The sequence below is a fragment of the Diadema antillarum genome, unplaced genomic scaffold, assembly GCF_040938485.1.
Source record: "Diadema antillarum isolate AM-2024a unplaced genomic scaffold, OU_Dant_1.0 seq00001773_RagTag, whole genome shotgun sequence".
Taxonomy (NCBI): Eukaryota; Metazoa; Echinodermata; class Echinoidea; order Diadematoida; family Diadematidae; genus Diadema; species Diadema antillarum.
The window spans coordinates 372,883-517,061 of NW_027272454.1; the positions used below are offsets into that span (position 1 = coordinate 372,883).

General features: G+C 37.5%; 5 protein-coding genes across 5 annotated transcripts; 3 read left to right on the forward strand and 2 right to left on the reverse strand.

The window, feature by feature from the left end:
• The first annotated feature begins 21,110 nt into the window (after positions 1-21,110).
• On the forward strand, positions 21,111-27,324 carry LOC139712205 (proton-coupled folate transporter-like). Its single transcript, XM_071624045.1, has 6 exons — positions 21,111-21,531; positions 22,013-22,515; positions 23,342-23,522; positions 24,389-24,520; positions 25,567-25,650; positions 27,164-27,324. The coding sequence occupies exons 1-6, from the start codon at positions 21,111-21,113 to the stop codon at positions 27,322-27,324; spliced, it is 1,482 nt and encodes a 493-aa protein (XP_071480146.1).
• An 8,487-nt stretch (positions 27,325-35,811) lies between these two features.
• On the forward strand, positions 35,812-37,065 carry LOC139712206 (galanin receptor type 2-like). Its single transcript, XM_071624046.1, has one exon. The coding sequence runs from the start codon at positions 35,812-35,814 to the stop codon at positions 37,063-37,065; it is 1,254 nt and encodes a 417-aa protein (XP_071480147.1).
• An 8,710-nt stretch (positions 37,066-45,775) lies between these two features.
• On the reverse strand, positions 45,776-86,903 carry LOC139712207 (uncharacterized). Its single transcript, XM_071624047.1, has 15 exons — positions 86,565-86,903; positions 74,255-74,491; positions 71,884-71,990; positions 70,789-70,880; positions 68,645-68,674; positions 56,914-57,003; positions 54,934-55,050; positions 53,948-53,974; positions 53,235-53,459; positions 52,570-52,628; positions 51,538-51,644; positions 50,723-50,964; positions 50,037-50,259; positions 49,147-49,190; positions 45,776-46,083 (listed from the first exon to the last, which is right to left on the reverse strand). Exons 1-15 carry the CDS (start codon positions 86,901-86,903, stop codon positions 45,776-45,778), a joined length of 2,247 nt encoding a protein of 748 aa, XP_071480148.1.
• Positions 86,904-90,792: 3,889 nt separating this feature from the next.
• LOC139712210 (26S proteasome regulatory subunit 6A-B) lies at positions 90,793-101,027 on the forward strand. Its single transcript, XM_071624048.1, has 11 exons — positions 90,793-90,865; positions 92,435-92,515; positions 92,953-93,078; positions 94,425-94,532; positions 95,349-95,458; positions 96,789-96,879; positions 97,645-97,788; positions 98,508-98,753; positions 99,255-99,400; positions 99,876-99,957; positions 100,917-101,027. The coding sequence occupies exons 1-11, from the start codon at positions 90,818-90,820 to the stop codon at positions 101,025-101,027; spliced, it is 1,293 nt and encodes a 430-aa protein (XP_071480149.1). The 5' UTR covers positions 90,793-90,817.
• A 4,086-nt stretch (positions 101,028-105,113) lies between these two features.
• LOC139712213 (large ribosomal subunit protein eL32-like) lies at positions 105,114-109,316 on the reverse strand. The gene is made up of 3 exons (XM_071624050.1): positions 109,182-109,316; positions 106,768-106,920; positions 105,114-105,546 (listed from the first exon to the last, which is right to left on the reverse strand). Exons 1-3 carry the CDS (start codon positions 109,278-109,280, stop codon positions 105,388-105,390), a joined length of 411 nt encoding a protein of 136 aa, XP_071480151.1. The 5' UTR covers positions 109,281-109,316; the 3' UTR covers positions 105,114-105,387.
• Positions 109,317-144,179: the final 34,863 nt, after the last annotated feature.

Here is a 144,179-nt window from a genome sequence, read left to right on the forward strand (position 1 = left end):
GAGATATTGTGTTATCAGTGCATTCTTATATTCAACCTGTATGTAGAATTTGATTGTATATTGATTTTTGAGTGATGTTTAGTGCACTTTTATTCTTTGTTGAAACAAAGTAAAAGATATGAAATCGTAAGGCTTATGAATATTCAATGCTCAAAACTAGATTCATAATTGCTAGTAAGAATCCTTATTCATGTGGAAAATTGGGACTTTTGCGTCGCAAAAGAATATCTTTTTATTAACTCTTTATGTGCCACGTTCGCACGTCCGACTCAGTCGACGGCGTGCCAACTTCGCATATTCTGCTCAACAAACAAAGCCGCCAAAACCGATCGATAAATCACTAATCACCACTAATCCCGCGGCACAATGAAAGCGTCTCTCCTGTTTTTGTTCCTCTCATATATACGGCTTGCATTCTATGTGGTGATTGACTATCAAGCGGAGTTCCCAACTAGATTTGCTCGTACATTCTAAGTTTTTGTCACGGTTTTATGTGCAAAAGTAATGTCTTTACAGTAATGTAGCAACTGGTCATTCAAAAAAAAAATGAAAATACATTCGTCATACAATAGTTATTTATATCGAAACAAAGCTAGTCATTCCTCTTTAACTTTGCCTACTAGCATGCCCGTCTTAACAGAAAGTTGTAGGAGTCATACAAATTGGAAAAACAGAATTTTTCTCAGAGCATGACTACCTTCCTGTCTCAGAATAACGTGGCACACAGGGGGTTTCCACCATGGCACATAAAGAGAAACATCCTTCAAATATATGATCGGCACTAAATCTTAGTAAACAATGTAGCTGCATGTCAAAAAAACCCAGCAAATTGGTTTTCTATTTCCACATATATTTTTGTTTTGTTTTGTAAATTTGTTATATATTTCGATGCATATTTTTTTTTGCCATTCATATTGCACATGAGCATAGGAATGGCGGCCATTTTGAATTGACAATGAGCTTTAAATACTAAATGAACATATATGAAATGAAAATTCTCTTGCAAATGTAGATGGAGTAACTTTAGGAACAGAAATGTACAAAGTTCCAAAAAAGTTTGGTGGAATAATTGGTCCTAGAATGTACATTTTGTGATTACCGCGGCGAAATTAGCATATTTGGCGGCCATTTTGGATTTTTTTTTTCTTTTTGGGAGTGGCATCAATCGGATCTGGAATCAGCACCCTCGAATTGACAAGAAACCATCAAAAAAAAAAATGGTATATACCAGAAAACAAGGTTAGGTGCCTAGCCTGGACTATTACCCCAAATTAAGCCTCTATGATCTTCAGCCCAGGCAGGTCAATCCCACGTCAGGGAGCTGTGTAGTTTAATACCACTTTCCCTCTGCTGCCTGTTCTGTTTTGCCAGTTAGACAAGTTATTAAGTTTTTATCTCTGAATACGGCGAAATTGTGGTCTTTTCAAACCAAATTATTGTATTCCATTTCGAAATTGTGGCAGACCAGGATGACAGATTAGTGTAAAACTTACAAAACCGATTCATTTACAATGAAAACCAAAATGTAAACGGCATCATTGTCATCAATAGAGACAAACTACAGTAGCTTCTATAAATAACATGGTACACTTATGCAGTACAAATGTGCAATGTTGCGATCATAGCATTTACTTACCTAGCACATGAACTGGACAGAAGCCGGTAAAAAGAGCAAGACACGCTATCAGACTCCACAGACCAAAGGCGCATGGCCTACATCTATCTACCGTTACCATGGTTATTCTTTCTGATGCTTGGTAAGTTGGCATCTCGACTCTGAAGTCACTCTTACCATGCAAATATGTCGTGGAACATTTTCGCATTCATAACTTACTTCCCTTCAGTTGCGACATCCCCAGTGACTTCACACCGAATCTCATAAACAGTATACATTGGGAACAATGAGCTCTAATATTCCGTCGTGCAAGTGATGCATATAAGAATACAATAGAGGATGGCAATAATAGAGTTTCCAGAAATCCAGGTATGCGTGTGTGGGTGTGTGTGTTTTGGAAATTTTGCGGCCAAACAATCAAACAAACAAAAAACAACTTCTTGTGTTTTTCATATCATGTTTGGCAGAGTGGAACTACACAAAGGGAATGTAACAAGACAGCGACGATTATCCCAGACATAAAAGAGGAGACCTGAATAGGGAAAAGCTGAGACAAGAGTGAGTATATGAATATAAGAACGACCCAAGTCCATGGAAGACCATTTCGAGTAAACTTAAAAAAGCTTCATATCTTTTTTATTTGTCTAATAATATTCTATTTAACTGTGGTGGGAAGGCAACATTGTATATACAAATCAGAACATATATCATTATGACAATTAATATTCACATTAATTGTAGAGAGGCCATTTTGTGTGATGGACTTGGGTCGTTCTTTCATTCATATGGACTTGGGTCGTACTTTCATTCATATACATGATATTCTGCTATAGAGATGAGAGAAGGACGAGAGAGGGCGCTATAATATGAATGTAAGAATGACCCAAGTCCTTCATTCTTACATTCATATAAGATTTAACTCATTTATTTCAGGCACTTCTGGGGGTAAGTAGGATTTATCATTTATACACAAGATGAGTCCATGCATAAGCTACCATTTCCCATGTCAAACTGAATTTGGCCAAAAATTGGACTTGGGTCGTTCTTATATTCATGTCTTCAAATAATAATAACAACAATAATAATAATAATAATAATAATAATAATAACAATAATAATAATAATAATAATTATAATAATAATAATAATAATAATAACAATAATAATAATAATAATAATGATAGTAGTAATAGTAATAGTAATAATAATAATAATTATAATAATAATAATAATAATAATAATAATAATAATGATAGTAGTAATAGTAATAGTAATAATAATAATAACAATAATAATAATTATAATGTCTTATTTTACCCAGGGTAGCCTCTTCAGCGTTGTCACTGCTCTACTAGAGGGCCCTGCCATTATTATTACCCTAGATGAGCGTTGCCATGGATACCTGGCAACGTACCCATTCTTATATCCTGGGTCGAGAGGGACATGGTAGGTAAGATCATGTCCAAGGACGTCAGCACTAGATGGATTCGAACTCGCCTCCTCCAGTCTGGAGTCGAGAGTCTTATTTTTTTTCCAAGTTCAAATGAATTTAACAGGAATTTTCTGCATCGAATATATATTATTTTTGTTTACAAGACAATGGAACATACAGTGTGTACATCCGAATATAAAACTGAGATATATACGTGTACAGATTAAAGAAAAGAGTAAGGGAATACGTCAGTTGGGATTCATTATTGTTTAACTGAATCATGGCACATGAATTGGGAGTGTAAATGCAGAAGTCTGTCGTCAAATATGCTTATAGCTTGAGGATACGATAGCCTTGAAAGAGAAGGAAGAAAAAGAAATGGGCAAAACATGCATCTTGTATACTTATTGAAAAGAAAAGAAAAAGCAAGAAAAAAAGAAACAGCGACATTCAGGCATCACATTGCAACAACAAAAAATGTAATACAATAGAAACTATATATACCGAGAATGAGGTGAGTGAGATGAGTGCTGGTGCAAGTGGAAGACCCCAGCAGGCGCGCGATACTAAGTGCCTTTTTAAGATTAGAAAACTTACATATGTTTATTGGATAGTTTGATGTAAGGAGACTGGGGGGGGGGGGGGTATCAAAACATTAAAAAATAATCTATTTGGTGTTTGGTTTCAAAGATCGGATATCGGCTAATTCCAATAACTTGATATAATGTACTTTTTCATGTTTGCTTTAAAAGAAAAAAAGTAATGGGCATGATTTGATTTGTTCGGGCAGAGAATTCCATATATCCGGTCCATGGTGTCGGATATATCTGCGAGCGATAAGTAGCTTCTGGTTATTTAGATGAATGTCATTGCAATGGCGAGTGGGATAGGAGTGTACTTTGCTATTAGAGATAAAAGTATCATGGAAGAACGGTAGTAAATTGTTGATGTATTTGAACATAAAAATATGCACTATGCCTCAGCGCCCCCACGAGAAGGGATTGATAGCGAAATCATTTTTGTAGTTTGAGGCGTTCTCATCATCAGACACCAAATAACGAAAACAAATGATTTCACCTTTAAAAATATTGTATCTTAAGCTTTCACAAGTTGAAATATGACACTTAAGTATTGATTAATATTGCTACTTCGAGTGGTACATCTTTAAAAATAACATCACAAATCTCACGTAGATTGTATGACAAATCTATAACTACTTTTCTTTCAAATGGCCAGTGCTATATCATTGTAGAGACACGACTTTTGCACTCAAAGCTGTGACAGAAACTAAGAATTTACTCGGCTCGTAAACCCAGTAGGGAACATCGCTTCATAGTCAATCACCAAATAAAATGCGAGGGTGCATGTAACAGAAACGGAATTGCAACAAACGCTTTCATTGCACTATGATATTTGGCGATTTTAGATCAGTTTCCTGCGGTTTCGTGCGTTTCAGCTGACAATGGCTGAATATGAGGACTTGGCACACCATCGAATGAGTCGGGCGTGCGAACATTGCACCTAAAGTTTTAATGGAAATGTAATGTCATGTTTTTTGTGCAATCTAATATTTTGTCTTGTCTGTTTTCTGTCTTGCCTATGATATGTAATATGTGACCGTGCGCCTCAAAACGAACATAAAGTCGCACACACTGATTTTGCGTGAGGACTGAAAATATTTGAAATGGGTCAACCTAGTCGAGCTTGACTTTTTCACATTTTCTGAAAGAGCGGGTCTTCTTTTACATTATGCTAAAATTTGGTATCATAAAACGGGCAGGAAAGTGTGTTTTTTAGCAGTTTATCTCGAACATTTTTGGTAGAATAGTGTGATTAGGTGTGTCTTTAGAATCCCTTTTTCATTTCTGAAAAACCTTATCCACACTCTTCACTTTCAACTCTAATAGCTTTTGAAAGGATAGTGCTACTGCTTTGAAGGTTGGCATTAATTATGGACAGAATGTGTGAATGAGGCATTCTCAATTTCAGTTTAATTTGTTAATCCCTTCATTGTTGTTACTCTGGTGGTTTACTTTCTGGTTTTTTTTTTTGTCCCGTTCATCACACAGCCAGCACGGTTTGGTAAAGATTAAGCGCTTGAATAGACACTGTACTTCAGAGCCACTTTTCCTGAGTTTGTGCTTTCTTCCAAATATTTAGATAGGTTAGGAGAGTCCATTTGATTTGAGTTATACATCATTTTAAAGCTTAAAGTCTGCTCTTTCAGAATATGGTCTTAACTAAAAATTCATGTCTGGCGACTTTTTGTTTGTTTTGAGGTGCAGGGTCACATATATTAGTTTGTGTATTTTTACGTAGTTTTCATTTGTTCTGTATAGATGATACATTATGTTATGTATGCTTGATTTCATTGTAAGGACTAACTGAAAAATAGCCGTAGCTGATGTCAACACCGTGACTAAAGAAAATGAATAAATGAATTCTGACATCAATTCATGGTTTTTTTTTTCATGTAAAGCTATGTTTACAACGTCATCTCGGCTACCATGGGAATTACAATTCATATAGGTGCGTGTGGGTGATTGGGAGGCGAAGGTAAACTTGTGCATGTAAACTATTTTCAATTTCAATTTTAGTTTAGTATTTCTCGATGGAAAATACATAAAATATAACAAAATATAATAATACAATGTATATACAAAAACTACAAACAGTACATAGCGGTCAATGTGTCATTTAAAGTAAAAGAATGCTATTGAGAAATACGATAGAACCTACTAGAAAGCAAAGCTTGTTGAGTGTAGGTCCCAACAAAAGCCTAGTGTGAAGAACAGGATGATGAGCACGGGTACAACTAGAGACCAAACTAAAGAATAAACACATAGAGAATGACTATTGATACTACCAGGTTAAGTAGATTTTTCTCACATACGATAAACTGAGAACAAGTAACCGCATGCTGTATATATATAGCAGTACCTCTAATAGCAACTTTGGCAGGGGAGTGATGATGTGAATGTGACATGATTTTATGGTTTAAACATAACGGATTCCATTTAAAAAATACACAGGGAAGGAGTTGCAAAATGAAAGACATGAACCAACAATTCCTATTATGTGATATAACAGCTAGCTGCAATGCAGCACGACAAAAAAGAAAAAAGAAAAGAAGGAGAAACTATGTCGGAATGTGACGCGACCTATACTAGAAGTAGAAGGAAAATACAGACAGACAGGGAATTGGAGAGAGCAAATAAATTTAGACTCCATGGAAAGGCGTATTGCATAGCTGCGTTTCTGGCAAACTGGGCTGTCGAGGACAAGGAGAACTTGGTGCAAATCGAACTTTTAATTGCAATATTATAAGGACAAGTCCACCTTCATAGACATGCGGGTTGAGTGAATGCAGCAATATTTGTAAAACACATCAGTGAGAGTTTGAGCAAAATCGGACAATCCGTTAAAAAGTTATGAATTTTTGAAGTTTCTGCTCAGTCACGGCTGGATGAAAAGACTACTATAGCTTGTGATGTCACATGAGTACAACGATATAAAGAAAGAATAGAGAAAATTCAACATATTTCTATTTTTCTCGCATAACAAAAGAACACTCGACTTCTCTCTTTCAGAAGGCAGGGGGAATGATATTACCCTTAACATACGTCAGTGGCCAGTCGAAGAAATGTGCACTTTATTCAAAAAGTACAGTTTTGTGAAATTCTCTTTTTATTTTTCTTATATAGTTGTACACATATGACATCACGCACTGTAGTAGTCTTCTCTTCCAGCAGTGACTGCGCAGATACCTAAAACATTCATAACTTTTGAATGGATTATCCAATTTTCCTCAAACTTTCACTGATGTGTTCTTATAATATTGCTGCATTCTCTTAATCCTTATGTATATGAAGGTGGGCTTGTCCTTTAAGGCCCGGTCACACTGCCCAAAACTCGCGTAAACGCATGAATCACGCAAGAAATTTGACTGTGCGTGCTTGTGTCCGTCGAGAATTTTCGCTGATTTACGCGATGAAAACTAAGGAAGAACTAATGAAAGATCACGCAAAAATCACTTATAAACCACGTACTTTCCGCGCATAGGCATGCAAAGGCCCCAAATACAGCGAATTCGTGGTTGCGCGACGACTGAGGTCCACGGAAAAGTACGCATAATCTGCGCATTACCACTAGTGAACTGCATATGACTCGCGCATGACTCGCGAATGAACGCGACAGCGGCAACACTTTTGAGAACGATCAATGATGTTCCACGCATATTTAGTGCATTGTTAGCGTAAGAACTATGCAAACTACACAAAATACGTAAAATAGCGCAGTACTGTGTAAACTTTTACGCGAAGCCGAGTTTTGAGCTGCTCAAAACCTGGAATCGCGTAAAGCGCTGATCCGGGGCACATCGGCGGACAACTCATGAAATGCGCAAATCGCGCATGAATCGCGTAAGGCTCGAAATTCTTACGTGATTCATGCGTTTACGCGACTTTTGGGCAGTGTGACCGGGCCTTTATAGTGTTGGTCTTGTCCGCAAAACTACAATCCAAGGTATTCAAAGACGACGCCCAAATTCGAACTTGGGTCGTTTTTATATTCGGGTGTTCTTATGCACTTCACCTAAAAGGTTACACGGAATGTGAGGGAGGGTTTGACTCTATCAAAATCACGCGCTCATGAAGTTCTAATGATAAGTTCCTGGCTACCATCAGATCGTCTTTGTAAGCAAAACATGGTAAACACGTATCATGGTGGCAACGACACGCAAACATTAATTAGCAGTGATGATAAATGATAATGATAGAAGAAAACTAACAAGTTTTACTTTCTACAAGAGCTCATAGAAATTATGGTGTTAATCTTGTCCGTAAAACTACAATCACGTTGAGGAAACAGTACAGTTCACTAGTAGAGTTTTTGGCGCCATTCGGGAGGCATGGATAAAGAAACAACTGTGCAAACGCTTTGAAGAAGTACTTTACGCAGAGAAACTTCTAATCAACTTCACGCGCTCGTGAAGTGTTAAAGAGAAATACCTGGCGCCTTTCAGGTTGGCGGTGAATGCAAAACTCAACACCAAAAACATGGTTGCCATATCGACAACCAACTAGACATGGTAAAAAATAAAACAAATCGAAGTAAAAAACAACATGCATCAACTTTTGGCACAGCTAGTGGCATCGGCTTCAGTTCGTATTGCTTCGAGTTTTGCGATCAGTGAAGAAAGAAAGCTTACAACATTAAAGGGGAAGGCTAGTAACTGATCAGTGGGAATCAGTGGAAATGCTGTGAGATGATTGTTCCAATCCTTATGGGATTCATTCAAGAGTACATTATATATCTATTGTTGTGTGAAAATAATTTGCTTCAGAATGGTCTCATATTCAAGTAATGTGCAGTTTAATGTTTCCAGGTTAGCATGCCTGTACAGTGACGGGGCATTAAGCTGCACATTACTTGAAAATGAGACCGTTCTGAAGCAAATAATTTTCACACAACGATAGATATATAATATACTCTTAAATGAATCCCAAAAGAATTGGAACAATCATTCCCCAGCATTCGCACTGATTCCCACAGATCAGTTACTAGCCTTCCCCTTTAACAGGACTAAACACTGACTTATTCTATATAATTATAAGAAGCATTATGTTGCATGAATCACTTTTCTTTATAGCTGGAAACTTGGCTTCTTGTAGGGAAGGGTTTATGAAATTGACTTTTTTCCATATAAACAAAACAGAGTAGCATCGAATAACAGATACAGTATATTATAGTGTTGTATATAGAATGTATATTATATGTGATCCTGTATCACAAAACCAACAAAAAGTCGCCAGGTTCATTTTCTGAAAGAGCACTCTCTAATCTTTGATATGATGTATTTAATTCAAATTGACTCTCCTAACCTATCTAAATATTGGAAAGAAAGAATATACTCTCTTAAAGAGCGAACTGAGAAAAGATGCTCTGAAGTATAGGGTCTATTCAAGTGCTTAATCTTTACCAAGCCGTGCTATATGTGCGATGAATGGAAGAATTTTTTTTTTTTTTTGTTGGGAAAGATCGAGTCTTCTTCTACTTTCCAGAGTGTGTACTTTCTTTCAAATATAAGGATAGGTTAGGATTTTCCATTTGAATTGAGTTACTAGTATACATCATCTTAAAGCTTAAATTCTGCTCTTACAGGATCTGCTCAACAAGTAAAAATCCATGTCTGGCGCGTTTTTGTTGGTTTTGTGATACAGGGTTACATATTTAATAATCAATAGTAGGTGTCACCTGGCTCTCATACTACAGTTTCAAACACCTTTAATATGAATTCTTTAGTCTCTTACATTAGCACATTTTTTTTTCACTTCGCAAAATTTGCATAATTGGGCTGGTCAAAATTGCAGCCATCTTAAGAAAAAAAAGCAAAATAACACTCTAAATAACGATCACGTTGAGTAGATACACGTAGGTGAAGTCCCATAATGGCTCAATGAGTTACGCACAAGAAAAAAATTCCTATGATGTACAGTCAATACCTAAAATTTTACACGTCATGACATTCAAAGTGAGGGAGCGTCTACAAAAAGTACGCACTCATGAAGTTCTAATGATAAGTTCTTGGCAACTTTCAGATCGGTTTTTATTGCAAACCATAGTAAACACATATCATGGTTGCAACGGCACGCAAATATGAGTTAACAGTAATGATAATGAATGAAAAAACTAACAAAAATACATGTTACTTCGAACAGAAACTCACAAGCATCGCATTTACAGCCTTGCTTTGAGTTTTATCATCAGTAAGGGAAGGAATCGGCGGTGACGGTAGTCAGCTCAAAGGTAAGTTCGCTCGTTGGAGATATTCTCCGTCACAGCTTACATGATGTTAGATGATCATATCCGTTAGACTGAATACTTGGCCATATGAAGGAAAGAGCCTGATTCTAAATCCAAATGGTGTATATGTCGGGAATGTTATGTATGCGAAACGATACCATTTTATTGCCCATATGATGTGACATGTGGTGATTGATATATTCTTTTTCTTTCCTATTAGTTAATGTTTAATTCCTATTCTTCTTGTATGTCGCTCAGTTCCCTACAATTACACTTTTGAAGTGTCCTATCACCGTCCTCTCCCCTCCCCCACAAAAAAAAAGAAATAAAATTAGCAGCAGATAAGGACTTCGTGAAGGATTCGATGATTTACATGGTTTTAGCCAGGGCTCGACACTAACGGTGGCCTGGTGGCCCGGGGCCACCAAAAATGAAAGTCGGGCCACCAAATTTCAGAAAAGGGCAAATTTGGTGGCCCACCTCTGGCCACCAAAATTTTTTGAAAAGTGTGTCAATAATTTCGTAACTTTTTGCGCCGGAAATGCATAAATGCATGCAGTGAGTGTGCGACTTATAAAAAAAAAAGGACTTTTATCAATGGTTTTTTTTTTCGGGCCACCAAAAATTTGAAATTGATGATTTTGGTGGCCCCATCGGGCCACCGAAAAATAAAGTTAGTGTCGAGCCCTGTTTTAGCTCAAAATAGTTTTTATTCTAAAATCCAATACTGAGTCTTAAGTCCCAGAAGTTCCGACTCCTTCTGCTGTGGATTTGCCCCCTTTTACCTTACACAAGACCTACTTGAGGTAAGTTTGACAAAGTCACTTCGGAATATATTTATGAAGAGTTTGTTCGCAAAAACCGATAAGTCCATATTTGCCATATGGAGATATTTGCAATTAAAGGTCAAGAAAAATAAACAAAATGATAAAAAACTTTTGCTTCATTTGACCATAACTTCAAAAATGTACCTATATATGTAGTGGCCAATATATCATTTAAAAGGTATTATTTTGTACTTTATGACAGAGACCATACTTCAAAATCTAAAAAAAAAAATGGACTTATCGGTTTTTGCAAACAAACTCTTCATATGTTCCTCCTCTTAAAGATTTGGTTTCATGTTAGGTTTACGTTTCAAATTGCAAGGTCTGTGCGTGCATTTTGTGTCAGGAAATGATGGCATTGTAAAATACCAAATTTTCGTATAAAACGTGTTATAGAAGGAATAACGGCTGTGTCATTCAAGTAAGACCAGATATTTGTTGGTGGTTTCTTTAGACATTGCATTCTTCTTAGTTCTCGTAAAGTCTATTGCAAAAAGAGAAATACTTCTAAATCCTTTAGAAAGTGATGTACATCATCAACGCACTTTTTTTTTTCTTTTAGCAAGAATTATCGTTTGACAATGGGCAGGAAAAGTAACCTGTCTACATTAAATTTTATAAAATGAGACGAGGGATATTTAGAATTGCAAATTTTGTTCCATACCACGTAATATGACACATTCCATTATATACCCTCATTTACCATGGTTTAGTGCTGTTGAAAACAACAGCTACTTGTTGCAATATCAGTTTCTTTGGATTCAAAAAGTGCGCCTTCGAATGTAACGAAAGCAGTCCAACCATGAGAGCTACAATTTTCTGGTGATTGTCAGCTTTGTAGGTCAGTTTCTTCCATTACATCACCCTAGTCCATTTTCTTCTGCAATTTTCGGAAGAACAGGTTATATTATAAATATAAAAGGAAAAAAAAAAACGAGAGTCAAACATAAATACACATCGTATAAAGATATCTTGAGTAAGGTCATACGGTTTGAACAGATGAAATGTACGATTATCAGTTAGAAAAATATGAACATGATAATTATAACTCATCAAATATGACAAGAATGAGATTTTATTATCAAACATGTGAAGATTCAAGTGATATAGCCAATATTTTTAGTCCTCATTTTCCAATGATTGGAGAGGATTTGGAAAAGCAGGACCACAATCTTGTGCACACCATTCAAAACTCTTTTTTTTTTTTTGCTCCAACTTCGAAATATGAAATGATAGATATCGTCACTGCGATGAATATTAAACGAAGCGCCGGTTATGATGATAGAAATCATTTCCTTACAAAGGGGATATTTCCAATTGCGGATCAAGTTTCTCATATCTTAAAAAATCCATATTATGTGGTTCTTTTCCTGAGATAATATGAAAATACTTACCTAAGATTTTCTTTTCGTTTATGAAAAGGGAGATAATTCTGTTATACGTACTTAGACACCCACTTCTTTACTTTAGTCCTTATCTAAAATGTTGAAAAAAATAAATGATATTCACAAGAACGTTTATATTTCCTACTTTTCATTAATATATGTATATATACATATATATATACACATACATATATATATATATATATATATATATATATTTGTGTTATATGTGTATATATATATATATATATATATATATATTTACTGATTGTCAGTATTGGTTTTTTAGAAAAAGAAAAGGAAATTCATTTCACCGCAAAAGCGATGTCGTGGGTATCATAAATCAACACAAATTAACATGCATTTGCATTTCAGGGGCCCTTTAAGGACATGGGAGTAATGGAGGACTGGCTATCTAATGGTTAGAATGTCTAACACTTAATACCGTCCAATAAAACATTTCCCTCGATTTTTGTAAACATTCCCCTATATATCTTGGCTGGGCTGGTCTCTGATGACCTCACTCACTGTACACAGGCCATCATATCATTGGTTGTTTGTTATATGTATTTAATCTTCCATGAACTACGCACTCGGAACTCACAGTTTGTGCGCAATATCTCGTTGCGGATTCTGCCTCATGCCAACTTCTAATCGGCCCAGACGGTAACATAGAGATTAAATTTGAACCCGTTGTACAGCGCATGAATCGCCCGCCCTGTCGGGAGCTCGTCTCCTGTCAACTCAGACGGGAAAAGCCCGCAGGTAAGCCAAACACAACGTACAAAACATGACAGCACATGGCAGGACATGAACCGCACAACATAACTCCTGATTATGTTCGATGATAAATTATCAAACAGTTATTCAGTGACAACTGATGGGGTATTCTGATCACCAGCTCTAAACGCAAGCTCATTCTTTGTTTGATCATGCATTCCATGAATTGTTAAGTCGGGCAACTTTAAGCAACTTTGAAAACAAATGAAGTGCCTAACCAACTGAAAAAAAAGAAAGGTCATTTGTACCAATGTGTACATGAGCTAATTACGAACTGGCTTATTGTGTAGTCACTAGCCTGAGCAGACATCTTCAGGATGACATCTGTATAGCTATATACATGTTCACCGGAGCGAGGACTGAAACAAAGAAGAAAGAAAAACAAAGTAGAATACGGAAGCGAAAATATAACCAACAACAAAAACAGAAGAATAACTCATCTATCTACAGCGAATTACTCTCTAAAAAAATCGAGTGAAAATTTTCACTCTTAAAGGAGTGAATACAAAAAAGAGTGAATTTTGAGTGAAATTGGGGTGAATTCTGAGTGAAAATGTTCATTTTCACTCGTTTTAGAGTGACGTCAGGGATCACTCCAAAATCTTCGAGTGATCCCTGAGGTCACTCCAAAATGAGTGAAAATGAACATTTTCACTCGAAATTCACTACAATTTCACTCGAAATTCACTCTTTTTTGTATTCACTCCTTAAAGAGTGAAAATTTTCACTCGATTTTTTTAGAGAGTACGTTTCGGGCAAACGGGACTGCCGTGACCGCCGGGAACATGGTGTAAACGCAGCTGCGTTACATGCACTTGTTTCCCTTCACCTCTCACTCACCTACTTATACCCATCACGTGTGCCGTTTGGTTACCTTCACCCCGTTTTACTCCGGTACAGTCTAGGTTTCTCATTTGCACCGTGACTGCTGTGGCAAATATCGATCTAAAACAGTTTTAAAATTTTACACGGCATCAGGGGCGGATCCAGGGATTCTGTGAAGTGGGGAGGGGGAGGGAATGTTGTTGGTCGCAAAAATCTTTCTGGTGCTCCTTCTGTTTTGTTTTGCTTTTCATATTTTCTTTTTATTTCTTTCTTTAAAAAAATAATAAATGGGGCGTGCTCTATGCTCCTCCTCTTTATCCGCCACTGCAACATCCAATCACGGCAATTACAGCCTGTCATGTTTACACATCCCCTCTCCCCTCGTATACGTATGCTACATCTCTTTTTGTCCATAGAGCCTGAATTCTGATTCCCGTGGCAGCCGAACACGTTATAAACATAGCATTAGGAAAGTAATATACAAAACAACAAAACAACAACAACAACAACACCAACAAAGTGGAATTATGCCAGAACGCAATGCAAAGTATATGATGTGATGACGAAACGGCTTCCTGATTATCTAACTATAAACCAACAGACTTTTTTTTTTGCATTCCTGTGTATTCTTTTGCATAATATGCAGTGTTTTACCACTTGAATATCTGAATTATTTTGCTTATCAAATTGGACAGTTTACTCTTCAATAAACTCCACATGTTTGCCTGCACTGCTTTCATTGATATATTATACTAATAATTGTGAGTAATTAACAATTGGAATACACAAAATCAAAGACTCGATATTCTTTTATCAATCAAAGGCAATGATAAACTATAATGACCTTTAAAGGTAGGGGATACCTTTTACAGACCTCCCAAAAATGCAGCAAAACATTAAATATGAACCTCAGGGGACTTGTTTAGGCCACTGCTGAAAAATTTGGAAGTCAACAGTTATCTACAATTTGAATAATGCACAAAACTCAACTTCTCAGTAGTTCTGTGTGTCAGCCACACTTAAGCCTTTTTGTTGCAGTCTTCTGTATTTTTTATCTGTAAACACAAATCTAAAAGATAAGAGCTGATGTAATAACATATAGAGTGTGTGGCAAGAATGTATATAGAAATGTTTGTAAGTTTTGATGAACTTTCTTCACAAAATACACATGATGGACACACATGCAGTGCATGGGTCTGCAAAGCTAGCCTAGTAATGTACTGGAATTTACGGTGAGCCCCCCAAAAAATTAAATTCAAAATCTAACGGTCAATAAAAATGTACTAAATGTTACCTTCCCCTTTCAATACATTATGGGAGTTTCTAAAATGATACTCTCTTCAACATACCACTGTATTTATAGAACTCTTCATTTAAGGCATGCAAATGGGATTCCCTACCTTTAAAATCACAATATATACATGACAGTATTATGCATACATCATGTCATGATTTTGTAGGTCATTTATATGTGCATGTGTGTGTGTGTGTGTGTGTGTGTGTGTGTGTTCGTCTCTGCCTGTTACAAAATACGTTAATATCAACACACATACACACACACACACACACACACACACACACACACACATATATTTATTTTGTGTGACATACGTATATATTCAAATTATACATGTACATTCACCGTACATTGTTGATGCATCGACATGAATGCATACCGGCAAGCTATGTACTTTATTCATCCCTATCTCTCACCACAAGGACCGCATGAATAGAAGACATAATACGGGACAAAACAAACAGAGAAAAACAAAGCCATACCAAGACCGAAACCACGATGAGGACAGATATTTATGGGCCTGTCTAAATCGAAACGAACATAATGACACTGCCAATCCCCACGTAGGTTAAGGCTGGATGTATTGAACAGAGTAAAGTAATTCAGATATTCAAGTGGTAAAACACTGCATATTATGCAAAAATGTTGGATAGTTGAAGTACCCTCCCCCCTTAATTACATATGTGAGTGAAAAACCACTTAGTCGAAAAGTAACACGAGTTAGTCAATTTGGGATTAGGGGGCTTAAGGTATAAGTTTATTCATCGGTAATTATCCCAAAGCACGCCCAAGCGCACATCGGCTAAAAAAGGAGACCATCGGATGCGCGGCCGATCAACCCCTATAACAACCGCCTGAAAGGACACTTCAAGTTTACCGGCACGTTTAATGCTAAAATAGCTACTATTGAAAACGAGTTGCCTGTTGGCAGTGCATTCTTCGTTTCTCGCTGTAGCCTATACTCTGAATACTGTACAATGAAAGTGTCACGTTGTGTTCGGCCTATAGAACGCGTTGATTATTGTTGACAGAGTACGTCTATATGTGATACAAGTGTTGTGATATGATGCCACGGGCTTGAATCATAGCGCATGCATGGAAGAAAATGCGTTCGTGAATACTCGATAGTAGCAATAGGACAAAGGTGAGTCAAGTTTGAAACTTTCCTAGATTTTACTGCATTTGTACGTTGTTATACATAGAGCGCGGAGCACAGTGCACTATATGGCTGCCAAGCATGATGTGGTATGCGGAGGTTTCTTTGTTTCGCACTGTTGTGGCTTCACGTTCCAGTGCATCCGTTTGCTGACATCAAATCATTCAAAAAGTGTTTGTCAACATTTTGAGTCAATCATGTTCCTGACAAGTGAAATATTATGCTTGAAAACTGCATGCCGACGCAGCTTGTAATAACTTTTCATTTCACTAATTGGATTCTGTAGCATAAACCTGAATACATTGATTATCTACAGCAATTCCGGAGTCAGCAAGGCATATCATGACCTCAGATAGTTAATAACCGTAGAATGCCTTTACTGAGTAGACGTACCCACACTTTGTCAGTAAACTATGACTATTGAAACTATTTTTTGTATCAATCTTTTAATAAAGTTTATACGGAATAACACGGCCAAGATGATAGATCTCAAGGTGAGAGTCACGAGATCGAATCTTGTGTCGGAACACTGTGTCCTGGATCTGGACACTGTGTTCGTGCTTGGTTCATCAGTGTGTAGTTAGAATGGCTGGGGCCTACAGCCGGAAGGAAACAATGCGTCATGTATACGCAATGCATGCTACAAGTAGCAAGTTTACACCGGATTGAGAAAGGCTACCGGAATGGTCACATGGAGTTATATTTGATTCAAATGGCTAGAAAAGCTAATCTTGATACGTAGTCAAAAAGTTCTGGGCCATTACCTCGAGGCCCGCGTTTCAGGCAGATTTACGCAATTATTGTCCTTATTGATTTCAATATTGATAATGTTTATTGATACCATCAGGTTCAAATATCTTAATTAAAAATACATATCATGTAATCATTCTTCTACTTTTGTATCACATCTGGTACATGAATATATTTTTCACTAGTAGCCTTTTTACATTAAATCCAACGCACAAAATCAAAACACACCCCTACGTATATCTAATTCACAATGACACATCCGATACACTTTAATTCACGTTTTGAATCTAAATCAACTACTCATAATTTTGCATGATCATCATTTTCATTGCCAACACTTATTTTCATTGTTTCCAATTACTTATTTTTTTAACATTATTATTGTAATAATTTTTCTTGTAATTGTCGTTGAAATCATAATATTTCTTTTCATTGTCTATCTTAGAGGTAGTGAGTAGTGAAGTCCTATTTTACAGTCACTATGATATCAACAATGCCTGCTTTCTGCGAGTGCACTTTTATCGCCATATTCTTTTGTTTGCAAGTCAAGAAAATAGCGAAAACTTTATCCCAATTACGGCAAAGTATAATATTTAATTAGATCATATACAAATGCGCCATTTTCAAATCAATGCAGCCACTCGACAAGGGATTCATTTTGGCGAAACAGCTAGAAAACGTTCATAAAATAGTCTGACAATCTTTAGCCATACACATCTGAATTCCTTTTTGGGTTAAGACGTCATGTATCTCAAAACATATCTTGCCTTGAGAAAGTCATTTACATGATATCATTTCTTATATCAATCATCCAGCCACGTGAAACTGATGTATAGAAGGGCAGTCATAACAAAACGAAGACACACTTTCCCAAAACAGCCTAATATGATGTATGTGATAATAGCCTACTGCTCCACTCACCAAGTTGGAGTTTCTTTCCAGAGATATCTGTGCGCAACAGAACTGATAGCACACATGATGTACAGTGCACATTCAGTGTTTATGTCAAAGTGCGTCTGTGATTTTGAAAACAAGGGCAGCGCAGGAAAAAACAAAGCGCAGTATGCTATAGAGAAACACGGATATCATTGCACCAGGTTCAGGAAGTAAAGACATTACTAAAATGATAATTGTTCGGGGAAACTGATGTGAAATTAATAAGTGGGAATAACAATATCTTGCATGAAACAGGTTAGTCGTTACATACAATTTTAATATTTCAATTCAATTTATGAAATTTTCTACAATCAGGTAAAAAATTAACAAAATACGACTGGGATTAAAAATAGCAACAAACAATACAATAATGCGTTTACATGACAACTCATGTACATGTGTATAATCATCGCAAAGGGCTGTATAAACACAAGAGGATGGGGATAACAAAAACAGAGTTGCTTATCGAGATGAACCCCACAAACATAATATCACGCATATAGCGAATCCAATAATCAAGTACTAATCATAAAAGCTATGTATGTACAGAGTAAAATTGTATGTAAAGGGAATAACATAAGTTCCCAAATCATGAAGAAAATACAGTCATACAAGCAATCAAGAACACACACTGTCAGACATACACGCATGCACATGCACACACACACACACACACACACACACATATGCAGACACGCACGTGCATTCAACCATACGTGCATGCACATTATCATAATACACGAACATAATATTAATTAATACTTCCTTTTTTTGGTGTTAAACATTGCCAATCATATATGCTTTTAACATGCATTTGGAAATATCAAACGAAATACTACAAATCATTCTACCACTCAAAGTATTCCATATAACTGGGCCCTTATAAAAAAAAACAGAAAATTGAATGCAAAGAGAAAAATACAAGAGGAAACACGTGATACCGATTAATTCCACAGCTGCCGACAGTCATTACATCCCCACATAAAAGACTCTTATCGTGCACCTAGTATGAAAGCAAGGGTGGAAAATGTGTAAGCACTTACACACACCTGACTGAAACAACATGTCGTTTTTCAACGCCTGAAATAAAACAACATCTGCTCTTTGCTCTTTATACAACGAGCTCATCCATTTGTCAATGCCAAAACCATTTGACTGTTTCTTGGCAAAATGTATATCTGAATCAAGGGCGGATCCATGAATTCTGTAAAGGGAGGGGGGGGGGGGGCGTAACTATTATTTGTGGTGCCACTTCCGGGTTTCATTTCATTTTTTCTTTTTATTTCTTTTGTTTTTAACGATAAATAAAGGGGGGGGGGCGTGCGCCTCTTGCGCCCCCCTCTGGATCCGCCACTGTGAATTACCATCTGTGAAGTTGCAGTCGAATCAACAGACAATATAAAATGAAGCAATATTACCAAACCATTTTTGCTTGAATGTATGTCATTACAGAGTATAGTCTAGAATTACTGTGTATAACAAAGTTGCACGCTATACTATACCCAAGTCATATGTGAGTCGCGGGGCCTTGTATCAGCCTTGTAGCTGATCGAACTTTCGTTATCAACTTCCCTTTTCAAAGGACTTTCCGTATTTCTACCCAATCTAAGGCTGGATTCCTCTTTTTCTTTTGGGGGGGGGGGGGGTAGGGTAGGGGTGTTAGCATTATAATATAGAGAAAAGTTACGTCGTATATTGAGAAGTATGATGTATTGGAAGAAACAAAGTACAGTGCAGGCTCTTCCGTTACAACGAACACGGTTATGTCGAAATTTCGCTGCAACGGAGTAAAATTCGAGTCCCGAAGTTATAATCACTAAAGTCTGTGGTGCATCATTCGTTTACAAAAAACACTGTTAAAACGAAATAATTATATATCAAAGTCATTTTCGCGCGCAAATGATGAAGAAAATCACAAAAGAATTAGCTTTGTTGTAACGAAATGCGGATCTCTAGCGAAATTACGTTGCGGAAGAAATATTTTACAGAAAGTCTCTGTATGGGCGAACTCTTCACATTTCACCTTGTTTAGAAGCAGAAATCGCTCTACTCGCTGTTTGCGCCACACACCAATCCGAGGAGCACTTTGTTTGTTTGTTTGTTTTATTTCCGTCATAAACATACATACAGATATAAAAGACAACATATAAGGTACAGGGAAAATGATCCATCATGCATAAAATGAAACATACATACATAGCAAATGAATAGTGTGATACATCATCATTGTTATGATTCCGAGGTTTTGTTATTCCGAAACACATTATATTCCGTATACATAGATTCGTCAATCCGAAATTTAAAAAAGAAAAAAAAAAACGTTCGTTAAAACGAAGGTTCGTTAATCAGAAAATGATATTAGGTTAGTTACTCCGAAGGTTGGATGGTCCGAAGATGATATAAGGTTCGGTAATCATAAAGTGAAAAAAAGTTGAGTACAAAACAAACCTTCGCAATTGCAAACCTTACTTCCGTGTCGTACTAACGAACCTTCAGATTATTTTCATTTTCGGAGTAATGAACTTTTGGAATAGCAAACCGTGTTTTATTTTTGGATAAGTGAACCTTGGAAGTAACGAATCTTATATTACACTCTCGGGATAACGAAATTTCAGAAGAACGGAACTTCGAAATCATGAACCTTTTGGCATTTTCAGATTAGTTAACCTTTGCAATAACGGTCCTTATTTTCCGGATTCACGAACTTCGCGGAATAACGAAGTAACGATCCCTTGGAATAACGAATCTTCTGAATAACAAATCTTCTGCGTAACGAAGCTTTCAGAATGACGAACCTTTGGGATAACTGAACTGTAACCAAATCCTTGACCATCATTTTTCATATTTGCGTTGCTATAGTAAGCATGGAAATTCAGGCAGCTTTATGCACTCTCTTAAAATGATGTAAAACTTAAAACGAAATTATCAGATAGCATCAAATTTAACTTTTTTTAGGGCATGACGAGTTTTCATTAAAAAAAAGAAATTTGCATACAATAAACAAACGGTTTCGATTTATTCGTGGCTATATACCCTCAAAGCGGAGCTTTCTTTAACGGTTTCGTTTTTTCTGTGATCATGCTTACCACGTATCTTGCAGGCAGGAAAGTCAACAACTTCCGCTGTAACTTAAAGGTACAACGACACGCTGTACAAGAGGGGGCTGTTAGTATGTTGATCGCCGCCATACAGTTAATTGCACAGATCTCCTCTTTGCGCTTTGAGAGTTTCCTAACGACTAGCACCTTTTTTTTTCTTCCATGCAGTCTCTTCATCGTCAAGCTGCAATAGTTTCCACGCGGCATGGCCAATCACGACAGCGATGTGCATGTCAGAAAAACGGTTGGTGGCGCTGTTCACAATTCTTCAGAATTACTCCCTGAAAACTCGTCCACACCGACTGAACGCCTCATAAACAACTCCGAAGACAGCGGAGAAGCTGTTGCCAAATGTGAACTGGAGAGGGCGAAATCACGTTTTATGACAATAGAACTGCCTGTGACACTCGCGTGTTTTTCATACAGACTGTTGGTCACGCTGGAAGCAGAGTATATTCACGCGCGAGTCGCAGCAGACTACAACTTTTCGCTGAACACCAACGCTTCCCAATCCACTTGCGACGCGAATGGGAATCTGAACGGGAGCTCTGCGAATGTAAATGAAGAAGTCCAGTCTGTGACGTCACTCTGGTTGCTGTACCTAGGCTTAGCAATGTTCATTCCTAGTAAGTATAGCCTCCATCAAGCATTATTCCCTTTGTACATTCTTTTGAAAAAAATGTGTGAAAATAAAGTTTGAATTAAAGTGGACTGAATTGAATCAGTATAACAAAGGGGCGTTTTGCAGCAATAGTGACATCACTACTAACTGTAACGCCGAGGAAATCTTATCCAGAACACTTTTGTTTTGATGGTGAGGACATCACAACGCATTTCATTATGCACGCATGAAGGATATTATTGTGTGCATTGAATCTCTCCTTCGTAGCTCACATGACTATGATAAAAATAAGGTGATTTTCCTAACAAGATTTAATAGTAACAGAGTTTTTGTTATAGGATGGGTAGAGAGGTCAAAACGTCATATTTAGCTCTCTACAAAAGGATTACGTCAGAGTGATAAGTTAGGGAAATGCGCGAAGAAAAAAAAAATCATCCACCACGCTTTTTGGTTTCCTTTTTTTTTTCTTTCCTTCTTTTCGCCAGACTTATTCACTGCACTTTGGTTCGGTTCCCTGGGAGACCGAGCAGGAAGAAAGCCCGCCCTCTTCGTTCCCGTCCTTGGATTCTGGTGCCAGTCCATCGTGTACTTCGCCATCGTCCGATTCCAGCTCCCTCTGTACGTATTCATCGCCGGCGACTTCATATCGGGCTTCTGCGGGTCTACCGCCCTCACATTGTCAACAGCGGCAGCGTACATTACGGATGTGACGTCAGTAAAGTCGCGCACTTTTCGCGTAGTGGTGCTAGAGACGGTCGCGTTTGTCGGCAGCGCGCTGGGGCAGATTTCGCTTGGACTCTTGTTGCAGTTTGGCGGGGGCGAAGGCGGCGGGCAATATAACGTCTTCCTTACGCCCTTAATTCTGGCATTCGCTACTTCTAGTGCATCTCTGGTCTATATCATTTTTCCCCGGGTACTTATCGAGACTGTAGACAGACGGACGGCCACGGGCAGATCGCTCTTTTCTGGTGTTGTCAATATGTTCCGGGTAAGTATCGAGCCGGTAACGGTTCCATTGCGAAACGAAATGTATACAGTTGAACATAATGTCTTGGTACACTAAAATTCTCTTTGTAAACTTCAAAGGAATGGTACAGTGTTGGTGGAGATGAGAAGTGGGCTTTTAGCTTTTTGCGAGATACATTGTACCAAGAAAACACTTTTAAATAGTACAGAGCATACCATTTAAAGAGGAATTCAAAGTTTATTTGATGAAAATCTGGTTTGGAATGACTGAAACACCCCAAAACAAAGTAGAACAAAGCGATCGTAGTAAAAGATGGGTCCCACACTTCTTTAGAATCGCTATGTTTTGGATATCTCAGCCATTTCAAAACCAATTTTCATCACATGTTGGATTCCTCATGGAATTACATGCTCTTTCATATTTCATAAGAGGTATCTCATTATCTCACCAAAAATGTTAGAAACCTGAAATTAGGTCTGAACCAAAACTATACAATCCCTTCAACCCTAGTCAGCGCACCTACTGAGCAATACCATGAATACTGCACGGAATGATTGTTGGTAGTAAAGGAAATAAATAGGTAAAAAGAAAACAAAGTTCCTAAGAAATTGGTATCCTGTCTAAGCATAAACAACTTTTGTTGGCTGTCACTGGATAATGACGTTGGCAATTTGTAAACAAAGTTATGCTTCATTGTGATGACTCAGTATGTTATGTTAATGAGGCTTTTCCATGCAAGGAAGCGTTAGTATGCCGATTTTATGACAGTCATCTGCCGAACATGGAAATGTGGAGTAAAGATGAACCAAATAACCAGTCAATATAACTTTATGTCTTGACCGCCAAGGTGAACATCAACATGCGCAGATACAAGCTGGTTCTCTACATGGCCGTGATGGTGTGCGTCACGATCTCATCAGCGAGTCTCTCGAACCTTATCGTCATCTACAGCATGGGGGCGCCCTACTGTTTCACGCCTCTTCAAGTGTCTGTTCTTCAAGTTACCTTGTACATCGTCAGCGCACTTGGTAAGACAGAAAGAGATAAATTAGAAGTTGAAACATGATTTTAGCAAGTCAAAGTTACTCCCATGTAGATTTTTATCATTTCTCTGAATGTCACAGACAACGACAGAAAGAAGTATGTTGCCTACCAATAACTTGAAAAGATCTATTTAGAGACTCCTGCTTTACCTTGTCTCCGATAGAAACGGGGAAAGCATAATAGATTGGACACGATTTCATGTTCGCAAGAGCAAGGCTCCCAAACAAATTTCCCAGAAAAAAAGGAAACATAAAAATGAATGTGTTTGAGATTCAGTGAATGCGGAAAGGCAAGTGAGACACGTAATAATAGTAGGCCTATCAATAAAAACTTATAATCTTTTATAGATAGTAAACCCGAAATGACTGTGTTTACATAAAACTGATTAATCGTGTAAATTGCGTCATTATGAGTGGATACTATATTTGTCAAATGCTCGTTAAAAGTGTATTCGTTTCTGAGTAAATTGTGTCACCACATGACTCATAGTAATAGCTACGCTTACGTGAACATCCCATCTTAATTAAGTTGTTCGTCTTCATGCTGCTCCAAATACCTCTCCTCTCACTCTCTCTCTCTCTCTCTCTCTCTATATATATATATATACATATATGTAATCATATATGTTTATATATTTGAAATATATAAACATTACACACATATCAGGGCAAGTGCATTGTTTTCAAAAGTATGTTGGCCCACTTCCGGGTGTCCCCGTCCCACCTTATGTATTCCTTTGTATGGTGCACGAAAGTGTGGGGGCCCGAGCCCCCACGGCCCCCACGACTGCGCCGCCCCTGCATATGTATCTTGAAATATAATGTATATCATTCTAATCGCTTGATAATAGGGATGATTGTTGGGGGTGCGATCCTGCCGCGGCTCCTGAGTGAGAACTGGGTTCTGCAGCTCAGCATCTGGAACACTCTGCTAGTATACGTCATCATCGGGTTTGCCCGAAGCCAGGCTGGTCTGTTTATAGGTAAGATATACAGCACACGGTCGACATTCCGAATAAAGAAGTTCACTGGGACCCTTTTTATTATAATTCATAGCAAGAAATATTCATATAAAATTCATCATATATAATATCAATAAAAGTTATATCTATGTTACATACAGAGTTCGTAGTATATGATATGATATGATATAATATAATATAATATAATATAATATAATATGATATAATATAATAAAGTATAAGGCTTATGTATGCATATATATATAAGTATATGGATTATGAGTCTTATCAGTAGATCCAGCTGAATCACGCGGCTAGATATTCTTCGTAACTCTCTGCCCGAAAAAGGAACACCCACATAGGGTAGAAAAATTTTCCGCTGGGTAATCGAGCTATAGGACCTGTTTAAAAAATCTCGCTAAATTCGTTGGCGTTCCATGTCAAAGAATTCGGGTTAAATTCCAGGCGGAGACCATTATTGTTCAACTCGAGATTTCAACCTAGCTGCCCTTCAAAACACAGCCAACCTTGTCTAAGTCAAATCCAAAGACCCGAGAGAATCCTTTGACGTACGTCAACATTGACTTAAAGGATAGACAATCTTATAGCCATCAGGGAGTGAATTTTTCTTCGACTTAGCCAATTTTTCGACTTGTGCGAGGAAGACTTAGGTGAGGCTGAGTGTAATGAGAAAATGTTGAACACGCAAATAATTAGAAATCAAAAGACCTCTTTCAGCATGTTTTTACTATAGATAATAGTTTCATCTAGGCTGAAACAAAAGGCGAAAACAAGTTTTATGCTAAGAGAAATATGCGCACTCTCTACAGTACAAACATTGTGGTGCAGTGCAGCTTTCTAGAAAAATGCCATTATGATCAATCAGTTCTTTTGACCCACAGAAGCAAAAAATAAACAAATAAATTAACAAACAACAAACAAACAAATAGAAAATAACAAATGCGACGAAATATATGACTCCTGATAAATGAGTGAGAGTCCTTTGTATTGTCTATACTAAACCGTGATAGCTCTGAGGTGATTATTCATTGAAATTCTCTATATAGGTGTTGCCGTCTCTGTCCTATGCGCTTTATGTTTCCCGCTGGTAAGATCCCAGCTATCGAAACTGGCGGAACCCAACGAACGCGGTAAGTTTCTTCGCTTCCGGAGTGGGTTTTTATAAGCACGTGTTCAGTGAGTCTACAATATTTTCATATTGTTACGTAGTTAATTCTTACCATTACAGGGTACATTTTGAAGCTATACCACTTTTGATGTTCATAGTATTACATAATTTTGTTTGCTCACTCGTATGCTGTCGGGAGATGCCACAATTCGCTTTCTTCAAGTACAGTACTCTCCGCGTAATAGGGTATCGCTTAAACGGGTACTCCGTTTAATTGGGTAGTAATGTCAAAGTCAATTCCAATGCACATTAAAATTACCTGATAATCGGGTTGCCTCTCCGCATAAATGGGTAGATAATTTTCTTCTAATGTAATTTCTACCCATATTTTATCGCAGATAACACTTAGAGAAGTCATGAATGGCAAATTTTTCACTGCTAATGGCATTCTCTGCTTAACTTGAAAAGAAGACCGATCATTTGGGGAGTGATTAAACATGAAAACACCTTTACCGGCGCCGACTTACCACATGTAAACGAACATTACACATGTAGTTGACACTCACAATTGTAGACAGACAGGAGTTAAACACTTACTGTACGCTCCTCCCTTGCTCCGCAATAACATTCACAATACGAGAAGTTTGCAACGAAAATCAGGCCATGCACCAGCTCCATAATTTTGCTTTTCCCCAAACATTTCTCGAAAAGTTATTAACCCGACGTTCCACGTGATTAATGCATGCAAAGAGACGTGTTCATGTTAGAAAAAGCCTTTCTGTTAGCGAGGAGCATAGTCAAATGACAAGGTTTTTTGAAGACATATTAATTTGTCCATAAAAATAGTGTAAATTATTGCTACTGACTGAGCAAGTTTAAGATATGTAAAATTTGCCGTGCAAGCACGCGTGTTAAGCATGCAGTGCAGGTGTTTGATGCAGTGTACAATGCATGTACATACACATTGTGTGTCAAATGTGAATGAGACGTGTTCTTCTGTTAATCGGGTACTCCGCTTAATCGGGTAAGAAACGCTCTGCCCGAGCCTACCCGATTATGCGGAGAGTACTGTATCTACAATGTATACTGCACATTAAGCGAGCTATAAAGGATCATTATCATTTTATGGTGGTTGAGTGTGAGGGTGTGAATGGCCGAAACCTCAAATCACTTTGTAAATACTATGGCAAGCTATTACAATGTATAATCACGTCTTGTAATTCTTTTAGTCTTTTCAAGGAAAATAGAACAAAATGGAGAAATGAATTATAGCAATAATCGTATCATAATGCATCACGAAAACAGAATCTGTCCCATATAACAGTTAATAATCACTTACGTGACTGTAATACATCATTAGTGATTATCATGAAATAATTTCAACTCTCGCTCCAGGAAGACAGCGGCAGGCAGCGAAAGAAGTCGAAATGCACTGATTAGTAAGATATTCATCGTAAACTCTCCCTCTCCACATCAGTACTCTACTGCACCGGAAATGCTTGCTAACACTCGATGATCATAAACTCCGTTTTCAGGTCTGATGCTTGCCACGGCTGGATGCATGAACAGTGCGGCCTATATCATCACGCCCCTCATGTCTCAGTATGTCTATTCGGCCACGGTCTTCTTCTACTCGCCCTTTGTCTTCTTTTTCCAGGCTGCTTTTCTACTCTTACCAAGCCTGGCAACGGGGTAATAACCTTCAACTCCATGAAACAAAAAATGATAGATATAAAAAGCAAGCAAGCATGCAGACTAGCAACAACTAACCAAGTAACTTACTAACTAACCAACTAACTGACTAACTAACTAACAAACTAACTAACTTGATAAATATATCAATAAATAAACAAATAAATAAATAAATAATTAAGTTTATGGATAAATTCAGAAAAAAAGAAACAAACAAAGAATCACAAAATCTGTCCCGAAATTACATTCTGTATTTCATCCTTCATTATAATAAAAGAATGGAGTAACGTGTAACAATGTCATGTAGTTGAAAAAAAAAGAGGTTAACGTTAATGAAAAACTAATTAACTATGCCAAGAATAATAAAATGTTAGAAACCTAGATGAATGGTTAGCACACTCTTGGCTACTTTAGAGTTCCGCAAAAATTTGATGAAACACACTTTTCCTTTTTTTCCCTTAAAGAATGGACGTCTAAGAACACGATGTTGTTACCGTTCTTCACCCTCGTGAAATATCATGATAAAACAAAAACTCGAAAAGAAGTCGACGGCAAGATGGCAAAGGTGGCAACGTTATCAAAGAAGACAATAGAATTAAAAAAAAAAACATAGCGAACTCGCAGCTTCAAAACTGAGACGTCTCCATTGGCTTTCGTTTAAAATTTTGTCGGATATTTCAACACAGTCAGTGGTTTCTTAATATACCTTTGATTTTATCTTGATTATACCTATGTGTCTATCTGTGTCATTGCTGAAGAAAATGAAACATTTCTGTTTGCTAGAGCATGCACTTTATGAATATCCACTCGTCCGTTCTCTCGTCTCATTCTTGCAGGGTACTCCAGCGTCTGGAAAGGAGACCAGCTTCCCAAATTCTTGTGGATAATGATTCCATCAATAATCATTAATCTTACATATAACAAAGTCATACTGTAGCAGTATAATGTTAGCAGTTAGTAGCCATTTAGTTGTGTTTTTACGAAATAGTCTAGAAACATGCGAGTGTGTATATAAACTATTATACATAGACATAATACAAAACTATGCACACACACATTCACAATGCACCTACGCGCTCACAGACCCGTCACTTGAGTTTCTATTGGGGTCAAAATGGGAAAGAATGGACCCTTTCGAGGGAGCGAGGCGATATGGTGCTGCATAGGGTATGGGAGAAGCATGCATGACGGCACGGATGAATTTGGCTGGGGGGGGGGGGGGGGTTGGGGGAGGGGAGGGAAGGAGGTCGGGAGACGGTATCCTCCCTTCTCTCTATGAAGTTTTTTGCATATGTTCTGTATAAAGACTTGAATTTCGGCGATGTAATTCGTCCTTGAATTAAAAAAAAAATGAATGAAAGTGCCAAATTAATTTTTTCCTCTTTTCTTTTCTTTTTTCGTTTCACGAGAACTTGACTCTCCAATTACGAAATTCAAAAGTACCAAGGCTGTAGGTAATCAGCATGAACGACGGTGGGGGCGCTGTGGCACCGTGGATAAAACTTCCGACTCCCGATCGGACGGGAGGACCGAGTTCGAATCCCGCCTAGTGCTTACGTCTTTGGACAAGATATTTTACCCACAATGTCCCTCTCGATCACCGAACTAAAATAGAAGACCTTATTATTGTTATAATAATAATAATAATGATAATGATAATAATGATAACAATAATAATAATAATAATAATAGTTACTATTATTATTATTATTGTCATGACGATACGTAGAACATAGCACACTCTTTTCAAAACTTTTGATTTTGCAACACTTTTGGCTACTAAATTCCCTGTACCGCCCTCTCTTGGCGAGAACACGACTTCAATTCATGACGTCAGCGTGATAAAAGTGCAGAGAGAAAACGTCGAAAGACATTTCACAAATCTTGATAAAAGTTACGGAAATGATATAATACAGGGGCAAAAACTTATATACTTTCATCATCTTCCGTGTCTTTTGGAAGAGACGGGTCAAACGATTATCTGATGTCCATAAAAAAGAGTGTTCTGCCAAAATATCTCTGTTTCGTGTGCTGAATACGTATGAATGGGGGGGGGGGATGTAAAAATGTTTCATAATACATACATATATATATTTTTTTCTTTTTCTGCTGTGAAAACTGTTGGTAACCACAAATGTGACCCCGGAATCTTCTGTAAATAAGCTGTCTAATGTCAATATATGAGATGATAACAAAAGGGAGGATGAACTTTTCGAGGATACGGAATATCGAAATGAAAAAAGAGATAAAATTCAGAATATTATAAAGGAACGGGGGAATAAAAAAAAGCATGTCATAAATATCCTTTCTATTCCAACTTATTTCCAAAACAAATTCTCAAGAAGTACTACATATCTTTAACACCAACTAAATTTACAGTAATTGTTGAATGTCTTACTATCTACATCAAAAAATCTGCTTGCTCACGGAATGATCATGTTCATGTGTAAAATAATTACAATGATTTAGGACACAGCAATTGCCCACGTGACATCTGAATGAATTCGTCTATGATCATAATAAAGGAAAAAGAAACTGTTGAAAGTGCTTTACGAACTTCACTTATTTAATGCGATACAAGTTTATCGTTTTGTCAGCTTATAATGAATGAAGACCTACCCCGTTTATGTTAAACAGTGTGTGAAGCAAAATATACGTTTTTTCCCCCAAAAAAAGTCCAGCCCCTAAGAGGAATTTATTTTATACCCTAGTCTTCATCTATAATAAATACGAATAAGCGCTTCCCCTGTAGTAAACTTAAATGTATATGAAGTGTTTGTTAGCCTCTGTCATAAAGTACAAAATAATAACTTTTAAATGATATATTGGCCACTACATATTTAAAGGTACATTTTTGAAGTTATGGTCAAAAGAAGCAAACATTTTCTTATTCTCTTCATTTTTCTTTACCTTTAATCGCAAATATCTCCATTTGGCAAATATGGACTTATCGATTTTGCGAACAAACTCTTCTTATATATATTTACATACAAACACACGAACATACACAAACAAATAATCATCTGCAATTCTCATAAATTTCACTCTGTGTGTATGTAATATGATATATATATATATATATATATATATATATATACATCTTATATCATAAACATACACAAAATGCATATCCACATACATTTATGATCATATCATATATATATGTATATATATATATATACATCTTATATCATAAACATACACAAAATGCATATCCACATACATTTATGATCATATTATATATATATATATATATATATATATATATATATATATATATGTACAACTGTATTATTACGAATATAATAGGACACCAGCATTTTTCTCTAGTGTCCCGTTTGTGCAACTGAATCTTTGAATTTGCCATTTTGGTGGCCCGAAATACATATTAAGAGACCAGAAATCAAATTTTACATACACGCATACATCTCATACATGCATGCCTGACATGGTGATTTCAATACACATAATTCTGCTTTCCAAAAGAGAGCGAAATATGAAAGGAATAAAGTGGTCGCAGTTAAAAAGAAAGAATGGAACATCGGAAAAAAAAATAGAAAGAGCAATGGCTTCTGGTAAGGTACAATAGAACTGTGTGATGAGATAAGTATATTTATATATCAATCTGCCCAGCTATCATATGTATATACACTCAGCAAAAAAAGTAAGTTCCCCCTAACGTTTTTGGATATATCTCAAAAAGTATTTTAGCGATTTTCATAATTCAAACCGAAATGGATAAGGAATTTTGTTACTCATAACATGAGTGGCAAATCATTGCCATAAGATATTATTGTTAGTGTGAAAAAATGCATTTTATGTCAAAATGCATGGAAACAAAAGTTGCACTTTAGTGATTTGCAGTGACTTTTACACAAATAATCAAACAATCATAATTCTGAACTTTTAAGCATGGTTTATTGCATATTTTTCTATCTCTTTCTTTTCATGAGCATACAGTGACGTATTTTGATAATTGATATGTCCACCATCCGCTTTAATGATCAGCCGGCATCTCGTCCTCATACTGTTAACTAAAGTTTGTACTTGGCGCTACTCAATGTTGGCCCATGCTCTCTGCAAGATGCGCTGAAATTATTGTAGCGAAGTGTCATTTTTCACCTTCTTGCTCGCTTTCCGCTTAATGATATCCCAAAGATTCTCTACTGGATTACAGTCAGGGAATCTTGCAGTCCACTCCATTCGTTCGATGCCATTTCCCTCAACAAACTGATCTACAACTTGAGCGTATGATGCAAAATGGCCAAATGCACATTGATCAACCCAAGTTGGAATTACAATTTGTACAAATCACATGGCTTCTCCCAACATTTTCATAAATTATTGAAAAGGCTATTGTTTAAAAGTATGCATAGCATCTGTTTAATAGGGAAGCAAATTGTACCTGAAGAAATTCCTGAAAATTACACAATTTAAAAAGGTCATTTGCTAACTTATATAGGAAATGTATACAATATGCTTCATATAGCCTAAAGTGCAACTTTTTCCCTCATGCATTTTAACATAAAATGTGTGTGTTTTTTTTTACACCAATAATGATATCTGGTGGCAATGATATGCCATTCATGTTATGAGTATAAAATTCCCTATCCATTCCCGTTTGAATTATGAAAATCCGTAAAATACTTTTTGTGATATATCCAAAAATGTTAGGGGGGAACTTACTTTTTTTGCTGAGTGTATATATGTATATGTATATATATATATTATATATATTGTATATACATATGTATAGTGTATGTAATATGGATATGTTTGTAAAGATATGAAGGGTTTGTTTGCAAAAACCGATAAGTCCATTTTTGAAGATTTTGAAGTACGGTCTCTGTCATAAAGTACAAAATAATACCTTTTAAATGACATATTGGTCACTACATATTAAGGTACATTTTTGAAGTTATGGTCAAAAGAAGCAAAAATGTCCTTATTATTCTCTTTATTTTTCTTGACCTTTAATCGCAAATATCTCCATTTGGCAAGTATGGACTTATCGGTTTTTGCAAACAAACTCTTCATATAGTATATATACGAATATCTATGTATCTAATGGTTATATTATAATATATACAAATAATCGTTCATATAATATGGATACATATTCCTAAAGAAAGGCATGCAATGAAAGATGAAAGAAATTATGTGAGGGAGAGAGAACTTTGTGTGTGTGTGTGTGTGTGTGTGTGTATGTGTTTGCGTGTACCTGAATAAAAGCATACCAAAGGAGGAACTTTCTTTGCAAATAACACTTTCTCTTGAAAGATTCTGAAGAGAGAAAAATAACCAGAAACTCATCCCCACATTCTTTTCTAGAGGACCCTGATAGCATCATGGAGGGAAAACACGCTATCATTTCCTGCTTATTGGAAGGAGCTTTCACGCACAATTAAAAAGCTCGGGGAGTATTAAAGGTCTCAAAATGTTTGCAATGGAATTATGAACTGCCTTGGCGTACCGAGAAGTGCTGTCCTTTGTGCAAAAACGATATCGATATATTCTCACGGCATTTCTCATCCATTCAAACATTTCAATGAATAGAAGAAGATGCGAATACCATCAACTCCCAGTCAATATTATGAAGGATGCAGACCGCGCTTTTTATATTCTCTCTCTCAGATTCTCAGGTGATATAGTGGAAGAAAAGTATAGTGAGTCTAGAAGTGAATAATGAAGGATGACTCGCAATAAAGGTTATGAACTGAAAGTAGCAAAGATGTTCGAAATCAATGTATTCAGAAATTCTCTGTTGTACATGAATCTACGAATTTGATGATAGACATTTGCGCTGAGGATCGATATAGTATTTCATATTGAATCTTGTAAGACAAGACGAAAAGGAATGTTATAATCTCTGTTTAATAAAGAGATGAGCAAGGTCACCAGTGGGAAAAGGCAAAGAGAATTAAGAAGAGAGAGAGAGAGAGAGAGAGAGAAAGAAAATGAAATACTCCACCTTGAATGGCGTTTTACCGCAGGTCTCGTCTTTCTGTAATGATATCCTTGTTGTTTTTTACTCCACCTTGCGAGTGGAGTAAAACCTTTAAAAGAAAGACTAACAAACATTTATAACATGAGCTTTCTCTTTTTTCATCTTGTCACTTACTGTCGACTGGTTGGTATTACGACGTGAGGAGTATAGTATTCAAGTGAGTAATTTCTTGTGAAGTGTTTTTTGCATAACTATGTCAGTTTAATTGTACAGATTACTGTTCTTTACATACAATATGACTACATGACAGACATCCGGTAATGAATTTGGACTATCAATATACTAACGTGGAAGCTAATACGTTAAACTATTACAGCTAATTGAGTAAGCCCTTTAGTTTTTTTTTTTTCATTCCTCAGTCTCCATTTCGCCTCCATGTTCTTCGATGCTGGTACAATCATTAAGTCGTATTTAAATGCATGTAAAGCTCTACACGTTACGAAATGACAATTTATGTTTTCAAGCTTTAGATTTTTGTTACGCAAGAAAAATAATTCTTTCCAAGGTCTGCATTGAATTTCAATATGTTTATGAATATCAATAAATTTATATACCAGCGCATTGCCGACCATCAGTAAACATGTGCGTGCTTTAAGTGCCGTTAGACACAAAAAAGCCCATAGCGATGTACACACTGTCCTATAATTTTCTGGCACAGAAAGACTTAAAATGGTGCAAAGTTAGAGTAGAACAGACTCCAACTCTCCCGTTTTTGATGGGAGATCTCCTGCCGAAAGCCCATTTTTGCAAAATCTCCCGTTCTCCCGCTTGAGATTTGACTTCTCCCGCCTGGCCCTGTGTCTTCCGGTGGAAAGGATTTTTTACTTATTGCTATCGTATATGTTGAAAAAATAAGCCTTATAATAGCACCAGAGAACATCAGAACCCTAGGATCTTCGCGCTTCGCACACATCAACTTGGAGTCTCCCGTTTGCTAGGGATTTCGGGCGGGAGAATCTCCAGATCAGAAGGTGCTTGGGGTTGGAGTCTCTGAGAATCGAATTAGGCCTGCATGTACTGGGGTTATTCGTGAAATGGCTACTGCCAACACATTGACTTGTTAATAACACTTTAAAAGACCGTGTTCTCTTTGTCACTCTTCTTGCAGTAACTTACGATTAATTTGCTTTCTCAAAAAACTTTTTAAAAATTATCTCGTTTATATACTATTTTGTACAATGTACGAAATGAAATTTAATAAGCTAAAAGCTATTTTATCCGTTCTACCGATACTATGTTACTTCCGTCATTGTCTTTTGTTTCGTTTTTTTTTTTTTTTTTTTTTTACGTATCCGTCCTTATCAGTTTTATACAGTAGTAGCATTCACTCTTAAAACATCCGAGTCAGAACTGACTCGGCACTGGGTCCGTTGGGGTCACACACCGTTCCGGGTCAGAAATGACAAGGAATGGGGTCAGATATGACCCATTCAGAGTAATGAATTAGGTCAGAGTGACCCCATTCCGGGTCTTCATGACCAAATTCCAAGTCATTTCTGACCCGGAACGGTGTGTGACTCCAACGGACCCAGTTCCGGGTCAGTTCTGACTCGGTTTTTTTTTTAGAGTGTTCGACTCGTGTTGAGAGCTTATTTCAACTCTGCTGTGTGCAGAACAATATCCAAAAGTTTATGTATTTATCATTATTTGTCTGTTTGGAGAGCAGTATGGATGTAAAGAGATGAAATCTGTGCATGGTAATAGCCGCTTCAAAAAAATCCAAATCGGAAATCTTCAACCAACAATTCAGTTTAAATACGAGCAAGCACAGGCCTGATGATACCAAAGTGTACAATCATCCTTCCCTCTTTGGCTGCCGATTTTAAGACTTTAAACTGAAAATAATTGATCAGCTTAATTCCAAAATGCGCTAAATGAGCGTCTGGTTGTTTAGAGTAAATCATTTCTCCTTTTTTTTTCTAATTCACCAGTTTCAGTTCTTGTCCTCACGTCGATTTATTATTATTATTATCTTTTTTCTTTTTTTTCAGATTGAAGAAATGTCATCACACATCATTAAAATGGCATTAAAAGATATACTGGAATAGCAGCTATTTCTTCAGAAATAGGTCAGATCCTCTCGATACAAAAGAAATTATCAATTTACCATTTTTTTTTGCACTTTTGTTGAAAGGCTGACAATGAGCTCTATGGCTAATCAGAATCCTGAGTACACTCACAATCTTGTTATGAAGAGATATTGATTTTGATTAAAAATGGATTTCGCGTCTTTTGAAATTAACCTCATTTTGCTGCTAACAATCAGGTTGTGTACAGCGCAAAAGACAAAGTGTATTCGGGAAGTGATATGAAGAAATGAAAGCCATGAATACAGAATACAGGAAAAGAAATATACGAAAGGAAACACACACAAATACACAGACAACTGTGGAACTGGAGGTTCACCCGCTTAATGCCTTCCCCAACTTTGCTTACCGATACTTCAATTTGAGTCTTCTTTTTTTTATATCTGAAGGACGTGACATGGAGAAAGAAATCTTCAGCATGCTGTTGTTGTTGTTGGTATCCGTCCGAAGCAATATCACCAGTGCGACTGGACTGAAGTCTACGACTGAAAACATCAAGGAGGAATCTACGGTAACATGGCTGGCGCGAGCTCCAGGCACTGGTCGCTTATTGGAGTTTAGCAGCCACGAGACCGGGTGGGTAAACATCACGGATACATCCTCAACGTATTCTTGGAGGTCAGGGATCGAAGATGGCTCGAGAGATGATGTCGACACTTGGCGATGGTTTGGTACGTCGTGGTCATGGTCGACCATTGTTGGGATCTTTTGCGCCGGTGTCGGAATCGTAGGAAACATGCTCGTAATCGTGGTGCTTTTTCGGGGCGGAAACGTGCGTCGCACCACCGACGTGCTCATCGGCGCGCTTGCCGCGGCTGACGCCCTGACGTCTTTCCTCATCCTCCCGTGGCCCGAGGCGAGTTTCGTTCCCGACACCTGGCTGGGTGTGGTGTACTGCAAACTCATGTTTGGCGGCGTGTTCAAGTGGACAGCTATCACGGCTTCGAGCTACATCCTGGTCGCCATTTCGCTGGACCGATATATCGCCATCGTCTTCCCGCTCCAGTTCTCCCGGTGGGTTACCAGGTGGAGAGTGAACACGTGTATCGTGGTCATCTGGGCGATCATCCTGGCAATCGCTCTCTGCGAAAGCGTGCTCATAATTTACTACCGCGCGTCCTCCCACGCCTGCGTTTACAGCTACTTTTCACCAGAGACCCAGCTCGCCTACGGCGTCTACGTGTTCGTCTACCGTTTCTTGTTCCCAGCCGTGGCCATGCTCGTGTCCCAGTCCCTCATCGCTGGGTCACTCTACCGACAGTCCAAGCGCTTCAGCGGCGAGGACAACTCGTCCGGAGCCCGGCCGTCATCTTCTCATCTCGCCGCGAGAGACCGCATCCTGAAGATGATGTTCATCGTCATTGTTATCTACGTCATGTGCTGGGGTCCAAACCACGCCTTCTTCTTTGGACTTAACCTCGGTCTGATCTCCTTCTCCGAAACCGACACACCCCTACACCTGGTCCGTCTTTTTACTCTACTTGGCTTTTGCAACTCGTGCGTCAACCCGTTTATATACACAGTTCGTCACTCCGCGTTTCGCGTCGCTCTTCAAGATCTGTTTAGCGGTCAGCGGGAAAAGAAAGCGTTGTTTAGCTTTACCGAGCAGACTGCAGAATCCAAGTTAGGTGAATCGTCAGTCCAAGCCTAGACTGAGGGCAGCGTAACAAAGGTAATGTGTTCAGTGTGAAAGATCTAAGCAGCGCCATCCTTGATGTCTTAATGTATACAGAATCTCATATTGTTAGAATATGACGCTATGGGAAAAAATACTGGATGTGAATAAAGGCTTAATAATTCACATTATTATCCATACAGAGGATCTTTAGAGCCCAAATACAAGTGTTATTTTGTAGACGCACCTCATAACCTCCGACCCTCTTAGAAAGTTTGTTGAACTCGACCAGTATTTTTTGCCGAGGCGACCAATATTTAAAATATTGGACGGCAAGAGGGGGATTGCCCATAATGTTTTTTTTTTTAATAAACTGCACCGTGATTGGCTGAGATATATACGAGATGACCTGAAAAATGAAGTAAAAACGTCTCTGAGTGGTCAATCACGAATTAACTAAATTATCGTTTCTTCTAAAATTCTGTGTTTATGCAAACAAATTTCATATATCAATTAGTTGAAATTGTTTTTCATACAATTTTTCAAAATGTCATTTTCATAACAGGAAATCAAATTTAGGTTTGATGAAAACAAGTTGCATTTTTTTTTGAGCATGCAGGCGACGGCATGACGATTGATCAGCTCAGCGCTACACTGCTAGATAGCCCGCGCGCGATATACATGTAGCCGGCCTCTGCCGCCTGCATTTGCATGCATGTTACAGTACGTTATGTGTTACTAGTACTAGTACTAAGTACAGTAGGACTACAGTACTAATAATTTGATCTTTCGCGATCTACGGTAGATGTGACGTGAACTGTGTCTCAGATCTCGGATACAAATACATCTAATTCTGGTCTAATTTAGATAGATCTCGGCCTAACAGTAACATGACGGCTACCTTGGATACATAGATCACTGTTTTATCAGGGACTGAAAGTAGATTAACTTGCACTGAAGAGTGTAAATGTACCATACCCCATGTCAGGATCAAGTACAGTAGGAGACCATACAGCACTCGGAGACAAAAAGGGTAGGCCTAAGTGAAAACATTCTTTGCTAAAATCCTCTGTAGGATAATAATGATAATATTGGATGACCTATTTTCGGTTAATACAAGGAAATAATGGACTCGCTAAGCAAAATATTGGACTCGTCTTCGACTCGTCCAATATTTGTGCATAGCTCGTCCAATATTTCCTTGTATTAATCTCAAGGCCATCCAATATTATATAATTATGTGAAATGTTGCAAGTGAATAGATCTATCATACTCAGTGTTTCTCTTGCTTTTAGGGAGTAGTTTTATAATAAAAGATTCAGCAAAATGTTTTCATTAAGATGGCGATATTTTGTTCATATCATCACTGTTAATATTCTTTTGTTTGTATTTTTCGCGAATTTGCAAAATTTGAATTACACTACTCTGTCAGCGAAAGTCCACTTTCTAGACGTGATCAGTCAACGTCACAATAGTCGTCACTTTTATCTAATGTCGAATTGCATGATGATTAAAGCACGAACGCAACCCATTTACTTGAAAGATAAATAAATAAATAAATGTGTACATAGATATATACATATATATATATATATGGGTCAGAATTTTGAACGATGTACAATTGAGCCAAAACAAGGCAAAATTTAAAAAGTAGGAAATTCTCCAAATTATTCATCTTACCTGAAAGAGTATAACTCAAGCTTTAATATGAACCCAATTATACTAGGATTTTCCCAGAGGAACAAGTTTTTATTCACCGCTGAAGTTTACCATGTCCAGAGCAGCGAACGTCCGTGAGGAATAGTACAGCACATACACTTCAATACCATTCAACATAGTTTGCAAAGATCTGATTCAGTTCAAAATCCTAACAAAATATCTTAAGGGACATGTGTACGTGCTTGCAGAATATTAAGCTTGTGCTCTTAACCTGTACGTAATGGTAGACAATTGATGATTTAACTAAATTCGTCGTTTCTGTTGAAATATTGCTCTTCTGCTAAACACTTTCTCCACTTTACGCGCATTTTACAGAAACTCAATATTTTGACCTCTTATTTCACTATCCCATACTTCAATCCCCACTCCCAAATAATAACATACCTCTTTAAGATGTATCTGATCTAGGCAGTCTCTATAACCCAACGAACATAGCATAGTTTTCATCACGGAGGTTCGCATGTAGCTCACGGACGTTCGGAACAAACAAGATGCAGCTCTCTGGAGTTGGAAACGCATTCTACTCACAACAATCAGCAATTTCATGTCGAGAACAAACTCCTCTGCAAAATCTTGAACAGATATTACCAATTCTCAATCATATAAGCTTGTTTATCTTCTCATACTGAGGAATCAAAGAAAACAATTTTTCCATCTCTCGTAAATGAACGTACAACCGTACGTGTAATCTCAGTGACGTAGTCCATCCTTGAGAACGAATATATTTATCAAAATTTTTTTATCATGAAGTAAAGATTCAGGTCCTAAATTTGTTATCTAAAGTCTACAATGCAAAATTTGCTTATAACGAACATGGTCACAGCTAAAATTATGACAAAGAATTAACATAGAAAGACAACAGAAATGTGCTCCCTTATAGAAATACGGAGTTTAGCTGGGGAGGGCAAACGAATACGTTGGGAAGAAATCCCTCTATGTTTGCTCCTTGTGTTGCACACAGTTACCGAGGAGAATTTGTATTATTATATTAGTCAGAAATGATAATAGGTTCGATACTGCGAAGTTTCGTCATAACAAGACACAATGAGTCCATATTACTTGGATGGATGTTTGGGACTTCGATATTATACAATATGGTTTGTTACAACAAACATGTTGTAGCGCGTCATTTCGGAGGCTCGTTATTCATACAGTTTGTCAATACGAAAATTGATAGAGTTCGTGTAATTATGAAGCTTTTTTATTCGGTAAATGATAGGAATCTCCGAAGGTTAATCGAAAGGTTTTATTGGAACATGAAAAATCATGTTCGCTTATCCAAATGTGGAGAAACAAGTTAACAACTAAAATCCTCCAAATTTCAAAACCTTATGATAACCATTTTCACCTAAACGAATATCAGGCTCTTTCCACTTTTAGAAGAACGGACCTAAAAATAATGATCCTTAATATTTATTTTTCGGACTAACAAACTTTCGGAATAAGAAAATTTTTAATAACAAACCTCCTTAATTAACTACACATTTTTTTTTTCATTTTCGGAATAACAAACCTTTGGACATCAGAGTAACAAATCTTAGGAAGAGCGAACGTATCAAAGTGCAACCTTAAACCTATTCTTAATCATTTTTTTAACATGTGTTTTCAAAGTAAGCACAAAAGCACAAACAAATTGACGATCTCTCTGTCTCTTAAATGTAAAATGAAAAAAAAAAATCTTGGAACGAATTACAAATGAACATTGCTTTTCATTGATGAGTATAAAACAACACCATGTGATTATAAGCGGAGGATTTGTTTGTTTTCATCAGACAATAATTGTATAGGACCTACTGCATTATTTTTGTTCGCTTGTGACGGCATTTCGATGAATAAAGAACATAAACAAACAAACAAAAACTTCTCCAGAGAAATTTGGTACAACGGGAGTGCACTGGCAATTCTTTTCTCTGTGTGTTGGAGCTCGATCCCTTCTCTGTTTCTCAGTCACTTTTATTTAACTGCTTCCATGTACTTTTGAAACTTTTCCATTTTTTATTCAACACATGCCCATTACAGACTTCTTCCGTCATTATCCTGCATGTGATTACGTAGCACTTTTCGGATTTATTTTGGTTTGTTTTGTTTTGTTTCTGTTTTCTGTTTGGTCGCAGCATGTCCAGGCTATTGAGGGAATGAGAGAAAAATCGTCATGAAGAGAAAAATAAGAATGAATTAAGGCATTTAATATCATGACAATTACAGCGAACGTCCGTTATGGGGGCCAAAATTGGATGTGTTCTGTTTGAGACGGCAGCTACCATACTCAAAAGATAAACACTTGGCGCACCTGTTACTAAAAAGTGGCGTTGATCCTCTTTCTCCTACTATGTAATCCATTGACTTATTCTACCAACGAACATCCGTGACCAAAACGTTTTCCTTTTGTTATTACGAGTAAATTGAGTGCTGAACATTATTCACTTTTGGGTATGAGCGGCTCGGTGATTTGGTAATATTTTCAACTAACATTAACTTTATGTGCAGTGATATATTTGTAATTATCAGCAATTTCCTTTCTCGGACAGAACGTCCGAGAGCGAAACTTTCAGAACCTCTAACAGTACAAATTGTCTCCAGATCCTCATTAGAAAGAAATTTAAATGCACAGAAATTACAGATTACGCCAAATTCCATTTTCCTACAACTTTGTTTTCAATGTTTAGCTGTTTTTTGTATAATGAGAGGGAAAACAAGCGTAAAATTGTGAGTAAATTTTCAACTGTTTCTTCATCATGATCACATAACGCCTTAAAAATTCTGAAACTACTGCCCTAAACTCATTGTTTACTTTGTAAAACTTTATTTGTGACTATTGGAGCTAAAAGTTTTAAAGAATACAGGACACTTTCGGGACATTTTATCCCTATCGAAGGGATTGCATACGTCACGGACGTTCGCTGGAATTGTCACGGACGTTCGTTCTACTGATAGGGTCATGTTCCCGGACGGATAACTAATCGGCAGAGAGTACCTAGCTTTCCTAACTCTTTCAAAAATTTGAAAAGGTATTGTCAATGCAAATTTAACATCCTTACAACATATGTATTGCTCAGAGGGGGATCAGGAGGTGAATTTTCAGAGAAAATATTAATTATTTGCTTGGTTTTCGGTGAATTGCATGGTCCAAAAACTGCGGACAAGCCTCAGTCCGCTCCAAAAATAACATACAGCTCCTCGGCTAGAGAGCCAAAGGTAAAATGCACCTTCGTCATCAAAGCAAGATGGTGTCCCACTCGGAAACGTTTTAATCATCACGGACGTTCTTTTTTTCTTGGAGGTTCGTCTTAAAATATAATTTCGGTTCCTATTTGACAAAGGATGGACAGAAACTCAAAACAAACATATTATCGTGTGGCTAGATCTTAGTTGATTACGACTCAGAACAATATCACCAATAGCGTTTAATTTGATACGATCTTTATTAGAAAATAGCGGAAGCACGTCCGTGACGAAAACTGAGTATAATTTTGCATAAAAGAATATTACGTCCCATGTACAGCCAGCAGACGTACAATTTTTGCAGGATATGTTCATTAGGTGGAACACCAAATTTTCGTACACATTACAGTTGGGACAACAAAATAGAATTTGCAGCAGCGATAGAAATAAAAGCACCACGGACGTTCGTCTGTTTTGGACTTTGATATTTCAATTGTTCTCTGTGATTTTATACGTGCCCATAAGGTTCTTATAATTTTGTGGTTCATACCCATGATATGTCAGATCCAGAACATGGTCAGATATTAGATGCCACGTATGTTTAAAAATGCACATCATTAGTTTGAAAAACAAAAATTATTGTGAAAATTGAGTTTTTACCGTATTTTTACGCTTTAAGTCCTTGTGAAATGAAAAATATCAGGCAAAAGTCAACCAAACCATATATTTCCTGAAAGGAAATTTACCAATCTTTGAGATGACATGAAAAAATCTGGTTTCTTAGATCATCCTGGCGTGTTCTAAGGGAAAGAATGTCATAAGGTGCCAAAATTGGCAATTGTACATCGTTCAAAATTCTCACCCATATATATATGTGTGTATGTGTGTATACATTTTCTACCCTCCCCAGTACGGTTTTGTCCTGGTGCCATAAACTAAAGATTGCAGGTCGAATGCAGAATGATTGATACTAGGCCCAGATACTTTTCTCATAAATGTTTTGCTACAGTAATTGTTACCGAAAGCCTAGGTTCTACACAGAAAACTCGACTTTCTAATTGTTGCACTCTTCCTGTGTGTCCCTTTATCATTCTCTAACAAGTATCCAATGTTTCTTTAAGTGACCATGCATTTTATTAATGCATGACTTATGAAAAGTGTGATATACATTATAAAAGGAATGGTATAGTTACCGTGAAGATGGAGCTTCAGGTTTAAAAGGTTTTTTTAATGATTTTTGAGATATTCAGAAACGTGCTATGAATTCTAATAATTCTACGAGGAATTAAATGTTTATCAACAGAAAATTGGTTTGAAATGGCCGAGATATCCAAAATAAAGAGCTCATAACAAAAGGTGAGACCCACCTTTTAATAGGATTACTTTGTTTGATTTTATGTTTGGACATCTCAGCCATTTCAAAATAAACTTTGAATTCCTCACAGAATTGCATGCTCTTATTTTACAAAGTGGTTTCTTAGTATTTCACAAAAAGTTAAAGCTGAATCCTCATCTCAACCAACACTATACCATCACCAGACCATCCCTCTAAAAGGACCTCTTATTAAGGCTTGCTTTTCCACATAATGCTCTTAAAGTACTATCATTAGACATATAAATAAAGGATGAATCCAAATACTCTCATTCAGAGAATGAAAAGTTATTTAAAAATGAAAATAGACTTGTATATGATATAAATGATATGATATAGGTACCATTTCGAGGTTGTGACTTTTGCAGGACTTTTTTAAGACTTCCAAGAGGGAGGAAATTCAAAATTCCTTTTAGCTCTCGTGCTATTTTGTCCATTTTTCAACATGATTACGACTATATCTGTTATATGTTTACCGTGTTACGTTGATGTAACTCGAAATACCCATGCCAGGAATCGTTTTTTAATCTAATCGAAAATAATACACTTTCAACTCTTCACTCCGATATTAATTTTAATAATGAATTATCGATCTCTTTTTTGTTGTAACTCAGGCGATGATGTTTATGGTAATACTGTGCATGCACGCAAACAACCAAGTGTGTAGGTAGGCCTAATGTGTCTTTCTAAGTGTCCTTGTAATTTTCACATAAATCCACATCTCGGAAAACACATTTCGTCATAAATAGAGAGTGGTCTGTAGGCCTATTTCTAATCTAATCTAAACAAGCAAACAAACAAACAAACAAAATGCCATGTACATTTTGTGAATTCCTTTCTTTAGACTCGTTCTGTCTGAATCTAACCTGACTCTTTAACGATTTGAATGAAGCTTCTACAATATCTGCTGATTGAGTAAGAACTCTGGATGAATTCTAGCATGTCACGACCTAGGATTTTGGACGGTGCGATTTGAACAGCTCTGAACATTATAACACGGAAGAATGACACCGTGAAAACAAACATGAAATATTCGGGCAATTACTTTACTTTATGGCATATCTTGTTCACACGCACATAGAGTCCAAAAGACCACAAAACCACCCCAAGAATCACACGACATCAATTTCACGAAAATAAAGATGTTTACATGAAAAAAAACTGAGCTGATTAAATTTGCCAATTATATAGCTTAATTAAAACCAAAGTCGAAGATATGAGATTGCACACTATATACATCATTACAGTGGTATTGAGTGAATATAATCGCGGACACACGAATGGTGATAGTCATTGCCGTGTGAGATGGTAGTCAAAAAGATCTGCCTTCGGTAATTGGTCAAAAAAAATGTAAACTGTCATTTAAAAAAGGTTTTTAAATCAAAAGATTTATGAAATAACATCACTTGGCGTAGTATAAGAATGCCTTTCAGATCATAGCAATGTCTGTTCCTCCATGAGCTGGCTACACTATTCAACGCAAAATGTAGCGAAGTAATAAATACCACGTATCCCAGCGACTATTTTGCACTATTGTAGATAATTGAGTAGCTGAATGTATTAAAGAACGGCCCGAGTCCGCGCTGTTGGGTATCATCTTCGGAGACACCTTGCAAATTAAGGTAAACAAAGATTATCATTCAATAATTGACTGTTTGCATTTTACTTTGTACTTTATATGATTTACGCTCCCACAACTGAGAAACTGAGAATATTAAGATTTTCAATTATCAATTGTTGTGTTTTCAATTTTCTCAATATTTTCTCGAATGGACTCGGGTCTTTCTTACCTCCAGGTATTCAATTCTTTTGCTGCCTGCTTCAGATAAAAGTGATTAAGAAATGCTGGCAAAATCTGCCATTGAAACATTGGAACAATGTAATGTACATGAAACAAATAGATAATCAATAAATATTATATCAAGACAATCAATAAATATTATATCAAGACAATCAATAAATATTATATCAAGACAAGCATTTTGCAACTTTTTCAGACAACTTTAATGTGTATGAATGCTATAGGGTATATGAGTACCTGTTCATGTCTGCGTGATGATAAATGTATGGAAATTCAAGGTGGAATGTGTTAAGGCTTGCATAGGTGAATATAGATTTGTGTGTGTACAAGTGATAAGTTTCATTTCATGCTTGTGTTTATGGCTGTGTCATGGTAAGTGTCATTTACTTGTTTTTTTTCCTTCTCTACTTATCATTTCATGTAATAAACTTCTTTCAGTTCATAATTATAAAGAAAAACAAAATCCGCACGTTTTATTCTACACTGAAATATCCAAATATCCACATTCCCATGTAATATCAAAACATACAGTGTTTGCAAAAATTCATACAATTATGACAAGTATATCAACTTACAAAAAAAAAAATCTTCTTCGTAGTTACCCACTCGTACCTATCTCATGATCAAGAATATCGGACCCTATAACTTTTTACCCTACGCAGTCTTCAACGGTTATACGTTTGTTTGGCCCTTCATTTCTTTTGGTCCTTTCTTATTGGTTGTTTGCTTTTTCTAGCGCCCGACTTTCCCGTAGCTTTCTTTTCATTGGTTGATTGTTTCCCCTTGGATGATGGTTTGTCATTGGTCAATTTGAGCGGTTGGAGGCGAACTCCTGCCCGTGGATTTCGGTCTGCCGGCTTCACTTTCGCCGTGACTGGCCGCGGGCTCTTCCCCCGTTTTCCCGCGTCAGCCGACTCGGAGTTTTTGGATGCCTTAGTTGGGGTCTTTGACTGTGATGGGTCGGTCCAAGGACCATCTTTACGTTGCTTCGATCCGATCTCTGTGATGGATACCATAAAGAACAATCATGAACCACTGACTAGTGTGCATCATGGTTGTTCTTTTCTTTTCTTTTTTCACATGCTTGCTTTATATACGCACGTTGTGCAATGTACTCTCAAGAAAGTCATTTGAATTGGAAGACGCCTTGTTTAGTAATAATATTGATGACAAGTTGTTGGATTAACGGACTTAAAAAACAATTTGAGAAAATTTGGATAGTAATGGCATTTTATCGAATCATTTCATGTTTCACAACATAATCTGTTTTAGCGATCTCGGAGCAAGATGGCATTTATTTATTCATTTACTTTTTTTTAGTTATAATGCTATTCTTTTTTCTAAAACTGCGCAAGGGGAAGGCAAAATTCTATGAGATGATTTTTATTTAAACATTAGTGAGCTGCAGTGCTATCCAGGCAACGGATTTAGCATATTTCGCAAACAAGACAGAAAGAAACTATAACCATGTGCATCCCTCCACTTCTTGCGCCTAAAATTCTATAGTGCGCTGCAGTCAACGAATATAGGTGTACATTTAAGTTGTTTAAATTGGACACTGAGTCATTATCAATATGATAAAGATGTCCTTACTACGAATAATTGCCTATGCATAACTGTCGCTGCATCCATCTATATATTTTTTTGATGAATTTGAAATATAGTATTCCAGGCAAATATGACTGTTAGCAACGTCGCAGTGTAATATGAATGCGTGTTTAAAGTCATTATTTACTGCTTATTAGAGAGAATATGTATGACCAATTCTAGGAATAGTGGCAAATGTACGTAGCGTAATTCTTCACATGCAAATGCGGCAAAAAACAGTGGCTACCTTTAAATGAGAAAACCCAAAATAAAATGGAAAGACAACAGAATGAGAAGCAAAGCAAAACAGAGAAAAGGGCTTTCCACAGCGCACGTTTCCAATGTCTTCTTTTGACCACTATAGGACTATAATACCTTTCACGAATGGTAATAAAAGGGTTGCAGCAACAAATAGCCAACATTATATATATCATTCAAAATTTTCTTACTCTGTTGACTTTCGCTAAAGTGACAATTAACTCTTTCGAACTAGCATGTAAAATTTGTATTATAATGAAAATGATGTAGGATAACACAGGCGAACAAAAAGAAAATGAATCAGGTATCATAGCTTAGATGAATAGTAATGCATGCATGATGCTAAAGAATGGACAGAAACCGGACAATCCCGGAAGCTTTTGATGACAAAACAAAAGATACGATAAGATATTTAAAGGAAAAGTAAAGAAAAATGTGAGGAATGTATAGGAATGTTGACTACAACAGCAAAACTGATTTCAAGGTATAATCGTTATAAAAGAATATTCTCTTTGTAAGTTTGTATCTTAATCCAGGCACGAATTGTCTACATAACTTGAATTATTCTGATCGATCTGTCCGATAATGATTTTTTTTTTCAGGATGAAAATAAAAGAATATTATCTGACATATAATTTCTTTATAGATTTCATATCTAACTGTTTCAATATACAATGTCACTTTTAGTTTCTCAATAAAAGTTTCGTTTCTTAGTTTGTTATTTTACAGTGTCGAATCATAGAATATGAAGCTTAGAAGTGATCCCAACTACCACACAAGACTCGATGTTAAAACAGTCTTTTAGAAGTAAACTATTTTTCTGCTTTTAGGGTTGCTTATGAATTTTAAACAGAGTCAACATTATCAAGCAGACGAATATATGGAAATTGTGTGGAGGATTTGGAAGTTTTCAACCTGTTCATTATACAGAATATACAACCGATTTCATATCGAAAAAATGGTCATTTAGTGAACCTCCATGGCAAACCGATAAGATTCCATATGGATGATATTCAGTAGATATGTGCTTGAGAAGTTGCTGTTGGTTGGTATTTTTTTAAGCTTTCTGGCAAATTCGCCCATGCTATTTAGAGCGATCAGACAAACCGAAAATATAGCACAACAAAAAATTTCGTTGCCCTTTTTGTCTCGTTATTCTCCTGCATCTTCCAAGCATGTTACAATACTTAATCTATTATCATTTTTATTTGTGCGATTAATAAGAATAGGAATATCCGATTGTTGTGCCTTATAGACCCCTGATATTATAAAAGCTAAGAATCTGACCTTAACAAGAAGAAAGAAAGAAGAAAGAAAGAAAGAAAGAAAGAAAGAAAGAAAGAATTTTTTTTCGGCAGGTTTTGCAATTTTGCTTGTTTTTGTAAGAAAGAAAAGGTTTCGAAAGAAAACAGGTAATCATTACTACTTATTTGGTTGAGACTGAGTGTGTGCCTGTGTAAAGAAACAAAAACGATTTAAAATTGAAACAAGAAGGTGAATATCTGTACTATTTGGTTAGGTTACAGAAAAAAAATCCAAATAATCAGAGAAGATTTGTCAATTTATTATACTAAAGATATTCATTAGATCAGAATAATTCATTATTAGCTAATATTATAATTGATTATCAAATAATTGTACAAAAGTGCTATGAGTAAAATTGATAGCATTGCTGTTTAATCAGCATTCTTTGCGTGAACTGGCAGCTTTATCGATACCCCTCACAAGGAATACAATGTTGTTTTTTTCTGAAAACCAAACAATTTATCTTAACTCTCTCTTTGTTTTGTTTTGTTTTTCATTCATACCTCCACTTTCCAAACCCTTCCCAGAGTTTATGGTGACTATAACAGGTAAGCTGCCAAGGTATTTGGAATGTGAGATAAATTCAAATATTTCATAATCATGTATAGATATATTATTTTGAATGCAAAAAAAAGGCAATCGCCATTTTCAACTTTTTATGAGGGGTATCATCAAATAGAGAAGAAAAGATACCTTTTCAATGTTACCGCACTTGCTAAGAAGAAAGACAAATATTTATTCTTCGGGAAGTAGTATTCAAAATATCACATTACATTTATTTTGTTTTCTTTTTTTAGAACATGTAAACAGGTCTTCCTTTCTATGTCCAATGTTTAAAACCTAACAAGAAACCATTGTAAGAGCTGTCGGGCAAAGTTAATATTGATTTATAAATATTAGATAATTTACTCACCTGCGTCACGGCCTTTCTCTTCCGGTTGGACTTTTCCCTTTTTCCTGTAATATCAAAAACTCACAATTATTATGACGTATAGATAATATGCATATAATGTAATATAATAGATGTTAAGATAGACAGGTGTGGAGGTGCAGCTTCGTTTATGGGACCCAAGTTGGCATAGGGTGAAGAATGATACATCCCGTCGAATTAGTAGTTATAGTAGTATAGTATAGTATAACATAATTATGATATGATATAATATAATATAATATAATATAATATAATATAATATAATATAATACAATATAATATAATATAGTATAATATGATATAATATAATACAACATAATATGATATGATATGATATGATATAATATAGTATAACAAAATTTAGCACATGTGCATCATAATATAGGCCTAAATACATGGTCGTATGTATTTCTTTTTCAATGAATGGGAGTAGGACCTAATGCAAATTAATTTTACAGCTTTTTGAATCATTTTTATTGATAATGCTATGAATTCTATAAGTTATATCACCAATGGTTTATTCTACATCAACTCAACATTCTGCAATCACTATCACTAATCACTGCTAGTATTACTAATGCTACGGCTGCCTTCAGACAGATAAGAGTGGATTTCTCATACAATGACAAACCATGTTCTTTCATATCCAGCACAAATATATTTCATAATGAAGACATGATACACAAATGTGGTACATGTATGATTAAACATTATTAACGAGCTTAGATATAACAATTTTCTTTCACGAAAAGGGAAATCACATTATTTTGGCAAAGGTTGATACAAGACTATTACCAAGTATGATTATATCAAACTGGAATAACAAACTTTAGATACTGGAGTATGAAAGGGAACTCCACAATTTTGCCTACCCTTTCAACATGATGAAGACTATTCCAACGACTAATATAACGAGCAGGAGAATGACCACGATGACGATGATAGCGATTGCCCAGGAGGCCAACCCCGTACTGGCGGGACTTTCCTCGATCAACTCTCCTTTGGTGACCTCGCCCACCGTTACATTCAACTCGTCCTCGATTTCATCCACGTTTTCCGAAATTGCCTGGTAGAGGGCGTCCTGATCGAGATATCCTGGAGAAAGAATAGTTTCTATTAAGATGTTTTGTATGTTTGGGCACGTACTAGTATACGGTGAATGGATGAAAGTATACACAGTCCCATTTATGTTCATGCTCGTAGAGTGTGCTGGTGAGCGCACATAATAACCTGATGTGCTATAAGTATCTGCCACAACCTGCATACTTTGTAAGACCTTGTGATTTTTTAACTGGCTTTTTTTTTCCGCTACCAAGATCACGACAGTTTTTCTTTTTTGCATCGCATTGTTCACGAGTGACCAAGGTTGACTAAGATGTCCAGGTAAAACTGATTTTTATCAGCAACGAAGGTCAAATTAACATCGTTATTCAGAGAATCAACATTTTTTGAAGTTTGAAATGAAGGAATGTTCAAAACTGTCATAATTTATATTCGAACGCACAGGCACACAAACATTTTGGTAATTTTGTCTTGAATTGAAGATATAAAAAGACACCTTCTTCTGATGCTCGCGTAGCTCGATGGTTGCTATAGTGATAGGTCTGGATATCGCCTGCTCGTTTCCTCCGTTTCGCGACATTGTTGTACTCCGACCCGGATGAGCAAAGGTCGGTCGTAGAGGGCGGAGTCACAAGCAGCATGACGAAAAAGGCATCTTGGGAGGCGGTGCTTGCATCCTGCGGGTATCCCATGGCAACAGCCACGTGAGATGAATCCACGTAACTCAGGTCCCCGTTTCTTTTCAGTGTCAGCGTTTATAAAAGAGAACAGGAAAACTTGTCAGAATGAGTACGAACAAAAAAAGCAAAATCGTTGTGTGGTGACAGAACAAGGAGTGATAACGGTAAATTAAAAAAAAAAGGACAAACCATGCGCAATTATAATCCAATCGTAGAAACGGTCATACCCAAATAAATGAGATTTATTGCCAAGATATCACTGCAGACAGATCAGCCACATGAACTGCATATGCCACACATTTCACGATTACCAAGGTACACATATGTTCATAGAGCCCTTTTCAATGTCGAACTCTGGACCGTATGACTCTTGGCTGTTGGTCTCATGGGATATGAACACCTTAATGAAATACTTGAAAATACTTCTTGAAGATTCTTCAAGATTCAAGAATCATCCGCTTATTGAATGTTGTTCAGTAACTGTGCTGCTCTGCGACATCAATGTGAACCAATTCGTGTAGAGAGGAAACTTATAACAAAATATCAGAATACAAACAAACAAAAACAAACAAACAAACAAACAAACAAATCAGCAAACTCGATCTTATTCCAAACTGACAACTATACTCACCCTGTCTTCGTTCCAAGATTTGGACAACAGAATTCAAAATTGTCGTTACACCAGTAGGTGACGATTCGAGCTACCACCCTAATCAGAAGATCACGAAATTCCGTCCACTGAAAGGGAGAAGTAAAGATCGAAAAATTACGGGGATGATAATGATTAAAAGGGATGGCATAGTTTTGGTTGAGATGGGGATTGTAGTTTTAACTTTTTTCTTTGCGAGATCATTAGAAACCACCTATACGTAGAATTTCACAATTCTAAGAGGAATAAAAAGGTTATATGATGAAAATCGGTTTTGAAATGGCTGAGATATAAAAAAACAAAGCAAAACAAAGTAAAGCAAAGCGGTCTTTATAACAGTTGGGTCCCACCTTTTATTACGATCCCCCTTTTTTGGGGGAAATCTCAGTCACTTCAAAACCAATTATTATCCAATTAACTTTGAATTCCTCATAGAATTATATGCTTATTCAAACCAGGTTCCTCATTATCTTACAGAAAATTTGAAACTTAAAGCCCCATCTCAACAAAAATACACCCACCCTATAACGATAAAGATAATGATAGTACATTTCAGCACACACACATACACACAGAGTTATGAAATAGAGTTACTGAATAGGACAATCGATATTATGTAAAAATATATGTGTTGGGAGTACGGAATGCACCTCCATCCCTTTTTTTATAGCTTATGTGACACTGCATGGTTGCAAAGGGGTGAGGCACAGGCGTGCCGAGCAGATAAACGAGTGAAGAGTTTGTTTGCAAAAACCAATAAGTCCATACTTGCCAAATGGAGATATTTGTGATTAATTTTAAGGTCAAGAAAAATAAAGAGAATAATAAGAAAATATTTGCTTCTTTTGACCATAACTTCAAAAATGTACCTTTATATGTAGTGACCAATATATCATTCAAAAGGTATTATTTTGTACTTTATGACAGAGACCGTACTTCAAAATCTTCAAAAATGGAGTTATCGGTTTTTGCGAACAAACTCGTCGAGTCTTTCTTGCGGTGCAAGGTACATACCCTTGAGATTGATGTATAGATCAGAACCTTCACGCCGTAGACAACTTCAGCTTTACTTTCTGTGACATGGAGAAATAATGATAATAGTGACAATAATATGGTTACAATGACAGCGATATGATGATGATGAAGAAAAAGAAAATGAATCCAACTCGCACATAACATTGTATGATACATGATGTAATCTTCAAAAACCATACGCTATTACAAGCAGGTGCATCAACCTGCAACCTACATACCCTACCTAACAATTGAAGACTTTGTTCGCAAAAACCGATAAGTCCATATTTGCCAAATGGAGGTATTTGCGATTAAAGGTCAAGAAAAATAAAGAGAATAATAAGAAAATGTTTGCTTCTTTTGACCATAACTTCAAAAATGTACCTTTATATGTATTGACCAATATATCACTTAAAAGGTATTATTTTTTACTTTATGACAGATACTGTACTTCAAAATCTTCAAAAATGGACTTATCGTTTTTTGCGAACAAACTCTTCAATTCTTCGACTCACGCGCCGTCGCGTCGGCTTGAGACCATCGCACACTAGGCCATTATGACTTTCGGTCGCACAATATTAAGCGACTCTGGATCTGAAATAAACAAGCATGGGTACTCTGAGGCTAATGCCAGTTATTTCGGATCTAGAGTCTGTCAGTCTTACCTTGACAGTTGTCTCCTTGGTAGTCGCTGGTGCAGTCGCATTCGCACGGGTCGGTGATGCGCGTGCCGCCATTATCGCACGTGATGTCACAGGCCGCGGTGGTCGTCTGGCGACGTGTGGACGATCTCGGCGTCGAAACGGGCGTCGAAACCGGCGACGAGACTGGCCCAGCCGTCACGGCTCTCTGAGTTGGGGTGGATGGTGATGGCGTTGAGGCTGAAGGCTCTGAGAAAACAAAACCAAAAATCAAAACGAAGGTTTCCAAAAGTATGACCAATCTAGAATAATATATAGGGCTTTCATAGTGAGCAAACATGTTCGTTCCTTCTTTTATTCATTCATTCATTCATTTCATTTCATTTCATTCATTAATCCATTCATTCATTCATTCATTCAATCATTCATTCATTCATTCATTATCAATCGCGGAGAAAACATGCATAATTTTTCTTAAACGATTCTCTCTTTTTTTTTTTCAGAGGATACCTGTACCGTTTTATCATTTACATTGACATTACAAACTACTCAGTGGTCAACGGTGAAAAAAATTACAAAATCTACCAGCAGTTATAGAGGATCACAGAAAAATAATTCCTTTATCCGAGGTGTATAGCTTTAATGTCACACATTATTTTATTCCATTTCGTCTACATAATATGTGATAAAACAAAACAAAGAAAAAAAATGTTGATAAAACAGAGCTCTGTTCTTACCGCACACGAAGTTAGGATCTCCAGCCGCTGCAGAGATAAAATAAAATGAAAACAAATGGTAAATGTCCGATTTTTCATCTCAGTTCAGAAAGTGCATAATTTTCTTTCCGGAGTGCCTTTTGGAAAGAAACTCGCACAAGAATACATAATGAAACTGCGTATTGTTATTTACACGATGCAATTTTTACTGCAAGAAAGACACAGAGACACGGATTTAACCATCCAAAGCACAAATAAACGATAAGAACGTGATCATATACTACAGTAAAACGATGTATTGACCCAGTATTGAACATAGCCCCCCCCCCCCCAATATTATCTTTTGAGCTTCGGGGACTCGAAAATTTTCCTGAAATCCTCAGTCACAAAGAAAGTCTGTAGCAAAAGTAATATTCTATTTCTAACAGCATCATTATTGCCTATTAGACAATTACTTAGTAGAAATTTGATGTATGTAACTCTCTCTCTATTTATCCTATCAAAAATAAAACTGTAACCAAGTTCATGCTGTATTCACGAACATTTTATTCCGGCATGTTATAAACATATATAATTATGTTGTTTGTAATATATGTATTTTGCAGATTGGGTTTCCTGTAGATACAAAAACTTGCCCTCAGAAAACATGAATACAGATACATTTACAAAGACTTTCTTCATTATCGCATTATTTCTTACTGCTTCCCTACTCCATCAATTTCTGTGGTTTAGTGCTGGAGCTACTGTATTACATTTCTATTTTGATACTCTTAGTTCGTTGTGTAGTTAAGGTAGAGTTATCAAAACAACAACAACAACAACATACAGCCAGCGACATTAAAAGATGGCACATGTTAGGTAGATAGATGACAATTATTGAAGGGACATTTGCCAAAGACTTGATGGAGTACTATAGTACAGAAAGATCGTAACTTGAAAACTAGAAGAAAAAAAAATCAAACAAACAATATTACCTGTATTCTTGTCAGCGCATTTTGAATACTCACCGCACAAGCTGCACATTAGCGGACACCCGTTGAGAACGTATTGACGATCGACCGTGCACCAAGACACCGGCCATCCGGGATTTGCTCCGCAGTATTCGTGGGTGTCTTCGCAGACGGCTGCACAAAAATAGAGCACGTGTTGGAAAGGACACGTAAAGGCGCGTGAAATTACGTCAGTGAGATGAACATTTTGGTGCCCCTTGAACCAAAAATAATTATTTTACGTCGCCAAAAACAAAACAGAGCAAAACAAAAACAAATACAAACAAACGATGGGTTGCAGTCACCGAATAGTTTCTATTTTTTGTTCTTGGGCTTAATAAGAAGATGTTTATTGAGGACTTATACTTCATAAGCCGAACTCCTGACCAATAACAAGTTATCCTTAGAAAAAAGAAGAAGAAAAGTCTAGGATAGCAACAATTGAAAATGTGATCAAAATCGAACGCAAATTAGGGAAGCTTTTCATTTTTCTGTCTTTTTTTTTCCAAAACAGTTCTCGATCAGTGAAGGGTAAGGTGATAAAGGCGATTGTTAAATATCACCAGGCCAGCCTGTTTTCACTTACCGATCAGAAAATGTGTGAGCATAATGAGATTTACTGTTGAATAACTTCAAAGTAAGGTACAGTAATATTAGAATTTGAGACTGGGTTTTAACTATATTTTGATACTGCTTCCCCTCTCCCTCAAAAAAAAAAAAAAAAACAGAACAAAATGGATTGAGAAAAATCGACATTTCAAAATTTTGGGCACAGACAATATAGGGCTTTTTACACTTGTAAAATTTTGCTTAGCCCCGGACCAACGGTGGGGCTAAGGGGGGCCTTAGCCCCACCGTTGGTAGGGGACTATCCTTAGCCCACTTTCTGTTTACACTCGTTTTTGCCAAAGTGGGCTAGCCCCACCGATAGTACGGTACTATCTGGCCCTGCAAAATAGCAGGGGTTAGCACCGCAATTGTGGTGCCAAGCAAGTGAGTGTAAACAGAACGAAAAAATAATCCTGGGCTAAGCGACGGAGACGAAGTCTGACCCTCACTGACCAATCAGAAACGAGGTAATCAAGTGCTGCCGGTGCGTGCGTGTACGTGTACAGTACACAGCGTAATTATGAATATTCATGTGGTTTGGAAAGTCCGGGGCTAAGAAATAGGAGTGTAAAAAGGTCAGTTTTCTCCTTAGCCCCGGACAAGAGATAGTACGGGACTAATTGGCGAGTGTAAAAAGCTGGGTCAGAGAAAGTCCGGGGTTAAGAAACACAAGTGTAAAAAGCCCTTCATATGACCACTTGTGAGCCGGCGACAACAACGTTTCACTCATTTGCATGTTGACAGTACACGACCTGTTTTGTTAGATTGGCGAAACTTTACAATTCATGACTTCATCTATTTTTATCATATTTTGATCAACCTGTCACTGATGTGGTTATAAATAGTACTCCTTGTCTGGCCCAGAGTTTATCTTAGGAAAGAATGCTAAAACTCTCGCTTCAGATGCCCGAATGTTGTCTATAAGTCCAGAGAATTTTAGACCATATTTTACATACATGTATAATTTGTTTTATAATAAATTTTTTATATGTATATATATTTTTTTCTGAGAACCCCCCCCCCCCCCTCCCCCATCCATTAACATACAATATTATCATTACTGGAAGGATGCACGTTCTGGTGGTATTTACTGATGCTGCTAACTGAAAGAAATCTTGTACTTTGTTATAAACATAATTATGAATACATGAGTATGTATTGTAATATTATATTTTTGCATATCATCAGGTTTCTAGTACGTCTAATTTCTTTTTGGATGTGTGACTGGCACGTGGTGATACTTATGAGACATCAATTCTAAAATCTAGACTTTGTCCCTTTTAGTAGCCAATGCGTTTTTATGTTTTCTCTTTGAATCTAAAAAATAATAAAAAAAAAGAAATAAGCGGTTTTCCCAACATGAAATAAAAGAAGGAAGTTTTCACTAACTTGCGCAGTCCGATCCATAGAACCCATCTTGACATTCACAGGTACAATCGGACGTCGCCGTTCCGCAATTCTGGCAAGACGCTCTGCAAACTGAAATTATGATATTACACATAAACAATAACAACAAATAATAAAATAATGATATACAAGAATAACCGTGATTTTCTAAATGGCACATATTGATTATCGATCAATTCTCTGAGATATTAATTAATGCCTACAAATCAAAGCAAATCAAATCAAATCAAATCAAATCAATCTATCAAATAGCACAAAAGGAACTGTTCGAGTGCCATCTACGGCCATTTCCTGATCACTGTCATAATAATGAAGTCGACTCCTGTAACTTTACAAAGCAACTAAAACAAATTCTGTCGTATACAACTGTCGCATAGGCGACTCCAAAGATTGAAAAAAAAAAATGACAGTGTAAATTATCAACAGTTACATGCCTATCATAGTCGTCCAGTGAGCATTAAATAATATGATAATTTTGAAAATGTTAATGATCGAAATGAAATAAGTGTGGGCCTTGGTAATAATTATATGATAACTACAATGATGACAACAAGATACAACAATCAGTGTGATGGTACTCTTGTAAATTCTGGTTATTTCCACATTAGTTTTGACAACGCAGTTAAACGGCCCGATACACTACATCGCGTATTTCACTTTTGGTGACAGACTTGATAATAGGTACAATGCTGAATAAGAACGATATCCATATCTTTATTTTATTTCACATTTCCAACGGAAACACAAAGATATACAAAGATATTGTATACTGAAAATCAGTGCACGAATAAACACCAACATTACAATGTACAATTAAAGAACGTTTGCATAAATACGAAAATGATGGAAATCGATAGAGAAGGCTTTACAAAAGCAATGGTTTTAGAGTAAATATCTCTCTACCACACATGATAATACAAATTTCATGATTGATATATCATTACACATAGAAAAGTGGATCAACAACAACAACAACAAATAACAACCACAACAAACAACCAAAACAACAACAACAACAACAAAAACAACAACAACAGCAACAAGAACAACAACAAAAAGTACATGATTCCTGGACTTTCAGACTAAAAGGAGTGAAATGAAAAGAAATTTCACTAAATTGATAATTAGGTAGCTTTCTTCCGTCTCTTTTATTTCTTTCTTTCTGAACCTCACATGAGGCCATCATATTCAATGTTATTTCCTGTTCTTTTCCCCCACTGTTCTGTCGAAGCACACTCTGGTTTGTTAGAAACTAAAAGACATAGGTTTATATTTGAAATCCTCGAATTAAGATTTCATTTGCAGAGAATCTTCCTCAGAATATCGTTTCTCAGCACTAATTTTCTCATCTTTCTGGAATATGTTTATTTTAATTCATTCGCGTGCTATAAACATCTTGCAATATATCATCGTTGTATTCTTGCAACTATGCATTACAACAAATAAACCTAAAATGACCCTATATCGCTACAAATCCTGTTGCAAACACCAGTAGCAACCGGGATCAGAATGTTTGCCCAATCCCTGCGTTGGTCTTACAAACATGTTTAAGCCTTGATCATGATCTAAGAATGAGCGTTATTGTTTGTTTAATCCAAGTTTATCCCATACAGATTCACTGAAAAGCAAATTGTCATTCGTATAACTAATTTTAAAGAGGGTAAAGATCAGGGTTTCCCTTTGTTCTGTCTGTCTTCTTCTTTTTGTTACGTTTCGAAATGGTTAATTTGCGTTGCCACAACGACGACATAAACAGTGCTAGCAGTCTTACTTCCATAACATTGCTCAGGTACGAATTCGAAGAACCCTGCCAGTGCTGGGGACTTTGGACAGTGTGTACAATGCTATGAGGCTTTCTATGCAATCAGCGCTCAAAGCACATAAAAGGTTAAACAAACGGTGATTACAAAAAAGGAAGAACGCGAGGAAGGGAATTGAGATGAATTTAAGGGATTAAATAGTTTCGGTTGAGATGGGAACTCCGATTTAAACTTTTTATGAGATAATTAGACAACATTTGATGAAATATCAAAGAGCATATCATTCTAAGGGAAATTGAAAGTTTATTCATTTTGTTTAGAATCGGTTTCGAAATTGCTGATATATATGAACATGAATTTTAAAAAGTGGTCCTAATAAAATGTGTCAATTATTGTTGTTTGCCGTGTTCAATTAACATTGTCTTGTTTACATTAGTTTGGTCATTAAAAAAAAGTGAGATTATATTATGTTCTTGTCAATAAATGGAAATAACATTGATCTTGAACTTAAAGATAACGCGAGAAAGAGAGTTATTCTTGTTTGCGTGTGTGTGTGTGTGTGTGTGTGTGTGCGTGTGTATGAGAAAGGAAACTGCACACCATGGCGATCAATACTGAACTTTTGTGATCTGGAATTTTATTTGTTTGTTTGTTTATTTTATTTATTCACGGTTAAAAACACATACAGAGTGTGCCCGCATTCAGCTAATAGCTGTTTTTCAGCGAGGCCGTGATATACATTAAAACAATAGATAAAAACAATGAAATACAATTAAACAAAACATAAACAAGATTGAACACATTTACAGTATTGAAAGGAAGAAAAATACAAGGAAAAAAAAACCAAGAAAAAGAAACCGTAGTAACCATGTAGTGACATAAGAGGACATAGGTTAATATTCAATATCTACATGATGAAAGAAGAGAGCCGATATTTTCAATTTTACAGATCTCTTTACCAAAAAATTTCAAATCTGTTATAAGTCTGAGATTGTTGGGCAATGTATTAAAAAGCTTTGATGCATGATATAATGGGCTAAGTTGAAGAAAATTTGTGTGAGGTCTTGGAAGAGCAATTTGTGAGTTAGCATGACGAAGGGCATAGCCAACATCACTATTGAATTCGATCAATGAAGATAAAACAGGTGGGCCGAGATTATGAAGTAAGTTAAACAGATTAACCAAAGCCTGTTTGACCCAGTATTCTTTCAGCTGATCAATCTTGAGGGTTTCAAAGAGAGCTTCAGTGTGAAATCTCAAATGATATCAGATCAAACGCTTTTTCTAAGTCCAGCGTTACAATACCAACTACTTTCCTATTGTCTAAATTTCTACAGACATCTTCAGTGAGAGATAAAAGTGCAGTCAAAGTGGAATGTTTTGGACGGAATCCATGTTGGTTATGACATAATAGGTCATTCTCAGAGAGGTAGTCATACACTTGATTAAACACAAGTTTTTCTAACACTTTAGATAGGACAGGTAAGACCGATATTGGTCTGTAGTTGCAGGGATTTGCTCTATCGCCACTTTTGTGAATAGGCGTTACCCGTGCTCTTTTCCACGCACCAGGAATTTTCCCTTTGCTTAAAGACGCATTGATAATGTGAGTTAGCGGTTCAACAATGTACTCTATAGAATCCTTTACAATACTAGCTGGTATTTGATCGAGGCCAGTGGCCTTATTCCTTGCAATGTCATGAATACATTTCAAAACATCATTGTTTGTTACTACCTTAAACTTAAACATTGAATTTACTTGGCTCATATACTGATCCATATTACCACCAAATATTTTATTACATTTCCGCTTAGCTGCTAAATCAACAAAGTGATCATTCAAACAAGATGCAATATGTTTTGACCCAGCAATTTCCTCATTATCAATAATTATCTTTTTTTGAATACCGCTTTCAGTAACATTTTTAGGCATGATACGTCTCAAAAATTTCCACATTGCATTTGATTTACCTTCATTGTTCAAAATGCTTTCCGAAACATATCTCTTTTTGGATCCCCTAATCATTGATGTGACAGAATTTCTAAGTTTCTTATACATTATCCAATCATTCTAGTGGGGTGGCTTAGTGAAATTATCGTGACACGGCGGACAAAAGCATGATTTTTTCACCAAAGGTACTTCATGATGTACCTTCTCAAAAAATAGGGTGCTCCAAGAAAATTGATGCTGGGAAGGAGGTTAGAGGTCAAAGGTCAATGACCTTTATTTGTGAAATAGGTTTTTTGGCTATTTCTCAGGTCAGGAATATCCAATCTGGATAAAACTTGGCAGGAAGAATATTGAGAACAAGTAAAATATTTTGATTGAATTTGGGGTGAAATTTCCAAAGGTCAAAGGTCAAAGGTCAATGAACTTTTTCTAAAAATCATGTTTTTGTTTATTTCTCCAGGTAGGAAGATTCAATTTTCACAAAATTTGATATGAACGTTGTATAGAAGGTACCAAGAGTATAAACCAGGGGTCAAATATAATTGTTGATTTGTGCGTTGCCATGGCAACCCAAAACTAGGGTTTTTAATTGAAGTTAGTTACAGGAGGCTATTTTCCAGTTTGGAAGAGATTCCATTTGAATAGGTACAACTGATCAACGGGACGTATAGAGGTTTGAAATACTTTTCATTAGTGTTAAGTGGTATGTTGCCATGGCAACTACATATATAGATTTTGGTTAAACTTAAAGGAGACTTCAGAACTTATGAATTTGAAGAGATTTCCATCAGGGTTGGTATTATTGATCAACAAAAAAGTCGCCAGACAAAGATTTGTCACCTTTATAGCATGTGGGTTGAGTGAATGCAGCAACAATAGTAGAACACCTCAGTGAGAGTTTGAGGAAAATTGGACAATCCGTTCTAAAGTTATGAATTTTTGAAGTTTCTGCTCATGCAGTCGAGGCTGGATGAGAAGACTACTATACCTTGTAATATCACATGTGTACAACGATATAAAGAATGAATAAAGAAAATTCAACATAAATTATTTTCGCTTACAAAAGGATACTCGACTTCTCTTTCAGAAGGCAGGGGGAATAATATTACCCTTGACATACGTCACTAGCAAGTCAAAGAAACTATGTGAACTTTATTCAAAAAGTATGGTTTTGTGAAATTCTCATTTCATTTTCCTTAGAATGTGCGCATGTGACATCATACACTGTGGTAGTCTTTTCATCCAGCCGCGACTGTGCAGATACCTTAAAAAATCATAACTTTTGAACGGATTGTACGTTTTTTCCAAGCTTTCTGTGATGTGTCCTACTAATATTGTTGTATTCACTGAATCCACGTGCGCATGAAGGTGGACTTGTCCTTTAAGGACAGATTCTGAAAGAGCAGACTGTAAGCTTTAAAATGATGTATCACACAATTCAAAGGGATTCCCCTAACCTATCTAAATAATAATACCGGTACTGGAAAGAAAGCACACACTCTGGATAAGTATGAACTGAGAAAAGAGGCTGCATTGTCTATTTTAGCGTTTAATCTTTACCAAGCTGTCTCATGTCATTATGTTCATCTTTTCTTCCCCCCTCCAATTTTCATTTGAGTTTGTCATTATTAATTTTTGATGATAAGAACGATGCCACAAGGCATTGTTTCTTAAAAATGCTTCAACTGCTCCTTCAGGTCCAAAATCTACATCAATATATATTATTTTCCTGATCTCCTCAACATTTTCCAAAAATAAAGCATACACCTTTTATGCATTGAGTCCTCCTTTTTGTGGATAATTAAAGGCAAAAACCCAAAATTAGTGCTTGAAAATTATTCTTAAGTGTGAGTTACGGATAGAAAGAACCTCTGTAAAAAAAAATGAATCTGTATAATCAATGTTAAGTATTGTTAATAACACAAAATGTGAACAATATTTCTATGATAACATGTTTCCAGACTAAACCGTCCGCATTTATGCTTTAATGAGAAAAATACTGATATCTCTTTATATGTTTGCTTTGATTGCAAAAACTGTATATGGTAGGATGTCTTGTGATACAACAGGGGGGCATTTCATGAAGCAGTTTGGTCAGATATTTTTCTGACAAACTGTTACAAACTACAGAAATCCTTGCATCTGATTGGCAGAGAGCAAATTTGTCCGACAACTTGTCGGACAAAATGCTTCATGAAATGCCCCCAGACCTACACATATTATGCATAAAATGTGATATCCTGAACATTTTTTTCAAGTCACTCTCCCAAAAGTGTATATATAGGACCTTTAAGTTTTTCTTGTGTTTGTTCCTGGCAGATTACTAGTACACAAATGCTCCAATCCATGATGACCTAACGGAAATTAAGGAAATTAAAATGAATATACTGAAAACCAAAACTACAGATACTAATAACTTACTTCATTCTTCTCTCCCCACCCCACCCCACCCCTTCTTTTTGGTTTCTTGATATACTAGTAGATCTACCTGACTTTGATAATTGTCATTATGTAACATCATCTTCAATTGACAAGGCGATAAAACTTAACAATCATTTCATTATGCTGCTGGACTAATGGGGTTAGTTGAACTATATTGTTTTTAATGTGCTATACTTTTTCCTCCTATCAATCACATGTATTTTTGGGTGGAATGTATTTTGACATAAAGCATCATAGAATCAACCGCCTTTGGGGTCGGGAATTTTGTCATATCATATTGTGATTTAGATTCTGCTCTATGCCGATTTTGTTTTATTTCTATCAACTTTTTAAACTTCCCCATAGACTTTGTTCACCAGCCAACTACATCCCACCCTCTTTGGATAATGTGAACCAATCAAACATTGCTTTTACTTTTTAATAACATGTCTATACATAGCTATCAGACCAAAAATATTCAAACCGCTTTAAGTCTTTATGAGTGAAATTACAAATATCAATATATCTTTAAAAATATTCAAATTGTCTAAATTCAACTTCATCTATGAAAACAGACTTTTAACTTTTTTAAACATTTGAATAACCCCCATAAGAAATAAGAAACATATAAAGAGGGGAGGTGCGGACTATAAAAATTGCTTACGGGAACCAGGTAATCCCTGCGCTAAACCTATGGAATTCACACAATCTTGGAGGAAACGGGTTAAATTTGTTAGGAAATATGTAGGGCAATACCCAAAACCTTAAGTTCTCAATGGAATATGCAGCTCTTCTACTGGTAAACTAGTAGTTCTGGGAGAAAAAATGAACTGTGACATAGTCCTACACCTGGCTCAGTCATTGCCCAAGATTTAAAGTATCTGAGCCAGAGTCACATGTCACTCTTTGCCATTTCTCTACAGGAGGTAGACAGTACTAAAAAAATCCTTTACCAGAAATTATATGAAATTATTCAATGAAAAGGTGCTTAAGAAAACTGGACTATTCCAACACACCTCCCTCAGGTCTGCAACACAGACTAACCACCTGTTACCATAGGAAAACCAGTAAAAATGGTGTATTACTGTAAACATGCACATAATATGTCGTATTATGGGTCTGAATTTTAAGACTAGCAACCATGTACATTGCATTGCATTGTACAGAAACCTGGCGAATGCCCTGTGTATAGTCTTTGAATTCAGACATTATTGTTATGTACAAATTAAGGGCATTTTCTCATTTTTTCTGTTAGCGGATTTCTTGGAGCACCCCCTAATTTTGATCCTCATATATATACCAATGTCTGAGGAAAAAATGACACTTTTGTCCGGCGTGTCACGATTATCAGTATATTTGTCACTAAGCCACCCCACTATTCTCTGACCCTGATCCTTTAGCTTTTCTTTTCATTCGATCTCTTTCTCGCATTTTACATAAGATTTCATTATTCATCCATGGTGTATCTTTTTGACGGACTCTTTTTTTTCTTAATGGGGCATGTTTATTTAAAACTAAATCGAACTTAGAGCACCATTTTTCAAAAGCACTTGTTGGATCAGGGTCAGAAAGCACATCATCCCAATGAACTTGACAGAGATCTAATTTGAAATGAGTTAAATCAAATCTTTTCATGTTACGACCATATGTATATTTATGTTGCATTTTCATGGTTCTTACTTTACCAAGATTACAAACTGTCATAAAATGATCGCTCAAACTGAGTGGGATGACGTCACTGAAAGAAACCTTCTCATGACTGGAAGAATAAAACACATCAATTAATGTCTCAGTCACAGAGGTTACTCTTGTTGGCTTATTTATGTATTGTTTCAAATCATAATCTTCACTTAGACGCTTCAAAGATTTTGATTGACTTGACGAAGGTCTTTTTATCAAATCACAGTTAAGATCCCCGAAGATAACAAATTCATTCGAAGATGACTCTAAAAGTTGTAAAAGAATTTCAAATTTCACGAAAAGCGAACTGTGAGAATTTGGGGGTCTGTACCAATAAACAATTAAGAAGGGTTTTTGCTTTGGTAAGCAGATTTCCAAGCACATCAGTTCTAAGCCATCAACAAAGAATTCATTTTTTATACTGAATGGTATGGTGTCTTTAATGTAGGTTATAATTCCACCACCATTTTTATTTCTATCTAACCTGACATTTTTATAACCTGATATAGATATTTCGGCATCAGAAATAAAATTATCTAATCGAGTTTCACACAAAGAGAAAACATGAATGTTTGTTGTGGCTAAAATATTACGAATCTCATCAAAATTTTTCATCAAAGAGCAGACATTTAAATGGCAAATATTAATACCAGATAATAAATTCAGCTTTTCAAAGCTTTTTTCTACACTTTCATAATTATATGCAACAGCATTTCGAGAAGAAGTGACAGGATCATCAACGTACTGAGGGAGTTCTTTAAAGATACAAAAATCGCACATCCAATCGCCATCAGAATTAAAAGTATCAGTAGATGCACGTGAACATCTCAGATGAGCCCATTAGTTACACTGTACACATAATAAGGCATTATGGTATTGTTTTACTTCTTTACGGCAACTTAAGCATGGAAATTCAATATGAGTCACGTGAGTTAATCGAGACATAATTCATAAACAACTAATTATAGAAGAGAGAGCGAGAGAGGGGGAGAGAGAGAATGAATCAGTGGAGCAAAAGACCAAAATATCATATTGAAAGAGAAATGAAAGAGAGATAAATATAGATATAGAAGATATTTGTTCGAGAAACAGGATTGTATAGGCCATGGCGATATTGTTATCTACCTTTTGTGATGGGTTTCGGTGTATGTGACATGGATCGATATGAAGATAGAGAGAGGGGTGGGGGAGAGGAGCACGGATTATGAAAGTCATTCGCCTCGGATCAAATTAGACCAAAATTGTTTGTTTTCTTTTCACATTTCATCTCTAATATTCAATAGCGAAGAAAAAGTCATAATAGAGCAAATCAGTCAGCCTTTACGCCACACTGTGTCTGCACGGATGACGAGGCATAAAAATCGAAGAGGAACAATGGATTTTTTTCTTGCATGACAGTTCATAAGATGAGGTGTCAATCTTCCTTTACTCCTCTCCCCTGAGGCAACAGAGCCTAATATGTTTCTTTGAGCCGCGCACTTCAGGAGAGTTACCTGTATGTGTTGTTTGAGTGTGATTAGTAAAGTCCCTTGTCATAATCGTGTATTCGTTGGTTGAGAATGAAGAATGATAAGGGCGATACGGTGCCTCGAACACTATGCTGCCCTACTTTGGCAAAAGGAAGCAAGTGACATCGAGTACAAATGCTGCAAATGAAGAAAATATGTTTTTTGGTAGGCCCTTCAACATGGAAATTTGTGATGAGAAAAAAATGTCGGTATTCGTGCAAGTCATATGGTGATGCATTTATGACAATTCGAAGAATTTTGATATTCCCAAAGAAACTCATTACTATGTAACTTGCATCCTTTTGCCAAAATATTATAGATTTGTAGCAAACACGAAAAATCTGGCAAAAGGAAGCAAGTGACAATAATATCATGAGGTTGTAACTTGCTTCCTTTTGCCAAAGTATTTCAGATTTTTAACAAACATGAAAAATCTGGCAAAAGGAAGCAAACGACAATCATATCATGAGAAGGTTATACTTGCTTCCTTTTGCCAAAGTATTGTAGATTTGTAACAAACATGAAAAATTGGCAAAAGGAAGCAAGTGACAATCATATCATAAAGATGTTACTTGCTCCCTTTGCCAAAGTATTTTAGTTGTGTGTAAATATAAATGATTTAGCAAAGGAAAGCAGGTAACAATCATATCATGAGGTTGTAACTTGCTTCCATTTGCCAATTTTTTTCCATGCAATTTTGTGCACTTGCTTCCTTTGGCCACCCGAATATCTCAGAAACGGGCCAAAATTGTACCTTTTGGATTTTTCACTTAAATAGAGCATGCCTCAAATATGCTTAATCAATAAACAAGTCAATATCCATGAAAATGTCACTTGCTTCCTTTTGCCAAAGTAGGGCAGTATGGCTTTTGTGGGAACTTTGCGCGCTTATTTTTCTCAGCCGACGTGTTAATGATGTTCCAAAGTATACAAAGGAAACAGCAAAGCTGAGTCGTTTAAATATCACCTAATGATTACATTTGTTTCTCCTGTCTCTTTGACAAGTTTCGAATAAGTCTTTATTGGATTTCCTTCTATTTTTGTTATCTTTTTTTATTGGCATAGATTGCTACATTGATTATTGATGACAATTTTTAATAGATGTTACTTTTGATAATATTGACAGTCATGTACAACGTGCTCTTGTTTGATTTCCAAATAAAACACAAAGGAGAAAAAAAAAACCAAATGTTTACGTTTAAATGTTCAACATATTCAAACTGACTGAATGACTAACAATCAGAGAAGATCGACAAAAATGAGTGTCGGATAAAGTAGATTACAAAGAAATATAGGTGTCAAATAAAATCGTATTCCACCTCCCAGTACGCACTTTATCTTCTTCTTTTTTTTTATTTTGTGTCTTTATTTCTTTATTACAACTTCATTGTCAAACTATGTGAGGACAGGCCAGTGAAAAGGTTGAGGTTTCTTTTTTCCCTTTTCTCAGAAGTTACCATGAATAGTAAGATAGAATAAGTATTCATTTCTATTGGCTCATGACGCCACTATTGGATGTGGTATTGCCACATAGCCAAATCTCACTCTCTGTCAAATGTATCTCATAACACTTTTCTCATGATTGCCAACCATAGTTAGGTGCTTGTGAATATCCATGGCAGCATTTATCTTACATAAATCAATTTAATTCCCTGCTTTCTACAAATACCCATGTCTTTTTAAAGTGAGTTCTTGAGAGTGAACAAACCGTGCGACGATGACGCACCTTAAAACTATGATATTTTCTAGCTACAGCGATGTTTCTCGGTTGACAGGCTATCGAAACGTTGCAGCAGCCGCAGCGGTGACTGCGCTTTAAACAATGCATTTTCTCTCGTCAATGATAAAACAGCCATAGGTCCATGAAATGAGGTGATTTTTCGCCCCATTTGCAAAGCAGGGACCGAACAGTGAAAACAAATAGAACATAAACAAATCCACTATTAGATCAGCTGCACCTTTCCAAGATGATGCATAACTGTAACCAATGGGCATGAAGGTTGGAACGAGCCAAATCGAATGGAATTTCAATTTGCATAATGTATCATCTATTTGTGATTGTCGTTAATTTCTGTTGCGTGAGTTTCTTTTTTGGTAATATAAAATTTATATAAAGCGATGTTCATGCAAAATTAGTCATGTAGATGCGGGAAGTAGATTAAAGCCTTCACAAATACCAAACTTGTTTGTCATTATTGACCAACGTTTGGAAATACTGGGTACAAGTTTGTAACTAAAAATGCCATCCTACATTCAAGAGCACTTGCACTTGATGGACCTTCTTTATGGAATACTCTTCCTCTAGAAATTGCACTTTAAATGCACGTTGAATGTGATTTAAGCAGAATTAAGAGATAGATATAAAAAGATAGATATATTAAATTGCAACTCACCACACTCTTCGTTGTGTTCTGAACACAGTCCTGCAAAGGAAGGAAATGATTTAATTTCGTGAGTTACAATTACCATAGGTATCGAACGTATATTTCTTTATTATTCAGTCACACAAACAACATACACACAGACACACACGCACACACTCACACATTGTATACATAATCCACGTCTTCCATGTCATTGGACTTTCATGCATGTAACATGAGTGTGCATGTGGGGGAGTGTATATTCCTGGTGAAGTATGCGACTCACGGGGAACGCTTCACGAGTAACCTTGAACTATCATCAGAGACGAAGCAAAATGATAAAATGCCAATAATTTAACTTTAAAGTACTTTCATGCGTTTCTTGCACAAGTACGCATTTTTCATTTCACACAATGACCTAGTTGGGTGCACGCCAGGAGTTCGACACCCACTAGTCGTACAGCCCACGAGTCACACAGCCCACGAGTTATAAAGCCCACGAGTTACCAGCCCATGCGTCATACAGCCCACGAGTTCTACAGCCCATGAATCTCGACTCTACGCAGACAAGGCCCACAAGACCGACGCATTAAGCCCCGTGTTGTCTCTGTCGAACTTGTGGGCTGGTTTGACCTATCCAGCTATTCAAAGTGTTGAACTCATGGGCTGTATGACTCTCGGGCTGTATGACCCATGAACCTTTTTTTTTTTCAATGTCGAATTGGTGGGCTGTAAGATCGACTTGTGGATGTCGGTCTCATGGGATGACCCCTCCCCCCCCCCAATGACCCTTAAACTAATGTAATTTTCAGAAAAACAGAATCGGAAACGATCTAATACAAAATCGTGCATATAACAAGAAAGTAATGGGATATTACAGTTTCAATTCTAAAGCATTCATTTATTATTATCATCAGAAAATTTTATGATGGTACACACATTTCAATTCTCGTCTGTTCTAGCACATATGAAATATAAAGTGGTATCATGCTTTTGTTGAATAATATAGCAGCTACTCTCCCCTTAAAAGTCAACATTGTTAAATTAATATAAGACTGCAGTAGTTTGATGTGAAGGATACAAAACAATCTAAACCCAAAGCTTGGATTCACCTTTTAAAAACTCTGTCAAACCAAGCCAAATTTACCGTTGCAGCGAAACAAGCTTGATGAAATATTGTGCAAAAAATAGCTTTATAACGTTTGAACTTTTATAACGTTCTTATAACAATTATGATTAGATACTGCAATACCTCCAGCACCAAGGTCGATAACTAGGGAAGGTGAAACAGCAGATTGTCCTTGCTGTAACACTTGATTTTTTGTTTTTCCAATATTAGCTCACAACAACGAGATAAATGACAAGAATTAGGTTAATTATGTGATGAGTAAAAGGCTAGAAGAGCAATAAGGACGTTGCTCACCTAACTGACTGACGAAGGTATTGACACTGGTATCGCTTCGACCGATACTGGTCTAGCCGATACCGGTTTGGCTGATGCCAGTTTACCGCCCGGTACACCAGACTCACAACAATCATGAAGAAGTGTCCACATTAAAGGGATTGTACAGTTTCGGTTGAGATGGTTTCCAACTTTTTTCGCTGATGATTTTTTTTTTTTTTAGATAATTAGAAACATCTGATGAAATAATTATGAAAGAGCATTAGAGGAATTCAAATTCAAATCAAATGGTTTTTGAAATGACCGAAATATCCAAAATAAAGCGATCCTAGTAATAGGTGGGACCCACGTTTTATAAGAATCGCTTTGATTTCCTTTCTTTTTGGATATCTCAGCCATTTCAAAACCGATTTTCATCCATCTACTTCGAATTCCCCTTAGGATTGCATGCTCTTTGAATTTAATGGAGTGGTTTCTGAGTATCTCTCAACTAGTTAAAAGCTGTATCGTCACTTCAACCAATGCCATACCATTCCTTTAAATACAGTGACAACATCCTAACACCAATTAACATCAGATTCACGATATAATCAGCAGTCATCATAAAGACTTAATCACATTTTACACCGACTGTACAGCAGTGGATTTCATAACACCGGTGTACAATATACATCCACATGGAGAAGCAAACCGGTGTACAATATAGCTAGACGGCTTTAACACCCGATCCAACATTAAGTAAAGCAGTTGAAACGAACATCTGTATACTTACTGCATTGGTTTTCGTAACACTGGCCAACACCAGAGTCGCACTGCGTGCATGGGCTGCCCGACAGATAGGGTTTGGTCCCGACGTAGTTCCCCCTGAGTAGTGAATTAGAAAAGAAATACATTTAGTGCAAATATCATTTGATTATGTTTTAATAGTTCAGGGTCCCTTATCAGAATAACATACTGGTACATTCACTCAATTCATTTCATCACATTTCATCAACACAGCCACGTTCAACAAAAAATACACATGTACATGTATAACAGTTGTACGTGTATACATTATGTATTATTATATGTGTATAAATGTGTGTGTGTGTGTGTGTGTGTGTCTGTGTGTATTAGTATAAAAGCGTTAATAGGTGGAATATGCGTCTGAAAACGAGGTATCTTCGAAAGGGAATTCGTTCAAAAACGATGTATTTCGAAGAGAGAGAGAGAGAGAGAGAGAGAAAGGGAGAGATGGGTCTATCATGGATAAAGGGAACGTCGTACTACTACATAAAGTATGATAATATTATATGAAATCCATATCAACTACTAAACGTATTCCACATGGATCAGCATCCATACTTGTTTGTTAACATTGTTTTAGATTGTTTCACAGCGCAGACTGCTGTTTGAGGGTCATGGCAGCTCTCCCATTGAAATACCAATAAACCACCTATGAATTTGCTCGTCCTGCCAAATCTATCACCATTGAATAATCGAGAGTTAATTCATAGTTTAGGGATGCTGTCCCTCGGATAGGACATAAAATGGAGGTCCCGTGTATGAGAGAGTCACAGCTCATGCACGTAAAAGATCCCTCTTCATTCATTCATCGCAAAGAGCAGGGTGTCTAACCCGGTGAAGTGGTCCCACCCCACATCCAACTGGACCCCATGGAAGACCAGCTTAGTGTAGCTGAATATGGGCTATCCAGCCATCTTCACGGATGGAAAATGAATAACAACAATGAACAACAATGCTAGCTTTGTCCACTTTTTCAACAGCGTTTCAATAGAATCAAAAAAGATGAATCACTTAATGTTTCTGTACCTGGCAGTATAGGAACGTACATAAATAATGGTAATTCCTTTTTGTCAAAACTCACGCAGGTCCGTAATTGCATGTGATGATGTACGCGTTGGTCCAGCCGTTTGAAACGGTGTCACACCTATGAATTCCGCAACCTACGGCCTCCGTGTCAGCCCAGACGACCTGCGGTGAGACAAATATGCAAAGAAAATCCTGATCGACAAGTCTAATAATATAGATTCTCCTCTCAACCCTTTCTTTCCGGTAAGCACTATCTGGGCACCCGTCCCGCTTCATCATGAATATTCATCATCTACATGTATCCGTAATACCGTGGAAATACATAATTTTTTCATTTCCCGGCAGCGTTTTTACATTTCTCGGCAAAACTGAACATTTTTCCATCTCCCGGCGAGACGTTTTAACATTCCCCGTTGATGCAATTTTTCGAGATTTTTACATTTCCCGGCGATAAGTTTTGCACGTATCCAGCGTTCTGCCATTTACTAGTACAGTATCTTACTGCCTGATGAATATTCATGATGAAGCGGGACGGGTGCCCAAATAGTGCTTACATTTCTTTCCATTACCAAAGCCTCTGGTCCGGTACGAGGACATTAATTTATATCTTTTGCTACTCAGAAGGTTCGTTACTCCGAAACACAAATTTTTCTGTCTACATGTGATACATGTATTGCTACTTTTTTGTCAATCCGAAAATATAAAAGGGTTCTTTGGTATGCACAATGATGGTTTTATTCCGAAGATTCATTAATTATAATCCGAAATTGAAATAAGGTTCATAATCCGCAAATGTAACGACAGATGAAAATGTGTTGTGAAAGATACCTTCGAAATCACGAACTTTACTTCATGTTTGTATTAACGAACCTTCAGAAAAAAAAGAACGCTATTTCCTGTTTTTTGGATCGACAAACCTTCGGAAGAAAGAACCTTCGAAACGACAAACCTTCAGAATAAGTAACTTTCGGATCAACGAAATGGTACCGCGTAACCATACTCCAGGGCCCCATTTCATAAAAGATGTTAGGATGACAACTCTTGCTGGAATGACCACTTTCCACAGCAAACAGCCAATCAGGAAGCTGTATTCTTGTCGTTACCATGACAATAGCCATTCCAGCAAAGAGTTGTCATCAAATAAACTCTTTATGAAATGGGGCCCTGGGCTTTGGTTAACGATGACGACCAAAAATAGGCGGAGCCATTTATGAGTAATAAAACTAGTTTAACTTAGCATCACATGAGTGAATACCATCGGCTCCGTAAACGACACATCGATATTTCATATCTCTTTCTCGTTTTTGTCTAAACCCATTTAGCTCTTTATCTTATCTTTATTCATATTTGGGGTGCAGGTCACGACTTTGACACCCACGAATCATACAGCCCACAGTCATAGAGTCCATGATTCATACAGCCCATGAGTTTTATACTAAGCAAACAAGGCCCACTCGGCTGAGCTGCCGCGTCGCACGTAAATTTTCGAAAGCGCTTTTAATTAAGGGACAACGGACTGATGGACACGGACATTCCAAGGGGGTGTTTCATCAACGTTTGTCGGCGCCGACAACTTGAATCACCATAGTAACAGTCAGTGACCAGAGCATCTCAGCCGATCAAAACCAAGGATTTTGCCGAAATTGGCCAGCGCCGACAACTGTCGGTGCTCACAAGCGTTGATGAAACACCCCCCTGGTTGGTTGCTTTCTGTGTCACAGATTTTACTGTGTCCTCAATCGAAAGCTCCCTACTGACACATTAAGCCCCTTGTTGTAATGTCGAACTCGTGGGCTGTTTTTGCCTGGTGTCGAACTCATGGGCTGTATGACTCGAGGGCTATATGATTCATGGACCTTCTTTGCAATGCCGAACTCGAGGGCCGTATGACTCGTCAGTATTGGTCTCGTGGGATGACCCCACAATTTGGCTATATACCTTGCCTACACCGTATAGGGTACAACACGACTCATGAAGGTTTGTTACGCCCCTAATAATGAACATCGGTCAAAAATAAAACGTGACGGGTGCTGGTTGACCATTGTTAACTAGAAGCAATCCTGTATGAATAAGGATTCCAGTCATGGCTGAACCACCGTTATCTCTTATTAGCTTCAGACGTAAACTTTAGTTGAAATGAAATTTTAAATTTTTGTCATGGGTTTGTCCGATTTCTGACTATCTGTGCGATTTCACCGGTCGCTGCCCTTATAGTACAGGTGAGTCTCTTTATATCGAAATCCTCGGGACCTGACATTTTCTTTTGTTATATCGAAATCTCTTTATAGCCGAAGAGTAATATGTATACAGATGTATAGATGATTATTTTGGGAGCTGAAATTTTACTCCGTGTAACGATAATTTTGTATTAGCCGTGTCCGTTATAAAGGGAGTGCACTGTGGTATAATACCACACGCCAACCAACCTGGGTGTAATGACCACAGACTTTTCCAGCATCACAGCTGTTCGTATCGTAGTCGTAGTCATGGACCTCGTTGTACCAGGACTGCGTTGCACTAGCTCCCGAGGGCGACGAGGTAGTGCCAAGCCAGAGGTTCTGGCCCACCGACGAGTAGGGGGAGATGTTATCGGGGTTACCGTGTTCCCACAAACACTCTTCCGACCACTGCTGTGCCATCGTGGCTAGATCGTCATCCCAGTGCTGTGCGGCGTAGAGTATAATTAAAATAATTATAGTTATCATACCTTGTTCAATTTAATGATTTAATTGTGTCTTGTTTCTTTATATTGCAATTGATTGACAAACGGCCCTAAATAAACACTGATTTCTCCAGTGTTTTAGTAATAGCCATGAAAAATAAAAACCCACTCGACGCAAGGATCATAAATTTGAATAAAGTTGATACACAATACCTGCTGCTATAAGGAATAAGAACCATTACTGGCTATCAGGCGGATTCGTTGACACATATCTAGCAAGCAGGGAGTCATTGGTTTGGGGGCGGATCCAGGAATTCCGTTAAAAAAAAAAGGGGGGGGGGGCAAACAATATTTCTGGTGCTACCTCCGGGCTTCATCTCATTTTATTTCTTTTGTTTTAACAACAAATAACGAGGGGGGGGGGGGATTCTCCAATGGTTTGAGTCCGAGTATGTATGACCATGATTTTTATCATGGCTATAACACTTATCGATGTTTGTTCACGTCGATGAGGGACAATCATTTGTTTTTATCATAATTACCATGAAAGTGAAGACAATTATAACAGTAACAGTGAAGATGAGAAAGAGTAAGTCAAACTTTAGTTGGGGATCGAAATGATATCATATTATAAGTATGATGACAATTAGATAATCAAAATACTTATCATTATTATCATGAAAGTGAAGACGATAGTTCTGCTGTAAGTCAAACTTACAATATAGAAAGGATGATATATCATAATTATGATAACAATTTCAATAATAAGGAAACATACACAGTGGTAGTGCATTTACGTACATTAATATTGATAAAACAGCGATAATGCACTAATGATAACGAAAATAACGGTGATGGTCATACTAATAACAATAAAAAGAATATCGGCTGTAATAAGTATGATGTATACAGAACAATAATGATGCAAGTCATATGGGCGAGGAAAAAAATCCCCAGTGGCTTTGACGATAAGAGTGTCCTTTGTGTTTTAAAATTGAATGCATTTAGTTCGGTTATACATTCATATTTTTGCAAATTTCGACAGTAATGTACATTACTCGTATGCCTTGGAGAAAGTGTATTTTCTTTGTCTTATCACACTATGTATGTTTTTACATTGTAATATCATTATGCTTTTCAACATCGTGTACTCACTTGATTAAGCCTTTGGTTACACTGAGATTTCGTGTTGGTGTTAAATACGCAACTAAAACGGAACTGTACTGAACTCGATTAATGAATTAAGAGCAGGCAAACAACTTTAGTTAAATTCAGACATGAAATACTAATAGACGGCTTTGAACGGTCAAAAGTTTTCAACTATAATGTAGAAAGACCTCACCATCCACCCTCTACTGATTGTGATTACAATTCGTTATTCCGAAGGTTCTTTATTCCCTAGGTTCGCTAATCTGAAAACAAATAAGGTTCGTAATTCTGAAGGTAATGATTAACATCACAAGTTGTTGCGACCTCGTCATTGTTTTATGAAACCATTAAAAACTTGAAAAAATTCACTTCAGTTTTTAAGAAAGTTTGTGCAGTTCTTATTGACAGAATAATTTTGCCAATGATTTAATGTCTTTTTGAACATGTCTTTTTTTCTAATACATGACAATATCCCATTTCATTCTGTTGATAGCTCCGATTGTAAAACTTCAATAATAATTACAATTATGTAAATCTATCAAGTTCAATAGCCTCATACACCAAGAGTTGTCTCCTAACGGGTAGAAGTCCCTCCAACATCAAGGCTCTTGCAATGTTTTCAGTTTTATTTAACCTTTCGGGTCATGATATCTTCTTTAAAAAATACATTGTCAAGTGATATTCGCACCTGGTAGATATTCGAACTGAGAATGCGCAGATTGAGCATTCAGAGCCTAATTCACCACACCATCGTGTTTTCGCTGTCAGTGCGAGAATCGACTTGACAAGACTCGACATTAGCGGTGGTACGGTAGCCAGGGACAACCAGAAATAGAAGTCGACTACTTTTTTTTCTAGAAATTGTATGTTTTGGTGGTCCGATCGGGTGATCGAAATATTTGAGGGCGTACAATTTGTTTTTATGTGTTTTTCTCATCCAGGGAAAATGGGAGAATAGCTCTCGGCTCAGAGCTTGACTCCTGCACCCATTTCAGCTAGCACCGGCGAGTGCAGGGTTGCCAGATGGCAGCTAGTCTTCACTGCCAAACTCAGTCTATTTTACGCTCAGAATCAGCCATTTCATTTTTCTCTTTTTAAATCCACAAATGGAAGCAGGTATACTGGCACGTTGAATTTACTATTTCATGAATGTATAGCGTCATGGAAATCATGTTTATGCCCAATCAATTTATTATTGAATAGTTATATCAGACATACATATAGCAATGCATGTGTGTGTGTTGTTGTTGTTATTTTTTTTTTGGTCACACTAATAGGCCTACATGTTGTTTGAGGTTCCTCACTATCCCTGTCAATTTTCACATAGTCATCAAGTTTTAAAATCATTGATGTTTTATCAAATAATTTCATTCTTAATGTTTTGTATTTCATACCTCTTTGGCACAACGCTACACGCATTAGAAGCACTTAATCATTATAGCTGGTAACTTTCACATAATCGTTTTTTTTTTAATATCATTTGAATGTTTTAATGCTTGCATTCTATTTATTTTCCTAATATTCAGGGGCGCCAAAATCATTGTTGGGCCACCAAAATCAAAACTGGATGATTTTGGTTGCCCGAACTTGACAACAAACAAGTACGATGAATAAGGTCAAAGAGATGAGTCTTATTCCCTTTGATCCAATGCTCGTTCAATGGCGCCACTATACTAGAAAGACGTTGAACGTATATGCCAAACTTGAACTCTCCCACAGATGTAGGAAGACAACGCAAATTCATATCTCGTTGAACATTGTTGAAAATGACCAGTCCATCCCCTCTCTCAAACGGAAGATAATACGAAATGTGTTTGGTGATGGTAATTATTTCTGCTACCCCTATTGAAAACAGATAAGTGGTAGATAATGGAAAAGGCCAGGAGAAATTGCACAAATATTGCTGAAATGATAATAAAAAATGTATTACTTGACATTGACTTAACTGGACTCTTATGTGACATAACTTATCTTTATCAAAGAGCTATTCTTGAGGTTTATACCACATAAATTTGTCGGAATTAATCTGAAAAAGTAATACAATCGACTTTCCAGGGGGTACAATTAAAGATGATTTCACAACCCAAAGCTAAGATTATTTTCTCTTTTGTACACATTTCTGGACGGGATTGAATTTTGTTTTCTGAAGCTGAAAAAAATATGTTACAGTTCAAAATGAATCTTCAGATTGCTAAGAAAGATGGCGGCATCGAAAACAAACCGATCATCGCAAAGGCACAAATGCACCTGCGGAATTCCTTTTTTGAAACCATATAGCTGTTTTGATAATTGTAGGCAGTTGGAACTCCAACTGAAGAGTTTGTTCGCAAAAACCGATAAGTCTATATTTGTCAAATGGAGACATTTGCGATTAAAGGTCAAGAAAAATAGAGAATAATAAGAAATTTTTTTTTATTCTTTTGACCATAACTTCAAAAATTTACCTTTATATGTAGTGACCAATATAGCATTTAAAAGGTATTATTTTGTACTTTATGACAGAGACCGTACTTCAGAATCTTCAAAAATGGACTTGTCGGTTTTTGCTGGGTTACGCCATTTCCTGACCCACTTCATCTGACACACTCTTTCTGACACACTTTTTTGCCATTCATTTTGTACACGGGGTAGTTTTCATGAGACGGCCTCTGTTATTGGCTACTGTGCTAATGAATATTCAACAGCCTTACGATTTTTTTTCATAATCGTAAGTCACTCGGTCTGATTCTGTGTCTGTGATTGGCTTTTAGCTATTGACTTACGCGTGATATCGTGATATCGATCTCCTCAAGGGGGTCCATGACGATATCTGATTACCAGTGTGCGTGTGTGCGTGTGTGTCGAATTGCGCAAAATAGTGCCAGTGAGTGTGGCATAACTTCTGCAGGTTTCCTGTCCATTTCTCTCTCTTTTTCTCTCTTTTGCTTTCGTATCATCTTATCTCTTAGTTATTCTTAGAGTACAATCGTACTACCACAAGCGTTTTTCCCCATTTTTTGAAGCGATTATCTCGTTTGCAACAATTTAGAGGTGAGTTTTTGTTCCAGTGTTTGTTGAGTTTTTTGTTTGAACACGATGTAGATTATCTACGTGTGTGCGAGAACATTCATGGTACCCACTCGTTTGTTTCCGTGTGCATTTTTACCGTACAGTGTCTTCATCGTTCGTCTTCCAAGCAGCGAGTTTTCACCCTAGTTTTCCTCAACGTAGTTTTTTACCTCAATTTTTTTTTTTTTTTTTTGCGGTGCAAGATGTTCAGTGTATTTTTTCTACGGTAAAATGCCATCGTTGATGATCTCCGTGTATTCATTACTAGTTTTCCACCTCCGTTTCATTTTGTGTACAACTAACATTGATCTAAAGTCTAACGTAGTTAACTACAAAGTCTGCGATGTCTGTACGTTTGCTGATGTGTTTTTGTGAGCTGGGAGTGACTATGGTGGGAATGATATTCAGGGTTTTGCTGTGGTTGAGATGATAGTGATGATGATCATAATGATTCTGGTGATAATATACGAACCCTTTTGATGATGCAGTTTATTTCGTGTGACCATGACGTTGATCATTGATGATGGCGAGAACGACACGAGTAGCCTAGCCTAGGCCAAGGACGAGAGTGACACTGTCCACGGGGGCTGTTGCTCGCTCATGCACAGGAGTGGTCTAAACCTAGAGACCTGCATTTCATCATTTTTTAAAAAAACCTTTTGGTTGTTCACTTGGGTTAGTGCTCCAAAAATTCGTTTCTCTAAAGAAACTCAACCAAAAGCTTGACAATAAAGTTGCATCAGGGCTATTCTTTAGTAAATATTAGATCTAAATGGCGATGCTAATTTAGTTTTCATTTAGAAATCGATTATATCCCATTTTCTTTGCTCATTTTTCAAATGATAAATTATTTAGAACTTTAAATTTACTTAAATTCTGATGTACTGCATTCACCATTGTAAAAATCAATAAAAAAGAGCCCGCTGAGCAGGTGTTTCATTCTATCCTTTTCATTTCCTCCCTATCGTGTTGGTTTCCTTCCTGTCACTTCCTTCTTTGACCCTGGATGGAAGAAAGAAAAAATCCCATCTTGCCATGTAAAGACAGAACACATACCATCATGAAATATTATGACATTAGAATAGTTTTAAAAGATTATGTAAGTCTTCAAAATTCTTGTGTGTGGAAATAAATAATAAATAAAAGGTGATTTCTTACAGAGCAGTTCTTTCAAATGTCCAACAGCCTCAGAACAGCTTCGATAATGAAGCTAGTGAAATCTGAAAACTATCGTGGCAACAAGTGATATTGATAGGAAATTCTGACAAAAACTGTCACAACATTTGATGTTTAAATTTGTCTAGTTTTATTGGATTGGGTCATGAAACTATAAATGCCACCGATAAAATCACAATCGCTCTCAATTTGAACAGAGGCAGTAGGGTAGGAATGACTCAGCAAACAGCTGATTATTTATGCGTCGTATCCATGGGCAACGGCGGGGTAACTGCAAGAAGACGCCCGAAATTTAGACTTCAGTCAAGAACTATTTTTTATTATTATTTTTTTATTCAAAACATTTTTCTTTAGATTTCAAAAAAAAAAGGTCAAAATATTTCATATTACGCTTCTTAAATGTATTATGAATATTTGAAGTAGGGCCTATTTTTATCGTGATTTCATGAAGAATTAGAATTATTATGAATATATAAATACTAGACGGGCTGAACAATGAAGTCTAATTTTGCCCCAAGAATTTGCAGCCCACCTAACCCCGGGACGCTCCGTATACACAGTTACACACTGTGGGAGCACTGCGTGTTGGGGCTGGTCGCAGTTACAGCCCACCGTACGTGCTGGTGGTGCATTCCTAGCGTTCTTGCCGCACTCTCCCAGCCACGTGCAAGCATGCATGCAACAGTCACCAACAGTCACATAGAGTACATGTTTAGCTACTTCACCGATCTCACTCCTGATCTCTTGCAAAGAAAACCTTTACAAGTGTAGAAAATTCTCTCGAAACTAGGCCAGACATGAATTTGGAACATACATTACAGTGTCAAGACCTTTTCAGTGGACTTTGTTTTCGCTATTTTGTCTGTTTAGCTCTTGAATGTACGACTTCTTACGTCCGATTTGTTTTTTACCTCACCACGTGGTACTGTTTTTTCAGCCCCATGCTTCCTCCATGTGCACACATGTTGTAAACACACGCAAGCCAACGGCACCGCGATCGAAGTTTGAGCGATAGCGATAACATGTGTGGAGCAGACATGCGGATTTCAGCACAGATGAGTAGTTGAACGTATCACGATTGTAAAACAAATATTTTTCTATGTCACTGCCAATTTGAATTAGGTTATCTAATCATAGATAGATTACGATTTTATTCTAAAATATATTAGCTATAGCAAGAATTTGCTTACATGAGAGTTATTTGATAACATTGCAAAATAAAACCCCCGTCATTGAATGGAATGTTCCAGAGCTATCTCGGGGGTTGGGAGCATGAATACCCTTCGCGTGTAGATCGCGCCGTAGGGAAGATCGCGCCCAAGTTCATTGCCGACTTAGTAGGCAGGCACGAAGATTACTAGTACACAGAGGCCCGTACGTGGAAAAAAAGGTACTGGAAGCGCACGTAGTAGCAAGGCCTACACGTGGATCCATGGATGAGGTTAGAAATTGCCGCGCGCCTCCAGCTCACCAGCTCCTGGCCGCCTCTTATTGGCCGGCCTTGAGCGCGACGTTCGACAAGCCATACCATAGTCTTGAATATTCATTAGCACAGTAGCCAATAACAGAGGCCGTCTCATGAAAACTGCCCCGTGTACAAAGTGAATGGCTAAAAAAGTGTGTCAGAAAGAGTGTGTCAGATAAAGTGGGTCAGGAAATGGCGTAACCCGTTTTTGCTAACAAAACATCCAACTCTTGAACATCCTTGGTTTGAAACAGAGCGTCAGCTTCGAATATTGACTTTTCTCACCCCAGCTTCCTATCATATTCTTTTGACAGTTAGTGGATTTAAGCACTGAAAGGCTAAACCATTATTGATACAATGCACGCTCCGTTACCGTGAAACTATGCGCGTCATGGAAAATGTGTGCACGCAACGTGGATTTTTATAATTCATTGTAATCCCGTGAGCCGTGTCCAAAGAGCTTATAATGAGCAGTGAGAAATATCGCCTGGGATGTTTGTGTGTGTGTGTGTGTGTGTTTCCGTGCGTGTGTGTGTTTGCTTAAATCATTGCACTGCACCGCTGGAGCATTATGCTGCAGCATTTTACCTTCCTCTTGTTCTCTATCGATTTTTTTCTTCCCGTTCCTACTACCCAATTATTTTCAAGGCAATTTTGTTGCTGCTGAGCAACCGCCAAAAACAGCTTTCATCTTCACAGTAGATGCAAGTTAAGAATGTACAATTAATCGCGATGATCGACAATGTTGGAAATGATGATGATGATGGCGATAAGAACAGTGACACTAAGTGAAAAAGAACATAATATCAAAATCAGAGGAGCGAGAATGCAGTGCTTGATTGCTCGACAGAATCGAAATGATTCCATAAAGCGAAGTATTATAAGTGGTAATTAAAAGCAAATATTATTGGCCACGGCTTCCTTAATATCAAAGAAAATGTGTATCATTTTGATGTATAGGTAAAAAGATGTCACGCATCCTCCAATTCGTATCTATGGTAATAGATGTTGATCATCAACACTAATTCTAACACCTTAAATTAACGAGCTTCTACAGACAGGCTGTGCAAACATCGATGATATGGACTGTGCATAAAATCATTGTTTTTTAGTGAACCCCATTCAGATGAACTCACTAGTCTTATTTTTCTGATTATGTTCTTGTCCCATGTTTGTTGTGTTCTATGTACAACGACTTGAAACAATAAGAATTATCAGATTTGTTGTTATGGGCTATAAAGATGAAACTGAATCGATTGAATTGAATCATAATATCCAATGAAAATATTGCCAAACAATATTCCATACTTAACGTTGTGTAAATGAAGCCAGAAAGAGCATTTAGGACAACATTGAACAATCAACAGTGTTATCTTCCCTCCAATCACTTTTAGATTCCCGACTTGAGAAAAATGGGAATTATTTCTTCTCTCAGCGAAACATTATAATTGCAAAATACATGGATGAATCATTCTCTTAAAAGTGTATGTTATTGACACTGGATTGTATACAATAACTAGATGCCCATTTTTCTTTACTAAACTTCCTCAGCTCGTAAGCCTTCCGACCTCAGTCCTGAAAAATAGACTATAAATGTATATGTAGAATGGAACAATATAAGAAGAGCACATCACTGAAAGTTTGAGAGAGAGAGAGAGAGAGAGAGAGAGAGAGAGAGAAATCCCCGGACAATCCGTTTAAGAGTTATGAACTTATGAAATTGTGGAGATTAGAAGACTATACTACAGATCATGAAATAACAACATGAACTACCTTATCTATAAAGCGCTTGTTTCACGACGTTCTCGTTTTTCATGCCAAATTTTCCTGAGAATGTACCGATTTTATCTAATTTAATCTGTTCCTTATAACCTAATCATTATAGAGCTCTGTACCTCATAAAATGAATTTCCCTTTAGCGAACTATTAAAATAATGCTTATCTATTTCTCCTTTAAACTTAGTGATGGAGAGAAGGATTTGATCCAGTTTACTATCTATTTTCTCCTCTCTTGCTAACTATTAGTACAATGTATTGATAACTTTCCTATCAGACCGTGCGAGGAGGTGCGCCACTACATGCCGGTGACCTTGGTTGCCAAGGCAACGTGTAAACTTAGCCTTGCAACAACGAATGTTCACAGCAAACTGGCTGACAACACGCAATCATTATATGCCCCAATACGCAAATAATCCAGACATTCTGCCTCTGTGATAATATATAGTTCTCGCTATGAATTGAACAAAAAAAAAAAAAAAAACACGTCATCTAGAGCTGACGATTCGTGCGATTACTTTGATGAATGAAATCAAGCGTCATGCAAAAAAATCGTTATTCCAGTATAGAATGTTTTGAATAAAAGTCAGCGTATGAGTATTGACAATGTAGAGGTGATGGATGGTATTGATGTGCATCTAATACAGCTTCCCTTGGGGAAAAAAGAATATAGAATTCTCATTGCCCGTGCTCCACCCCATAAAGCCTAAGAGACGGACTGATGGGAACAATATGAGAGAGAGACGGAGAGACGGACAGACAGACAGAGAGACAGACAGACGGACAGACAGAGAGAAACAGGGGCGGATCCAGGAATTCTGTAAAGGGGGTGGGGGGAGGGGGCGCAAATAATATTTCTGGTGCCACGTCCGGGTTTCATTTCATTTTTTTTCTTTTTATTTCTAGTGTGTTTAACAAAAAATAAAGGGGGGCGTGTGCAGGTTGCGCCCCCCTCTGGATCCGCCACTGGAGAAAGGGGGGGGGGGAGGAGGGAGGGAGGGAGAGAGAGAGAGAGAGAGAGAGAGAGGGGGGGGGGGGCAGAAAGAGAGCTAACAAGAAAAAGAGAGGGAGACGGAGAGAGAATGCAATTTTCTAGGCTTCTGGTTTGTATACAAACAAAGGACTTCCAAACATAAAAAGCTTTGATGACAATACCATCAATAGTTATACATTGTGTGTTCATGTCGGAGAGCCCAGCTGTTGTAAAAAGGGGAGGGGTACATGTGTATTAGCCACAAACAAAAGGTACAAGGGTAACATGACGTGAAGCGACTAGACCCGTACAACTGTCGTACGAGCTTTAAATTGAGGAATATGTATAAAATACACAACATCATAACAGTGGATATTAAAATAACAATTACTACTCTTACATTGTACAGCCAAGTTGTTGAAGAATCACTTCTCTTCTTGATTGTAGTTCATTTCATTTATCTGCTACAATATGGCAAATGATTCAGCCAACATGGCTGTTTTCTTCCTCATGTCCGCATCATGAGATGACAAAAATGACATGTTGTAAAGAAACATTATGTGCAGGTCCATGAAAGTTTAGAATACACAACATAAAGGATATCAGGTGAAACAAACTCTTATAATGATTATGATGATGATGATAATGATGAAATTGCACTTGCATTGTGCCATTTACCTGTATAGGACACAATTATAATCATATGTATGATTCTTCGACGTATAGCATCCGAATCAACATTAAACCACTCTGAGTGAACGTATGACATCATTATGATTGTGTTGGTCTCTTACAGTATTGCCCTGGTATACCTTCTAAGTCGACATTTCACAAGCCGAAAATTGCTTTAGTCGAAGAAGAATTCACCTCGGATGGCTAAATCTTATAGTGTAATTAAAACATAAGTAAGTATTCACAGCTCATTTTCACGCAGACACTTCGCATTTTGCACAATGCACTGCTACATTTTTTCTCTCCCCCTTTTTTCCCTCATCATTATAGATTATTATTATGTCGTATTGCTTAGACAATCATTTTTGAGGCTATTGTCCTCGTCAAGCGTTGCTTATGATGATGGTCTCCTGTATTTCTCTTAATTTGTCTTTGAATGACAGATACACGGGATCCTATGTTTGCATTTGCATAAAAATAATGCCTGCTTGTTTTCATTTTGCACTATGTTAAAACAATCGTTCACTGCAAAAAGTCCGGTGTTAAATAGTGAACACCGAGCTGGTGTTAAATTTTCGGTGCTCATTTATGGTGTTAAATTAACACCTACGGGTGTAATTTCCAAATTTTAAACTGTTTTTTGAAGAGTTTCTTAGTAACTGCATTTCTTGTTGATTTTTAATTTAAACAAGACGATCAAGAATTTTACATTAAAATACTAGATTTTTGAAAACATGTGAAAATAAATTTACACCAAGGTAACACCAGCTGGTGTGGTCTCTTATTGAAGCTGGACGGGTGTTAAACCATTGATATTAACACCAACAAATATCAAATCAACACCATGTGGAGTCATTTTTGAATTAACACCAGTACAGTGTCAAAATAACACCAGGTACAGTGTCAAATTAACACCACGAAGTGTCAGGTGAATACTTTTCAACACCATCACAGTGCATTTTTAACACCTGTGGGTGTGGTCCTCTATTGAAGTTTGATCGGTGTTAGATTTAATACCCATGGTGTTAAATCTAACACCGATGTTTTTCCAGTGTTGGCTATTTGAATAATCATTTATCTGTTTTAACTTTCTGATTCAAATCATACTGTGCTCAATTAGTTGTTCGTTCAATACGGACTTTGTACTTCTATGTATGAAAACGAAATTCAGAAATAAGATCAAATAGAATCAAAGAAAAAAAAGATCACGTATATATCGAATGATATTCTCTGTTCACTTTGAATCCGAATTTGACGAGATTGACAGTTTTAACGTCTAATGATGTGAAGTGGGTCACCTATGCGTCATGGGTTCGAGTTATACTGTGTGAATATACTTGCCCAAGATGTTTACCCACTTTTGTCCATCTTGACCTCGGATCGGCCTGGCAATGCACCAGTAACATTACGGATATGACAAGATGTCTTTATTCAAACTTAACTTGTCTTGAAGAAAGAGCAAAGGTAAAAATCATTGATTTTTCTCTTTCTTTTCATCGGCATCCTCTAAAATCTTCTCCCTCCCTTTCTTTTTCTTCTCCTTCATTTTCTTGTTACTATAATTGTGCTAACATTATTATTCTCATTGTTGTTGTTGTTGAACCTTTCAAGAATACGAGATCAATTCGTAACAAAATAAAACGAGATATTGAAATATTCCAAATGCTGTAAATACTCAGAATTAGTAAACAAAACATAGGTAAGTATGTTATATAGACACATGACTGTATAATCATATTATATAGACATAAATACATAAGAAATAAGTAACAAACACAATTAAACAAAAGAAAATAAATAAGTACAATATGTTACCATGTATTTCATGTTGGATGCTTCTGGGGAAACTTGGCTTCGGAGTTCATTATGTTTGTTTAGGATCGCCTCGATCTCGTCGGCGTCGAAAGATGTCGACCTTTTCACTCGGCGATGTCGATCGTCGTCGAAGTTGTTCTCAACAGAACGTCTGACGGAGTGAGCGGGGTGGTGATCACGCCCGTCAAAAATGACCTGGACCTGTTCTGTGATGTACAGGGCCGCACCCAGAGTGAACGTTCCCGTGTCTGGTTCCCCCGCCAGAGCACCGGGACTGAGTTCGGCTTCTACCGACCTACTCGCGATTAGGGCGACGCACCAAACCAAAGCCACAATCATGATGTTAACACCCTATCTCAGCGTCAAGACAACTTTCCAAACTTTTGAAGGGAAAGGGGTATAAACAATTTCCCCTCCCCTTTACAACAGAAATGCTCTGTCGGTAGTGGTCGGGTTTAAGACCCGTTCCTCGAGAGAGCTGGTTTATAAATCTGATCAGTCCGTGAAAATGATGGTTTACGTATTTCTCAAGAGTCTGCCCCTTGTGAAATTGACTCCAGACAGTATTTCAAAGACATTTAATAACACAGCGAACAAACAACCCAATTGAAAACTTTCTAGACCGTCTAGAGCCTAAACCTTGCCTATTGACAAAACCACGGAGCTGTCTTTGTAGAGACGGAGAAACTACCGATCGGCGAGCAGTAATCAGCCCTCGTCATTGTGATGTCACAATGAGAGTATTGATGAACAGCGATGGGCTTTGAACAGGGCTTCAAGTAAAGTCGGTCGATTATAGGCTGCATGCTGAATATGAGGCAAGCAAATCAGAGGACGCCTATCTAAAGAGAGTGAGAGAGAGGGCCGGGGGGGGGGGGGGGGGAGGGGGAGGGGAGACAGGGGGTTGGAAAAAAAAGAACTAATAATGCACAGCGAGATCAGCTCGTGTCCACGTAAATTCCATCACAATAATGTCTACTTATCGATACAGACGACTAATTTTTCACTTTATAGTCTCTGGTCACGCAGAAAGAATAAGGACAACAGTGGACAACTGAGAAGATTTTGATTAGTACATTCGCTCGATCAATTACGATATAATAGCCATTTGATAGCAAGGACGTCAGAAAGGTCGTGTCAGGAGCGTGGCGTCCTTGGAAGGTATAGGGTTCGAAACCCAAAAAGACCGCTGGATAGTGCTCAGTGCTTTCACACCATCCCATCTTTGACGAGAGGGAATGAATTACGGTCTCTGTGATAGGACAATAAAACCTGGTGGGTATTTAACCGACAAATTCACCTTAATAAACATGTGGATTACTGTCTCTCTGATTGGACATGCATGAACCTGGGTATTTAAAGGACAAACTCACCTTAACATACATGTGGATTGAGTGAATGCAGCAATATCAGTAGAACACATCACTGAAAATGTGAGGAAAATCGGACAATCTCTTTATCAAATTGTTTAAAAATAATTAAAAAAGAAAAACCTGAAATTGAACTAAAGCACAAGCACCTGGCATAGTATAAGGGATATCCTCGGTGATATCTGCACCAAATTAGAACTATAATATGGCCATGACCATTGAATATATATGAAGTGGGGCGAAGTAAAAAAAAAACAAAAAACAAAAAACAAATGAAAATGTCCTAATGGCGACTTGTATACCTCCGCCATATTACATTGTTCTTTGAACAGGTCTGGAGTACGTCTTGACAATGTTACACGTGCAGTTTCACATACTTGGCAGAAAAAATGGCATGTTTGTCACAAAATTCAACGGGTCGAGTGTTTCCTTTCCTTAAACTAGGTATGAATGGATGGACTTTTATTGTCAAAGACTCGTAGACTGAGCAAGTTTTAAGGAATTTGAGCATTCTTACTTTGACCAATCTATTTCTTATGCCAATACATTGAGCGGCCATTTTAAAAATATGGGAAAAATCCTGTCATTTTACTATTTCACTTGACTTTTGACCATAACATAGCCAAAATCTTTCCCTACGCGTCATTGTGGAGTAATGGTGGCATGCAAATATACCGTGTTTGTTTTTTATGCATTGGGTAATCTCCAAGGTATGGAGGAACTGTGTGATAATGATATTTCAACAACAGATAGTAGAATTTCAAGATTTTACCTTACGATGATCCTTTGACCTGCATAATGAATCTCACCCAGCTCAGAAACGAGTTGCCACTCGCTGACTAGTTTTCTGGCCGCACTCTTATTTCCCACTTTGTCCTTCCTTTTGGATGTACTTTCTCGTCGCACTCTGATTTCTAACTTCCTTTTTGATCTGTCGGAAAGCGGTGCGTCATGACACTTGAGCCAGGTCGTTTATCGCAGTAAGATATCAAAATATCTCTTTCGTGTATACCTATACCTCAACAGTCAGACCGCAACGCGGCTGTTAATGAGCTTAAATAAAAAAATATATCGCATGCGCAGGTTTTTTGCGCATGTCATCAACACCGGGTGTCCCAAGATTTTGTGAGATATTCAGAGACAAAATGCATGGTCGAAGAGATTCACTTATTGACAACATGAAGATCTACTATCCGTGACTAATTGACATGGTTTGTGAATATTCGAAATAAATCACACATTTTAATGCTTACATTGTATAAAATGAACTTATGATACCATATTATTCTTATCTCTGCATTACATCGATATTTTTAAAACGACCCTAGACAAATTATAACAAGGCATTCTATTTATTGTTCACCCGACCCGTTCAAAGGTTGAATCACCTCATTAATGATATTCAACGTTCTAGAGATACTTGATATAATAGCACAGTAAGAACTGAATTGGTCCCTCGCTTAGAAAACTAAAAAAAAAAAAAAGTCTCGTCGAGTAAAAATCATGGTGTGACAATTTGAGATATTTTTCTAAATGTGTCTGAATATGATAGAAACATAATTAAAAAGAAATAGATTCTAGAGCAAAATATACATTTTATTTACTTGGTGTAATGTTGAAAATGGGCTGAAAGCTAACAAACAGACATTGTAATGTACATTCCCCACAAAGCAATTGCCGTAATCATTGATATCATCATAATAGATTTTTTTTTTTAATATTTATGAAATCAAAGGGAATTCAAGAAATTAGTTATTCGAATGGCCCATTTAGATAAAAAACAACATTACATACCTTGCAGAACACTTTGAATGTATAGACAAAAGTTTGAAAACTTAATTTCCTCTCCCGAGTGAAGTCTGGCCGGGGTCTGGAAACACTTTTGCTTTAGTGGTGTGGAACAGCAGCACATAGATGCCAAGTTCAATTTTTTTTTATGAGTGAGATTTTCATGACTAAGAATCTCGGCGCGTGTGCATGTGCGTGAGCGAGGGAGCGAAGCAAATGAGCAAGGGGAGGGTGTGGGAGCTGGGTGTCCGCCCTCCGACGGTAGGGAGCTTTTTCATTTTTTAGCTCTTAATGGTGCAAGCTGGTGCATACTTACCGGTAAGTGACTATTCTTTACTTATTTTGACAGACAAAAGGGAAGTATGCGTAGGGTCAAGTGCAACTCTCACTTTCATTCTTTAAGCTATGCTCCCAATGAGTGAGAAAAACGGGTGTCATGCGTGAGATCGTGAGACAGACCCTATATGCTCGAGTCTCACTCACAATGCGTGAGACTAGCTTGGTAGCTCTGCCAGTAGAACATGGACAAGATAAGTTTCTTCCGGATCAAATAAATATTGATCATTTTTTTCTTCAGGCCCAACATTTTCATCAAATTGGATTTGAAGCCATTTCAAATTGTATGTTCTCTACCATATCGGAGGAAAGGCTGTTCCATTTATGATGACATGCTTATTCAGAGCTGTCAAAATTAAAACCATGTGCATGTCTGAACTTTGAGTAGACTTGCATCTTAATACGTCCAAACTGCTTTCATAGAGGCCTACCCATTTAACTCTTGGACAACTTCCCTCTCAAGATCAGACAGCTGGAAATTAATGTTCCTATCAAATATATGCTTTACGATCTTTATGCATTTTTTGTCATTTGTTGTTTTGGTTGTTGTTGTTGTTGTTGTTGTTTGTTTGTTTGTTTGTTTGGTTGGTTTTTAAGAAATCCACCGCCACAACAGCATAAAAATTCGACCTAGTTGAGGCCGATTTGCCATTGCGTAGTGGCCGAGCTGACGTCTTGCCTACCAGTTGTCCCGGCTCCCACTCCTGCGAAGATCAAGATGATTGCATGCATGCAGTCTGAATTGTGCTTCATCACGCAATGGCCGCGACAAAGCTTGAAGACAAATCTATTTGGGAAGATGGCGAGGTAATTATACACATTTTCAAAAAAATTTGTAAATGTATGTTCACGATGAATTATAGAAATGCTTCTCCTTCATTTTTCTCCATGTTTACTGTTAAATTTTCGAAATTTTCCTCTTGTAATTCATCGCCATTACTCACACTTGTGTTTGTCTCTGTATAACCAACGGTATAGATAGTAGGTGGGACTACACATTTCTCCTACGCACAGCACAAAGAGTACGGCAACTGTGCACTTTACGGGCCTATATTATCGGTACCTCATTCGCCGTTACAATTGCCGAGGCGTTTACTTTATGACAGTATCAACGTGCTGGTAGTTGTGTCTTTTCCATGAAAATTTCACTTAGAAATCTTGGATATTTGATACACCTGGTGAGTGCAATGTAATCTTGAAATTTTGATTTTAGTATGCAAGTTTAAATTTGCTGATCTAGAGTAAGAACCCCAATTTTCGGCCGGCCTCCAATATCCGGACACTTAATTACCACTTATCACAAGGCAGCAAAGTCGACTGTCACAGCACAAGCATATCACATCATTTCACACACTATCACACTCGTTCACCACGCGAAAATGCCTGAGTCACCTCCAAAAATCCATCTAAAATCCCAAAATTTGCCGTCAAAATCGCGGAATCGCCGCAACTTTTCCAAAGCGCGCGCAAATTAGGGCTCGTGTTAAGAATCGAGGTCGCCGAAAAAGCGCTAAAAATTGAAAAATTACGCCGTTCTGTTGCGAGATTTTTCGCTTATCGCAAGCTTAGAGTGTGATGGTATCCTCAAAATCTCCCTACGTGTCGATGCAGTGAATAAATGTACAGGGGCTGAATGCAAGTGCAGAGTCCCCAAAATTCGGACACGAACGGGCGCCGCAACATCCCCAATGCAACCTTGCGTCAAGAAGGTATGGCACGCGCAGATTTTTCAGCGGCCTTGTTTGCGTACTGACATTGCACGCGTGTCCGGATTTTGGAGACGCTGTCCGAATTTTGGGGAATTGACTAGGTCATAATATTTGGGGATTTTGTAAAATTTTATGATCGGTTTGAGAAAATTAATATTAAGAAAAATAACTTTGATATATGTAACAAACATTATTATAGATTTCATTTTGTGGAAAAATTATTTGAGTTGAATAAATATTGCAAAAAAGCTTACCTTTGTAAGTGTCCGAAAATTGGGGCTTTTACTCTAGGACTAGGGCTGTGAATGAGACGCAATTGAGCGAGAAGGGTGAGGTACAATGTATTGTACCTCACCCAATTCTCCATAGAGACAATGGTTAACTTAAGAGCTTCAATACAGCGAGGTATGGGACAACCTTCCGTATGTCTACGGTGAGGAGAGTGATATTACACGTTAAAACAAAAGACTCCTCCGGATCTAGACAGATCTTCCTGTCTAGTGACTGACGTACTGACAGTGGTAGATCATGGCCCATGTGGCTGATACAGTCACATCAACATGCAAAGGCAAAGCACATTCTATATGACATGTAATATCCTCAGAATACTATTAAACACTGATACTTGATTTAATAGGAGTTTCCTTCATTCATGTTTCTCCTTCAGGATGCCGTCGGTGAGGAGGTGTTGCGCATGTCGACAGACGAAATCATCGGCAGGACGCGCTTACTAGACAATGAAGTCAAGGTACGTTCATTGAAGTGTTGTTTTGGAGGCATGGCACCAGCAGAAGAAATGGAGATACAGTCAAATTTTGTTGTCCCCGAGAACTCTTCTTTCATTGACCATGTCCTTTTTGTATGGACAATAACATAATAAAACTAAAACAGACACAATCAATGAAATCTCTTGAGAAGAACTCGGCTGGTTTGAGAAGTTGTTGTTCATGATAAATGTTTGTTTAATAACTGATGGATGTGTATGCTTAAATGTGTTCTTTTCCCATTCCCTTTTCTATATGTAGTTTTTGTTCTTCCTTCTCTCAAGTTCCTTCTTCTGTTACATGTATCTTCTTCTTATTATTTCTATTAGGGCTTACAGTGTACTACTAATATCAGAATCATTATCATGCTATTAATTACAATTGTTATTATCATCATCATTATTTTTACTCTCACTTAAAGATCATGAAGAGCGAGATCATGCGGATCCAGCACGAGCTGCAGGCGCAGAAGGAGAAGATCAAGGAGAATGAGGAGAAGATCAAAGTCAACAAGACGTTGCCGTACCTTGTGTCAAATGTCATTGAGGTATGATCCATTAAAAGAGATTTTTCTCACTCTCTGTGGAGGGCGTCGCCAGTACCATGTCCACAAAGAGCCACACATGTGCCCTACCCTTTCTAAGGGTGACCTTCGCTCCACACGCATGTGCTCTGCATGCTCAAGGAGCATTTTTTGTTTTATTTTTGTTTGCAGGGCTTGCTTAAACTTTTTAACTTTTATGCGTGTCCGCATTCCTTGATTTTGCTGTTACTGGGTTGCTTGTATGCTAGCACTGCCCACCATGAGGATTAAAGGGGATGGGTAGTAACCGATCAATGGGAATCAGTGGGAATGCTGAGGGATGATTGTTCCACTCCTTGTGGGGTTCATTTAAGAGTACATTATATATCTACTGTTGTGTGAAAATTATTTGCTTCAGAACGGTCTCATATTCAAGTAATGTGCAGATTAATGCCCCGTCACTGACCAGGGACGCTTACCTGGAAACATTAAACTGCACATTACTTGAATTTGAGACCATTCTGAAGCAAATAATTTTCACACAAGAATAAATATATAATGTACTCTTAAATGAATCCCACAAGGATTGGAACAATCATCCCTCAGCAATCCCACTGATTTCCACTGATCAGTTACTAGCCATCCCCTTTAAGCTCAGCACCTCACATTACTCTTGTACTGCGCATGCACAGAGCAAATTTACAGGGTGTATGGCAATTAAGCATTCTAGTACCTACTCATGTGTAAATCATTTGGGTCCATCTGGTACTAATGGTTAATAAGAAGGGATATCCCCTCCAATAGATCTGAAGGGGGATAAAAAAAAATGATAACGAAGTTGCATGTGGAGATATCAAAGCTTACATCGTATCTTGCCTCTGGTTTAATCAAACGGGAGATGCATTTTAGAAATGCTGCTTCCATTCTTGTTTTTTTGCTATGCTGAATGCCATTGACGTACACTGTATGATTCAACTTAAACCTATGGTTGACAATAGTTGGAGCTGGATTGGCATTTGTTAAGTGAAAAAGAAGAAAAAAACAAAGAAAATGTAATCACAGACATTTACACTTTAGACCATGTCTTTAATACAAGAATATCTTAAAAGCTATTGTATTAACCTGTTGAGGACGAGTCTTGAGTATACTCGGGCAAGTGTCTATGGGAAATGCGTGTTGTAGCAAAATCAGTCCGTCCTCATCGGGTTAATGATGCATTTCATGTATTACATAAGAAAGAAGAAAAAAGAGAAAGCGAACTTGTTTCATATCATGTGAATGAAGGGCATGTGTGTAGTGAAGTAATTTCCCTTTTCTTCTTGTGATGACAAATGCTGAGCTGAGATTTTATTTTACCCACTCCTGTCCAGCTCCTTGATGTTCAGCCTGACGAAGACGAAGAGACAGAGGGTGCTAATGTTGATCTCGACTCGCAACGCAAAGGAAAGTGTGCTGTCATCAAGACATCCACAAGACAGGTATTATTTCACATCAGAAAATGCTGATAATGGGGCAAATGCTATGTGATGACTTTCAGATTATTCTTGAAAATATACAATATATGCCACATTTTCTCTTTTTAACTTTTCTTTTCCCTGTAGATTTGGTTTACATACCTCCCAACCTTTCTGAATTTGGAAGAAAGAATCTGAATTTTGACAAGTCCCAACTCTTGTTTCGATAGGATTTTCCTAGTTTTTTTTTATAAATACTGCACACTTTTATGGGAACTGCTCTTTCTTTCCTACTTTTGAAACAAATCATTGCTATTTTTCTGTCAGAAAGGTCTTGCAGTCTGGGTTTACCTCACAAGGAATTGTCACATTCATATTGAAAATAGAATGAAATTTATGTTTTTTTCAAGATGCATCTAATAAACTCACCAACATTTTTTTTTTTTTCACTTTGGATTGGACGGTCATGATTGGTCACTGCTCCAGTATGAACAGAAACAAAATAAACTATAAATTAGAAGTGAAAACCAACTTGAGCTCAATATGGCATAACATTCTCACGCAATTGATGTTTAATTTTCTAGCATTGTGAAGTTTCATGCAAAATTTGCATTTCGCAAAATGCGCCCTTCGCATTTGTTGCTGCCCTGTGTCGAAGTCTCCATCTTCGCCATAAAGGACAAATCCACCTAAATCTGGTCCAGTTTTTGAAGTTGAGGGCATCAATATCCTGTAGATTAAAGTAGTACAAGCAGAGGGTCTGGAAGCCATACTATCTTGAGGCCTCCTTTCTCTTTTGGTGCACTTTTTTGATGCCCATCCCTCCTACTCTCTTTCCAGACGTACTTCCTGCCGGTCATAGGGTTGGTGGATGCGGAGAAACTTCATCCGGGAGACTTGGTAGGAGTAAACAAGGATTCCTACCTCATCCTAGAAACGCTACCTCAAGAGTGAGTCACACAAATCCTCCTTGGTTATCTTTTAGGATAATGTAATCTGTATGGTGGAAATCTTTTAGGATAACAGAAGTGAGTTAGCTCAGTTGGTAGCGCATTTGCCTTCAACCCAAGTGACCCGAGTTCGATACCCGTGTCTCACTGAGCAATGTTGTGTGTAATCATACCATCCCCTCTAGCAAGAGGCAAAACACTCTGTCCCTCAGATAGAACGTAAAATGGAGACATTGTGTGTGAGAGAGTCACAACTCATGCACGCAAATGATCCCACTTCCTTCATTCATCGCAGAGAGCAGAGACCAGCTAATATAGCTGAATATGGGCTACAAATATCCAGCCATCCTCTCAGATGAAGAATGAACAAACAAATGTAATTTGTATGGTGGTTATCTTTTAGGATAACATAATCTGTGTGGTAGAAATGCTGGAGAGCAGAGAGTTACAGTGATCCAAACTGGAAGAGAGAGTTGGGGAAAGGAGTAGTCTTTTGACAAAGGCCTAGTGGCTGAGGAATGAGACTATGTAAAACGCCACGCCGAGTGCTGAGAGAAACAGGTGAACGCAAGATTCAGTGGTGCAGCCACGTGGTCTTTTTAAACATGTTTTTTTTTTTCCTTGCTACCTCGTGATGTACACAAGTATGAATTGTTCATGTGTTCATAAGAGTTAAATATCACTTGGTATGCTAATGATCATGTGTCAACACTGGCAGTGAAGGTGCATTTGTAGCTACTGCAGCCAGGCAGCGCAGGCTGGATATGGACGAGCAAGCCACTGACATTCATACTAATGTGTATTTATACTGAATGTAACGTCATCGTGAGCGCTGCAGTCGCTGATTGGCTGCTACCTTCTTGGTACAAGAATTGGCGAGAAACAAAGTTCAAGATAAGAAATTCATGTCAGGTTCCCTCGCAGTTAGTCTCTTATTCAGCCTGGAGGCCTTGTCAAAAGGCTAGGAAAAGGAAGAAGGGGAGATGTGCGGAAGCCAGATAGTCTTCCATGAGGACAGCTGCTGTAAGGGAGAAATGAAGTGGTCATTTCATCCAAGCAGTTTGAAATGCCCTTGAAGGTGGTCATATGCATTGAGACCTGTACGTTGGAAACATACAGGTATTCTACTTTCTAGCATAAGTATTGCGAAGTGGAGACACTATCACTCACTTGAAAGGAGATCTCAGTATAGGGAGGTTAGATACACCAAGGAAAATTTGCCCGCTAATGTTTTAGCTTATTAAACCCTCATTACATTGAATCTGTCGTGATTACAAGCACAGATCTATATAAGGTGGATAGTTATGTACTTGTGTCTTTCTTCGTACAGATTTGATTCTCGAGTAAAAGCGATGGAGGTTGATGAGAGACCTACAGAGCAGTACAGTGACATTGGAGGTTTGGACAAACAAATTCAGGAGGTAAGCATTAGAAAATGAGTAAGCAATTTTTTCCTGACTCTGCAGACAGAAGCTTGTATCTCATTGAAATTTCTGATATTTTTATACTCAATAGATATGAAATTAAATCATTTGACTAAGATTGAAAATAGTTAAGCAGATATTCTTGAAAATATATGCTTAGGAAGGTTTTATGTGAAGACTATAAGTTATGCTTAGTGTCTAATGGATGCACAGCTTGTAAGCAGGAAGAGTATTCCTTGAAGAATTTAAGAAATTTGAAAAATTAAAGAATTTGCGGTGCATGTGGTAGGGGCAGAATGAACAGGGAAAGCTTGGTGTAATATGCTGTTGGAGACCACTGAATTTCCTTATCATAATGAGTATCTCAGTACCTCATGGATAAAAACAAGAATATGAATGGAATGGGACTTGTATTAAAAGTTACCTCGATATGTCAAGTGTCTCACTATAAGCAAAACTTAATGAGGTTCCACAGTACAAATAAAAGTGTACAGATTTAGCGAGTTATGGATTCTGTATTAATACAGTGCACTCCCATATATAACAAACGCAGTTCTAATGAAATTCAGGCTACATTGAAGTAAAAACTCGGGCCGCAACATTATGTGCTCTATGTTTTTATTGTCTTGTTCGGTTATGACGAAATTTCGATATAATGAAAGAAAATTGCTGGTCCCGGGGACTTCATTATAATAAGAGTCCGCTGTATATCGGGCACCATGAGCATCATGGCAACTTGATTTTGAACGTCGTCTCTTGCAGCTCATCGAGGCTGTAGTCTTACCCATGACGCACAAAGAGCGATTTGAGAACATCGGCATACAGCCCCCCAAGGGAGTCCTCCTCTACGGCCCACCTGGGACGGGAAAGACGCTTCTCGCCAGAGCCTGCGCAGCTCAAACCAAGGTGGGTTCTTAGCCGTGTACAGGTGTTCTAGATTTTGTTGATTTTGTTTCTGACCTTCCCGTTTGTCTGATGATGAATTGTTGTGCATTGTTTAATTGAATTGCCTTGCAGTACATTGTAATATTGAAATTACACATATTTTCTGTGTTCTAGATTAAGGAGACACATATCGGTTAAGAGTACATGTAATATTACAGCTTTAAGCTTTAAAATGATGGACAATCTTTACCCATTCAAAACGTGATTGAAAAAGAGAGAGATGTTTCATAGTTGTTATTGTTTTTTTTTTTACAGTGTCAGAGAAAAGGGAGAAAAGAGGATTGAAAGATGAGGGTTACTTGGGCGTGTTATGCTGAAGTATTGTAATACTATGTTCTATTTCAAAGTGAAAGCAGAGCTTGTTAAAAAAAGAATATGCGGTCCAGAAAAATTGTTCATGTCTTGATTTCAATTTCATTCCTCGCCACCAAATTTTATCAGTAGGTTGAAAAAAAGATTACTTTCTTTGGTAAGAAAAACATCATATATGCAGTTGTATGATTTGGTTGACCCAAATGACATATTTTGGTCCATGACTGTAAATCCAAATGTTTGACATTTTGTGGGTTTTGAGCTGGGTGGTCACATACATGCCCATGTATCGTGTTCTCCTCTCACTTTTGCCTTTGCTTCTTTTGCCTTCCCCCTCCCCTCTTAAACACACCCTTTATGGCGATCAGTCCACATTCCTGAAGCTGGCGGGTCCCCAGCTGGTCCAGATGTTCATTGGAGACGGAGCCAAACTCGTCCGCGACGCTTTCGCCCTAGCCAAGGAGAAGCTCCCAGCGATCATCTTCATTGACGAGCTCGACGCCATAGGCACCAAGCGCTTTGACAGCGAGAAGGCCGGCGACCGCGAGGTGCAGCGCACGATGCTGGAGCTCCTCAACCAGCTCGATGGATTCAGTTCATCCGAGGAGATCAAAGTCAGATTTGATGTTGCCAATTTGGAGCATCTTGCGACCTCTTTTATTACATAGCATTGTTGGGGCAAACGTGGGCTCTAGTCCCAGTTATCACGTTAGTGAGTCGGCTGTAGCATTACTTTCTTTCTTGCCTACAGATGGAAAGAATGTAATACTTCATTGCTCACACCTGGGATAATAAATTCATTAGGTATTTGAATAGGGGTCAAGGTCAGACACGTCACCAGTTAAGAGCATCTCGCGAAATCTGTAGACATAGATATGTCAAAGCAGTGGTTGGGCTCTAGTGTTATACATAAGTGATATTTTTATCTGTAGTAGTGGAGTAGTCTTCTCATCCAGCAATGACTACACCAAAGATTTAAAAATCCCTTACTTTATAATGGATAGCCCAATTTTCCTCAAATTTTTGCTGATGTTTTTCTGCTATTTGTAAATATTGCTGCATTCACTCAATCCACGTGTACAATTATCATAATCATCCTCCTTTAAATTCCCCAGGTCATTGCAGCCACGAATCGGGTGGACATTCTTGACCCTGCCCTGTTGCGCTCCGGGCGGCTGGACAGGAAGATCGAGTTCCCCGTCCCCAACGAAGAGGCCCGAGCCCGAATCATGCAAATTCACTCTCGAAAGATGAATGTTGGGTGAGTTCACCAGTTTCTGGTATTCTTCTCTGTGCTGTAGGGTGACCAGTCCCAATTTTTAGCGAGTTTATAGGCTCCTCATACTCTTATAGTTGCACTTTTCAACCAGATCCCAGACTTTTTCATTTGTTTCTAAAATGTCCCCTTACTGATCAACATGTGACTAATATTTTTTGCTGGATAGGAGTAGAGCCGTCTTTTCCTGTTTTATTTATGGTTTTATTTGTCCTTTCTTCCTCATCTGATTTTTGTCATGGTTGATTTTAGCACCTGTTTTAGTTTATGGGCTAACCTGAACCATAGATTTGATTTAAACTATATTTTAGAGCGAATTTGGATCACTATTTTTAGGCAGCAGCCAGTTGTTGAATTTACTCCCCTAATTTCAACCATTCAGAATCAAGGATTCATCAAATCAGGTATATAAAACAGATTATGACCACCAAGGTTTTATCACATCTCTTGTGTGATACAGGGCTGATGTGAACTTTGAGGAACTGGCGAGGTGTACAGATGACTTCAACGGGGCACAGTGCAAAGCAGTCTGTGTTGAAGCAGTGAGTATTAAAACTAATTCCAACTCAGGGGAGGTTGGAGAAATTGTTGAAAAAAAAAGAAGAAGAATGGTCTAGGTATTCGTACTACATATCGTCTGTTGAGAATGAGAAGGGCCTTAAGTTGTCTTGAACACTAAGGGTTTGGTTGCAACTTAACGCCCTTATCATTCTCAACTGACAATATATAAACAGAAGCTTTACGTGATGAAGCTTTAATTTTATTTTTTTTTTCACTAGAGGCAGCTTCACAATATTGTTGAAGGCAACATTTGTCACATAAGGTCCAAGAGAACTTGGACATTCTATACTGTGATATTGAAACATTAACAGAGGGTGATATTGATTACTAAAACATCAGTTTGAATAGTAATATGATTGCTAATGATAAGAATAGTATTGAATTTCAACCAACTGTAGTAGTCCAAAATGTAGTACTATTAGTGATGACTATAGTTGTAAGAATAGGTGCTTCTAAGTTGATCTCGTAAATGTTGCTGAAAAACAGTACTTTGATTGTATTACATTTAATTTCATTGTTTTGATTAATTCTATTTGATTGCTTCATTGTTTAAGTCGTGTTGTAGATTGGAAGGGAAATAAAACTTCAAATAAACAAGCATGGGCTAGATTTGATTTTTACAAATCCGAGAACAAATTAAGAGTTTGTTTGCAAAAACCAATATGTCCATATTTGCCAAATGGAGATATTTACGATTAAAGGTCAAGAAAAATAAAGAGAATAATATTAAAGAAAAAATTTCCTTCTTTTTACCATAACTTCAAAAATATACCTTTCTATGTAGTGACCAATATATCATTTCAAAGGTATTATTTTCTACTGTATGACAGAGACCGTACTTCAAAATCTTCAAAAATGGACTATTGGTTTTTGCGAACAAACTCTCAAATACACGTTAACAAAATTTTTGTCTTACGTGCACTTTCTTGTGGCTTTCCAGGGTATGATTGCGCTGCGTCGTGGAGCCACAGAACTGATGCATGAAGACTACATGGATGGCATTCTGGAAGTACAGTCCAAGAAGAAGGCCAACCTCAACTATTACGCATAACTTATTCGTCTAATCACCTCTGCCCCTTCTGGTTTTGAGAATCCTTGTTCTTAAAGGCAGACATCGAGATCTCTGCAACTCTTTCTTAGGCTGTGAAAATTGAAGTCGCCCTCAGAAAGTGATGGTGCATCCAAAGCAAAACATGGGAAGGGTTTGCTAGTCTGTGAGCCAATAAGATTTTTCAAGTGGATTGTATCGCAAGGCTGTTCTCCTGTTTAGAATGTGCCGTAGTTGCAATACGCCACTACCCTGGAGTTAACCCGTTCCATACTGAATTCCAGATTCCCCATAGACGTAATACACAGACCATCAGGCTCCCGTATGGAACGGGTTAACAGTGGATTGATGTGTGTCTGTCAATACACACACATGGATTCAGGAAACTATAAAAGAGAAGTGTTCATTATCTCATGTACAAATTACGAGGGTTTGAGGGGGTAGTGTTTGGAAATGTCTCCAGCATAAAAAAGATAAAGAAGAGCTCAAATCTATATATTGATTGTCTGCATGTAGCATTTACTAGAGAAGACATGTTCATATCGTTGGCTGAGAACCAGAAAGGCGTTATCACAGTATTGACTTATTAGTATCACGTTGTAGAGCTTGATCTCCTGTACGTTATGTCGCCAATCTTGAATTATTTTCATTTTCAGTAAAATATTACAAATCAAAACCACAAGGACACTAAGTTACCTGATATTTGGAACAATGCTTATAAATCTACAAAGTTTTGATTACGTTACCTATTTGATACATAAAAATTGATTGTTTCTTTTTATCTACACTGAAATCGTAGAATGTGATAGCGCCCTCGTGGTTCTCAGCTGACAATTTGTTGAATGAGTTAAAGAGGTTTTAGCCTGTCACATGTGGAGAACCGTTTTACCACTTAATGCTAGAAAAATTGGAGGGGGGGGGGGGGAGGCATCACAAGCACTGGAAAGGCAGAAAAACTAGACAGTCTCTGTAGAGTTGAGGGAGCCCTTGATACAGCTAACTGCTGCCATGTCGGTTTACTACATTGGGCTTCGGCAGCAGATCCTGCGGTGAAAGGTATTGTCATACATGTACATCGTCTTTGCCTAAATCTGGCAGTTTGTTCTTAGGATGCTGACACTTCCGTTAGCCATGGTTGGTACTGCAAAGACAATTGTATACAGCTCCACATTATATGCTTACTGTACTCATGACAGTTGCAAGCAGATAGTTGAGCCACGTTTGTAATATGTTGCATGTGTGACTTGAACCAATGTGGCCGACTATGGAGAGTGTGTTGTTCAGCCATTGGGTGTCAGAATTATTATTAGTCAAGGCAACTTTTTACAGCTTAATCTGCCTGTGCATCAAATTCTAGAAAATATTTTGTTTTGGCTGTTAAATATCTAATGCTACACAAGCTTCGGCTGATGTAATGATATGCTGGTTACCCATTCTGCAGCTAATCGAGTGTCTCGTAACGTTCTGCATTCATAATGAATTGATTTTCCGCATCATTGTTTAAATTGATTTAAAGATCCAGTGGCGTGGGGAGAGAGGGCTGGGCCAACTGAATGGATCTTCATTTGCTGCCCACTGGGGTACATTCGAAAACCACAACTAGTGCAGGCCTGCTAGAATAAAATTGCCCATCAGCGGATGTGAGCAGATTAAATATGTGATAGAGGTGCAGAGATATGGTAGAAGTTTCACCAGAGTCAGACTTGAGATATGAAATTTATGAAATTTGAAGTCTGCGTGACCACCTCCAAAGTAAAATTTGTTGCTATGATGATGATGTTATTGAGTCGCAAGTCCTCCACCGTTTGAGAATACAGTGGACTCCTGTTATAACGAAGTCCTCAGGACCGGCAGTTTCCTCTCCTTATATCAAAATTTCGTTATAACCAGATAAATAAACAATACAAAACATTGGTAAGATAATGTTGCCGCTTGAAGTTTTCTTTCATTGTAATCAGAATTTTGTAATAATCATGTTCGTTATAACGGGAGTGCACTGTATAATACATGTACATGTATGTAATCATCAAATTCATGTTTTTCGGGTTAAGTAATTGGAACTTCACCTTACCCCTATAAACATCGGGACAAGTTAATTGCAACACATGGAAGATTTGTCGCAGAGGATGTTTTTATGTTTTCCTTTTTTCCCTTTGATAGGCAGTCAAAATAGAGGATATGAAGCGAAATGTTGTGTGTACGTAGGTTAGCAGGAGAGCAATGAGGCTATAACGTCTCTATGTATTTTCACATGTGGTTGCACTGAAGTCACCATTTTGTGAAAATGTATCAGTATTTCAATATTCCTTAATCTCTTCAGTCCGGTTTTTGTGACACCTCAACTACTGCCTTTTTTTGCTCTTTCTATATAAGAGCTATCTTTACCATGACAATTAATTACAACATCTTGGAAATGTAGCATTATAGTGCCACAAGGTTACCCCCCCACACACACACACACACACATGGGGTGCAAACGAGCTTGTGCTCAGAAGCGAACCAAAGCAAAGTGAACCAAAGCGAACTGTACCATGCTGGCTGTAGTTAGAGCGCTCAAGCGCTCTGTTGACAAAGTGTACCTTGTGAGTTATTTTTAGAGGGGGTCACACGTTTTGTAGCCACAGAGTCATTCACCTGATGTCCCAAACAAAGAGAATGAAATCTTTGCATTATGGCGTATGTGCACAATACGTGCATTCTTCACATGCGAACTTTTGATACCCTTTCGGAGCACATCTGGAAGTGGTCCATTTTTGGCTCTTTATAGCTCAGTATGGTACACTGTAGGGGCATTCTAGCTGAACTCCTCTCGCACAGTTTTAGTACAGTTTGGTTCGTTTTTGGCGAGTGCTTGAATGCAGATTAGTTGGCCAAGAGACGCCTATTGTATTGTGTTTTGTGTCCATCCATGTAACTGTATATGGAATGTTCATGATTTGTTTGTACACATGAATTAAAATAAAAATATGTTTGAAAACCTGGAATCTGATACCACAGGGTATTTCTTTGTAGGGTGTGTGAAAATTAAAAGCTCAGCGTATGCAGTTGCTGTGCACATACACATATGATGCACTCGGGGTACCACATGTATGGCGCCATCTTGTATTTGAAAGGTGAGTATTTACTCACTGTAATCATGGTGGCTCTAGCACTTGGCAATAATGAACCCAATACCAATTCAGCCCTCTTGTGGATTTTAATACCGTAATTTCAGTGTACAATGATAATAATGATGATAAAAAAAAAATGATACTTTTATGTTTGCAAAATTTGTTACACTACAATTTGAACAGTATCTCAGAATGAGATCATTATCCTTGAACTTGCCCTATGATTACATATGGTTACTCTCTGTTTTGTGTGGCTTGTACCGCATAGTGCAGTACAGCTGTTTGTGTGCGATACCCAATGAGCGAATCACTGTGTAGCGTGTGTGTTGTGTGTGTGTGTGTGTGTGTGTGTGTGTGTGTGTGTGTGTGTGTGTGTGTATGATGAGCGCTGATGGTATTGATGGTGCTGCACTGCTAAGATTAACTGTGTTCACTGAATCCACATACTGGTATATGTATGTAAGTACTTGGGTTTCATTCTCTTTTGAAGAGACATTTTGTACATTTTAAGATCACTGATGTCAACATGGATTTGGATGAGAATCTTATCATTCACTAACACAGTGACCATGGGGAAGAGCAGGAGGCGTCACATTCATACTTCAAACACGCACACACACACACACACACACATAATGAAAATTGTTTTAATAATGTAGCATGCCATAACAGATATCGAAACATGACTGAACATTGTTGTTGCACATTTTCGAAACACTCACAAGTGATCATGTTCTCATCAGACTTGCTGGATTATGTTAGTTTTATGTTGTATATCATGTCGCATTCATGGTGGGATCAGAATTAGTACACTGTGTATTTTCATTTACATTTTGCTTATATCATCGGACTGAAAGTTTGCAGAAATAAAATCCCTGTGAAATACATGCCGTGTTTAAGTATTTAAAACAAACACTCAAATACCAGTCAGAGTTGGAAACACAACAAAAGAAACTGCTGCAAACAGGCCAATATCATATTTTTATGTGACAACTTGCGACATTTATTGTGAGGGTGAAACCACTGGCACTTGTTCAAAAAACTTCTGAGTTCTTGTCGGTCCAACATTGGTATGATGTCAATCTACGTGAGCTGTGGCAACATAAAGTGCGTCAAGCAAAGATGTTGGCCAGATTGAGCAGTGTTGGACACTTATGACACATGATCCTGAGAGTTGCATGATGTTCTGCAGTAGTAGGCCGTGGAGCGATTGAGCAAGAGCCCGTGGTTTGCAAGACGTGGATTTTGGGCGATCATTCGTTCTCCTCGCTGCGCAGCCTGGCGTTGCCGTTGGTAACCTTGATGGCCAGTTGCTGGGCCCGCTCGACGATGGTCTTGCGCTTCCGCGAGGAAACGCCGTGGGCGATCTCGGCGGCAAATTTGCGGTTGCTCATCATGAGCACTTCCAGCTCCTGGGCAGCAAAAAGAACAGAGCAAAACAATAATTATGATTAAGATATCAATATCGCATCACTTGTACGTCCTCATAATGAGGTCCCTCAGTAATAAGAGGATAAGTGTCAAATTCTGCAGATAACTATAAATACATGTACTGCTAATGCATGTACGAAACAAGGCATGCAAAATCAAACTTTGAAAAGAATAAAGTCATTCTATCACAAAGTATACATTTTTCATAAAGGCAAAATACATGCTATCACAGATAACATATATTGGCAAAAGTTCTCTATAGAGAATCATTAGTAGAAGTAGATGAATGGTAGCAATAACAGTAATGAGGATACATACTACTCACAACAATAATGCCACAGTCTTTAACAATTAGAATAGTAGTACTGTTGGCAGCAAGTACATGTAGTTTGATAATTGTTGGTTGGTTTTAAATCCAGTGGCCTACGGCCTATTAAAGCCACTGGTAGTTATAACAAACCGTTTTCTCTAGCACCTTAACAAGCCCAGCAGAATATGAACACACTCCCTGGGTCTGCTCATACCAGTGCATGGAATACAATGTACACATTCATCAAAGTACAGAAATCAGAGAGAACAAAAGGTAGAAAGAACAAATGTTTGATAAAAGGTGTTAAAAATGCTGTCATCCGAAATTTTCATTCACAAAAATGTTCCAGCTAACTTGTTTTAACAAGGAGAACAAGACTATGAGATACCAACAGTGGTGACGAAACAGCAACGTCTCCAAGAAAATACCTTCTTGAAAATGATACACTGTAAAAGTGGAAATTTTTGTGCATTTAGCGCAACATGAATCTACGATGAAAATAAAACTGTGTGAATCTTTATCTTGTTAAAAATCTAAAAACTGTGACTCTGCCAAATTAACAACAAACAAAATTCCACTTCTGGCCAAGCGCTAAAAAACTTACTCAAGCAAAAATGTATGTTTTTACAATAATGCAAAACTGGTTTGTTACCGTAGGCATCCTGTTTATTTCTACCAATGTCTGCATTCATCTGTTGAGATGTATGATTGTATTTAACCTTTCAGCATGTGCACGAATCAACACTGAAAGAAAACAAACACTGCAGTGAAACACCTGTAGACCCACACATACATATTTACAGTTGTATGTATGTGCTCTGGCCAACTGCTACTGCAGGTCGTTGGGGGGGGGGGGGGCACCAAGTGTTGTTGGCATGAAAGAATCCCCTACCTTAACGTTGTGGACGAGGAACTTCCTGAAGCCAGTGGGCAGCATGTGGCGTGTCTTCTTGGCGCTTCCGTAACCGATGTTCGGCATCCTCAGCTGACCCTTGAACCTCCTCCTCACGCGGTTGTCAATACCCTTCGGGCGACGCCAGTTGGGCTGTAGAGCGGAGGTCACAGAAACGCATACTTCAGCACAAACCAATATTTAGTTTTTACCTCATATGAAACTTGTCTTGAGGGTTAGTTTAAGCAATGTCAGAATACACTTATTGCTGTTGGTTGGTTTTAAATCCAGTAGCCTATGGCCTAAGCCACTGGTAGTTATAACAAACCGTTTTCTCTAGCACCTTAACAAGCCCAGCAGAATATCAACACACTCCCTGGGTCTGCTCATACCAGTGCATATCACATGAAGACAGGGTGGGCACAATTTTACAGCGTTATATCCAAGGACAGATCAGATTATTATTATGCCAGTTATCATACAATCCAAGATATTTTGATGGATTTTAACCCTAAAAAGACTGGGGGGGGGGCCTAAAAGGCCCCCCCTCGACATTTCGCGCGATTACTCAGCAACACGCAATGCTCTCGCCGCGATGCTCTATGACTTTTTTCTTTCGAGTTTCCCGCACATTTTGACACCAAATTTGTGACGCCCGGGGGTACGGTTCTGAAGTTACATAACTTTTTGTACATGCACGTGAGGCCGAAAATGGCTCAAAAATGTGATTTTGTGTACAAAGTCAATGCAAATTGAGTTTTTTCACATGGTTCATATAAATATGCTTATTTCTACTCTCAATGGCTAAAATTAATTTGTTTTAGGAGTATTATGCTTTAAAAAGTGTCTGCCACAAATAAGAAAACAAAACAACAAAAACAAAAGGTCGAAAAAACAAAAAAATACATGAGAAATTCATAAAACAATAAAATAAATAAGAACTTAATTTTGATACCGAATTTTTTTTCGAGTACATTTGCTAAGAATGCCACAAAGAATAATTAGACGAAAAATGAGCACTTTTGGAGCTTTACTTACTGATTTAGATCAAAGAGTCTGATTTCTTGCATAAATTAGCATAATTAATCAAAATAAAATAAGAGAAGACTATTTTGTAAAATTTAAATATACGATCCTGTAGATTACATCGCACACTACCATTGTGCAAATTTGCGCGGCGATCGCACGTTCCACTGCTGAGATCTTAAGGGGGGGCCCTTTAGGACCCCCCCGTCTTTCGAGCTACCAAAATAGCCCAGTCTTTTTAGGGTTAATATTGCATGTTTTATAAATGCAACAACAAGCAAAAATATCAGCTCTGAACCCAACATGATTGCAATGTGCATGCTTACAGTATATTTCTTTGGTCATTACTGTACTCGGGGATATGGTCAGAAAGTTCTGGTTAGGAAAAATTACATTTGTTAGTATGGTGTACACGTATCAGGTCCCCCACGTATCAGGTCACACAAGAATGTCTTGTAATCGGGGAGATTCCACAAGACTTGCACAAAATAACTTATGCGTTAGATGCTTCTCAACAGGCAAAAGGCAGCTCTGCTTACCTGACAGCTATGTAAATAAACTACAAAATTATTTTAGTACATGCACCTTTCTGTCCGTATACCTACATGTACATGGTATTACACATAATATCTTGGTAAAGGCAGCCTTGCCTTTGCCGAAAACACTAACAGTGAAACTACAAACTTTTCAACAATATTTTGTTCAGCTTTGACACTCAGCCAACTTTGATAAATATTGTGTGTGTTTATTATCACTGACTGAGCCTGGCATCTCAGCAAAAGTAACATACAGTGTACAGTAATTTCTCATGTTGAATTTACTGGGACAAACTATCCATGTACAGTGTATGTTTATCTTCCACCTGTATCACGTCCAAGCATGGAAATCATTTTATATTGATGGTAGAACCAAAGAGGACAGAAATATTCAACTACTTTCATCATAGTAACAAAGGGAAAACCACTATACATGTAAATGGAATGTTGATGCACAGTGCCACTTGGAGAAACATCAGAAGAAAACATTAAGTTGATGTCAGAAGAAAATTGGACAATCTAAGATCGTTCAAAAGCCAAAAGAAAGTACATAAATTAAGATTTTTGTTTTTACTAAGATGAGGAAGTAATTGACTAACGTTTTTCTTGTTTATGTTTTGTTTTGTTTTTTTTAATTACAGACAAGGGGAATGTAAGATCATGCCAGAATTCTATGAGTACAATTGTGTGTCAGTATATCAAAAGTACTCACTGGCTTTATGCACTATTTGTTGATAGCTGTTATTACAAAGAATGGAGGGAAACTACTGTTTACAAATTACAAGCATTCTAAGGCTGTAATGACAAAAATGAATCCAGTACAATTTAAAGAAAATTTGGTGTTAAACATACCTTGACTCTAAGGTAGCGGTCGCATTGGTGGCGCTTGAACTTCTTCAGCTTCTTCTTGACGATCGTCGGTTTCATGAGGGGCCTCACAGAGGGCGCCATTCTGGATCAGGTCGCTTGATCTTTCACTCTGTGAAAAAAACAAAAATAAAAAACAACTAGAAATGTCGCTATGGCGACTGGTATGCCTCCGCCATAATGCACGATTCTCCTAATGGGTCTATAGTACATGTGGACAATGTGTGATTACACGTCGTTTTCACAAAATTGGCAAAATATTTAACATGTTTGTCACAAATGTATCGAATGTTCACCTTCCTTGACCTATGTTTAATTCGATGAATAGGAGAGCATGTATTTGGGGATTTAAGAACTTTAACTTCGACTGACCCTTTCACAAGTTTACGCACTTGAGTAATTTTCAAGGTATGGAGAAAAAGTGCAATTTCTGTATTGAACAGTATATTGTTATCATTTTCATCTGGCCTTTGATTCATAAGAGAATCACTGTCAGGCAGAACATACATAAATATGTACTAAGTTTAAAGATAACTTGAGCCACTTCCGAGATATGGAGAAAGAAGTAAGTTCAGCACTTTCACTTGATCTTTGACCTTTTGATCTTTGACCTTCTTGGCAAAAAAAAAAAATCCCAGAGAATCTCTAGTGGGTTATACATGCATACATCAAGTTTAAAAAAGATAATCCTGCTGGCATTGCACAAGTATAAGGAAAATAGTAAAATTTTGAAGTATTGCCCTCGACCTTTGACCCTGACCTTTGACCCCATGAACCCCAAATTCCCTAGATAACCACTGCCAGTCAGTACATGCATATATACTTTGTTCCATAAAGATACCTTGAACAATTTCCAAGATTGTACAGAGAAAAAAGTTAAATTTTAACATTTTACTTGACCTTTTGACCTTTGACCTTTTGACCTCATGACCCCAAACTTTCACCAGAGAATCTTAATTGGGTACTACATGTATACACTAAGTTTCAAGAAAATATCTTCAGGCATTGCATAGATATGGGGGAAATATTGAAATTTTAAGCATTTGACTTTGACCTTTGACCTTTGACCTTGAGCATGTGCATCCAAAAGTTGATAGGCACAACTTCACCCCCTAATACACATACATGCCAAGTTTCATTAGGATACCTCAAAAGGTTTTGATAGTTACCCTGTCCACAAAATTCATTACGGACGGACAAGAGGACGGACAACCCGAAAACATAATGCCTCCGGCACCACTTCGTGGCGGAGGCATAAAAACAGGAGAAATGGTGAATACCAGTCTTCCTAGGATCATTACTGCAAGATGCTGCAGCATTTCGGAGGTTTAAAACAATATTAATTTGTCCCCCCCCCCCCCCCCCCCCCTCCTTCCGCTTGTATGGAGTCTTGCGGTAGTGATTGATGTAATTATATGTTTGGGGTTGTTGTGTTGTGTGTGGCATGTGCGTATGCATGTGTGTGTGTGTTCTGTATGTGTGAGGTTGTGTGTTTGTATGAAAAAAGTGGTGAAACCGCAGTGGTGAAACTGTGAATTATTTACGACAATGATGAAAGAATTAACGAGAAAGGATGGGAAAAATGGGAAATAAATGAACATACAGGTAAAAAGGCTAACCTGGGAAATATAAAAAAAAACATATTTACAAAAAAGAAAAAAAAATAGAAAAGCAAAAAAAAAAAGATTGAATAAAAACAAATATGGAATAATAAAATGAGAGATGGATCAAAAATAGATGAGGAGAAATAGGAAAGAAATAAAGAAAAAGAAGTAAACAGATGAAAAAGAAAGATTAAAGGAAAAGATTGATCAGAAGGAAACATAAAAGAAAGACAATGAAGTCCAGTGGAAAGAAAGGAAAGGTAGATGGAAGGAAACCTAACCAGAACTTGGAAACAAGAAAGAGATATAGGCTAAGAGTACCAGTATTCGGTCAGCTACCGGTATTCGGTCATTTATCACTAGTCACCAGCCAGGTTGTTCAACTGTGACAACACACGCAAATCACATCAATTCACATACTTTCACACTCATTCACAACAGGAAACTCCCTTAGCCCCCTCCAAAAATCCATCCAAAATCCCAAATTTTACTGTCAAAAGTGCAGAATCGGCGCTACTTTCCAAAAGCACGCGCGGATTGAGCCCAGTTTTAAGAGTACGGGTCGCCGAAAAAGCGCTAAAAAAATCGAAACGTTCTCTCGCGGGATTTTTTGCTTATCGCAAGCTCAGAGTGTGATGGTATCCTCAAAAGCGCAAAAGAAAAACAAAATTTCGGTACGTGCCGATACAGTGTCTCTATGTACAAGGGTTGAACGGAAGTGCCGATTCCCCAGTATTCGGTCACCAACGGACGCTGCAACATCCCCGATGCACTTTTGCATGAACAAGGTAGCGCCCACGCGCATTTTTCAGCTGCCTTGAACACGCATTGACTTTGAACGCACATATCGCGTGACCGATTACTGGTCGCGGTGACCATATTCTGGGGAATTTTCAAGGTGATATATTTTGGGATTTTGTGAAATTCTGTGTGATATTTAACAAAATAAAAATTGTATGTATGTATGATTTTAGTTTGAAAAATATTGCAAAAAAAGCTTAAGTGACCGAAAACTGGGGATGTTACCCTAGGTCTTGACCAGTCTTGACCATAAGCTCAAGTACATAATCCCAACCGCGACCATAGAGGTGTTCAAATTTTCCTTTTTTCCCCCAGCTGTTAGAACCTGGAACCATCTGCCAGGACCTGTGGTCGCAATTACCGAACCATTAACATTCAGAGAGGCTGCTCTTCCAGTCATCCGAGTGATGCAGCCTCCTGTTGGGTCACACACGCTCTAAGAAGAGAGGCATGTTTTGTTTTTTTTTTACTAGCACTATGCATCGTCACTTTTATTGTACATTAGTGACATCATCCTGTTCACCATGTCACCTCTCATCGACGCACGACACTTCTACCATCCCGAAGTTTCAAGGAACTGCTGAAAGGGATTACTACTTGTACGTCAAGGTTCAAGGTCTATAGAAATAGAAAATGAGATTGAATCGGAAACTGAGAAAAGACAGAACAGACCAGAGGAAGCCCATAGAGAAAGGAGGGAATTCAAGTTAAAGTTAGGAATACCTGGAATTTGAAGAAAATGGAAAGAAAGAAAGAAAAGATAAAGATAAAGAAATGGACACACGTAATAATATATGCTCAAATGCTCTGTGAAGCCATTTTCATAAAACTCAAAAATGAAAGAAAAGGGAAAAAAACAAATCTAGCTTTTCAAAGACACCATAGATAAAGCCATCGTGATCACTAGATTTCTAGACTATACATTAATCAGATTAAATAATCACCCCTGCCTGTTTCTGCATGTGCTGAACCGAACATACTGTTCCAATTGCTTGTGTGCAGCAGTATAGAAATCAAGGTTTTCTGACACTTGTACAAATGTTAAAACCCAACTTGTATCCGACTATGGAGACTCAAATGCCATAATCATGATAATTTCGGTAACAACCTACTGAATAACTAGCATTTGAACTTAACTCACTGTTAGTCTAACATTTCTTAGTGAGCAGTGCCAGTGAGTTTGTGCATGTTTACAGGTAACTGCGACAGCCGCCACACGCAGTGTGGCGGCTGCGCCGTGCTCCCATTTCAGATCTTCATGTTGAATAAACGGGTGCCTTTGCGGCGCTATATTTCCTTAAATTTTCAACAGAAACTACTAGGAATACTTACATGGGTCGATGAAACCTAAATGACTATCATCGGCGACTGTTTGAGGCATTTCATTGCTTGTGATGCACAAAATGATGTCTTATAAGCAGCTCACCGATGTTCACAGAATTCACAATCACTCGCACAAGCACACAGAATAGGGGAGCTCTCACATTAGCGAAACTGGGGGGAAGCCGCCAGGACCGCGCCTCGCGGCGCGGTCTCCGGGGCTAGTTTACAGGTAAAAATCATTTGACGAGGAGGCGCAAAAACACAGGTTACACCAGCAATAGAGTACAGTGCCCATGCATGGTTTATTTTTACTCTTGCTCGGGAAATGTTTACTAAATTACGTGGCTCATAACTACACGAAAGTACTTTTATGAGCGCCCACCACCCTACCCTTGTTTAGCTTCAATGCACGGTGACAGATGCACGCAGACAAGACAAGCACCCACAATCTCAATTTTACCGACACTATTGGCGATTGGCAAGCGCCGCGCCGCAACGCTGCCGTAATAGAACGTTTTTAGTTTCAAGACTTAGTCTATAGGTCTATTTAGAGTTTGTGAATGGTTGTTCCACAAGGAGCTCTCGTCCAGGCTATTTCAACCGAGATTTTGCTGTTTTGTTTGAAGAAAAGAGAAATAGATTGCGATGCAGACACATTTCAGTTTCCGTGCAAATGGGATATTATTGCATTCAACAAACATATCTCTCTATAGATCGGACTGTTAAATTTGAAATTCCCAGCACTGTTTACGCCTGTAATATTATTCGTTGTTTACTGATTAAAAGTACCATATTCTAAAAAAATAGGTAAAGACCAGTAGTGAATAGTAATAGCAAAAGCTATATGTGAAGAATGAGTGAAAGATTTAGGTGAAATATACTGTTATGACGATCGATTTGACATGAAAAGTAACACTTCACATACATTGGGAAAGCGACTGCTCGAAAAGACCTTTTCAACGTAAGGGGCGTGCTATCAAGATCTATGTTGTTGTTGTTGTTTTTGTATTTGAGGCGCGTCATTCAAATATGAATATTTACGCCTTTATCTTTATAATATAATTATTTTACATATAATAAATCAATAAAAATTATAACTTTTTGCTATCATTTTTATGCGCGCTATGTGTCTGCTGTTATACGGTTGGGACAAATAAGTTCTGGTGCATGCTGATGGCAAACTCTGATCAGCCCGGCTCGTTACATTGAGCAGGCTTCTCGGTCGCGCACACAGACCTAGATCCCTCATTTGCCGCACTCAGGACCCTCTGCCCAACGCATATATGGTGCACAAGCAGACTCCCGAATACGATATATAAACATCAAAATTATAATATTATTTCATATATACTTTCCATGAAATAAACATATAATTTACAATAATTCATTTTTTTTTTCATTATGTAATAAGCAAACATCCGGTTGTGCAGTGTGCAAATCTAAATTAAATAAAACTCAAAAGATAATTATCTGTATAACTCTAGAAGACTTATATAAGTCTTTTAGAAAACCTTCTTGTTCTCTTCACATATGAGATTAATGCCCTCAAATGATCAACATTTTTTGTGGATAATACTTTTCTGATATCCCGTTGATCTTTGCCTCCAATGTCTGCGATCAACATGGCTCTCTCTATCAAATATTTCGGACAATCATATAAAAAATGGCTTAAATTTTCCTTTTCGGGGCAATAGGGGCAGTTGCCTGTTTCATGCAAATTTACTTTCCACTTATCATAATTCAGTCCAATATCACCCATACGGACTTGATGAATAAGTATTTGTTCTTTCCTGTTTTTTAATCTGCATTCATATTTTCCACTTACATACTTCTGTACTTCTTTTAAAGGGGACTGTGTTTCTTCCCATCTTTTTTGCCACTTCTTGTTAAAATAACTACTCAGAACACATTTAACTTCCATCTTGTTGAGTCCATTATTGATTCCGATATGTTTCTCTTGTAGGGCTGTTTTTGCCGCTTTATCTACTGTCTCATTGCCCGTGATGCCACAGTGGCCGGGCACCCATTCAAAGTGTACTATCATACCCCTGAACAGCAGGTGCATCGAAAGAACGTGTATTTCTTTCACAAAAGCATCTTCGAATTTACATGTTTCCAGGGCCCGGAGAGCACTTAAACTGTCAGTAAAAATTACTACTCCTGTATACACATTACTAAGTTGTCTCAACCAGGTTAATGCCATAAAAATTGCAGCAAGTTCCGACCTATATGATGACGTGAAATCCTGCAGTCTTTTCGATTCACTGTATTTGTAATAGGGTGCGAAAAAAGCAGCTCCCACTATGCCTGTTTGACTTCTGGATCCGTCCGTGTATACATGCAAGTAGTGACTCCACTTCTTTTGTGTAATTTCTAAACTCATTTGATTTTGAAACAATGGATTATCTGACTTCGATATTAATCCACTTAACTCAGTTGAGACATTCACTTTTGGGATTTGCCAAAGTGGGATAGTTAAAGGAGTTACCTGCTCAACAGGCATATCTACGCTGCGCCACAAGTAGCCTTTAAACAAGGCGACTCGCTCTGCGTGCCCCCGTATAGCGCGTTTACCCCACAAACCTGTTGGCTGGCGAGTGGAGCGAGCCGCCTTTATCCACTCGTTCAGGGATGTGTACTTTTGTCGTTGTTGTTGCTTTATATTCTTTGACAAATTTGCGTACAAATTTGACGCAGAAAATACACACGGCACCAAGGCAAGCCTCGTTAATATTAAGTAACTATTCTTATTCTACTTAATATCAACGAGGCTTGATATTAACGAGGCTTGCCTTGGTGCCGTGTGTATTTTCTGCGTCAAATTTGTACGCAAATTTGTCAAAGAATATAAAGCAACAACAACGACAAAAGTACACATCCCTGAATGAGTGGATAAAGGCGGCTCGCTCCACTCGCCGGCCAACAGGTTTGTGGGGTAAACGCGCTATACAGGGGCACGCAGAGCGAGTCGCCTTGTTTAAAGGCTACGCCACAAGTGATACGGGGCATGACAATGTTAGCATGAACACAGGGAATTCTACACACATTGTGCAGAGTTCTGTGGGCATGTACTAGTATGAAGCATTTTGGTCAGATTTTTTTTTTTCTGAATGTGTAAGCTACTGAAATCCTTGCATCCGATTGCCTAAGGGCAAATTTAATGCAGAGACTCCAACCCCAAGCACCTTCTGATCTGGAGATTCTCCCGCCCGAAACCCCTAGCAAATGGGAGACTCCAAGTTGATGTGTGCGAAGCGCGAAGTTCCTATGGGTTCTAGATGTTCTCTGGTGCTATCTAAGGCTTATTATTTTCACCCGATATACGATAGCAATAAGTGAGAAATCCTTTCCAACGGGAGACACAGAGCCAGGGCGGGAAAAATCAAATCTCAAACGGGAGAACGGGAGATTTTGCAAAAATGGGCTTTCGGCGGGAGATCTCCCTTCGAAAACGGGAGAGTTGGAGTCTCTGTTAATGTCCGCCAAGTTTACAGGCTAAAGCGCTTCATGAAATGCCCCCCCCCCCCCTAATATTAAGACTCACACTGGAAATTCCCCATCAAATTCTGTCAACAGCTGGGAGAAATGAGGACGTGTTTTATCTTCGGTGTGAGGTATACTTACCATTTCATCCATGATTTCGTAGTCTTCAGCTCAAACTCTGTCCAAGGGACGGTGTTGAAGGCCCTACTACGAGTTCTTTTTTACTTAAAAAAAAAAATCACTTATATTTTCCGGGCATGCACCAGTAAGTGCGGCTCTTCTGCCTCTTCAATTTCCATGAGAAAAGCTTTCGTCATCCAGCCAAAATGCAGTTTAGTAAAGAAATTCATACCGGTACTCAATATCTGCAGCTGTTCAGTTTTCTATTGCCAAACTGCCTTTTCTGATTTTTAATTATCATTTTTTTTTCTCTTCATTCACTAGTATTTTATCTTTGGTGCGACTTTGTGATGTGGTCAGGAATATTCCATTATATCTACAGGCTGACAGGGTGATAGCCCTATTAGCACTTACATGTATTTTGAAATAATTTGCCACAAGGTAAAAGCGTTTAACTTTTATTTATTGCATAACGAGACTTTTCCAGATTAATGCACTTATTATTTCGCACTTACCAACACTACCTTTGTTTAAAAAAGGTTAAGGTTCATTCAGTTCTGTCCGTGAGGACAGGAGAAGGAGAGGCTTTGTGTTTCACATTTATGATAAATACTATCAAAAATTAAATTAAGATCGTTGCCAAAAAATTAAGATCACCTTATTGAATTTGAATTCAATAAGCTGCCAAACACTAACGATCAGCATTACAGGACTTCTTATAGATAGGCCCTACCCTAAGATTATTATCATTTTATACTTTTCATCCTCACATCAATAATCAAACTAGAAAATCTCATCAAAAACTTTCATCGACAACATTGTCAATGCATCAAGGTTCATCATACAAATAATAATCCTTTATAGAATGTGATAGGGCCTATACTTTCACCACCTGCAATTTTCGCCATTTTGATCAATTCAAATTAAAAAGAAAACCAAATGATTATATATATATATATATATACATATATACTTATATAACGTATATATATATATATATATACATATGAAGAGTTTGTTTGCAAAAACCGATAAGTCCATATTTGCCAAATGGAGATATTTGCGATTAAAGGTCAAGAAAAATAAAGAGAATAATAAGATTTTTTTTTTATTCTTTTGACCATAACTTCAAAAATGTACCTTTATATGTAGTGACCAATATATCATTTAAAAGGTATTATTTTGTACTTTATGACAGAGACCATACTTCAAAATCTTCAAAAATGGACTTATCGGTTTTTGCGAACAAACTCTTCATAAAAATCCATTGAAAAATGATGGATTTGGCGCCTTTCGGAAGCAAGCTCTTCACAATAATAACTTCAACAAAACACTGAATTATTGAATTCAGAACAAGCTAACGAAAAATGGAATGAAATACTAGCCTAATATTGAAATTGTCGTTGACATATCGCACAAAAGTCTTTATCCACAAAAGTATAGGAATGTATCACGGTGCCTAATTTATTCCCATTGTACTCCCTAAAATACTGCAACACAAAGTTTAAAAGCTTACTTTCGCCTGATGTCTGGTTAATCTCCTTTTTACTCCTATGTGTTGGTCCATTATGACCCATGTTTTTTTTTTGTGTGTACGTGTGTGTGTGTGTGTATGGTGTGTGTGCACACGCACAAAGCAAAGCATGAGTTAACAATTTTTTCAACGTTGAAAAGGAGCATTTTCCATTTTCCTCGTTTTAGCGAAAGGATGAAGGGAGATAGAGGGCGTAGCCTCTTTCAATTCGTCGTTGCTTGAATTTTGCATATCACTTCGCATGTTTGGCTACTTTGATAGAATGGCCTCATCCCATCCAAGCCAACGACACACTAACCAATGAGTGTCTACGAGACTTAAAAACCGTCAGTGCACGCGTCGCCACACAGTGTGCCGAGCGATGCCAAAATGTAGAGAATTTTATATACATATATAAATAAAAATGAATTGCCGGACACGGAGAACGGACATTGGACCAACAGACAGACAGATGGACAAAAAGGTAGTTAAAAGGGAACAGAATATAGATTCATCGCACACACGTCTCCAAGGATTGCCACGTGCACGAAGCGCATATACGAGTCAATTCCTGGCTGTAATTACCTCACAGATTAGTGGTTCTACCATAAACGGAGTCTGATTTCTGAATACTAAAACCATTTGTAAGTGGTAGCCGGTCGCTTGCACATCTCAAAGTTCCGTGAACTGGCTGAACATCATGTACCATCAGCGATCTTTGCCAGATTGGGATGAATATCCATATAGTGTATCACGATGGGACCGGAAGTTGCTTGTAGTTCTTTCGCTTTCTTCCCTGACAGTTCACCTTGGTGAGTATAATTTTTTTTCCTATGTCAATGGAATCTTGAATTTATCAGACGAATGAAAGACAAATCGACAACTTGTATACCGCTTTGAATCAGTTCTCTTTTTCTTCTTTGCCTTTTTTGATAATGGAAATTGATAAACTATTGAAATTGAAAACGAAAAAGTCATCGCGTATTCAAAAATCACATAAAAATAGAATAGTATTACTCACCATGCATGGGCCACATCTATGTACAGGGCGCGTTAACTCACCAGAAAATATTTGCTGCTCGAGCATGGATTTGTCTTTCATTCGTCTGATAAGGACGTTTTTTTTTTTCAAATACAATATAAACTATATTCACGAATGATGTCATAAAAGAGAAACAATGCACTTTGTCATGGCAACAAAAGTAGAAAATAATCGTAACGATGGAAAACAGTGTTTCAATAAAAAAGCCAAGCTTGTTAACATTAGAACAAAAAAAAATCGACAACACCAATTTATTGTACCAATTATATTCATATTAAATTCTTCTATATTCTATTGTATAATTTACTCATTGATATATAATGCTGACACTACAAACAATGCTTCTTATGATTTTAAAATGCTAACATGTAAACTGTAAAACAGATCACATTATGGCACATTTATTTCTATTTCTTTCCGAAATAGAAATATTTTCAAAAATCTTGCCATCATACACAGCGTACGGTATCCCACTTCTTCAATACGTGAGAAAAAAAACCTTTACGTTTTCTTATTTTCTGGGGGGGGGGTACAATCAAGTGATGCTAGTTATATCCACAAGTAATTGTTTGTAAAATAATATCTTGTTATCGGGCAATTTCAATTTTTTTTTTTCTGGAACACTGAAAGCTGACTTTGATGGGGATGGACAATTTTATATCATTGGTACTATATACGATTCAGGAAATCAGTTTTGTGATGTTGTGATTGACCTTGATTGTTACGAATTTCTACTGTTTGCATGTTGATCCTAGGTGCTTAAAACGAGATTTTGATGACTTAAAGTGTTTTCTGAATGATTACGTTCATAAGCATTTTATATATCGTAGGACTCACACACACGCTACTTTCTCATGATTCGCAAGTTTTGTTCGTGTTTTTTTTCTTGAATACACGAACTGGTTTTGGACGGTAAATATAAAAACCTTCAAAGAGCCAAGGCGAATTTCAATTTACGTGAAAAGTTACAACAAATTGAAAAAAAAAAATGTCGGTCAAATCAAACCAAACGATTTAGGTCTAGTGAATAACATCCTAATGAGCGATTACTGTTTTTTAACTAGCGATCCCATGTTATCGTTAGAAATTAAATAGACAAATAAAAATTGAGAAACTGTTGCCCAGTATATTTGAAAAATTGTATTTTTTATGAAATGTATTAATAATTTTTTGTTTTTTAAGAGTCGTCAAATTCCATTGATGTAAAAAACTTCGCAAGAAACATGTAATGTTTGACATCTTCTACTGGCCGCGAAAACTTTCGTAAGCCTATGTCTAATTTTGAAAATGATTCCGATTTTTTTTTTTTCAGTAAGGATTGCTTTATGATATTTGATTCCTATATAGAGGTAAACGTTGATAATATACTCTTCTCAAAGTTTTATATTGATAATGCCAAGAAAATTATCCCGAAAATCTTAAAATGAATTCTCAAAATCATAATGTGACCCTTTCAATATTTCACGAGTTAGGTCTTTATACGCCGGCTCACAAGTTGGCAAATATAAGACAAACATAAAACAGAAATGAAATAACCAAATAATGCTCTCTTCTCCACAAGGAATGTTTGAATTGTTCCATCATGAACACGAACCTTTCGGGAAGGGATCAGTTCCAACCTTGTCTGTTTTCGTTGCCTAGTTTTCATCAATTCAATTCAATTCAATTCAATCATAGTTTATTTCCAATCAACGAAAATCAAAAACATAGTACAATGTATACATGTCATTAAATGATATTGTTCAAACGCTTGCAAAAGATTCATGTAATATACGAGACAAATTATAGAACAACATATGTACAATAATAAAGAGGAAAACTGTACAGATACTACGTGGGCGAGCGGAAAATAAATTCGATCATGGAAAATAGTGATCCACTAAAAAGCAAAGCTTGTCGGACGTGGATCGCTAGATAAATAATGAGTGAATGATATACTATTCTATAACAATATACATGTAGTTATTTTGAGATACACAGGTCGGGAAAAAAATATAGAATACCAATGCTATAGTGCCCGGACCCATCCCCATCTTTGTCGGCCCCATCTTTGTCGGCGAAAAGTTAGTAATGTCTCTGTCACATTACCATGATTAAAAAGCTGAAAACTCACAATAACGGGATGAATGTTTTTTTTTTTTCATTCATTTATTTTTGTTTCATCTCCAACAGATCCTGTAAATAGATTTTTTTTTCTCACATAAAACATAAGTACATATGTGTCAACAATAACAAAATATGAAAAATGATATTCAAGTACAGAAAAAAATAGAGTGGAAGAAACACAAAATATTTTTGAAGTTTAGAAAATGCAGAAGATGAGGAGGAATGCTGAAGAAGCAATGCTTGCAGGGTGCATTCCTCCCGAACATAATGAAACTAAATATACATTTAAGATATCATTGATCTTTATCAATGCTGCTTCATAAAAAACAACAACAAAACAAATAGTATCAGATATTCTGAAAGAACCATCCCATTAAATCAAACCTGGAACTCTTTGGGCCCATGATTGTGTGGTGTCGTTTTTAATGCATCGAGTTCATACCCTTAAGATTGTTTGTTTGGTTGTTTGTATGTTTTCTTTGTTACAATCTCCTGAGCATAAATCGCTTTTCTCTTTCCTTTTCTTTGAAAGCTTCTGGAGTCTTGTCCATTGAGGAGCAAAATGAATTTTGCCCGGTGACTGTCATCACCTGTGGAACGCAGACGCTCCCAACCGGGGAGACGGTTGCCATGGTTCCTAAGTTGATGAGTGATGAAAGGATAGCCATGATGGAGAACTATCCCATGCTACAAGGAAAAAAGCGGTACATGTGTCGTATCCCACGTAAGTCGAGTTCCGCTCAACATCACAACTCTCCTCAAACGTCATTCTCCCTATTCAAAATGCTTCGTTAGGCTGGGATTTACATCCACTGAATTTTTAATCGTCGAAAGTAATAAGGTATCCATTCAATCGTGTCACCCACGTTCATATGCTATGAACACTCGCTTTCTTAAATTGAGACGCAAGGTTTCATCTAATGTTCATTGTCCCTTGAGCGAAGCTGTCGACTGTATAAATACTGTATGAGTTGATATGATGGAAGACTTCTGTCTCTGAGAAGTTAATATATGCCTACAATGAAACATATCGATTGATGACCTTGAATTTACCAAGTGATGGATCTAATTGAACCATTTACATTTTTTTTTCGCTTTTTAACATAATCATTTTCCATTTTCCCCTCCTGTTCGGTGCGTCGATTCAGCCTGTGCTTCGGCTCCGTGTCAAAATGGCGGAACGTGTATCGAGCCTGAAACAGGCTACGAGTGTTCATGTACGGATGACTACTTTGGACCACATTGTGGTATGCATTGATTGTTGATTCTTGTCTCTCATCTCTACAAGGTTATATTTCCATTTACTTACATCCTTAGCGTTGCCTTCTGTGTGACCTCACATTGAGGGCTAATGCCACCACAGTGGTGCTATTCATGAAACACATCGTTAAAGTGTTTATTACTTTCCTTTTTATAGGATGTAATTACAATTATGGTAATGAAAAAAAAAAGCACGCCAGCAAAACAAAGTAAAATGCACATCAGTGTGTACACACATCGTAAATGTTATAGTGCAGTGATATCCCTGTCGGACGGGACACTGTGCCCCACAGTGTGAAACACAATGCCATTAATTTCTTCATGCTGTTAAATTCGAGAGTTTTCACAGTATGAACACATTGTGCATCATAAATTCATAGTGTATATACATTTGAATAAACCTTAAAAAAACAAAAACGCCAAAGTGTGAAATAATCCTCACATTATTAAATTCTTTCATTTTACATAATCGAATGATATCAACACAGTATAAATACATTGTGGGACACTGCGTTCTTTCATGAAAGTGTCGCCATTTCTTGTTGTGTGACATTTAATTCATGTGTAACAATGATGTAACTCACTAGGAAAAATAGAAGAGTCATTGGTGATGTTTTGTTTATTTCATAATAACATCTATAGCATAATGACAACGGCTCTATAAGACGCGTCTAACGATAGCATGCCGCATTGTTTGCTTGTATCTGTCTTTTATCCTGACTGATGTGCGTGCAGGGCGGATTTCTTTTTTCCCATTTCAGCTATATAGGGACCTACACCACATACACACATACCGCGAATACTCCTAAGATTCCCCTTACTGTGTCTATTATAGCACACTGTAAAAACATCGGTGTTAGATTTAACACCACGGGTGTTAAATCTAACACCGATCAAACTTCAATAGAGGACCACACCCACAGGTGTTGAAAATGCACTGTGATGGTGTTGAAAAGTGTTCACCTGACACTTCGTGGTGTTAATTTGACACTGTACCTGGTGTTATTTTGACACTGTACTGGTGTTAATTAAAAAAAAACACCACATGGTGTTGATTTGATATTTGTTGGTGTTGATATCAATGGTTTAACATCCGTCCAGCTTCAATAAGAGACCACACCAGCTGGTGTTACTTTGGTGTAAATTTATTTTCATATTTTTTCAAAAATCTAGTATTTTAATGTAAAATTCATGATCGTCTTGTTTAAATTAAAAATCAACCAGAAGTGGAGTTACTAAGAAACTCTTCAAAAAACAGTTTAGAATTTGGAAATGACACCCGGAGGTGTTAATTTAACACCATAAATGAGCACCGAAAATTTAACACCAGCTCGGTGTTCACTATTTAACACCGGACTTTTTGCAGTGCATACAGCTTTGTTTACTTGTATCTCTTTTATCCTGACTGATGTGTGTGCAACGGCGGGTGATGCAGATCTTCTTTTTTCAGTTTTACAATAGCAGGGGCGGAACAATGAATTCTGTTAAGGGGGCCGCAACTAATATTTCTGGTGCCACTTGAGGGTTTCATTTCCTTTTTTTTTTCTTTTTTTTTCTTTTGATTTAACGAATCCGCCACTGTGAAGGGACTTAAACCATTATACGCATACCGCAAATACTCAGTGTTCCCTTTACCTTGTTTTAAACTTGTAGCATGCCCCGTGATTCATACGGAAGACGGGGGCACAAGGTCGAGGCATTACGTCTTTCTCGGTTTCGAACTGTCCCAAAGTTCAGTGGAGGTCGACTTCGAGCTCAGCGCAGCTCAAGACGCGGAAATCGCCTTGTCCCGTGAAAGCACCAGTCTCCCTGAGATGTACCGCATCGGTAAAGGCTAAATACCCCCTTCCATATTCGAGCAGTTCACCTGTTTGAAGAGTATATGAATACAATAACAGATTATATCCACTTCCAGATATTTGAAATCTAATCTGCTGGATGATAAAAAAAAAAATCAATAAGTATAATGTAAGTGATTATTCTAATTTTATATGCAAATATATATATATATATATATATATATATATATATATGGATATATATACACATATCATATTACGTAAAAATTCCTGCAAATTAGGCAATGAAACATTGAATATGGCGTGTTTATCTAATTTTGCGTTCAAACACTTGAATTTTATATTTGTCAATTTCTGCAGGTCTAAGAGAAGTATTTTCCCCTTACTTCTAATGACCAGTTATTTTTGTTATGTTTGGCATGCTAGAGCACCTCAATTCTTTTTTTTTATTGCCCTCTCTGTTTTGAAATCTGAAAGGGGTCAGACACTAAAATGAGTTCATATTCTTTCAACAATCTAATCGGGATATCAAAAAGTTATTACTCGTATCGGTCGGGCATCTGAGCTGTGGTTCTACAGAATTGTATTTCCCTCGTATATACTACGCGCGGAATCACGCGCGAGTAGGGAGAAGAGGAGCAAATTTTCCGTATTCCCCGCTTTGGCAAACACCTATGGGATTTGCACGTTTAATAAAAAGGGGAACATGGCATCCGGGCACTTGAGCTCCTGGTGATGAAAATTTGCTGTTGATGACAGTTTCTCGCAGAGTCGTTTCGCGACGAAGGGCAAATTCCCATATTATTAACACGTAAAACCAAAGGGCGATCGCTGATTATGTGTGAACTGGCTGTTTCTATACGAGCGCTGCACTCCCGAATTTCGGCGACAAAGGGCAAATTTTAAAGAGATTATACCAAATTCCATGGGTTAACATGTAAAAAACAAACAAACAAACAAACAAACAAACAAACAAACAAACAAACAAACAAACAAACAAAGGACAATCCCTGCCGCGCCTGTGTGAGTTGGTTGTGTACGCGCGCTGCATATTCAGTACGAGCTGTGTATAGACCGATTCTGTGACGCGCTATGTGTATTTTTGGCATGGGCAGCGCCATTAACGCGGTGTCTTAGCCGACCCCTTCCCCCCCCCCCCCTCCTCCTCTCTCCCCCACCCCCTTCCGCGCGCGGAATGAAAAACTGATGCATGGTTGTTTTAGCCAATGGGCGTGTCGTAATGAGTGCGGGAATGCTTGCTTTAATAGTGTGCGAACCTTTGTTACAAGTGCGTGATAAACATGTTGCCCGTGGGGTGGGGGAGAGCATGGGGGGGGGGGGGGGGGGGGGGGAGGTCGGCTAAGACACCTCAAAATGAGCTCATGGCTGCGCCCAGTGCCACAAATCAGATCGGGTTGATAGATATCAACCCGCTCTGCCACAAATTGTCTGCTGCCCTCAACGAACCCGAATCGGTCTATAGGGATGTAGCGCGCAGTAGCTCTACAAAGCTGGCGCCGAGTGGAATACCGTGAATTGCGAAGTTGTGAAATAAGAATACATTGTAATGATTTATTTTGCTGCTCAAGATGCCTGAAATGGGTAATAATAATGATATGGACTGTCTACTTTCGGGGGATACGACATTAATTGCCCTCATTAGAATTGTCTTCGACTCGGGCAGTACAATTCTAGCTCAGGCAATAAATGTCGTATCCCCTCAAGGTCAGTCCATGCTATATTGATAACACATCTATGTAAATCTCCTATTTCTATTACTTCAATTCAATTCATTTCAATTCAACTATATATTTTCATTCATTTTCCAACAACCATAGCATTGAAAATTTTTATCTCCCTCTCTGTCTGTCTGTCTGTCTGTCTCTCTCATTAATCTATCCATCAGTAGGCATACCATTTGCAGAAGAAAGAAAAATCCAGCATTAGTGCTTAAGAGTTGTTCTAAAATGTGAGTTGGGGATAGAAACAACCACTTAAAATATTTGAATCCATAATAATCGATGTTAAGTATTGTTGAATACACATAATGTAAACAATACTTTGAGTAACACCAGTGGCATTACACCCCGAACCATAAAACTCTTTTTTTTTTCTGACAGTGTGAGTGTTGTCCCTCATTTCATACAAGTAATTGTATTTCCTTTCTGTGTGGTACCAGCTTTCGGTTCAAACGGGAACACCTACGTCAGGGTACAGCGAGAATGTCCAACAAAGTACAGTTCATCGCCTCACTGCCAATCAGTCGCATCAGCATACTCCAGCAAAGTGCTTTCAGGTATTCCGATGTACGATCACTTCTGGTTGACCTTTGATGAGGGTCGTCTCAGGATTGGTCGCCATGGCAACCGAGTCCCCTTCCTCGACTGGACAGACCCGGATCCTCTTCCGGTCAACCACATCGGGGTGTGGACAGGGTGGGGCGCAGAAGGTTACTGGAAATTTTATTCTTTTTGTTGATATATTAGTGACATGTATATTAGAAGAGTCTGGAAATACTTTTGGAAATACTTTCTGTGCATATTGAAGCATAAATCTAAATGCATATATCTAATGTAACTATAAATGTTGAGATTTGATATTTATTAGAGAGTGTAAAGGTGGATATCCTTAGTAATTCTTGTCTCATTTGCAAAGTGGAAGACTGGTCAGAAATGAATTTCAAACATTTCTGTACACAAATCAAGAGTGTGTTATGAGTTAAAATCAAATCGTCTCTGACGATTTTGTTCATCTCATATACAATCGTATTTGCAACGGTTTGCTTATATAAAAAAACATATCAGACATTGAAGGATTGCAGTTAGCTTTTTTACAATCAACTTATCAAGACAAAATGATAAAAGTATTCTATCATTTGGAAGCTGATGGTGTCAGTTAACTCATAGTACATCGACTTAACCAACTCCTCTTTATCTCTAATGTTTGTCGTTGTTGTTATACCATTTAAAGAAGTCATATCCAAATCTTGTGTTCGTGAAGTTAATTGAAGAAATATTGTACTTTTGTAATAAGCATTGAAAACTTTGAACAGTTGAATGGTTGTCAGGTCTACTCCTATTCTTCTCTTCAAAAACCTTCGACTGGTTTGGCTTCTTTAAAAAATGCATTGGTGTTAGCTATCTTTCGTTTAGAGCATGAACATGCACTATCTTACCTTGACGGATTTTCATGAACTATTTAATGTTTCATTTTATTGGGGGGGGGGGGGGCAATGCTGACGAACAAAACAATTACACTGATTCCAGAACGCACTACCTCAATATTATACATTTCTGAGTATACTGCATGAGCTTGAATGGTACAAATAGGCAATTGGACTCCCATGATCATCTGACATGTCCCTGTGGGAATGAGAAAAGGATTAACTTCCCCCTAAATTCTATACCTAAACACACCCCCCGAAAAATAGCAACAACAAAGAAACAACAACAACATCAACAACAGCAACAACGCGTCTCTGTACCGTTACAATGGTGGTGAAAGACGGCGATCTCTTAATCCGTTCCTTATGGGAACAAAGTGTACCAGGTTCCTGAAATGTACAGAGGAGTGCCTGTATTTGTGCCCCAAATTCATGTTTATGTATTCGTCATGTCTCCCGGAAAATGGCTTACATGGGAAGATTAGAGGTGTTTTTTTTTTCTGCATAAAATCTGCGTGTATCGCAGTTTGTCTTTGTCATACTAGAATCACCGGCACCCTCGCATGATTCTTGCGCTTCAGTCTGAAAATCCCCCTGGCTGATCACAATCGAAGTGTTCTAACATTGAAAATGTTTTTATTTGTGTGTTTGTTTGTTTGTGTGTATGTGTGGGTGTGTGTGTGTGTGTGTGTGTGTGTGTGTGTGTGTGTGCGCGTGCCTATGTTTTTACGTTTCTGCTCGGAGATCAGCAGCAGATAATACAAGTTTTAGATTCGGCAAGATACTTTTTAACAGATATTGGGTTTGCGGTTCACCATGCGGTAATCCTGAAAAGGGCTTTTGGAAGTGGAGGATATAGAAGCGAGGATGAGAGTGAGTGAGCTGAGAAAAAGAAGTATTAGAACTATACTTCTTCTTCTACTCTCGCTCCCTCATCCTCTTTCAGCAGTCGAATAGCGAAAACATGATAAAACGGAAAGACCAGGATACCATGTTCAGGATATAAAAACCGCCGTCATTCTATGAGACAGACTATCCGAACACTTGGCTTTCAGTGCAAACGATCAATAATTTGCCTCATCGCATTTTCGTCAAAAGGAAAGCGCCCCAAACCACTCCCTCTATCTGGCCTCAGGAAGTAGTCTTTGACCTTTCTCGTTCTAAAGAAGACAATAATATTATTGTGCGAGCATCGACATGTCGCTTTCTTGCCATAAGGTAAAGCTTCTGTGAAAAGAGCAATCAACTTATCATATGTTAGAGGACGGTTTTCTAATCGATTAGAAAGTCTTCACCTTTTTCTGCACTTTCCCTTGCTTGTAACAAGTCCCTGAAATCCATTACCCATGGTCAGTGACGTGACTACACATTGATATGATAATTTTGTTTTTAATGAAATTATGTTAAGTGCATTATACTTTACCTTGAATTACACATGCTGTGTACAAAATCAAAAGGGTTGAGCATTTTGTTTTTACCATAATGATTATTTTGCGTATACCTTGTTGGGTATTTTTTCAATACCTTCAAAACAAAAAAAAACATGATAGACGTAGTCTTCGGAAAAGTTGTCGATGAAGATGTTTGCAGTCGATTTCCAGCCCATACTGAAAACCTCTTTGAGAAAATTGACATCTTGTTCGAGGGTTTCAACCTTGAAAACCTTTGTACGTGGACAATAATACAAAGGAACCTGAGAAACTATCTCCCCTCCCTCTCTCTGTCTCTCTCCCTGGGTGCAATAAGGGTTCACAGCTAATCATTCACGCCGTTGCTAGGTAATGAGTTACAAGCCATCATCACGATCATGATCATGATAGACTATTATTAGTGTGTGTAGATCGCGTGACACTAAAATATCTTTCTTTCATCCTTGCTCCTTGTAGGTCCACATACACACATAATGAATATCATAATAAAAGTAATAATGATAATGATAATAATAATGATAATGATGATAATAATAATAATAATGATGATAATAACAATAATAATAGTTAAGAGTAGATGGTTTATTGTCACTTATCCCTAGGTATACAACACAAAAATATACAGTATACACATGATATAACAAAATTAACTATTACTGACAATATCTTAATTTATACACTTAACACTGCGTGATAAAACAATACTGTGTCACACAGTGTAATTAGCTGTTTTTCCTGTTCACACCTCTATCTGTCTCTCTATCTATCTATAATCATGATACATTTCCTATACATTTCGTAATCATTATGCAACCATTTACATATACATGCATTAGGCTCCACATATATATATATATATATATATATATATATATATATATGATTATATGAATATAAGAACGACCCAAGTCCATGGAAGACCATTTCGAGTAAACTAAAAAAGAAATTCATATCTTTTTTTTATTTGTCCAATAATATTCTATTTAACTGTGATGGGAAGGCAACATTGCATATACAAATTAGAACATATTAGTCTGACAATTAACATTTACATTGATTGTGGAGAGGCCATTTTGTGTAGTGGATTTGGGTCGTTCTTTGATTCATATGGACTTGGGTCGTTCTTTGATTCATACACATGATATTCTGCTATAGAGATGAGAGAAGGAGGAGAGAGGGCGCCATTAATATGAATATAAGAATGACTCAAGTCCTTTATTCTTACATTCATCTAACTCATTCATTTCAGGCACTTCCGGGGGTAATTAGGATTTATCATTTATACACAAGATGAGTCAATGCATAAAGCTACAATTTCCCATGTCAAACTGAATTTGGCCAAAAATTGGACTTGGGTCGTCCTTATACTCAGGTCTTCATATATATATATATGAAGAGTTTGTTTGCAAAAACCGATAAGTCCATATTTGCCAAATGGAGATATTTGCCATTACAGTTTAAGAAAAATAAAGAGAATAATAAGAACATTTTTGCTTCTTTTGACCATAACTTCAAAAATATACCTTTATATGTAGTGACCAATATATCATCTAAACGGTATTATTTTGTACTTTATGACAGAGATCGTACTTCAAAATCTTCAAAAATGGACTTATCGGTTTTTGGAAACAAACCCTTCATATATATATATATATATATATATATATATATATATATATATAGTATATGCCTGAAGATCGCGGCAGTGTGAAACCACCGTAGCAGACAAGGCACCAAAATACAGGTGTTTATATTGTATGATATTCCTTATATACGCATTATAGCAGTACTTATAATTCAACTAATGCAACATCAAAGAATCAATCCTTTACATTAAAACATTCTATCCTTTCCAATGAATGAAATCTCATCTCACATAAAAATAATTCATCTTAGTTTCCAGATTAACATTCTGTATTACTCATCTAGGCCTACATTAAAACCAAAAACCATACGGTGTGAGTGTTTTAAATTTCAAGATCCAGTGTGATTCCCGCTTCAGAGTGACTTGATTTGATTTGTGTGTGTGTGTGTGTGTGTGTGTGTGTGTGTGTGTGTGTGTGTGTGTGTGTGTGGATAAGTTCAATGCCCGTGACGCGTACATCGTGGATTGTATGTTCATATTGTGTGCTGAAATGCTGTGCTACCGGAATTTGTTTACGCTTTTCTGTGTTATATATATGCAGAGCGCATGTTGTTCACGCGTGTGTATAACCAAGGAGGTTCTAGAGAAAGGCGTCACACCCTCTTTCATATTTCCTTTGCTAGATATTCGAAGCCGCCGCTCAAAAATATTTGAAGCATGTGCCAAACAGTATCTGCCGCGCAGATACGAAGACAATTGACTCGTTAGTCCATGGGCCAGGCCAGATATTGGTACCACCTGAGGTGGCAAAACCTTTTTGGTGTCATTTTGTTTGTCGGGCATAGATATGCTTGTCAAGCTATGATAGCATTTCCACATGAGTAGCTTAGTCATGATAAATGAATTTTTAACCAATCATTGGTCTCGTTGTTATATCCTTATACTTCTGAATCGAAACTAACCGCTATACAAAGAAGAACACTGTTTTCTGTATGTTCCATAGAGCTGTAAAATGTAGCTCTATGGTATGTTCACAGGTGTTCTGTTGTAAACGCGGTGCACTTAGTCTTTATTCAAGGCAGCGAAGGGAATATCCAAAGGTTATGATGTCCACAGCGCTTAGTCTTTATTCTAGACGGCGAAAGGAATATCCAAAGCTTACGATACAGTGTATATCCTTTTATCTAAAAAAAAAAAAAAAAAAAAAAATCAATTCCTCGTGAATTTTACCGTATTTTTCAATTATCTATCATTTTCCGGCAAAAACGCTACAGTGAAAACGCTAACACCACGCCAATGTCGCTTTATTTTCATCCAACAATAAAAGGTAATGCAAAAACAATGTACCGGTACACAACAATACATTATAATGAATAATATTGTAAATAAACAGTGATTTTTGTTTAAAACTGATGTATTTGTTGAGAGGGTAGTATAAAAACAGTATATATAATCCCTTTTATGAGGAACTTTAGATATGACAACGGTACATTGGTCTAGATAAAGACTAAGCGCACCGCGTGACAGCTGTGGACATCATAACCCTTTGGATATTCCCTTCGCTGCTTTGAATAAAGACTAAGCGCACTGCGTTTACAACAGAACACCTGTGAACATACGGAAGACAGTGCTCTTCTTTGTATAGCGGTTAGTTTCGATTCAGAAGTATAGGGATATAAAAACGAGACCAAATTGGTTAAAAAAATCATTTATTATGACTAAGCTACTCATTTGGAAATGCTATCATAGCTTGATAAGCATATCTATGCCCGACAAACAAACTGACACCAAAAAGGTTTTGCCACCTCAGGTGGTACCAACAACCCATTTTTCGGGTCTTGACCCATTTTTCGGGTCTTGACCCATTTTTCGGGTCTTTGCCCATGGACTACGTGTCTCATTGCATAATCACCAGCCACTTTAAAGGGAAGATATGTCTTTGTGATGGTAATTACTTTTTGCTATCCCTTCTTATAAAAGGTAGGTGGTACAGACACGAGGATGCGCGAATAGAAATTGAGCAAAAGATACTGAAATAAAGATGAAAATTACTCGACTGGGCATAGGCCTACCCGGGCACTTATCTGATATATCTATCAACTAAGAATTATACTTGAGGATTATTCCATATTAGTTTCATTTGCGGAAATTAAAAAGCGGAATGATAAAACCAGCTTTCAAGGATGGTACAGTTGTGTACATTTTCACATGATACAGCTCTGATTGATACTTTTGAACAAATTTCTGGACGGGATTGACTTTTATTTTACATGCTCTATCATTAAGTGGAATTTCATTTCATCTAATAAATAATAAAAAAAAAATGGCAAACATTATGATTACGTTCAAAATGAATCTTCAGATTTTTTTTTTTTGTTTTTTTTGGGTGATATACATTAATAGGCGTACTCTTCAGTGTGTGTGTGTGTGTGTTGTTTTTTTTTGTGATTTCGTATTCCAAAAGGTCTTGTCGGGAATGGTAGAAGCTTTATATACAGCTTTCTGGACATCTGTTTTGTTGCAGTTGCGTTGTGATAGATGTTCTTGTAGTTATGCTATTCCCTCTGAGGCATTCACCTCCTCTGAGCAGATTCTACGAATACGTAAAGATTGACTATAGGGGATACTCTGCAAAGTATGGGAGGGGTGACAAGATTACTGTTTCTAATCCACATTAAAGGGGCATTCCGGACGATTTTCATAATCTCATATCATGAAGTACATAAATCAACAGCTCCATGTATAGATTCGTGGAATTTATTGCGGTCCTTGAGCAGAGAAACCAATAAATTGAAAATCTTAAACAAATTACACTGAACAGTGTTGACGACATCAGAGCCTCATATATTTCAGAAATGTAGCAGTGTAATTCCATTACAATACTACTTGCTCAACAAGTTCACCTGTGAAAAATCTATGCATGCCTTCTTCTTTTGTTCTGCTTCCTTGAGCCCCAACTCATGCATTCTTATCATGCTTATGGTGAGGCTGGCATGTCACCATCCTTGTTGATTGCAATTTGTTATAAATTTTGAAAACATTCTCATTCCTTATCCCAATCACTATAAATTCTGAAACTCTGTACTCAGTTTAACTGATTTATAGCTGTTCAAATCTAAAAGTCTGAAAATCATCCGGAGGTCCCCTTTAATGATATTTCAAGCGCATCATCCATGTTACAGTATATATTATTTGCTGATGATACAAATGTGTTTTACTCACATACTGACTTAAACCACCTAGTTACAGCTTTGAACAATGCATTACCAAAATTATCTACATGGTTTAAGAGTAATATACAGGCATTCAATTCAAACAAACCTAATTTCATTCATTTTAAATGCAAAAAAAAAAGCTGATTTACCCGAATATAAATTGTATATTGACGGTACCACCTCTTGAAAAGCAAATTTCTCGGTGTGGTATGTAATGAAAACCTTAAATGGGATGATCATGTAAAACAGGGAACCTGAGTAGTGGATGTTTTGAATGTGAGTATGATTGTGGGATGAAATGAGTTGATCAAGGGGATGAAGTCATCAAGGTAAGATTGATCATCACACCAGATGAAATTGATGTCGTCAATGTATCATCGCCATGAGTCTTCGTACGGTTTGTGTGGTGATGCATGAATGGTTTTTCCCTCTAGATCCGCCATGAAAATATTGGCATACGAGGGGGCCATTGGTGTGCCCATGGCCGTTCCTTCTATACGTGTAAGTAGTGGGTGTCAACAAATGTGAAATTGTTCAGTTTGAGAATTAGTTCAATTAGGCGGGTTAAGTGGTCTGAGGGAGGGGATTTGTCATCCCGTTTATCCAGAGCCCTCTTGCATGCGGCTATATAAGGTATTCCATGTGTGGTATATTGGTGTAGAGGGCGCCAACATCTGCTTACACTATATTTGAGGGGACTGGTCCCTATCTACTGATTTTTTTTTTCTTTCTACGAACATAAGATGGCGTGTGAACAACTAATGGTCGGAGCATAGTCTGAGAATTATTGTATACCTACGGTTATACTCACAATGTTGAATGTTTTGCAATATTGCTAAATATGTTGTTAAGTATGCTCTCAAGCTGTAACTCATGCTGTATTCAATGTATTATGTTCATTGCTCCATTTATGTTCTGTCATGCTTAAAACATTTATTTCATTTCTTATAAACAGGCAATAAAGCTGAAGAAGACCGAAGGTCAAAAGCTTCCACCAGCCGGCACCCTGCAACATCATCTGTTATCATTACACTGTCCTGATTATTAAATTCTTCCTTAGATGACAGCGGCGTACGGTACGAGTGTCAGCATTATCCCAGTATAATTATATATATATATTAATTATATAATATTTTAATATATATACTACACTGCTATATAATGTACTACATAATTTATATGCTATGTGAGTAATGAGCTACAAGTAGTTCAGTGGTGTGTGTGTGTGTATGTGTGTGTGTGTGTGTGTTTCTACCTGTGTTTGCTATGTGTGCCCGTAGTGGGATGTCCTTGGAAACCATGGTAATCAATAAGTAGAGTAGATAGAAACGAGAAACACACACGAAAACACACACACACACACACACACACACACACACAAACACACAGTCACACGCACACACGCATAAACACACACACACACACACACAAACCTATACAAAGTAAAATCGTTAACTCCCATAATACGTATCGTATTGCGAAAAAAAGTTTCCTTTTTGAAGAAAGTGGATTTGAAACTGGCATCCAATAACTTTTACAAACTGATATAATATTATGACCACAGAAAATGATTTGTACGATTTGAAACTATTATCCATCACAATGAATATTGAAATGGATATTCTGTCCTCCATCAGAGGGATAAATCCTTGATTCAGGCGTTCTATGTTTATAATTACTTCTAAATTATCTGTTTTAAAGAGAAATCGAGGTCTCGTTCTAAAAGTCTGCATTGAAAGCAACTGGTGTAGATGTGTGTTCTACATTAATGATACCATCAATACAAAATCAAGATCGATACAGTTTGCTTGCATCCTTCAAAAGGACCACTATAGCAAAATAAAAAAAGTGACAAACTACACGATGTTATTGTAGCATTTAATTGAAATATTATAATCCTTATTCATGACAGGAATTTATTTCAGATTTAATGGATGGATGTTGAAACGCTGTCAACCAAAAAAGGGGAAAAATGTGTATTTTAGAAAATGGAGTGTGCAAGTGCTATAAGCGCTCATTTAACGAACATTTTAAGGTTTTTGAATTGATAATCTTACACTATGCATCGCCACATCAATAATACAACCAGACTATCACATCCAAAATTTTGAATGACGAAGTTGATGATTATTTACTGTGTCATGTACTTACACATAGAAATTCACATAATGGCTAAATACATACATTAATAATATTATGCATTCATATATAGAGCAGGTCACTAAAGAGAGATAACTACTAACATAATTATGATGCCCGTCCCAGTGGCATCAAAAATCAAATTCGTCCTAGTTAAAAGAAAAATACACAAAATTAGGTCAAAACCAAATTCTCTTTGACCCATCCGTTATCATGAAAGGAATTTAATTTTTTCCAGTGTAATGCTATCTAGAATCGAATCTCCATATTAAAACATGATTTCATTAACATGAAAATCATTACAGCTGTAATATATGTCACTGCACGGTCATGCCTTTTGCTAAGGATTGGTCATGCATTTTAGTAGCTTTTTACAGGGGGAGATAAGAACACAAACAAAAGGGTGAGGACCATCACCTCGATTGTAGGAGACGAATGCAGACACTCGAGTGTATATAATTCATGAACCTGGTATACCGGGTTCGTACAGTAAGGACCGGATTATATATCGACGTCTCTCACACCACGGAGGTGACAAGCTAGAGTCCATTTTTTTTTGGGGGGGGGGAGGGGGATTGTTTAGGTAGGAATTTAGTGGGGTGATAGTCCTGTTGTCTTTCCCATAGGGACATGTCAGATGATCATGTATGGGAGTACAATAATTGCATTACTTATCTGTACTCCTACAATATAATCAGAAATATGTAATCTTGAAGTAGTAAGTTCTGGAAACACAGTGTTTGTCAACATTCACAATAATAAAACGTGAAATAATAAATGAATATCGGTCAAGTTAGGGCTTTAAACCAAAGATAGATAACACCAATGCATTTCTTTTGTTTTTAAACAAGTCAAAACTTGTCAAAGTTCTCGAAGAGAAGAATCATAGGTGAGCTTAGATCAAACAATCATCATGTTTTTCACTTCTAATCGGTGCAATAGTTCTTCAAACGTTAAAGGGATAGTACAGTGTTGGTAGAGATGAGAATTGGGCTTTTAACTTTTTGCGAGATACCAAGAAAACACTTGCGAAATAGTACAGAGCATACCATTTTAAGAGGAATTCAAAGTTTATTTGATGAAAATGGGGTTTGGAATGACTGAAACATCCAAAAACAAAGTAAAACAAAGCGATCGTAATAAAGTGTGGGTCCCACACTTTACTAGAATCGCTCTGTTTTGGATATCTCATCCATTTCAAATCCAATTTTCATCAAATAAACGTTGAATTCCTAATGGATTTACATGCTATTTCATATTTCATAAGAAGTTTCTCATTATCTCACCAAAAATGTTAAAAACCTGAAATTAGGTCTCAACCAAAACTATACGATCCCTTTAATGGCTCATGAACGCAAGGTTTGAAAATGACTTCGAATGGTATACAAGAGAAATGTTGGCTAATGTAATCAAAATATTTTTTTTTTCCATAGGTAAGAATTTCAATCTGATAAGAACAGCTACGTTTTTGGCTTATTTGTTGCAGATGACTCGAGTATGCTCATTCCAGTTCACCTTATTATCAATTGTGACACCAAGAAATTTTATAAAATTAACTTGTTTTATCATAACATCTTTAAGGTTAATCTGTATATCCCATACATTAATCTTTCTATTGGTAAACATTATATAATTTGTTTTATCACATTAATCATAAGCATATTACAATCAAACCAGTCAGCAAGTTTACTAAATTCCTTATTTAAATTACTTTGAAGTACATGAGGATCATTGCACTGGCGTAACCAGGGGGGGGGGGGGGGGGGGGGGGGCGATGGGGGCGACCGCCCCCATCGCCCCCCCCCCCCCTAAGATTTGGACCGGGGATTTGGGAGGCGGAAAAAAAAATGCGTGTATACTGTATGCATGCACATGAAGCGGGTCTCCTTTGCAACCTTTCATCAAATAAGATATTTTTTTTGAATATTTCACTCAAAGTGTGCACCAGATCGTTGAATTTCAATTCAAAATATGCAAAATCTCTCGTGCTTGCGAGGGGGCATCCCCCTCCCAAACCCTCCCCCTCTGTGCCTCTTTCCCTAGCTTAGTACACTTTTTAGATTTACAAAAAAAAAATATGAATAATTCTGAGTGCACAACACTTATCACTTATATTCCGAAAACTGAAGGTTCCCTCATGTATAAGGGGAATTTCCCCTTTTAACTGACCCTTTCCTCCCTCAGCCCCCCCCCCCCAATCAGGTTTTTTTTTTGTGATTTCCCAAATGTTGATTCCATCAAATATGCGTATACGAGATAGCTCAATTTCAACCTTAAAAAGGCAAAAGCTCCATCGGAAGGGAAGGGTGGAGATAACACTCGCCCACGCCTCCCTGCTCGCCCGCCCCTCCCCCCTTCCGCTATGCATAGAAGTAGACTGTGGCTATACCCAGATCGCTTTATTTCAATTCTAAAAACGCAAAAGCTCCACGAGCGGGAGGGGGAATCCCTCTTCCCCTAAGCTCTACCTCACTAGACTTTATACATACACACAGATGGTGCACATTCGGAATAAGAGCTAAATTCCGTGATTTTAACACTTCGATGAAAAAGTATTGCACCAAAAATTTGAACCAGATCGCTCAATTTCAGGTCTGAAAACGCAAAATCACCTTCGTGTGGGAGGGGATATGCCCCTATCTACACCCTCGTGTGCATGCTTTTTGTGTTTGATTGCTGAACTGCAGACCGCGTTCATGATATTCAGTGTAAGAATTAATACAAGAAGATTATTTGAATGATATACCATTTTATAGGTAAATTGTTCAATAATAATCTACACTAAGATAATACTGCAACCTTAAACAAGTGGGACTGTTTCAATTCGTTAAAACACGCAAAAACATGCATCAAATTGCACCATTTACAACATCAGAATGCAAAAAGTTCTCACCGTGGGAGGGGGGACACCCCCCTCCCACACCCTCCGCTCCCCCTTCGCTCGCTCAGCTCGCTCGGGTTCAGTCGCGTTCATGATATTCAGTGAAAAGAATTAACACAAGAAGTGTATTTAAATTGTATCACTTTATAGGTAAATTGTTCAATAATAATCTACATCAAAATATACTGCTACCTTAAACAAGTGGGACTGTTTTTCGTCGATAAAACGCGCAAAAACATGCATCATATTGCACCATTTACAACATCAAAATGCAAAAAGTTCTCACCGTGGGAGGGGGGACACCCCCCTCCCGCACCCTCCCCTCCCCCCTCGCTCGCTCCGCTCGCTCGAGTTCAGTCGCGTTCATGATATTCAGTGAAAAGAATTAACACAAGAAGTGTATTTAAATTGTACCATTTTATAGGCAAATTGTTCAATAATAATCTACATCAAAATATACTGCTACCTTAAACAAGTGGGACTGTTTCTCGTCGATAAAACGCGCAAAAACATGCATCAAATTGCACCATTTACAACATCAAAATGCAAAAAGTTCTTACCGTGGGAGGGGGAACACCCCCATCCCACACCCTCCGCTCCCCCTTCGCTCGCTCCGCTCGCTCGGGTTCAGTCGCGTTCATGATATTCAGTGAAAAGAATTAACACAAGAAGTGTATTTAAATCGTATCATTTTATAGGCAAATTGTTCAATAATAATCTACATCAAAATATACTGCTACCTTAAACAAGTGGGACTGTTTCTCGTCGATAAAACGCGCAAAAACATGCATCAAATTGCACCATTTTTTACAACATCAAAATGCAAAAAGTTCTCACCGTGGGAGGGGGACCCCCCCTCCCACACCCTCCCCTCCCCCTCGCTCGCTCCGCTCGCTCGAGTTCAGTCGCGTTCATGATATTCAGTGAAAAGACTTAATATAAGAAGTGTGTTTAAATTATACCATTTTATAGGTAAATCGTTCAGTAATAATCTACACTAAAATATACTGCTACCTTAAACAAGTGGGACTGTTTCACGTCGATAAAACGCGCAAAAACATGCATCAAATTGCACCATTTACAACATCAAAATGCAAAAAGTTCTTACCATGGGAGGGAGGACACCCCCTCCCCACCCCCTCCCACACCCTCCCCTCCCCCCACGCTCGCTCCGCTCGCTCGGGTTCAGTCGCGTTCATGATATTCAGTGAAAAGAATTAATACAAGAAGTGTATTTAAATTATACCATTTTATAGGCAAATTGTTCAATAATAATCTACACTAAAATATACTGCTACCTTAAACAAATGGGACTGTTTCACGTCGATAAAACGCGCAAAAACATGCATCATATTGCACCATATACAACATCAAAATGCAAAATGTTCTTACCGCGGGAGGGGGGACACACCCCCACACCCTCCCCTCCCCCCTAGCTCGCTCCGCTCGCTCGGGTTCAGTCGCGTTCATGCATATTCAGTGAAAAGAATTAATATAAGAAGTGTGTTTAAATTATACCATTTCATAGGCAAATTGTTCAATAATAATCTACACTAAAATATACTGCTACCTTAAACAAGTGGGACTGTTTCATGTCGATAAAACGCGCAAAAACATGCATCAAATTGCTCCATTTACAACATCAAAATGCAAAAAAAGTTCTTACCGTGGGAGGGGGGACACCCCCTCCCACGCCCTGCCCTCCCCCCTCGCTCGCTCCGCTCGCTCGGGTTCAGTCGCGTTCATGATATTCAGTGAAAATTATACCATTTTATAGGCAAATTGTTCAATAATAAACTACACTAAAATATACTGCTACCTTAAACAAGTGGGACTGTTTCACGTCGATAAACGCGCAAAAACATGCATCAAATTGCACCATTTATAACATCAAAATACAAAAAGTTCGTCCCCCCCCCCCTCTCACGCCCTCCCCCTCGCTCGCTCCGCTCGCTCGGGCTCGGTCGCTTCGCTCCCTCGCAGACTAACCGCCCCCCCCCAAGATCAAATCCTGGTTACGCCGTTGGATCATTGTATCCGCAAATAATATCATTTGTAATTTATTAGAAGCTTTGGCTATGTCATTTATGTATAGGAAAAAAAAAAAGGAGTGGGCCCAAAATAGATCCCTGGGGCACGCCACATCTTACTTATACCAACCTTGATTCTACAGCTTCAGAAGTCACAAACTGCTTACGATTACTCAAAAAGCTTACAAACTATTTCAATACTACTCCACGAATTCCATACAAATAAAGCTTATCTAATAGAATATCATGGATAAAATATCATCATTAATATTCGAGATAAACTGCCAGAAAACACATTTTCCTACCCGTTGTATGATTCTAAATTATAGCATAATGTAAAAGAAGACTACTCTTGCTCTTCCAGAAAATATCAAAAAGTCAAGATCGGCTAGGTTGACCCATTTTACCTATTTTCAGTCCTCATACGAAATCAGTGTATGCGACTTTTTGTTTGTTTTGTGATGTACGGTGACATATGACTGTGGGTGTCGGTCTCGCGCAATGACCCCGTATTATGTACCGTGAGTCCCAATTACCGTTGATACTTTGCGCTCACTTCGAAAGACTAATGATCACTTCACAGTTTATCACTAGTAAGCACCAGGAAAGTGTAAAGGCACGGAAACATATCTAACTGTCACCACAGGTCGGCTGAATTAATAAGTAGCATAATATCAATGGTACTTTGAACCCAACTTCCAAGAAAAAAACACACAACAACAACAACAACAGCATAAGTTGACAGTTTATCACCAGTAACGAACCAAATAATGTCTGTTTGTTTATTTCCAATAAGATAGGACTGAAATACCTCTCTTTTTATAACTTTTTTTGTATATGTACTTTAGTTTTCATAAGTCCTTTCTCTCTCACAATGTAGTTTTAACTCTCAACGTAGTATTCATTTTTTTAAAATCCAATTCAATACATTAGATAACCAGACAAAGATAATTATGACGAATAAACATGATGTAAATTAAAAATTCAGAATAATAATAAAAATAATTATAATAATGATAATAATGATAACAATAATAGTAATTATTACTATAATAAAAATAATGATAAGAAGAAGACGAAGAAGAAGAAGAAAAAATATGCTTCTGCATGGACCTGAATATGGCAAAGGAAGTGACGTCAAATTTCTGTGCATATGTCGTCATAGGCTGCATGTCGACTCTCGCTTTGTATTGTGGAACGGTAGATTCATCAATTAAAAAAAATATCATATATACCGAACTTCACTTTCTGTAAAATTAATTATAGAAACAGAAAGTTATGTTGTTGGCATCAAAATGTGTTAAAAGATGCATGTGAATGAAGGGGGTTACATTTCTAGTTAACGAAAGCATTCGTCAGAACTGACTATTACAGTCTGAAGTGTGTGATGCCAGAGTATAAATTGTGAGACGATGGCATCTTCTGCTCATGTCCTTCCAAAAATTCCATGGTTCATTTTTTTTTCCACAGTTAAATCTAAAATGAATTACAACACGAGGAAATAAATGTGATTCTCTATCTTCCTCATTGTTGGACTTTGGCAAATAATTCACTATCCTGTTCCTGCAGCTGATCAACATTTTATGTAAAAAATAATCTTAAAAAATCAAAATGTTATACCGAGATTGTCTTAAACTTATCGTAACCTTACTTAACTAAGATAAAATGAAATTGAAAACTTGATGTTTCATGTCCTCACGAAACTATAACATGCTAGCTACAAGCACACGCAACTTCCCCTTTGAAGTGCAATAATTATGATAAAAATCATATTTTTTAGGCAAATTCAGAAACTAAAGCCTTTATATTAAAATTGGTCATTTCTAAGTTTCTTTGCTACATAGAAAATTATAACCTATTGGAGCTTTATTTTCTGATTTAGAGCAAAATGTATGATATCATGCATACATTAGCCTTCTTAATTGATATAAAACAAAAGAAATAAAATTTTCATTTATTTCTATGATTACGTAGATTACACCAGAGGAAATTTATGTAACAATCTTGACGGCCATCGCACGATCGCCGGTAGGGATCTCTGTGGGGGTGGGGGTTGATTCAACCCTTCCCCGACCACAGAACAGACAAATATACACACACACACACACACACACACACACACACATATATATATATATATATATATATATATATATATATACATTTATATAAATCCCGATCAAGTTTAGTTTAATGTTCAAGTTTACATCCGGCAATCTTTAGAAGTAATTCATTCCTGCGGAAGGAAATTAAGCAACACCATCCTTTCGGTTTTTTTTTTCAGATCCCTTCTGTGTTTGGAATCTCCACATTTAACCTGCTTGAAGAAAACTGACTTTATAAAGTTGTAAACACCCATAGATACTAAACACAGAATGATATTCATTGATGTTGATCAAAATGAACTATTGAATGAAAGTTTATATATTTCATACCAAGGTAAAGCGGTTTTGTTACACGTATAGCAATGCCCGGTTGTAGCACAATGGCATAGGATGATTCTTTTTCATCTCCCGAGTCAATGCTATTGCAAGGACGTTTGTTACATAAAACTAAATAGCTTTCGAATGGCTCGGTGACAGAAATATCCAGCACCGTGCCACATTTTTTTTTATTGGTATCATAGAAGAGTTGAGGTTGTTCGGAAAGAAAATGGACATCCAAACTGATGACATTTTATCGTCTCAGTTGTTAGGCAAGATATTTACTAGTATCTTCCAGTCTTTCCTCTTTCCCCCTCTCTTTCTCATTCTCCTAATAGAGACTCACAAACAGTCACGCCGGCACAATCAATACGGATAGCGCCCTCTGCGCTTACAGGCAGTATAGTAATGTGCATGTCATAGTTTTCTATCGATAAATGTTGAACACGTATTATGTAACAATGAAACTAAACACCTTGGTGTTTATATGCGATTTACACAAGTAGGCCTACAATACGCTTTGAATTAAAAAAGTGTACAATCTGTGGTCGAAACATTCAACGATAAGCCACTGGATTATACTGAACAGACTTGTGCTCACCTTACTGGAACAAATATGAATATTAGAATTTTATTATTCAGTCGGCAAAAACAAATAAAATATAATAATTAACAAAAAAAAATACGGTGGAATGAATGTATAACATCGTAACGTACATCATAAATCCTGTCAGATTATAAGAGTGATCGTATTCCGTATAGTAGTGGTTGAGACCTAACTTCCGGTTTCTAACATTATCTGCTGAGATAATGAGAAACCTATTATGAAAATGAAAGAACATGTAATTCCAGGAGGAATTCAACGTTTATTTGATGGAAAATTGGTCTTGAAATGGTGGAGATATTTAGGACAGTGCATTCCTAATTAAAGCTGGGACCCACATTTAATTACGATCAACTTGTTTTACTTTGTTTTTGGATGTCTCAGCCATTCCAAAACCGATTTTTTTATCAAATAAACATTGAATTCCTCTTCGCATGCTTAGGATGGTATGGTCTGTACTAT

What these genes read in the sequence shown, in the direction of transcription:
- LOC139712205 (XM_071624045.1), top strand. Translation starts at nt 21,111, where the DNA reads ATGGCCAATCACGACAGCGATGTGCATGTCAGAAAAACGGTTGGTGGC. An exon ending in CTTAGCAATGTTCATTCCTA is followed by an intron (nt 21,532 to 22,012) that starts GTAAGTATAGCC and finishes TCTTTTCGCCAG; the next exon opens with ACTTATTCACTGCACTTTGG. An exon ending in GTGTTGTCAATATGTTCCGG is followed by an intron (nt 22,516 to 23,341) that starts GTAAGTATCGAG and finishes TTGACCGCCAAG; the next exon opens with GTGAACATCAACATGCGCAG.
- LOC139712206 (XM_071624046.1), top strand. Translation starts at nt 35,812, where the DNA reads ATGGAGAAAGAAATCTTCAGCATGCTGTTGTTGTTGTTGGTATCCGTC.
- LOC139712207 (XM_071624047.1), bottom strand. Translation starts at nt 86,903, where the DNA reads ATGATTGTGGCTTTGGTTTGGTGCGTCGCCCTAATCGCGAGTAGGTCG. An exon ending in AGAACACAACGAAGAGTGTG is followed by an intron (nt 57,004 to 68,644) that starts GTGAGTTGCAAT and finishes TCATAATTTCAG; the next exon opens with TTTGCAGAGCGTCTTGCCAG. An exon ending in TCTATACATCAATCTCAAGG is followed by an intron (nt 51,645 to 52,569) that starts GTATGTACCTTG and finishes TCTCCCTTTCAG; the next exon opens with TGGACGGAATTTCGTGATCT.
- LOC139712210 (XM_071624048.1), top strand. Translation starts at nt 90,818, where the DNA reads ATGGCCGCGACAAAGCTTGAAGACAAATCTATTTGGGAAGATGGCGAG. An exon ending in TGGACAAACAAATTCAGGAG is followed by an intron (nt 96,880 to 97,644) that starts GTAAGCATTAGA and finishes CGTCTCTTGCAG; the next exon opens with CTCATCGAGGCTGTAGTCTT. An exon ending in TCTCGAAAGATGAATGTTGG is followed by an intron (nt 99,401 to 99,875) that starts GTGAGTTCACCA and finishes TGTGTGATACAG; the next exon opens with GGCTGATGTGAACTTTGAGG.
- LOC139712213 (XM_071624050.1), bottom strand. Translation starts at nt 109,280, where the DNA reads ATGGCGCCCTCTGTGAGGCCCCTCATGAAACCGACGATCGTCAAGAAG. An exon ending in ACCGCTACCTTAGAGTCAAG is followed by an intron (nt 106,921 to 109,181) that starts GTATGTTTAACA and finishes TCCGCTCTACAG; the next exon opens with CCCAACTGGCGTCGCCCGAA. An exon ending in TCCTCGTCCACAACGTTAAG is followed by an intron (nt 105,547 to 106,767) that starts GTAGGGGATTCT and finishes TTTGCTGCCCAG; the next exon opens with GAGCTGGAAGTGCTCATGAT.